We start from the raw sequence: 144179 nt of genomic DNA on the forward strand, positions 1-144179 counted from the left end.
TCTTTGTGCACAGAGCTTTCTGAGATTGACTCGAGGGCCAATCCAGACAAAATAGACATTGCTATGGATTGATATGGTAGCTTTACTAACGTGAGGTAGGTTTGACTGCTACCAGTAAAATAAGAAACAGTCACAGTGGTTAGCAAAACATTTTGCTAAGAAGGGAACCTCAGTGGGGCCAGCCAGCTATGGAGTCACACAGCCAGGAAAAGCCAGTGAGAAACAACAAGCCAGCATTAACTGTCAAAACCCGGGCCAGGAGTATGCTGGTGAGCCAAGGCCTGTGCTAAGTAGGCCTGGAGAAAGCAGGCAGAGTATAGCATCATGATTACCTTCACAGTCAATCAATACCTTCCAGTGTTTTCAGTTTTCTTACCTCTTGCTCTAATTTCTTCAAGGCCATACTGCTTAGTTTCTCAGGTGAGCACATTACACATTTCTTTAATATTACATTTTTGTATGTAGTGTATGTAAATGGTGAGCATGTAAGTGGATTAGAATGATCACAATTCTTTCATTTTTCTCATTTTAACTTTGTGAGTTTTTTTTTTCTTGATAAGGGTTTTCTTGAAATTTGAGCAAACTGTCTTAAAACCTGTACTAATATGAACAATATGAAGGTTTAATTCCAAAACTTCCAGTTTAATACAAATATCAAATACATTCTAAAAAAAATCTGTTGGACTTTTGAGGCTCCACTGAAGAAGCATAAAATAGCTGGCATATAGTGATTTACAACAGCAGTTAATGTACCTTACTTGTAATAAATTTCTTCATACACAGACGGGGTACATTACAGAAATTACAGAAATTCATTACAGAAATGAACTGAAAAGTGAAATGACAGGAGATTCTTGAGATACAACAGTAGGTCCTCTAAGCGTGACTGGGTCCAGCCTCCAGTTCTTTCACTAAGTAAGGCAGTTTCTTCTTGAGGATGTCATAAAATTGCACTTTCACAGCCTGTCCTCCTGAGTGGAGATTGTCGTACAAGAGCCTCATTTGTTCCTGACATGGTTTTGCAGCTTTGATCTTATCGTACATTTCCTTGCTAATCATTTCATGGCTTCGTAAACCGTCTAGTATCTCCATTATAGAGGAAACTCTCTGAATGAGTGTTTCTCTGTGTTCATCCACAAATATAGCTCCTGAAATACAGATAAACGACACATGATAAATGAGTTTAACCTGTTACTTAAGCAAATCCATTGTGGATTTAATGTAAAAACACATAAGAGGAGGAAGTGTTTCTATGTGCCAGTATCACTTTTCCAAATTCTATTAATATAATTTTACAATCAGAAAGTCTTACGTGCTGCATCTGTTTGGAGTGTGGTTCCCTCTGTAAAATTATCACATGTGAAAAGATAAGAAATTGGCATTTAATGTTTGTTTATTCAAAAAAGTAAGAGTGTACAAAATGTAAGAACATTTACATACCTGTAAGAAAAACAAGCCGAGGCTCCCACACCACCTGTTCATTTTCATCCAACAGCCCTATTGTAGCATCCTCAGCCTCTAAGTCTATGAACACTTCAAATGTGGGATGATAGTTGGGTCCATAGTCACATTCAAATTGCTCCACCTAGTGGAAAAACACATGAATAGAGTTTTAACCCAGACATCAAACTATTTCTGAAATATATCAACTATTTTTCCTCACAAATGGATGTTGTGTAATAACAAGCTTTTGTGGTGAGGGAAATGGAGGACTGTAATTTACCTTTGGCTGGGATACATAAGGGTCACAGGAAGGCTTGTATTTTCTCCCAGGGGTCAATTGACATTTAGAGCTGGTGTCAATGTATTTGCTGTGTGGATGTTTCTTCATCACCTTGAAGGACAGGAAATTCATTACAACAAGTTATACAGTTTTGCCAAACGTATACTCAAAGAAAAACTCAGAGCTGAGTAGTCAGTATAGTGCACATGTAATTTGGACTTTCAGAGTAGAGAAATTGGACTTTCTGTGCGTTACAGTGTTTTATGTCAGCGTAACAAAAAAGGCAGCTGAAAGGTGTGAAACGTATATTGCCATATTTATGTTGCTTAAAATGGTCATTTGAAGATGCAGGTTACCTCTTCAACTGGCACATTCCTCGGCAACAAATGGATGTGTACTTTTCTCCTCCTTTGTCTGCCAGACAAGTTTTTATGGAAGAGTAATACTTGAGCACTGATGGGATTAGCTTGGAATAGATTTCTTATGAGACCAAAGAGAGAGAGACCTTGGATGCGTATGATCACATGTGTCGTCGTCACTCTAAGCGGTGAGATGATCTCTACATTACCATCTGTGAAATGTGCCACAGCCTGCTGGGCCTGATTCTTCTCTGTAAAATGTGAACAAACAGTCACTACCCCTAGTGAAAAAAATAGACTCGAATATACTAATCTACATTATGCTACAGTGCACTAAAATGTACTAGTTGCCACACTAATGATTAATGCACTTAAAGAGTGCTAAAATGCTACAATTTTTGTACGTATTATATTTTAACTGAACAGAAATAGTACACAAGCACAACTTTAATTGTGTTAGGTCTACTTAACTGTACTACAATGGAACCATTTAACTGTACTACAAGGGAATTATACTACTAAGTAGACATCAAATATACTACTGTATACGTATAGAAACAAACATGTTTCTAATGACACATAAATGATGTTGGCAAAGTGTGTAGCTAATATTCTCACTTAACTTAATAAAGGTTGTATCAGTGGCTTATGGGGCTGTCCTGGATGATTGACCCTGAATGTTTTTTTTAAATAATAATTTGTAATAATTCGCAATTTATACACTTTTTTATTTATTAACAGTAAGATCAGACTGTATGAAGCACATGAGAAAAAAAAATGTAAAATTGTGGGTTTGTGCACAATCGCTAGCTATGACATTTCGATGCATAGCACAACTCAACAGAACACCTGTTCAAGTTGGGGAGCATTTTTTTAAAGAAATTACCCACAGGCCCTCACCCACAGAAAATAATGTGTCAGGTGAGTCAGCAGTGAGGGAGTAGCCTGTTTAGCACTGGTATAGACCTCTGGTTAATGTTAGTTGAGGTTTACTGTAAATGCATTTGACATGAATATATACTGCAACCTAATAAAAGTATAAATTATACAATTTGCCATTGTATAACTAGTCTATGCACCCAGCTGACCTGTTTCCTGTCTGCTCTCCTTTACTCTGCATTATCTGGTAGCCACCCCATGGATCACATGCCAGTCAACCTTAGTGCTATTAATTCAAAACGATAAAACAGGGGAAAATAGACAATTCAGGGAAAAATAGACAAAAGTATTCAAACCAAAAAGTAAAAAATGCCCATGGCCTAATATAGTTTCAGTGCATTATGTCTCTCCTCTGTCTTTACCAATGTCCCCATCGCTGTCAGCTTTTAGCATCAGTTGTTAAAAAAGTAGAGTGAAAAAGTGTTAAAGTAGTTCATTTTTGCTTTTCTCTTTATTACAAGTTTCTCTGCACTTCATTTATGCTTTCTATCCATCTCAAAGGAGCCAACTCTGTTATTCATATATATTGAATCATATTAAAATAGTGTCCAAATATATTCCTCCTGAATGAGGCCCACAAGGGCCAGGAGGAAGTAGCATTGAAGTACTTTAAGTATTAAGAAAAAGTTTTTGTATTGTATTAATTGTATTAATGCTTAAGGATAAACTTACCTGAAAGTATCTCACAGTGTAGGAGGTGCAGGTGACTGATTGACCCTTTGCAGTTTATATCATATAGAGGTCCTGCGGGCTGCATCTGGCCTAAACTATTCAAGAGATGAGTATCCCAGGAGAGTATTCTGTACAGCACCTCCCCTCTCCCCTCCATCTCAAACACAAGGCTGGTGAATTTGCATTGAAACAGACCAGCATGCGGACACTGAAACCTGCAAAGCAAGGTCAAATATAATGTCTCAATATACTCAGCTGCTTGCCCTCATTGTTTAACACAGTGGCTCTCAATCTAGACCAGGAAACACCAGCCAGGCAAAGCTTTTTTCCTCTTTTACAGCTTCCAAGTGTTGGTAACTGGAATAGAATAAAAAGCCTTTGTGAACTGGTTTGAAATCTGGTCTAGGTTGAAACTTGCTGGTTGAGTAAACACTGCATTAAGCTGACATATTACCTGTAGAAGGTAAGGGTACCATCCCCTAGACTGACTTTAGCCTCTTCAGGAGTGAATATGTTAGTATGTGCTGAGAGCAGCTACAGTGGAGAACAACAGGTGAGGACAAAACAGAGCATTATTCCACACTCATCTTGACCTATAGCTATATTTTATATACATGTCTAATAATGTATAGTAATGTTTTTGGTATAAACATGTTTCACATGTACGGTATTTTCTTATCATTAGTGTAGTGATGGCACAATACCAACAAGGCTCTGTCTGTAGTTTATTTTATTATATGGTCTAAATACCACAGTTTTAAAGTGGACATATGATAAAAAACTCACTTTTTCAGCACTTGCCTACAAACGTACATTCTAAACATGTCTGAAATAAAACTCTCATTAGAATAAAACTCTCATTCTCATTAGGATTATACCACCCCCGGTCTAAGTAGCTCGACCCACTTTGTTTTTAAGGTGTCTGTAATTCTCATTCGAGCCAGACTTAGTGCTATGTGCAGTTGATCAGTGTTTATTAAGCACTCACTATATCATTGATATGAGACAATAAAATATCATCATATTGCCCAGTCCTTCCTCCACCTTTCCTTAAAAGTCCTCTACTTACACACCTATCCTGCTGCTTTAAGATGCTGACGTTTCATTTGTCCATTCTTCCTCCCTGCCGCCCGGTTGACCAGGCGGTTGGCTTCTCCCCTGCCTTTCATGAATGACAGGATCTGCGAGGGTCCCAATACTTTTGTCCAAAAGTTTATACTGTATTTATAATTTCACTTATTGAATATCATCTTATCAGCACTTGGGTGTAAAATGAGAGAATAGATGTAGATGTTTTAGAGTATTTGTTACTTTAACTCAATCAGGAAATCGGGCAATCAGGCACAATTTACAGTGTATATCACTGCCGGGGATCGCTGCTAAAATGAGAAGAGACCTGACCTCACAGCCAACTGAGTATTGTAAAGCTGCAGCATTGAAATCACTAATGTATTTCAACCACTTGCTGTGCTGTATGTTGAACTGTACACGTAGACTTCAAGACCAGAAAGACTAGCAAATAGAAATTCGTAAAATCCCTCTGATGCAGCTCAGTTAGTATAATCGGCATGGTTGTTTTGCGTCTGTAAAGTTTACTGCTCACTTTTAAAGCTCTAGGTCATGGTTACGGATTGAGTAGCTCTGACTTTTACTAAGAGAAAACGTGAAAAGCATTATGTAAATCTCACACTGTGCCAATAGCTAAACTGCAAAAATAATAAAAAGCTAACGGTGTAAGATTCTTAAGATGCTTATGGTTTTTTGAGAATTTGGTTTGCAAGGCTGGAGGGTGGCAGCTGGGATGAACAGTGGCTCATTCTCATTTAAAGGAACAAGCACTCAAACCGGTCGCTCTGGTTGAACAGAGCTGTTTAGACAGGGTGAGAAAGATGCTGTGGTGCTTAGACAGTTGTACTTAAACTTTAGTTCAGCTTGATCCAATTGTTATTGCCGTTATTTCTCCGTTTTGGATTTGCTATTCTGTAATATCTTCGGTTATTAGCTTACTGTAGTAAATCTGTCAACAACTGTCAACAGCTCACTCACATCTGTTGTGTCAGCGTATGGTGGTGTTGAGTCACCAGAAATCTCATTCTCTGAGAAGAAAAATATGAACAAACAAACATGTATTACTTTGAACAACAGTGCTCAACACAAATGTGCAGGTGAATACTGTACTGTACTGTTCTCCCTTCTGTTGATTTTGCTCTTGTGTGTGCCACATTTTAACCATTCAGTACAATTAACAAACACTACTGGGTTTGGTATTTTTTTGTATATTTCTATTCACTCACTGAAGTATTTCAGTGTTAAATTTTTTTTTAAAAAACAACTCATTAAAAGGGTCCTCAAGGGTTCCTAATTAAAGGCAATGGTTCTTTATAGAACCATGATAAAGAATTATAGTGAAAAACCTTTTGTAGACCTTTTGTTGGCTACTGTACGGTGTTACACTATGTTAATGAGTGGAAGAATAATAATGTAGTACTTTATAGTGCAGGAAAGGGTTATTTTGTACCCACACTGGTTTGGACTTCATGCATATTGGTGCACTGCCCATACAGCCATCTCCATTTATTTTTGGATATAATTCTTAGACATAATGTTGTTTGTACACCACCCTAGGATTTGAAATGAAGCAACTAATATCAGATTAAAGGGCAAATATTCAGCTTTAAGCTGTTTAACAAAAGTATTGTATTCTTAAAACTGGCCTCCATCTGTGAAGCATTAAACAGTTCAAAATGAAGGCCCCTTAATTCATGTAACATTAATCAGACTGTAAATCAGAAGTAAATCAATACAAATTAAGACCAAAGAAAAGATGAGTGACAGTTATAGACATACACAAAATATTATATAAAAATAAATATTATTCCAGTAAACACTGTTATATCAACTGTGAAAAAAAGGAAGCTGCATCATACCACTCAAGCACTGCGTTAACAAGGTCATTGCTCAGAAAAAGAAGAAAAACAGCATCACTGTTACTCACCTTTCTCATGTACAGTCTGAAGAATGGACTCTGAAGAAGCTTGTCGGTCATGTGTACAGAAGACTAGACTTTGTCTGGGAAAAACATACAAACATGCAAAGTCCCCTGTGTATGACACCTCCTCCGTACTACCTGGGAAAGAAGGAGGAACAGAAAGCTATACAAATATTCTACTGTATATTACAGAAATCTAACATTATATCTATAACAGAATCAGACAGCAAACATGTAGATGGTTGAGCACAGACCAATCATTTCCTGAAAATATCATTATGATTTATTTTTTTATTTGGGGTGTTTGTTGAAGGTATCCACAAAATTAAAATGCCTTTGTGATTGTTGTATTCAAACAACAGTATGGGCGCCAATGAAAATAACCGCATGAGTATGAACAACATTTTTTTGATCATTTTATCAACCTCCTATGAATTGAAAATGTAAAAAAAAGCTTTAAAAAGAGTGATAATTTCTATTGAATGTTTTCAATTCATTTCTACTTTTCATTACCAAATCAATTACAAGTATTTGGCTTTAACTTTCTACTCAAGCTGCTAAGCTAAATACATACTAAATGAATTACTCAGAAAAAAATAAACATTACATATTGAAGGAATAAAAAAAACGTCAGATTAAAATACATGTAAATATCTTTACTTTTGGTCCTATGCAAAAAAATGTGTAAGCTATACTTTGCCAGAAAGACATTTTAAAAGCCCCAACAACCTGAAAATGTTGGCCTACATTGGGTTGGGAGTGTTGCTGATATAAAAGAAGCGAATCCAGAGAGTTCAGGGAATGTAAGATTAGTGAAGAGGATTATGTTGGATCCATTACACTGATGAAGCCCTTGGCTACACCATGGCTCATAAAATGTGAAGAAACCATAGAAGTCTCCTGTGTTTATGGTGATGTTTACCAGGTCCCCACAACCTAGGTGGCGATAGGGTCCGCTGCTGAACATGGGATCTAACCATAGGCCTTGTGCCTGATCTTCTCATTGCCTTCCTTCTCAACAGGGACTAGACAAGCTGTGTGTGTGCGCATTTGTACATCTGTGCCAGCAATGGGTGCAACTTGAAGTAACTGAATGCATTCATCAGAAGGACAGTCCACAAAGATTTGTGTATATATATATATATATATATATATATATATATATACACACACACACACACAACAGGGCAATTTATATACTTTTAAAGCCACCCTGCTCCACTGTTGAGACAGGAAGCATACCTTTTGCAACTGCCTCAGTAATACTGCACCATTTCGCACTTTTTTAGTAAGCATGACACTGGTAAAAGCAGTGTTGTCCGAATTGGTTTGGTGGGTCACGCACCAAACTAACCGCTAACCCAACACTCAAAGCTGTAATTTAAACCCAGGCCGGCAAATTGCGAGACAAACTTGGTGGCACTCAACCAATATGAAACTGCAGTAGTTGCATGGAGTTTAACAATAAGTGATTGAATAAACCAGATTGTTGTTTTTCTATACAACCTCTTCATTTGTGAGCTGTGTGTGTGAACGTGAGTTGCCAACAAAGCAGAGTACAGTAGTGGAGCTCGAGGCAGAGTGAGGGAGGGAGCAGAAAAAAGGCTTTCTGCAAGATTGCAATATCACCTCAGCCCACTGTTTAATTCCCGATGTGTTTGGATGTACTGCCCCAGCCCTAGATGATATACCCTGCGATCTACCTGTACAGCATTGTCCACTCAGAGACATGTGGAGAAGATGTCCCACACTTGTAGAAGGTGTTAACCTGCAGAGGGACAAGATTTACTTCCAATCCCCAAAAATGTCACCTTGGACTCAGCAGGAAGCACATTCCCTGGGGTATCGCATTGGTACTGTGCGTACTGGCGTACTGTGGTCCCAACAATAGAAAACTGCTGCCATCCTGCAATGGCACAAGCCCAAGCGTGCGGCCTTCTGGGGTTGGCCGGCTACTACAGGTGGTTTGTTAATAACGTCTCCTTCATCTCCTCCCGCCTCAGAGTGCAAAGCCCTGTCCAGTAAGAGGGCCATAAAAAAGCTCCCGTTCTACTTAACAGAGAGGCACTTTACTTTCATTATAGATCATGCTCTTTTACAGTAGCTACTAAAAGCCTAGCACTCTAACGCTTGTGTCCTTGATGGTTTTTGTCCCTCTTCTAAGTACTCAACACCAACACATGCATGTACACTCACTCTGGGCTGTGTCATCTGCCTCCCTTGGGAGGACTCTAAGAGGGGGACTGTGGCATGTTCCAGGGACATCAAGTCCTCCCTACTTTGCTCTGCTGTCCAAGGTGCTGAATACAGGAAAAACCCCTTTAGCAGCATGACTGCGTGGCTCAGAGGCAACGCTTCCACAGCAGACAAGTCCTTTGGTTCTCTAATGCCACAAAAAGTGAATAGATGTGTGTGTGTGCTTGTTTATTTTATTTTTTGTGTTTTGTGAAAACAGTTTCTTACTAGTTTCTTACTTTTAGGAAGCATCAACTGCTTGCTGTTTCTTCTCCTGAGTGGAACTACTGGGTCTGGATCCTGCAGCTGATTGTCTCTTTCCATTAGACGTGTGTCTCTCTTTCTTAGAAGTCTCTCCTTCTCTTCAAGCTGTTTGTCTTTTTCTCTCAGTTCAGTTTTCTTTTGTGCCAGAAGGATCATAATCGCATGTAGTTCACTGCTCTTCTCCTGCAGTTCCTCTCTCAGTATCTCCAGCTGATTTTTACTGGTCTCCACCTCTTTCTCTGTGTTCTCCAGTAGAGTTTTTTTCTCTCTCAGCAGCATTTTCTTCAGCTGTGGGTCTTCCTGCTTAAGCTGTATGTGTGTCTCTTCGGTCATTTGTTTCAGTTTTTCTTTGTCCTCACTAAGAAAAGTGCCCTTTTCTTCCAGCATCTTGTCCTTCATCTGAAGAGTCTCTGCATTTATTATCAGATGTTTTTCTTTCTCTTCTTTTTTCATCAGTTGTGCACTGTTCCCCTCTACAAGGATTTCTTTGTTTATAAGAAGTTTAGCCTGTCCTGAGAGCTCTGTGAGAAACAAAAGCATTTAATAGATCCATTAAACATCACATTGATTTCACATGTACTTTGGTTTAATGTCAGTCACACAGAAGGTGGAGTGTTACTATATTTATTCTAGAGAAGGTTTTAACACATGCACATTTAGAATTTCTGTTTTTATTTCTGTTTTCTGTAAAGTCCATTTTCTGCCATTTGCACTGCAACCTGAGATTAAAGATTTAAGGACATTTATCTTAGCTTTAATACAAGATGAGCACTACAAACAAATAAAGGTGTCCGAAAATAGATTTTCTAACTAACTGTATGAAATACCATGGCCTAGTGGGATGCCTAAACACAACATTCTCCTTTACATATACCAAACACCACCCTCATCACCTGACACCATCTGCACCCTCAAAGCAGCACTGTGAATGCTGGTGATCAGGGTGGGCAACCACAACACAGACCAGCAGAAAAAGCTGAACTAATAGACCTCCATTTTAAACTGGAGGACTGAATTTTAGCACAGTTTAGTGATTTACTTGCTTAAGCAAGACAGTATCTGACAGGATCTAACCTTTTAAATCCTCTCCAGGCCTCCCTGGACATCGGTCTCCAGTAAACATTGTAAAGGTCACTTTAAATCTTATAGAAATGAGGAAAGGTAGCATACATATTTTTTCACCAAAGAGAGAGGTGAGAGATATATTTTCTTTTATATATACAGTATAAATCTGTATACAGTATAAGTCTGTTCAAGCTACTGAGGGAAAAATAGGGAGAATGTGTGTTCTCAGTAAACATTAAACGCGATGTCCAGGACCTTGTTTGAGTGCCATGAACTCTTTATTTCCATAGTGTATTTATGCTCACCTTAGTATAGATCATCTGGGTACGTTTTTTCTTGGACAGTTTCTTCTTATACAAATGCTGCCTGCAACACTGCCATTCTGCCACAGTCAAAAACTGTTTACTTTCCCTCTCACACATCTACCACTTATCACCTGTGTCTTACCTTAATGCCTTTACTTTGGTAATGCCCACCTACAGTAGTGTTACCATACCTCTATCTCCTATTAAGTGAGATCACATTGTTATGGTCACTTATTCCTAATATGGAAACCTCACTGGAAACCTCAAATTCAAGACATTGATTGTATGAGATTAAGTTTGTCTGTATGAATTTATAAATGGCTTTTATAGTGTCTACATACTATTTCTCATCAAACTGTGATTAAATTCAGTAAATATACATGTTCCATGTGTTCCATGTTCCTGCCCCCCCTCTCGCCACCCAATAAAATATTTTTCTAGATCCGCCCCTGCTTCAGAGCCTACCCAGAATCATATACTCACACATTCATAACAAGGTGCAAATTAGCATGTGTATTTTTGGGAGGTGGGAGGAAACGCTCCTAACAGACAGTGAGTGGAGCAGGGCTTGAAGCCACAACCTCAGGTCAGTGACTGGAGCAGGGTTGAACCCAAAACCCCACACTAACTACCATGATGTGCCACCATGTCACCCTTAACTCTGCACTCTATAAATATGAATAACTCATCTTTTCCATCAAAATACAAACAGAGAATCTTGTTCAAATCATATTAGAACTGAACAGGTTTAATCGTCCTTGTTTGTACTAAGTTAAATGTATTTGATTATAGTTATTCACCGGTCATCACAGCAGATTTCTCCATTTTCATTCTCTCCTCTTCTGTCCATTCTCTGCCCCACTGTAGAAGAGAATACACCAGTGTGAGGGTCTCCTGCATGCTGTCATACTGTATGATATATGATCAATAACTGCTTCTTTGATCAAACCACTGTCGCTGTGTCAGTATGAAGCACTGAGAGCTGATATTACTAACAGTAGAGACTCTGCAGATTGTAGCTGTATTCTGAAGCTGTATTCTATACGCTTTCCTCAGAAGTTAATGATCATTAATTGGTGTACTCACCTGCTTGACATAGAAGACGTGTTTGTCCTGAAGAGGAGAAACTGATCAGAGACCAATTTTGATATATAAAGTCCTGAATGCAAAACAGACGAGATTTCTGTTTCTATGTTTCTGTTGTGTTAAAACATGACTTAATTCATTACTGTGCACTGTTTTAATAATTCTCATCATTACCATTAAAACCAGTAAACATCAAATAATGACATATTTATTAACGCTTGTAAAAATGCAGGGTCAGTGCATCATAATCCAAACTCTCTCATCAGACAGTGTTTTGTGTTAAAGGTAGGGTGGTGAGTGTGTGTTCCTGTAACACCTCTAGTTCTGCTCAGTCTGCTGTGAGCTGATAAAAGAATCAGCTGAACTACAGTAGAGAAGGGAAATCAATTTACAACACAAGGCTCTAATCTGAACACTAAACACTAGACCAGTAAAATCTGGCAGGAGTGGAAATGACCCTGTGTGAGATCTCTGTGTGATTCGGAGCTGAGATGATGAGGGTGAGTGTGTGTGTGGGTAGGTGTGTTAAATTTGAGGCAAAGAAGATCAGATAATGAGTTCATTCTAGAAGGTCAAATCTAGAAACGCCTGAAGACACATAAATATGAGATAAAATAAGTGAAGGAACCTGTAGGAGAGTAGAATATCTCACTAATCAGGTCTTTCAGTGCTGCTGACTGTTCAGTATTTACTGCTGCCTGTAAGTCACTGATACACAGACTCACACACAGAGGCAGTGTGTGTTCTAGATTATTGTGTAATAATAAATGGTGTAAAACTACATTCACGAGAGACTAATAGTGAACTTCACTGTCTCCACACTTCTACAGTGCAGTGGGATTATACACAGGTGCATTGTGGGAAGGAAGGTGGGAGATGGGGGTGTAAAGCTTTCATTTTGTGATCAGAGACTTTTCTTATCTCATGAATATGAACCTGAAATCTGGGTCCATGTGACTGATTGATGTCTGCATTAGAATTTAATACCAGTGATTAAAAAAGAAACAGGAGGTTTTTACCATCAGTGGGAGAAAAGACAGTGCACGTATTTACTTACCCAAAAGGCTGTGGGGGGAAAAACAGAAGAGAAGACAGAGTTAGATAAATCTCCATGAGAAGATCTAACTAAAGTTAAATACTATAAAACACCCAGAATCACTTAAGAGATGTGAAAGTTTGTGAATAAACAGCTCTTGAGTTCTATTCAGTAGAAATGTCTCCACCTGTATGAATTAAATGAGTGGGGTTAGGGTGAGTGTTTACAGATGTTGAGTAACAGCAGTCAAATCTGATTTCCACATCTGCAGAAGGTCTATTAGAGCACATCTACGGATTACTAATCTGTTTATTTTGTGGCTGCAGTTAGTAGACATGTAGTTAAACTCATAATGTGCTGTATAATACAAGACCGTTTTCAAAGAGTTTACACACTAAGGATGGTTTATTTACATATGGTTTATTTATTTACAAACTAAGGAGCAGTCCTCAAGAACGTATGGAATTATTAAGACATTATAAATCATGATTTTGATCAAATAAGACACTATTTAAAAATCCTTTTTTGCAAAATCTGCTTTAAAGCGTCTTGCATGTTTAGGAACAGCACAATTTTGAACTTGATGTGTAATGTGAACTTTCACTGTATAAATGTTGTTTAATTACATGCTGAAACAGTTTTTCCATAATGCTCATTTCAGAGAGAGGTACTTGGTTATCAGCAGTAGCATTTTAGGGAAATTTAACTGTACCTAAAATTGTTGTTCTCTTTAATTGGCTTATTTTACTGGATACTACATTTCGCCCAAGTACTCTTGAAGACAGTGAGCAACTCTGCCGTTTGGACATCCAGGGGAAGTTCGTTCCACCACTATGGTGCCAGGACAGAAAAAAAGCCTTGACGTTTGTCTTCCGTGAATCTTAAGGGATGGTGGGTCAAGCCGAGCTGTACTTGAAGATTAACAGGCTCTTGAATCTGATGCGGGCAGCAGCTACAGGAAGCCAGTGAAGAGAACAAAGCAGAGGAGTTACATGGCTGAACATGCTGCTGCATTCTGGATTAATTGCAGGGACCTGATGGTGCGCAAAGGGAGACCAGCCAGAAGGGAGTTGAAGTCTTGAAACTGATCATCCTCAACTAAACCAAGGCTTTGTGCTTCTATAGATGGAGTGACCAGTGAAATCTCAAAGGAGATGGCCAGTAGTTCCTGGGATGTACAGCAGTTCTGTCTTGCTGGGGTTGAGTTTGAGGTGATGAGCTGCCATCCAAAGAAGAGACGTCTGCGAGACATGCTGAGATGCGGGTAGAAACCTGTGTGTCAGACGGTGGGAAAGAAAGGATGAGTTGAGGGTCATCGGCGTAGCAGTGGTAAGAGAATCCATGGGAGGATATTACTTTTGGTATGAGCGTCCCTGCAAGTATGATGCAAACCATCGCCATGCTGAGCCTGTAATTCCAAGACCATCAAGGATAGAAAAGAGGATCTTGTGGTCCACTGTATCAAAAGCTGCAGAGAGGTCGAGGAGAATCAGAACAGTTTGGCATATTTTGCTGCATAATAGCTACTTTGTAACTGCAATGAGAGCAGTTTCATTTGAGTGGGCTGCTTTATAGCCAGACTGTTTAGGGTCCGGTAGAAATGTGTGAGAAAGAGAGACAGTTGGTTGTAGACAAAATGTTTAAGGATTTGGAGAAGAAAGAGAAAAGAGATATAGGTCTGTGGATTGAAGAAAAGGTTGAAGGAAAGATCAAAAGATGACTGCATTGGGAGAAGGCATGATGACTAAAGATTCTCAGAGTGTTGAAGTCACCAGGCAGAATAAGTGAGAACATCCAGTTCATCAATGAAATTTTAATTCTGGATCTCAATTATTGCTAGGGACAATTCTGTAGTCGCTGGATATTGGTAGGGACATGTCGAGAAGGTGGAGAATAAAAGCAAGCTCGGTCAGCGTGATGACACAATCCATGGTCACAAAGTGAGAAGTGTGTTTGTAGAAGGTTCAGCAAATTCATGAGGAGCAAAAAGATGGATAATGATGGGCTTTTTGCTTGAATACTTGGAGTGACCAATGGAGTTGATCCAGTAAGATGAAAAAGGGAGGAGAAGAGAAGGGGCTGGTCAGAAACCTCTTTCGCTAGAAGCGATGAGACGACATCAGGCTCGGACAGCACAGAAAGAAGGCTGCGACAAGAGAGGGAAGATCAGCGATAAAGCGGGTACATTGACTGGGATGGACAGAAATCAAAGCAGTAAGCTACTGCCAAATTTAGGGGGGCACGAGGACAGCTGGGAGTGTGGGAGTGTGCCTGGACACAATACAACCAATTCAAATTCTGGCCATAAAGGAAATACACAAGCTTCCACAGCAGTCACGAGAACTGGAGGAGTGTGTGTTCACTTCACTTCATTTACAAGCTCTTCTAACATATAAAGATTTGCTGTTTGTTCTTTATTTAATGCTACTTGCTGCTACTGTATTGTACCTCCCAGCTCCTTTCCCACTCTTCTACTCACATTCTTTGATCAGTCCCATCTACCTAATGTGTTTCAGCACGTCTTGACTTTCGAGATTATTTTCTCTTTTCAATAAATGTCCTTCCTTTATTTCCATACTGTTCACTTGTGAAGATGTGTAGCAGAGTCTGAAACGTGCAGCAACTGTCCTTAATTCCCTCCACATGAAGATCATCTACTCTCTGTGTTTCCCCACCTCACACAACCCCCTCTGATCATCTGTGTTCCTCATTTTTGTCTCTTCAGATTATTCTTAGACTCTGATCATGATGATGACGATGAAAGGTTTATGTAGAGTGGAGGTCTAGAGTACTTACACACTCTTACTGTACACTCCTCTGTCGTGTCTCCGTTGGTCACCTGACACAGGTAATCTCCTAAACATGACCATCCGCATGCCCTGATCTGTAAGGAGACGTTTCCTCTCTTCAGCTCCTCAGTGAACAGACTCACTCTGCCCTCGTAGCCCCTCCCCTCTGTCACCTGTCTGTCCTTATAGACACAAACACAGTCCGTCTCCCTAAACCACCTGATCTCCATTGCAACAGCACTGAGTTCAGGAGACAGGTGACAGGAGAGAGTAGCAGCAGAGCCAGTCTGACACTCTCCACCCTGGAGACCAATGAGCTTAAACTCATCTGTGTAAAAAAACACACACACAAACACACACACACACACACACACACACACACACATTATACAGACAGTTTATTTAATGATGTTTCAGTTAAATCTGTTGTAATCTGTGAGAAAATAATATTAAATATTAATTCATTCATAAATCTCTGAAGTTTGACTCACTGTTGCTCAAAGCTGCCGCCATCAGTCTCTCCTCCTGTAGATCCTCTCTAATACAACACTACAGACAGAGAGAGAGAGATAGAGAGAGAGTGAGAGAGAGAGAAACAGAGAGAGAGAGACAGAGATAGAGAGAATGAGAGAGAGAGTGAGAGAGACAGACAGATAGAGAATGAGAAAGAGAGACAGAGAGAAAGAGAGTGAGAGAGAGACAGAGAGAGAATGAGAGAGAAAGGGAGAGAGAGTGAGAGAGAGAAAGAGAGAAACAGAGAGAGAGAGAGAGAGAGAGAGAGAGAGAGAGTCATTGGTGTTAACTGGTGGTTTACTCAGTCGTTACTCCGGGCTGGTGTCTAAAGTTAGCTTTAGCTTTAGCTGCTAACCGCTCTTACCTTTGCTCTTCTTCACTGCGACATTTCGCTGATTTAGGTGAAATATGTCCACATTTTAAAGCAGCTCATATCAGCTTCTTATCCTCTAACAGTCTGATCATAATAGGAGGAGCGAGTTTCAGCCTTTAATCCACAAATCTTCTAAACGTCTCTCCAGTTTCTCCTCCAGACCGGAAGCAGATCTACTTTCACGTTCCGTCGCTGCTGCTGAGCGCCAGTCTGGGTCGGGACAGCTAGGTGCGTGTTTTGCCTCACCTCGTTTTCACAAGCAGCGCCATAAACTCTCTGAAACTACATGTTCTAAGCAGAGAGCAGACTAAGATCATTAGATTTGCTCTCAGTTCTTGATGTTTTCATTTCGCCGAGTACTTTAATCAACACGGCCGGAATCACTGCAGCGGGCGCGCGAGACGACAAGGAGCCGTCTAAAAAGAGCGGGCATTGTATAAAAACATGGATCACTTACAGACAGAAGGAGACTGTTAGTGTTAGTTATGAAGACTTGAAGCCCACTGAACAACAGAGATGATATAAATCAATCAATAACTAATAACTAATAACTTTTCATTTATTTTAAAGGGTGGATATTTGTAGCATTTAAAACGAATATGATCAAAGCCAATCAGAGCCAATCACACTAATAAATTAGGGCAGATGTTGATATTCATTTCGAAAACAAAAGAAGCAGACCTGCTCAATGTGGAGGATGATAATGCTGTTCTGTAAAACATTTTTGACCACCCCTACCTAATGATGGCAGGCAATGATAAGCAGCCTCTGGGTGAGTGAAGGACACATCCATCAGATTGTGAAACAAGAACACAACTAGACTAGATCTGTTCACATCAGCCTGCACTCTAAAACATAAAGCTTCACAGCTGGAGAACTGCTTCTGTTTACTACTGTGAAAGCAGAGAGCGAGAGGAAGATGATGGAGAGCAAGCAGTATGGCAGCAAACTGCAGTTCATAGAGGAGAGACGGACTGCTTTGGAAACCAAACTCAACTGCTGTCCCAGCGTAGAGGAGAATGCTAGGAAAAGTCTGAAAATCACGGTCAGAATATATGTAAGAGTCAGTGCACTTTCTGTTCAGTGCTCTTTTCTTTGTACTTAAAAAAGGTAAACTGATGATGTGCTTCTGAATCTGGATCCTCTCTACTCCGACGCCTCTCCTTTATTCTTTTGCCGCAGTGTGTTTGAGTGAGTTCTGCCAGTCCTTATCTACCCGTTTCTGCTGGATCTTAAAGATAAATCTGTTGTTCAGCCTCCAACTTTGTGTAGACAAGATTACTGTCGACCGCAAATTCGTTAAATCTCACACCCAGGTAAAACTACCATGTTTAATCTACATATCTTCCAATTTTCTACTCAAGGGCATCTTTACATAGCTGGACAACAGAGATTAATATTGATTAAAATTACCAATCAGTTTCACTAGTTCAGTGGAGTAAAATCAGTTCAGCCTGTAGGGAGGAATGCTGGAGCTTTCAGTGCTCTGAGAAGCATTTGCTGTTTTCCAGTAAAGTTTTTATATCAAAGAAAAAAGTAAATCTGTATTTTATTGTGTTAGAAATGAGTAAGCTGGTCTGTTTTTCATTCTGAAATGAGATGTGTGTGGAAACACACACACATCAGTGCACATATATACATCTTAATAAATGATCAAATAGCATTTCCTGTGTGTTTAAATACTATTCTGGGCTTAATTTGGTTGGTTTTTGGTAAAAATGTCAGAAAGACATGGTCTCGAATTGTCCCGACATCTTGTCAAGAGCAGTATAACCTGTTTGAGCTGGCCAGGCTGTTTTATTAGCAAGCTTTGGATCTCTTTGCAGCAGCAGTCTAGTACCTGATGCAGCTGTCTGCAGAGCTACACAGAACCAATTCTGAGTAAACATGCTTTAAGGTCTTCTGAGTGCTGTTGTCCATTTGACTTTTGGGAGTGTGTCCTCTTGAGTTTGGTTTGTGAAGAAAAGCTGTCTGACTAGACAAGTCTGGGATAAACTGACAGTGGTGTCCACAAGACCTAAGAAGCAGCTCACCTTCCTCTTTGTTCTAGGTGCTTGGCACGCTGCTTCTACTTTGTCCACTTGGGAATGTACAACACCACAAACAGATGCACAGTAATTATTCTGCAGCGGTAAAGTTTATTTTTCTTCATGTATTAATATGTATTACTTGTAGCTGAACTCTGAAATGCATACTGACCACCTGAGTGGACACATGAATAATTCTCAAACATTAAGATTTAAACTACATAAAAAGAGGATTTATCAGCCTGAAAGGAGAATAAAAACATTCATCCTGATCATTTCTGCATGAAAGGGTTGATTGATTACAGACACATATTTGTAAATATCAAATCTGACCTATTATTATTTTTAATCGCTCCTCCAGACTTGTTTCTTCTCCAGGTTTATTCCTCCAAACTCGTTCTTCGAGATTCTCCAGGCTCATTATAACCACTATCAGCAGCATCATCATCATCATCACTCTCATCATCCCTAGTCATTATTGTTCCCACCTGTGCCTCCTTTGTATCTCTGCCCTGGAAACAAGGAATTCCTTCTTTGTCCCTGTGCAGACATAGACCCTTTGGTTCAGTGCTCCTTTTTCTGGTCTTGGGTGTCTTACATAGCAGTTCATGATTGGGTCCTGTTGTCTGTTCTGTCTCCTGTTCATGTTCATTAGCAGTTTCCGCTTTGTGTTTTTGGTACAGGCGACTGTGTGTAGTTTGTATAGGTGACTGTACACATTACTGCACAAGAAATTAAAGTAAGCAGGTTCAGTCCATTTAGATGCTTCTACCCTCTTTTGGTCTCTTTGGAATATGTGCTGCAGGACTGAGTTCCTCAAACTAAACGCACTTGAATTATTATCAAATTATTAAATATTAAAATAAAAATTAGAATGAGTGTTTATTAAAAACGGACTGCAGTGATGATGATGATGATGATGATGACGACTATGATGATGACAAGATATACACAGTCTAAACCAGGAGCAAAAATGGATGTAAATATCATGTAATGAATATCTAATCACTGATGCGGGGGGAAGGAGTCAATTAAACAGACTGAGCTGCAGTTCTGAATAAACACTGAGGTAATTTAGGAATTATGAATTTTATTTTTTTACACCTCATTTCTGTAAATATCTGAAAAATCTGAATTATTTCTGTCACATAATTATTATTTATAAAATGTAGAAATGTTTAAACCAACACTACGTTAAATTAATAATAAATAATAGTAATAATTCATAAATAGCAATAATTAAATTATTATTATTATTATTATTATTATTGATGTTGTTATTGTCATTACAAAATGTATCCTTACTTTTGTATAATTAATTTTGGGGAGCAGATTGGATTTTAAAAGAGCAACCTTTAAACCAATCTGGCAACCCATGCGGACCCAGACTGGCGCTCAGCAGCAGCGACGGAACTGAAGAGAAAGTGAAAGTAGATCTGCTTCCGGTCTGGAGGAGAAACTGGAGAGACGTTTAGAAGATTTGTGGATTAAAGGCTGAAACTCGCTCCTCTTATTATGATCAGACTGTTAGAGGATAAGAAGCTGATATGAGCTGCTTTAAAATGTGGACATATTTCACCTAAATCAGCGAAATGTCGGAGTGAAGAAGAGCAAAGGTAAGAGCGGTTAGCAGCTAAAGCTAAAGCTAACTTTAGACACCAGCCCGGAGTAACGACTGAGTAAACCACCAGTTAACACCAATGACTCTCTCTCTCTCTCTCTCTCTCTCTCTCTCTCTCTGTTTCTCTCTCACTCTCTCTCTCTCCCTCTCTCTCTCTCTCTCTCACTCTCTCTCTCTCTCTGTCTCTCTCTCTCACTCTCACTCTCTCTCTCTGTCTCTCTCTCTGTCTGTCTCTCTCTCTCTGTCTCTCTCTCTGTCTGTCTCTCTCTCTCTCTGTCTCTCTCACTCTCTCTCTATCTCTCTCTCACTCTCACTCTCTCTCTCTGTCTCTCTCTCTGTCTGTCTCTCTCTCTGTCTCTCTCTCTCTATCTCTGTCTCTCTCTCTCTGTTTCTCTCTCTCACTCTATCTCTGTCTCTCTCTCTCTCTGTCTGTAGTGTTGTATTAGAGAGGGTCTACAGGAGGAGAGACTGATGGCGGCAGCTTTGAGCAACAGTGAGTCAAACTTCAGAGATTTATAAATGAATTAATATTTAATATTATTTTCTCACAGATTACAACAGATTTAACTGAAACATCATTAAATAAACTGTCTGTATAATGTGTGTGTGTGTGTGTTTGTGTGTGTGTGTTTTTACACAGATGAGTTTAAGCTCATTGGCCCCCGTGGTGAGGAGCGTCAGCCTGGCTCTGCTGCTACTCTCTCCTGTCATCTGTCTCCTGAACTCAGTGCTGTTACCATGGAGATCAGGTGGTTTAGGGAGATGGACTGTGTTTGTCTCTATAAGAACAGACAGGTGACAGAGGGGAGGGGCTACATGGGCAGAGTGAGTCTGTTCACTGAGGAGCTGGAGAGAGGAAACGTCTCCTTACAGATCAGAGACTGCAGACGGTCACATACAGGATATTACCTGTGTCAGGTGACCAACGGAGACATAACAAAGGAGTGTACAGTAGTAGTGCGGGAAGGTAAGTATTCCAGACCTCCACTCTACATACAAACTGTTCATCATCATGCACAGGTGTTTAGAGGTGGGTTGTGTTCAGATAAAGGAGGGGAAACACAGAGAGTAGATGATATTCATGTGGAGGGAATTAAGGACAGATTGTGAGTTTCAGTAAAAACAGTCACTGAACACTTTCTCATTCTGTCACAAACGTCCACATCATGATTCCAACGTGTGAAAGTGAAAAGTGAAGGATTTCTGATTTTACTGCACACACTCAAGACGTCCTGAGACACACTGATGTTGAAGCAAACCCCACAATAAATACCCCACCCTCATTACTAATAAACAGAGAAAGACGTCTTACTCATTCAGTGAAATCTGCAGAATGTAGAAAAGCACAGAGGAGCAGTGAGGGGGAGGTAAAACCAGACCAGAACTGCACCAAACAAGAGCTGCCCTTTTCACAATCACTGCACTGTATCTGTATCTAACATTACACTCTCACCCCACACACTCTCACATTACACTCTCACAACAATATCCATACTCTCACAATCTCACACTCACTATCACACTCTCACAATCAGTGGTTCAACATGAAAAAAGTAATATTGCAGTAATATTCAGTTTCTATTTTAGTGTTTGTACTGAAGGAGTAAGTAAACTCAGTTAAGAATGTGAGGCTCATTGACATGTTTTAAGAGTTGTTTAAGAAGCTCAAAATAAACAAAAGTGTGACAGTTTGTATTGCACTGATATAACAGAGGGCATTCTACATGAATTAGCTTAAAATAGCATTATACTAGTGAGGCACTCACTACCACAGTGCAGCAGTGAAGGATGGTCAACTACAGTACAGATGAGAAAAGGAGATTTCTGATTAGGAGATCAAGTGTTACTAAATCATTCTTCTATCTCCCAAGTATTTGACTTTAGTTAGATCTTCTCATGGAGATATATCTAACTCTGTCTTCTCTTCTGTTTTCCCACCCAGCCCCTCCGGTAAGTAAATAACTGCATTGTTTTTTCTCCTATATTCATGAGATAAGAAAAGTTTTGAACACAAATGAAACTCCCTTTAACTCAAACTCAAAATTCTCCCTTTATTTGTGCTACACTGTTTCCACCACACACATACACTTCCAATAATGTTTTTAATTAGCTGATTAAAACGTGTCAGTTAGTTCCACTTAAATAAAACATCATGACAGTGCAGGTTCAGTTCACTGCTTTCAGTACAAATGTGATGATGTCATTAGTTCATTTGTGTTTTACTCACTGATGAATCTGAATTGGTTCATTTTCAGTCAGTCCTTATTTCTACATTTGAACTCAGCACAGCTCAAACACACCAATAAACATCTGTAGAATCTGATCCACTGCTTAACACCCAGCTCAGCATTCAGTGAATGTGTCTGTCTGATCAATACAGAGCTTTATAGACTTTATTAGAGATGAATAATGATGATGATGATTCTTCATGAACAGTTAATTCCATTTATAAATAAAATGAGCTTTCTCCTCACAGAGCTGTCTAGTAGAGCTTTACTGAAGACACTTCAGGAATCAATAAACTCTGACTGTGAGGACAGTTATTCCATTACTCAGTGAACAAATCACATTCATCCAGCCATGTCTGTTTATCTCCAGATGCTCAGAGTATCTTCAGTACTTCATTCAGGAGAACACAGATGGACTCCATAACTCATGTCTTTCCTCTGATCCCAGAGAAGATCTCCTGCCCCTGTTTCTTCTCAGAGGAGTAACAGTAACAGTAAAACAGCCTTTGTGCTTCATTTAGTTCCAATGAGAGAAAACTCAAACACAAGCCAGTATGAGTTCATCTGACTGGGAAATGACAGAATCACAGGTGTTGTAATGATGGACAGAAGGTTGTGATGTGTGTAAGGAAGCTCTGAGAGCTGTAAGGAGAAGCAGCTGGGCTGCAGGGAAGGTGGAAGATGGAATATTGGAAGCAGCTTCAGCAGAACATGGATGTCCTTTAAAACAACACTGATCTCTTTTAATGAGCTTTAGAGACACATTAGGATCACTAATGAAGGACACAGGCCTGCAGAACAACAAGAAAACACACACAGCACAACAATTCCACAAAAAACACAGTTCCTAAACCCAACCACAGAGTTTTAGAACAAACCCCTCCCGTCTGGATCAGATCCTCCTGAAAAGAAAGTCCTGCAGACAGCTGTATGATCTGATCAGCTGGTTAAACAGCTCAGTGTAACGATCCACTGATTTAACACATAATTTTCCCAGATTCCCAGCTTTACTCACACTTCCAGTTCCTGATCACATTCATTAACTACAGGAAGATGGTCATCATTATTTAGATCTTATTAAAATGTTAGAATTAACTTATGATACCATTCATTAAACCATCTAATCATTTTATTCACTTACACAGAAGAACGTCAGAGAAACGCAAAGAGGTGAGTGTAAAAGAGTGTAATTAACTGCTTTGATTTTTGAGGTTTTGATTCTTCATGAAGAAGCTTTTTGTTCTAAAGGCTGAATGTGTTTATGTGTACCTCAACATCAGCAGTACAGAGAGTTTACTCAGCGCATAATCACAGCAGTGTAGAAAATAATACACTGAAAACTCAAAAGTAATTGGACAGGAACTAGTATCTTGTTCCAGGAGTTTTGTCATGTCCCATGGAAGCTAAACTGTGGGGTATGTGTGTAGGTCCTCCTGCATTGAATGGGGATGTGATTTCTGTCAGAGTCGCTGGTCTGATCACTCAGCCAATTCTAGCCATATGTCACTGTTCTCTGTAATTACCACCCTCTGTGGGTGGAAATGCCTTCTATGACGTATTCCCGGTACACACACACACAACACTGTGGATAGAGGAATGTTAAATTCCTGCACATCTATGGAAATGGAATGTGTCATCCATCTGAAACCCACCATCAGACTTTGCTAAATCTCTGATAATTCACCATGCCTTGTCATGAGCACATTGGCCAGTGTTCAGCATCGCTTACATGATAGCATCTCACAACTTATACAGGTGTGAGTGTTTCCAAGCCGTCCCCTGAGCTAACTCTTCATGATTTATTTACATATTGCTATGCCATGACTTTTGGCATGTCCGTGTGTTTTTCCTCCATTAATTAATATTCTAGTTGTGAAACAGATTAAACTTTTAGTTCAACAGACAGTTTTGTAGCTTTGTGTGTCTGTAACTGTCATTTCCTACATTTCTAGAAGGGTTGAGGATCTGCTGGAGGTTTACACTTGAAGTGTTTAGCTGAAGATCTTCATGGAGTTGTAGTGAAAGCATTGGGTGACAGTGCAGCAGTGAAGGATGATCAGCTACAGTGCAGATGAGAAAAGGAGATTTCTGATTAGGAGATCAAGTGTTACTAAATCATTCTTCTATCTCCCAAGTATTTGATTTTAGTTAGATCTTCTCATGGAGATTTATCTAACTCTGTCTTCTCTTATGTTTTTCTCCACACAGCTTTTCAGGTAAGTAAATACCTGCACTGCCTTTTGGTAAAAACCTGTTTCTATTCTTATCACTGGTATTAAATCAAAGTCAAGACATCAATGAAAGCGACGGCGGAAGATGGAATATTGGACGCAGGTTCAGCAGAACATGGATGTCCTTTAAAACAACACTGATCTCTTTTAATGAGCTTTAGAGACACATTAGGATCACTAATGAAGGACACAGTCCTGCAGGACAACAAGAAAACACACACAGCACAACAATTCCACAAACACACACAATTCCTAAACCCAAACACAGAGTTTTAGAACAAACCCCTCCCGTCTGGATCAGATCCTCCTGAAAAGAACGTCCTGCAGACATCTGTATGATCTGATCAGCTGGTTAAACAGCTCAGTGTAACGATCCACTGAATTAACACATCATTAGATTCCCAGCTTTACTCACACTTCCAGTTCCTGATCACATTCATTAACTACAGTCTGAAGATGATCATCATTATTTAGCTCTTATTAATATGATTAACTTATGATACCATTCATTAAACCATCTGATTATTTCATTCACTTCCACAGGAGGATCTCTGGCCTTGGGCAGGTGAGTGTAAAAAAAAAAAGTGTGTAATGAACTGCTTTGATTTTTGAGGTTTTGATTCTTTATGAAGAAGCTTTTTGTTCTAAAGGCTGAATGTGTTTATGTGTACGGTGTGTTTAGAGTTGTGTTCAGCTCAACATCAGCAGTACAGAGTTTACACACACACACACTTCAGCACAGTTTGTGTCACCACAGTTTAGTACACAGAGAGTTTACACACACACAGGTCTGATCTGCAGATAATGAGAGGTAGGACAGTATGTTCTTCTGAGAGATCTGATCAGAGTTTTCCTCAATCCCAATTTTTCAGACAAATTATCATTCCGCTCTAGAAAATGTGGAACCTTTTAATCTCTTTAGTTTTCAGTTTAACTTTCACAACTCAGGACTTTCTCTCCTCCAACATCTCAATCATCAGAGAATCAGGATCCAGTAGCTCATTATTATTCTAAAGTGAAGAACAGAAGAAATAAGAAGATGTAGAAAATAGAAGCAGGATGTTTGGAGATATTTTGAATGATTTTGGAATTTTAAATCTTCTTACTTTGTCTCTGATCAGGGTCTAAAATTAATGAAGTCTGTGTTGCTCAGGTGAGCTCATTATTCTAAATGAATCTCCCATCTTTAATAAAGTGTATTAATATAGTTGTAAATCTGTAGATAAATGTCAGTGTGTGTAAATGTGTTCAGGGCTCATTATTCAGAAGGTTCATAATTTTCTGTCAAGTTTGTTTTCTGTTGATGTCTTTAGTGTCTAGTATTCAGAAGGAAAGTAGTCAGATCAGCTCTCAGTGCTTCATACTGACACAGCAACATTGATTTGATCAAAGAAGCAGTTATTGATCATATATACATACAGTATGACAGCATGCAGGAGACCCTCACACTGGTGTATTCTCTTCTACAGTGGGACAGAGAATGGATGGTAGAGGAGAGAATGAAAATGGAGGAATCTGCTGTGCTGACCGGTAAGGATGCACATAGATATTTCAGTGTGTGTTTTGAGGTAATTTAATTATTGTTTGTAGTTATAACTGAGTAACTGTACTTTTCTTGGTTTAGTTTATGAGGTTTTACTCATTTAGAAATTATACAAATAAACAGCAAAATGATAAAATAGGTTCTATTCCATTATATTGAATCCATTATATGTTTTTTTTTGATCATGTGATTCATTTTAATCCAGATTCATTGGAACTGTTTTTCTGATTATTAATTAACAGTCTCAGATGAACATTTGTAAATGTAAAAATGTCATTTTCTGTAATGATGTTTAGATGTGGAATCGTTGTGAAATATTAAGAAATTAATGAAAAGAAAATACTTTTTTTATTGGGTGTATGGTGTGTGAGTGTGTGTGTGGTTTTCTATGGTGTGTTATGTGAGTCTGAATGAGAGAGAAACTGAGAAACAGAGAAACTGATTCCGAGAAAGATTAATAAGGGAGAGTTACAGCAGCTCTGCTGATCTCTCTGGCAGCTGGGGGAAAAGCGTATGTGTATTTGAGATTGACATTAGTGAGATGATTAGTGATCTCCTTTTCTGAGCCTCGCAGCCACTATGGCTACTCAGACCACATCTCTATGATGCTTTCTCCAGCAAACAGACAGGAAAGTAATTTCGCTCCACTGCGTACTTGTACTCAAATGGAATGACAATAAAAGCCTCCTGACTCTTTATGCCATAATATAAATCATTTAGATCCAGACATATCCCGGAGACCCCGAACCAGAATAACACTCTATACAAGAAGAACAAAGAGCTGAAAGAGAAAGAGACTATTCTGGAAAACAGAGAAATTGTTGGACAGCAGTAAAAAAGCAGCTGGAGACACTGGGAAAGGAACTGCAGGAGAAAGAAACTCTACTGGAGAATGCAGAGAAAGAGGTGGAAACCAGTAAAAAGCAGCTGGAGACACTGGGAGAGGAACTGCAGCAGAAAGAAACTCTACTGGAGAATGCAGAGAAAGAGGTGGAGACCAGTAAAAAGCAGCTGGAGACACTGGGAGAGAAACTGCAGGAGAAAGAGACTCTACTGATAAACACAGAGAAAGAGGTGGAAACCAGTAAAAAGCAGCTGGAGACATTGGGAGAGGAACTGCAGGAGAAAGAGACTCTACTGGAGAATGCAGAGAAAGAGGTGGAAACCAGTTAAAAAAAAGTTGGAGACACTGGGAGAGAAACTGCAGGAGAAAGAGACTCTACTGATAAACACAGAGAAAGAGGTGGAAACCAGTAAAAAGCAGCTGGAGACACTGGGAGAGGAACTGCAGGAGAAAGAGACTCTGCTGATAAACACAGAGAAAGAGGTTGAAACCAGTAAAAATCAGCTGGAGACACTGGGAGAGGAACTGCAGGAGAAAGAGACTTTACTGGAGAATGCAGAGAAAGAGGTGGAAACCAGTAAAAAGCAGCTGGAGACACTGGGAGAGGAACTGCTGGAGAAAGAGACTCTACTGAAGAACACAGAGAAAGAGGTGGAAACCAGTAAAAAAACAACTGGAGACAGTCTGTCAGTGTAATAGGAAATCACAATCCAGACAGTCTTCATGTTTCAATACTGAACAATAAAGAGAGTGTCTTGCACTACCCTTGTATATCTCTGTGTCTGAGTTTTATTTATGTTTTCTTCCAGATGTATTTGCACAGGCCAAGCAGCTTGATCAGGTAAAAAACTTCATTACTGAGAGAGACAAGCAGCTTCAGGAGAAAGACAGACTTCTTAGAGAAAGTGGAGAAGCACTTCAGATGAAGGAAAAGGAACTGGAAGAGAAAGATAAGCTTCTCTCAGAGGTACAAGAAGACCTGAGACAAACTGCAGAGAGATTAGAAGTGAATCAGAAGAAAATGAATGAACGATTAGAAAGTGCTGCTAAAGAGCTCCAGGAGAAAAACACAAAGCTGGAGAAGACAAACACACTGCTGAGAGAGAAAGAGACTCTACTGAAGAACACAGAGAAAGAGGTGGAAACCAGTAAAAAGCAGCTGGAGACACTGGGAGAGGAACTGCAGGAGAAAGACTCTACTGGAGAATGCAGAGAAAGAGGTGGAAACCAGTAAAAAGCAGCTGGAGATACTGGGAGAGGAACTGCAGGAGAAAGATACTCTACTGGAGAATGCAGAGAAAGAGGTGGAAACCAGTAAAAAGCAGCTGGAGACACTGGGAGAGAAACTGCAGGAGAAAGAGACTCTACTGGAGAATGCAGAGAAAGAGGTGGAAACCAGTAAAAAGCAGCTGGAGACACTGGGAGAGAAACTGCAGGAGAAGAGCAGTGAACTACAGGAGATGATGATCCTACTGGAGCAACAGAAAACTGAACTGAGAGAAAAAGACAAGCAGCTTGAAGAGAAGGAGAGACTTCTAAGAGAGAGAGACACACAGCTGCTGGAGAGAGACAAGCAGGTTGAGGAGAAAGACAGACTTCTAGAGGAGAGAAACAAGCAGCTGCAGGAGAGAACAGATCCAGACCCAGCAGTTCCACTCAGGAGGAGAAACAGCAAGGAGTGGAATCCTCCAGACAGTGAGTTAATTTTGCACAAAATAAATAAATAGCACACAGAAACACTTTTATCAAATGCTTATTGAGTGTTAATTGTGCCTCCTTGTGAAATATATTTAGCCATTTAAACGTATGTGTGTTTGAGTGTATAAGTGAATAGCCAGGTTAACAAGGTGCTGCTGAGATGTTAAGAAATAAAGAATCCCTCAAGGCCTAAACCATACAGTTCACAGACAAACAGGACAGGCTCACGGATAAACTTTACAATAGCCCATGCTTTACAAATACACTCAGCACAAACCAGCAGCCAAAAATGAACAAAATAGAAAGGAAAGAGTTACTTATGTTACAATATTATCATAACAATAATGATGCTACTGAAGCAAGTCACTCAGTATCACTACTAGCAAGTAGCACACCAGATATCGTTTAGGTTGGGAGAAGAGGAAGAACAGTGGACAAGACGATGCGTTTGTGATGTTAATGAGTTGGATTTATTAAATGACACACAAACCCTTTTCTTTGTCTTTTCCTTTTCTTAGAAATAATAAAAGCTCATAGAATACAATAATATATGGTCCAGGATCCAGTGGGAGTGTCTTACTTTCCAGTTCAAACAATACAAAATAACAATCTGTAATGCAGGGCTGCTCAATCCTGGTCCTGGAGATCTACCACCCTGAGTTAACTCCACCCTGAATCTAACACACCAGATAATGAGGGCCTTCAGGAGCAACTGAACATTACAGTCAGCTGTGTTGGATCTGAACTCTTCAGGGTGGTAGATCTCCAGGACCAGGATTGAGCAGCCCTGCTGTAGTACATACACAGTATTGCAATGCATAAATAAATAAATTCCATATCTACATATTCTACACGTTCAAGGGCTCGAAATCACAGAGATAACATTTCTCAAAAGCATACATGTATGTAATAAAGACTACAGATTCACTGAGCCTATAGAAAAAAAATCACTTAGCCCAACTTCTTGGCTAACTTGTAGAGAACCGGTATATTAACCATAAATCATTTAACATTTTACTGTTTTACTCCGATTGGTTGCTCTCAAAAAAAATTATTTTAACATTCCCAACTGAAAACCAATGTAAATAAAAGTCTTGCACCTCGATTAAAGGAGTAACCTTCCATTTTCACTCAAAAACAGAAGAAATATGCTTAATAAAGCTGCATCTAAAGGTGTCAAATTATATTTATTTGCTTTGCAGTTAAATAATTGATGTTTTTAGAAGAATTGGCTCACTGTCACGCCCGCGCCGCCGTGCCCGCCCCAGGGGCGGTCTCGGGCCGCGGCTCACAGGCGATCAAGAACTCCCCCTTGTCATGTTCATGTCATGTTTAGTTATGTTCTGTATTTAAGGAGGGCTAGTGTCAGCTGCCGGTGGCCGAGGATTACCCTTAGTGCACCATATGCACCCAGGTTATTCAGTTAACGGTAGAGACTCAGTATTCACCGGTCTGGTGTGTAGAGTGCATCCTTGTACAGAGGACTCTCTCTTTACCTAGCTATCTTAGCAGGGGAAGCTAACTAGCTAGGCTGCTCTTGCCTCAAGGTCCATTAGGGAGCTACTGCAGGTCTGTGGCAATCTTATGCCAGGCTTCTTCAGTTCAGCAAGCTGGGGTCCTGGAGCTCCTGGAGTGAGCGACTCTAGCTTGTTTCAGCAGTTAGCTTTCCTCACTGTCGGACCGGAACAGTCGTCTAGGTTTGGTGGCTGACTCCTCATGCTCTCAAGTCTAGTAAGTTCAATGTGCCTGACTAGTGCTACTCTATATGTCCTAGTTCATAGCTTTCCCAGGCTCGGCTTGGAGGTTTATGTTTCTGAGTAACGGTATTGGCTCAGCCCTGGCAGCTAGCGCTGCCCTAGTGCCTCACCAGCCCCAGGTGTGTCCTTTTGTTTGTCCAGTATTGTTTGTCATGGTTTTGTTTAGTTCTTCCGTATCCCTTGTTATCATTGCTGCATTTCTGTTTTGTTTACGGTTTATTGTGACCAATAAACTCTCTCGCCTGGGTCCATCCCCTGCGAGTGTTCACCCATTCTTGTCAGACCGTGTGGATCATGACACTCACGATGCATTCACCCCGTTGAGTGCTGGAAAAAAATGTTGTAAGTGCTCCGAACTACAACACATGGAAAAATAAAGGTCTTATTGAAACTAATTTAAATGAAATGAAATAAGTAATTATTATATTGTCCTCATATTTATATTATATTACCATTTTAGGTGTGTTACACTATAATGCTTATTTTCTCAAAATAATTTCTCAAAGTAATAGCTCATTTTTTTTTCTCTGAGTCAGTTTATGTTTTGAGAGTTTTTTTTTTTGTTTTGAGAAATCCTGAGATATAAACTCATTACTTTTACATAATGAGACAGTTTGAATGTGAAACAAAGAAAGATGAAACCTGTTTCTCCTAAAAGACTGAAACAGGCAATCATACAACACGCCTGTGTTAATCTTATTAGTTGCACCTGTTTTAATTTAAGTTCTTAGTAGATAACACCAATTCTGTCGCCTCCACCTGCGCAAACTGTGGGACTGTCTGTAATTAGCAGCACTTTTAAGAAGTCTGATCCTAAACTTTTCTTTTTAAATAATGACTTTTTCTGAAATAGTATAAACTATACTGCTGGGTTCTATTTTTACAGTGAGTGAAGAGACTGCAGACTCCGCGGCACCACTCAGGAGAAGAAACAGTATGGAGACACTTCCTCCCAAAAGTAAATCACTACACTTTCATATTGTGTCTTAATAATTCATCTGAATAAAATCATCACCAGCATACAGTAAAAGAGTAAATCTCTCATTCCTGTTCTTTACAGTGAGTGAAGAGTGCTCTAGTGCAGCCTCTCCAGTGTCCGTTCCTGTAGCAGAACTCAGGCTGGTGCTGCTGGGGAGGACTGGGTGTGGGAAGAGTGCAGCAGGAAACACCATCCTGGGCAGAGAGGAGAGGAGCCAGGCTGGAGCATCTACAGTGAGGCAGCAGAGTGAGAGCAGACAGGGGGAGGTGGCTGGGAGGCAGATGACTGTGGTGGACACTCCTGACTGGTTCAGTCCTGGACTCTCTCTGGAGGAGCTGAGACAGGACGTGGGACACTGTGTCCATCTGTCTGCTCCAGGACCGCACGCCTTCCTCATAGTCCTACCAGTGAAGCAGTCTATAGGAGAGGAGAGAGGGATGCTGGAGAAAATGGAGGAGCTGTTTGGGGAAAGGTGTTGGAGGAACACCGTGATCCTCTTCACTGTTACTGATGAAGACCAAGAGAAGAACATTGAAGAGTTTGTCCAATCAGGAAACCAGGAGGTCCAGAGACTTGTAGAGAAATGTAGGAACAGGTTTCACTGTCTCAACATTAAGGAGGGTGGAGATGGTTCTCAGATCTCAGAGCTGCTGGAGAAGATAGAGAAGATGGTGGAAGGAAACAGAGAGAAATTCTACAGCAGTGAGATCTACCTGGAGACACAGTCTCAGATCAGAGCAATGGAGGCAAAGATCATGAGAGACAGAGAGGAGAAGAGGCTGATGGAAGAGAGAGAAATCAAGGAAAAGCTTGATAAGGAGGTGAAGAACTCTTTGAGAAAGATAGAGGGAGCGGTACAAGAGCATGAAGGAGAGATTAAGCAACTTAACAACCGAACAACTGAACTGGAGAGGAAGATGAAAGAAGAGAGGGATGAGGAGAAAAAGAGAGAACTGCAGAGAGAGCTGGAAAGAGAGTTAGAGCGAAGAACAGAAATGGAGGAGAGGGTGAAGAGCCTAAAGGAAAAGGGAGAGAGGGAGAGGAGAGAGATGGAGGAGAGACACAGACAGGAGATGGAGGAGATCAGGGAGACGTATGAAGGAGAAGCCAGAATGGAGGCGGAGCGAGACCTCATGAAGATCATCCTGCCTGAACTCCAGAGAAACATTTTGGTCTCCAGGTTAAAGATGCAGGAAGAGTTCAGCAGACAGATGGAGCAGAAGGACACAGAGCTGCAGGAACTGAAGCAGAGATTTTTAGAAGTCAGTGAAACTCATTCGCTCAGGAAGGAGGTTTATGAGACAGCTGTGATGAGAATTGCAGAGACAGAAAGAAGAGGCGCAGCATCAGAAAAAGAATCTCAAGACGAAGTAGAGTCTGGAGGAGTGCTGAAGTGGCTCTTCGGAAAAAAGGACCAGGGTGAAAAATCAGGTGCAGGAGTTATGGATGTTTAACTTTAAAATGTTTCACTTTTTCATTATATGGTTTCGAGATTGATCAGTTGAATCTCTGATCTAATTCAGAACTTATAAAATCTAGTACAGAAGGGAATAACATGTACTGTAGCAGAATGTCTTATTCTACATTGTAACGTCTGTCTTTGCCATGACTTGTGTACGGAAAACAGTCATGTGGACGAAGGGTGTGCGATATGTATCGTCTCTGATAATATCTTAATTGTTGTTTTAACGATGTGCGAGCTGACATTATAGAGTATGTCACTCTATGAGACGCTAAGAGTATGGCGCTAGTTGACAAAACACATGCACCAATACCCTGCCATTCAGTGGAGTTAGATGTAGTTAGAAGACCTGGCTCGTCCTCACTAGCTTGGAGGTGGTTTTGCTTTGAAAACACAGAGGTTTCTCAAAAGACTTCTGCAAACCATATATGAAGATAATAACTAATATGAAGATTATAAAAAAAAAATACTTTGGGAGTCCGCTACTCACTACAAGCCGAAACCAGCTGAGGACCTAATCTGTGATGGTCGAGTTCTGTGCTGGTCGAGTTTCTGTCGCTGCCAGAAAGTGTGACCCCTGTGTGCTTCTATAAGAAACAGTGCAGTCACATAATTTACAGTTTAAGAGAAATAGATTCTGAATTTGTATGGTTGTTTAAACATACATAAAGTTAAATGATAAAACGTAAAACCTTTGAAAATAACAATAAATAACGTGAAATATATATAATATAATATACTACATTCATATTAAATAACAATTTAATGAGAAAAAAGATACAAGTTTGTAATGTTGGAAACACTTGCACAGTTGTTTTGTATTAGTTTTACTTGAATGCTTCAGTAAATAAGTAAATAAGTAGAACAAGCTAGCGCAATGCAAGACTTTTACCAACACATTTACATTTACATAAAAATGCTTTGCTATTTACCCAAGAAAAACCTCAGCTAGTTTGAATAGGCTAAAAAATCAAAGATATCTCTAAGTTTAGACATTACTAAACACAAGTCAGTAAGGTGACCACTCTGCTATTCGCCCAAGTATTCTCTGAAGAGGAGGGTCTTCAGTCTGTTTTTGAAGACAGCGAGCGACTCTGCCGTTCGGACACCCAGGGGAAGTTCGTTCCACCACTTTGGTGCAGGACAGAAAAAAGACTGGACGCTTGTGTTCTGTGCATCTTAAGGGATGTTGGGTCAAGCAGAGACGTATTTGAAGCTCGAAGGGCTCTTGGTGCGGATCGGCTTTTGACCATTGCCATTAAGTACGGACTGGCTGGTCTAGTCTTGGCTTTATAGGCCAGCATCAAGGTTTTGAATCTGATGCGGGCAGCAGCTACAGGAAGTCAGTGAAGAGAACGCAGCAGTGGAGTGACAAGGATGAATTTAGAAACATTGAAGACGACCCGTGTTGCTGCATTCTGGATGAGTTGCAGGGCCCTGATGGTACACAGAGGGAGACCAGCCAGAAGAGAGTCAAGTCTCGAAGTGATGAGAGACTGAACGAGCACCTGGGCGACTTCTCTAGAGAGGAAGGGCTGAATTCTCTGGATGTTGTACAGGAGAAATCTGCATGACCGAGTTGCGTTTGCAACATGAGAACGATAACTGATCATCCATCACTACACCAAGGCTGCAAGCTTCTGTAGATGGATGTAAAGAATGTATTGTCTAATTATTGTTATCAGCAGAATCACAGAAAATATTGAGATATCGTTTTTTGTCAATATCGCACACCCCTAATGTGGACATGATCATTGATGTGATTTTGGTTAAAGGCTTTAAATATGGTAAATATACCAGTGCCCATTAACTTACCAGCTATGACTCCATGGTTTTCTGGCTAATGCTGATTGGGGTTCCCAGCTCTTGTGCTTAATAACTCTTACCCTGTTTTCTAGTTTCCTTGCTCTGACACACCCACTTCAATTCAGAAAATACTTAGCTCTTGAAGTAAATGAACATATTCTGTTATGCATAGTACCTCTGTTATGGAGTTATTCTCACCTTCTATTTTCATCACAGATGTGCTCCTGTAAGGTCAGATTTGTGTTTTGTATATAAAGCTATAAACACTGTGTGTAATGTTAGTGGTTCTGGTCGAACTGTTCCACCAAGAAATATTCAGGACATGCCTGTGCATTCTTTGATGGCACAGCATATTTGTAAATAACGTGATTACCTTTTCTGATCCTGAATACATGATTGATTTTCTTGGTCAGAAGATCTTCATTACTGCAGTATCAAGACTAGCTGTGGTTAGGGTTGGTGGGTTTAAGCCTTGATGAAGTTGTGTGCTTCTTTGTGTTTTTTTAATCTGAATGTAGACATTATAAAGATGATGTCTTAAAGCCACATATGTGCTTCTGTCTGGTCAGGTTGTTTTGCAATAACACTATATTCAGGTTGAATATAAGAAATGGGGAAATTCAGATCATTAGCAGGGTCCAAGTTAGTCCAGGATAAAAGTAATTCAGTGTTGGAAAGTCTCCAAATGTTTGTTTTAGTAGTTTAGTAGTTTAGTGTAGCTGCAAAGGATAAAGAATTATAATCAGTAGAAGGTTTATGAGTATAGTAAACCAACACTGTAACTTTTATTTGTTTGTGTGTGTGTGTTTTTTGACAAAAGCCAGATGTTTTGACACTTGCATTGAAACTTTGCTTCCTTGTTTTTTAATGCCAACCACTTACAGTCAATCACTACATTTGGAGGGTAATTAATATTATCGTAACTTCAGAACAGTATATATATCACTGTCCTGCAAAACCCTTGTATCTCTATGTTTTTGGATTTTTTGACATATCAGTGTTCTTTACATTTCATTTAATGAAGAATGGACCAATATGAATGAATACTCCAGAATTGACTTGGAATAAAATCTTTTTACTTTGACTTCCATTGAAAGTTAAGAACATTTTTCTTGTCCTGTAAAGTCGCTGTTTTGGAGGTATGAGTCTTTTTGACAGTGACAATATAAAGCAATTTAACAGTATAAAACAACAGTATTGTTCAGGATCTTCAAAATGTTGGGGAATTGGGAAAAAGAATTTGTTTATTTTTGTTTATTCATAAAATTGCCTGTTGTGTACCTTACTGCCTGTACTAACAGTGTGTGTCTGTGTGTGTTTTTTGCAGGAAAGCAATGATAGTTATCTTATGTAATTAGAGAAGATAGTTCAATTAGATTTGTGGGCTTTTCGGGTAATTCAGATAATTAACTAAATGTATCTGTTTTAAGTGTTTTGTGAGAATCCATATTTTTGGCGACTAGGCTCCTCCAACAGTTGCAAAGTGTAATTCACTTTTATTCCACTGCTGTAAAGTCATTCATGCTTTGAGCTTACATACATTTGTTGACAAGAAGGAAAATACAGGACCAGAAGGGAAGGAAACATGCAGACTAACGTGGCAGCGCAGTACCTGCCTTCCAGAGATGCCATTCTCACTATTATAAATCAGTGTACCATCAAAATGATTTTAAGGGGACTTGGCATTGGCAGGTTCAAAGACATTTTGGCATCCATAGCACCACTAAATTAATAATCTAGGCGGATGTATGTATATTTATGATCCGGTATGCATAACTCTGACCCTGTGTTGATTTCAGAAAAAATGTCACTCGTTCTACCCCAGAAAAAAAAAGCTCAAAGAAATCAAAGCCCAATATTGCCATGACAATCATGTCCATGATTGTTTGATAAACATCCAACCACAACTGTACATTTACTTTAATTGGCCATACCATTAAAACCACAGACAAATGAGTGAATAAGTGTTCTCTGTACACAGTGTTTATTTTTTACTAAAAGTGGTCCAAGAAAGTACACGTCCTGAATGTTGGTGGGACCAGGAGCAAGAAAAACAGCTCTCGCATAATGCTGCTTTAATTTGATTAATTCCAACCAAAAAAATAAAACCATGTGATCCACCCCTCATGCAACCAGGGAATCCTGAATTTTGAATGGAATATAAATATAAATGCAATGAAAACATCAATTAAAACTACCACTGGTTGTAGAACTAGAACCCCTTTTTTAAATCTGGCAACCCAGACTGACGTTCAGTACCAAAGAAAGTGAAAGTAGATCTGCTTCTGGTCTGGAGGAGAAACTGGAGAGACGTTTAGAAGATTTGTGGATTAAAGGCTGAAACTCGCTCCTCTTATTATGATCAGACTGTTAGAGGATAAGAAGCTGATATGAGCTGCTTTAAAATGTGGACATATTTCACCTAAATCAGCGAAATGTCGCAGTGAAGAAGAGCAAAGGTAAGAGCGGTTAGCATCATGCAAAAAGTAAACACTGAAACAGTGAAATGAATAACCCAGTATATTACACATAAATACATCAGCCATAACATTAAAACCACCTTTTTGATTCTACTGACCATATAGGACCACCGTAGAGCAGGTAGTATTTGGGCGGTGGGTCATTCTCAGCACTGCAGTGACACTGACATGGTGGTGGCAAAGGCGTGTGTGTGTGTTGCGCTGGTATGAGTGGATCAGACACAGCAGTGCTGCTGGAGCTCTTTAAACATTGTGTCTGCTCTACGAGATAGCCCCCTGCCTTGTTGGTCTACCTTGTAGATGTAAAGTCAGAGGCAGAAGCTCATCTGTTGCTGCACAGTTAGTGTTGGTCATTCTCTAGTCCTTCATCAGTGCTCAGAGGATGCAGTTGGCTGGATATTTCTGGTTGGTGGACTGTTCTCAGTCCAGCAGTGACGTGTTTAAATATGGTTTAATATATCACCCTATATACATGCATAATGAGTGTAAAAAGAAGGAGATGGTGTTTATGTTATGGCCATTGGGTGTATAACTGACCCAACTTTTTAGGTAGTAGCTGGCCAGCTGCTCCAGTAAATCTCTCTCTCTCTCTCTCTCTCTCTTTCTCTCTCTTCACTTTCTCTATGTTTCTCTTTGTACAATTTTACTATTCAGGGCTGAGAAGAGGAGATAAAGATGGCAGCTGCAAGCAACAGTAAGTTAAGTATTCAGAAAGTATTCAGTACTTGATTTCGCTTTGTATTTGTGTTATATCTATATGTATTTGTGTTAAGTATTGTTATATCAGAAAGAGTTCATTCTTGAGCAAAAGTTCATTCTTGTGTGTGTGTGTGTGTGTGTGTGTTTCCTACACAGAAAGATTTAAACTCACTGGACCTAATGAGGAGGAGTGTCAGCCTGGCTCTGCTGCTACTCTGTCCTGTCACCTGTCTCCTGAACTTAGTGCTGTTACCATGGAGATCAGGTGGTTTAGGGAGACGGACTGTGTTTGTCTCTATAAGGACAGACAGGTGACAGAGGGGAGGGGCTACGAGGGCAGAGTGAGTCTGTTCACTGAGGAGCTGGAGAGAGGAAACGTCTCCTTACAGATCAGAGACTGTGACCGTTCAGATACTGGACATTACCTGTGTCAGGTGATCAACGGAGACACAACAGAGGAGTGTACAGTAGTAGTATTCGGTAAGTGATTAGGAAGGCCTCTGTATATAAACTCAGTATTGGTCTTGTCTAATAATGAAACATGGAAAGCCACAAATGAGAAAGACAGTGCATCCTAAACTGGTTCACAGTCTACCATACACAGAATGACCAATCAGAATACAGAGTGCAAGTGACAGTACTGTGCGGTGAAGCAGGCAGATCTCAGCAGAACAACCAGTGACTATAAATCAATAATGTACATTAACGCATGACAAGTACTATGCATATGTCCACGGTATCCAGTTCTTTGTGCACACAGTTTTCTAAGATTGACTCAAGGGCCATTTCTCTAGACATTGCTGTGGATTGCTGTGATAGCTTTACCAATAAGCTGAAGTTGATACCTGCCCCTCAAAAATGTCCCTTGGATTTAACTTATCATGTTGATGAGAATCTATAGTCTAGCACTGGAGGGAAAGGAGCTGCAAGTATTGCTTGAGTTTGGCTGATGTCCCACAACACGAATGACCTGTTGCTGTTGATGCAAGGAGTTCCATTGCTGTGCCTGAGCCTGAACCTTCACCAAAGGACATATCTTTGGCCCCTCAACGACAGCTATGTGGTCTCTAGGTGTCACGTAGATTTGATGGAGTGGCTACACCCTGCTGTGACAGATTGTAGTGCACTTGCATTGCCTCATCAGATAAGGACTGTATTCAATGTTGGCATAAGATTTGACGGGAAAAGCAGTAATGGCACAGGGAATTCCTATTAAAGGAAACTGCTGGGAAGGTTGTGTTTACTGAAGAAAACTTTTGATATTTCTGCAGATTAATTGATCTGAATGACAGTTCCAGAGACCCGTTCAAGATGACACGAAATGGCATTATTAATACCTTGTGTTGTAAGAGGCATTCAGGTTTTGACAGTGAGAGATGCTTGAAGACACCTCTCACTTTTATGTTAACATTTGTGGGTACCTGCACTGTTGGTTTCTGTAGGTCTTCCTTTTGCATTAGTAAAAGGACACAGTGTCATTAATGTAAAGCACGAAATGCTAATGAAATACTGTACTACTGGAGTACTTGTGAACAGCCTTGCTAAATGCAAGTGAGTGAGTGAGTTACAAGCCAGGTCCAAGAAGTCAAATAAAATGATGTAAAAATAATAATAATAATAAAAAAGTACAAATAGCCTGATTGGACTATTGTTGGCCCTCTTGAGTGAAAGAGGGACGTAAGGAAATTATGAGGTTATATTAAAAAGGAAAGCAGTCTTATAATTGTGGATAATATGAAGATTTACCTAACACTGTGTCCCTTTCTGTTGTTTACACAGGTCCATTCTCATATGTAAGTAAATACCTATATTTATTTTACCACATGAAAATGGATGTTTTGGATAGATGAAAATATCTGATGTTTTTTGTGTATTCAACATGAATACACACATGAAGTTGATATTTCAGTTGTGCATAATTCCACTTCACCCCTTTGAGAAAACAGCAGACAACAAAGAATCTCTGTAGGGCCTGTTAGGTGTGATGGAACTGTTGTTATGGGATAACCACATCTACACTTCATCATCTTAATTACACATGAGCATAGAGAACACACAGTAAAAGTTGTGTGTTCAGATTATGACTTGTGTGAAAGCTTCACTCTGTGTTATCCACTTCTGCAGGTCTCGAGTGACAGGGAAACAGGTGAGTGTAAATCAGATATTGATGACTTGATTTTAAATGAAGAAGTGTTTTGTTCTAAATATATGTAATACTTTCTCACTGATCACCTTCTCACATGAATCACCTGTGTGTTTACCATTATTTCTGAATAGCTGTTCTATATGAAGTTATACGTGTACATCCAATCAGGTGATTAACCAACATATTTAAAAAGGTGTTTTAATCTGTTTGGATTGAGTATCAAGGCAAACATTTAAATAAATCAAGCAGGTGGAAGACAATCATTAGGTGCAGCAGAAAGTCTGATGTATTAATGAGATCAAACCAACCTAATAACAATAAAGCCCGTCTCTTCTGAAGCTGTAGATCAGATCTGGGTTGCTTTACTGTAGAGAATCTACTGTACAAGAACACTCTGTAGAACTGTAGATCCTGTTGTCCTTTTGAAACGAACAAGTCTCAAATAAGAAAATATTGGTGAATGTTTTTGTGAAAACTGCATAAGAGAGTTTTAACAAGAACTTTCTTTTTAGGAACAGTGAATAAGGTGTTATTATTTACAGGTTACTACAGAAACATTGCTGTTAGTTCAGATCTGACTACAGAAAATACAGACAGATTGTAAACAGGTTGTCTTTTTATGCACTTCCAGTGTTTTCAGTGTTTTTACCTCTTGCTCTAATTTCTTTTAGGTCATACCGTTTTAATCTCTCAGGTGAGCACATTACAGATCACCTTTATTTAATATTACATTCTTCTATGTACTCTTGGAATGTGTGTTTGGAAAAGGACAAAATGTACAGTGTGACTCCAACTTAAAGGACATGTGAGGCTTCACTGATGAGGCAGACAGGAGCTGGCATATAGTGATTTAATATGTAGGTGAATTCTAAAGAATTTCTGTAGACACACATGGTGATTATAGAAATCCATTGTATGTGTATGTGAAAGTGTGTGAATATACTGCAGGATGAACAGCTCAGAAACATTTACAGGGTGCTTCTTGTTTTTCTGAGTTTTTCCTCTGAATGGTTATGGCACATCCTCCTCGTTCTGCTTCATTTATGTCCACAGGAGGAGAGAAAGTGGACAGAGGAGGAGAGAATGAAAATGAAGCAATCTGCTCTGCTTACTGGTGAGTTTTAAAGCAGCTACAGCAATGACAGTTATGTCTATTATATTATATGTCTGTATATTATATTATATTATATTAATTATATTATATTATATTAATCTAGTAAATCTACCAACACAGGATGGACCAATCGTGTTGCAAACATTCCATCCTCTCTCTACTTCTTTACTTCCCACAAGCCTTTCAAAAAATATATTAAATATAGATGAAATGTTTCCTGAGTGTTAAATTAAAGTGTTTCTTACAGAGTTATCAAGACAGACTAAACTGCTTCAAGACAAAGAAAGACTTCTAATGGAGAAAAATGCACAACTAATGGAAGATATTCAAGAAAAGGACAAGCGTCTGACAGCAAATGCAGAGACAGTTCAGATGATGGACAGAGCACTGGAAGAAAAGGAGAAATATCTCAAAGCAGTAAAGCATGAATTCACACAAACAACAAATAAATTAGAGGAGAATCTTAAATTACAAAAGGTAGAATTTGAGCAAAGACTTTTGGAGAAATATAAAGAATTAAATGATGTACAACAACAACTGAAGAATAAAGATATAAAACTAGAGGAGAAGGAGGTGGTCATTAAAGATCATTTAGAGAAGATTAGCAAGAGAGATCTGACATTAAAGGAAACAAATGACAGATTAGAAAGTGCTACTAAAAAGCTTCAGGAGAAAAACACACAGCTGGAGAAAACAAACACACTGCTGAGAGAGAAAGAGACTCTACTGGAGAATGCAGAGAAAGAGGTGGAAATCAATAAAAAGCAGCTGGAGACACTGGGAGAGGAACTGCAGGAGAAAAAGACTCTACTGGAGAATGCAGAGAAAGAGGTGGAAACCAGTAAAAAGCAGCTGGAGACACTGGGAGAGGAACTGCAGGAGAAAAAGACTCTACTGGAGAATGCAGAGAAAGAGGTGGAAACCAGTAAAAAGCAGCTGGAGACACTGGGAGAGGAACTGCAGGAGAAAAAAACTCTACTGGAGAAGGCAGAGAAAGAGATGGAAACCAGTAAAAAGCAGCTGGAGACACTGGGAGAGGAACTGCAGGAGAAAAAAACTCTACTGGAGAATGCAGAGAAAGAGGTGGAAACCAGTAAAAAGCAGCTGGAGACACTGGGAGAGGAACTGCAGGAGAAAGATACTCTACTGGAGAATGCAGAGAAAGAGGTGGAGACCAGTAAAAAGCAGCTGGAGACACTGGGAGAGGAACTGCAGGAGAAAAAAACTCTACTGGAGAATGCAGAGAAAGAGGTGGAAACCAGTAAAAAGCAGCTGGAGACACTGGGAGAGGAACTGCAGGAGAAAAAGACTCTACTGGAGAATGCAGAGAAAGAGGTGAAGACCAGTAAAATGCAGCTGGAGACACTGGGAGAGGAACTGCAGGAGACAAAAACTCTACTGGAGAATGCAGAGAAAGAGGTGGAAACCAGTAAAAAGCAGCTGGAGACACTGGGAGAGGAACTGCAGGAGAAAGATACTCTACTGGAGAATGCAGAGAAAGAGGTGGAAACCAGTAAAAAGCAGCGGGAGACACTGGGAGAGAAACTGCAGGAGAAAAAAACTCTACTGGAGAATGCAGAGAAAGAGGTGGAAACCAGTAAAAAGCAGCTGGAGATACTGGGAGAGGAACTGCTGGAGAAAGAGACTCTACTGGAGAATTCAGAGAAAGAGGTGGAAACCAGTAAAAAGCAGCAGGTGGCACTGGGAGAGGAACTGCAGGAGAAGAGCAGTGAGCTACAGGAGATGATGATCCTACTGGAGCAACAGAAAACTGAACTGAAAGAAAAAGACAAGCAGCTTAAGGAGAAGGAGAGACTTCTAAGAGAGAGAGACACACAGCTACTGGAGAGAGACAAGCAGGTTGAGGAGAAAGACAGACTTCTAGAGGAGAGAAACAAACAGCTGCAGGAGAGAACAGATCCAGACCCAGCAGTTCCACTCAGGAGGAGAAACAGCAAAGATCGGATACCCCCAGACAGTGAGTAACTTTATTTTGCACAAAATAAATAAATAACACACAGAAACACTTTTATGAAACGTAATTGAGTGTTAATTGCAGTTCCTTGTGAAAAATATTCAGTCTGATAAACGTGTGTGTGTGTGTGAATAAGTGAATAACCAGGTCAACAAGGTGCTGCTGAGATGTTTAGTAATATGTTTATTGCTACAGCAGCATTCAGACACTGTAGTAGCCCATACTTTACAAATACACTCAGATATGAACAAAATAGAAAATAAAGAAAGAATTTCCTTATTTTGCAATAATTATCATAATAATAATAACCTATGATGCTAATTTCTCAATATAATAACTCAAACTAGTTTCTAATACTTTCATGAGTAGTAATGACTCATTTTTTTCTCTGAGTCAGTGTTTTGAGAAATCCTGAGATAACAACTAATTACTTTAACATACTGAGACAGTTTGAATGTGAAACAGAGAAAGATGAAACCCATTTCTCCTAAAAGGCTGAAACAGGCAATCATACAACACGCTTGTGTTAATCTTATTAGTTGCATCTGTTTTAATTTCATTGAAGTTCCTAATAGATAACTCCAATTCTGTCGCCTGCACAAACTGTGGGACTGTCTGTAATTAGCAGCATTTTTAATAAGTCTGACCCTAAACTTTTCTTTTTAAATAATGACTTATTCTGAAATAGTATAAACTATACTGCTGGGTTCTATTTTTTACAGTGAGTGAAGAGACTGCAGACTCCGCAGCACCACTCAGAAGAAGAAACAGTATGGAGACACTTCCTTCAAAAAGTTAATCACTACACTTTCATATTGTGTCTTAATAATTCATTTGAATAAAGAGTAAATCTCTCATTCCTGTTCTTTACAGTGAGTGGAGAGTCCTCTAGTGCAGCCTTTCCAGTGTCCGTTCCTGTAGCAGAACTCAGGCTGGTGCTGCTGGGGAGGACTGGATGTGGGAAGAGTTCAGCAGGAAACACTATCCTGGGCAGAGAGGAGAGGAGCCAGGCTGGAGCGTCTACAGTGAGGCAGCAGAGTGAGAGCAGACAGGGGGAGGTGGCTGGGAGGCTGGTAACTGTGGTGGACACTCCTGACTGGTTCAGTCCTGGACTCTCTCTGGAGGAGCTGAGACAGGATGTGGGACACTGTGTCCATCTGTCTGCTCCAGGACTGCACGCCTTTCTCTTAGTCCTACCAGTGAAGCAGTCTACAGGAGAGGAGAGAGGAATGCTGGAGAAAATGGAGGAGCTGTTTGGAGAGAGATGTTGGAGGAACACTGTGATCCTCTTCACTGTTACTGATGAAGACCAAGAGAAGAACATTGAAGAGTTTGTCCGATCAGACAACCAGGAGGTCCAGAGACTTGTAGAGAAATGTGGGAACAGGTTTCACTGTCTCAACATTAAGGAGGGTGGAGATGGTTCTCAGATCTCCGAGCTGCTGGAGAAGATAGAGAAGATGGTGGAAGGAAACAGAGAGAAATTCTACAGCAGTGAGATCTACCTGGAGACACAGTCTCAGATCAGAGCAATGGAGGCAAAGATCATGAGAGATAGAGAGGAGATAAGAGAGAGACAAGAAAGAGAGACTAGAGAGAAACTAGAGAGTTGTGAACAGGAGACTTGTATGAAGTTTACAGAATCAGCTGCTAACTTTAATGCTCAGATAAATCAACATGAAGAGCGAATAACTAAACTTGAGGAAATTCTCAAAGAGGAACAAGATGAGAGGAGAAAAGCTGAGCTACAGAAAGAGCTGGAGACAGAGAGACAGCAGAGGAATGAGGTTCAGTCAGAGTTAGTGAGACTGAAAGAAGAGACTGAAAAGGAGAGGAGAGAGATGGAAGAGAGACACAGACAGGAGATGGAGGAGATCAGGGAGACGTATGAAGGAGAAACCAGAAAGGAGGTAGAGAGAAACCTCAGGAAGATCATCCTGCCTGAACTCCAGCAGAGAACATGGGAATTAATAACAAAAAAGCAGAAAGATTTTGATTGGAGGATGGAGGAAAAGGAGAGAGAGTTAGAAACACTGAGACAGAGACTCAGACAGGCAGTTAGAGAGGGAATCCGAGCAGGAGGAGACGGTCATCAGGAGGACACTGGTGGACTGTTTAGCAGGTTAACACAGCAGCTCTTTTGGAGGACACTCAGTGATCCAGTTATAAATACTCAGTCAGATCAGTGAGTGATCCTGACTGTCTTTCAGAACAGATCAGTGCTGTCAATAATATCATACATATCATAGTATCCATACATATTAATACTGTGTGTGTTTGCTCTGTAGTATGTATGTGTGTCTACACTATACTTATCTGTTAAATGGTCAAAATGGTTGTCTTATCTGTAACCATGTTATAGGGCTTGTCCAATCACAAGCCAGGCCATTGTTACACAGAGAACAGCACTAAGCATAAACAGGCATGTGTTCATGGATCATTCATTTTAGTGATCTATAATGGCCGGTCAGTGTCTCACCATCAACTTACCAGAAACTCCTTAGCATGGACATGGACATAACACTCCCCACCCCCCTCCACAGTGTTTCCACAGTGAAACGAGTACTGTATCAACATGGGCTGAAAGGCCACTGTGCCAGGAAGAAGCCATTCAGCCTGAGAATACCAACTCAACTGTAAAACACGGGGGTGGCAGCATCATGTTGTGGGGTTGTTTTGCTGCAGGAGGAACTGGTGCACTTCACAAAATAGATGACATCATGAGGAAAGAACAGTATGTGTAAGGGGTAGCTTTAGGGCAAGGCCTCCTCCTACCAACAGGGGGAGGCCCGAGTCACCCCAGCCAGTAATTGAGCCCAATTCCCCACACCTGGGCAGTAGGCTATATAGGCACACAGATCCAATTGCCCCACTGCTGTATCTTTTGACTCTGGTTGAGTGTGTGTGCGCCAGTCAGTGTCTCGAGTAAAAGGTTTAGTGGGCGTCACTCTCCTTTGTGTGTTTGTTCTCCTGTGTCTGTGCAGTGTTTGTGTCTGTGTGTGCGTGTTTGCACACATACACTCGGTAGCAGAGGAAGGCAGGAGTGTCTGTCTTCCCTGGTGTGTGTGCCTGTGTGTGTGTGTGTTTGCACACATACACTTGTTTAGCAGAGGAAGGCAGGAGTGTCTGCCTTCCCTGTAACTTCCCAGTTTTCTCCTTTATTTTGCTACCGAGTGTATGTGTGCAAACACAGACACACAGACGCACTGCTCCCCGCTGGTGGAATTCATGATAGTCAAGTGCAGACCTTTTTATTTAGTACGGGAATTCTCCGCCGTTCACATACCACCTAGCGCTAGTGCTAATGCTAAAGAGGCACTATGGGAACTGCACGGCGCCATAAGCGATCTGCAGACCAAACATCCAGACGGACTGTTCATTGTCGCCGGAGATTTCAACCACAATAATCTCATGTCAGTCCTCCCTAAATTCCATCAACATGTGGACTTTGCAATGAGAGGAGCGAACGCGCTGGACCTTGTTTACACAAACATTCCCAGCACGTACCGCTCCCACCTCGCATTCTCAGACCACATGTTTGTGTGGCTGACTCCAGCATACACACCTCTCATCAGACGCTCCAGACCAGTTCAGAAGCAGGTGAAAACCTGGCCGGCAGGAGCCATCTCTGCCCTTCAAGACAGGCTGCAACTGAAGGCGACTCTGTTAACTTGGAGGAGTATACAGCATCAGTCACTGGCTACATCAGCAAGTGTATTGATGATGTCACTGTCTCCAAGACCATCCCCACATGGCCAAACTAGAAACCGTGGATGACTTCTGAGGAGTGTGCGCTACTGAGGACCCGTGACTCGGCCTTCAGAGTGGGTGACAAGGTGGCCCTGAGGAGAGCAAGAGCCAAATTGTCACCAGCCATTCGAGAGGCAAAGCGCACACATGCCCATAGAATCCACAGCCACTTCAAGGACACGGGTGACACGCAGCGCATGTGGCAGGGCATCCAGGCAGTCACAAACTACAGGACAATGCCACCGTTCTGTGACAGTGATGCCTTCCTCCCTGATGCCCTGAACGACTTCTATGCACGGTTTGAGGCACAAAACAACACGTTGGTAAGCAAGATCACGCCCAAGCCGGACGAGCAGGTGTTGTGCCTAACTGCAGGATGTGAGGAAAACTCTGCGCAGAGTCAACCCACGGAAAGCTGTAGGACCAGACAACATCCCCGGCAGAGTGCTCAGAGAGTGTGCAGACCAGTTGACGGATGTTCTCACGGACATCTTCAATGTCTCCCTGTGCAGCTCCACTGTCCCAACGTGCCTTAAGACCACCACCATCATCCCCGTGCCGAAGAAGTCCAGGGTGTCCTGCCTCAATGACTACCTTCCCGTTGCTCTCACCCCTCTCATGAAGTGCTTCGAGAGGCTAGTCATGAGGAACATCAAGACCCAACTGCCCTCTTCATTGGACCCCCTGCAATTTGCATATCGTCCCAACCGCTCTACGGACGATGCCATCGCCACCACCCTTCATCTCTCCCTTACCCACCTGGAAAAGAAGGACACGTATGTCAGAATGCTGTTCATAGACTTCAGTTCAGCATTCAACACCATCATCCCACAGAATCTCACCAGGAAGTTAAGCTTGCTGGGCCTCAACACCCCCCTCTGCAACTGGATCCTGGACTTCCTGACGGGAAGGCCCCAGTTAGTCCGGTTCGGGGACAGCATCTCCAGCACCATCACAATGAACACTGGGGCACCCCAGGGCAGTGTACTGAGTCCTCTGCTGTTCATCCTGCTGACTCATGACTGTGTTGCGAAACACAGTTCTAACAGCATCATAAAGTTCGCCGATGATACAACTGTGCTGGGTCTCATCAGCAAAGGTGACGAGTCATAAAGGTGCAGCAGCTGACAGACTGGGGTACAGTCAACAACCTTCACTGGAATGTAGAGAAGACCAAGGAAATGGTTGTTGACTTCAGGAAAACAAGACACGACCACTCTCCGCTCAACATCAACGGCTCCTCTGTGAAGGTCGTTAAGAGCAACAAGTTCCTTGGTGTCCACCTAGCGGAGAACCTCACCTGATCCCTGAACACCAGCTCTATAGCCAAGAAAACCCAGCAGCGTCTCTACTTCCTCCGGAAGCTGAGAAAGGCCAGTCTCCCTCCACCCATCCTCACCCTCTTCTATAGGGGGACCATAGAGAGCATCCTAAGCAGCTGCATCACTGCCTGGTTTGGGACCTGCACAGCCTCTGGCCGCAAGACCCTCCAACGCATTGTGAGGACAGCTGAGAGGATCATCGGAGTCTCTCTCCCCTCCGTCATGGACATTTACACTGCCCGCTGCATCCGCAAAGCAACCAGCATTGTGGATGACTCCACCCACCCTTCACACAGACTGTTCTCCCTCCTGCCATCAGGAAGAAGGTACCGCAGCATCCGGTCCAATATGACCAGACTCTGCAATAGCTTCTTCCCCCAAGCCATCAGACTTCTCAACTCAACTTCTGAACTGATGTTTTTTTCTGTTACATGTCTCATGGTCCTGGAGGAACGCTGTTTCGTTTCACTGTGTACTCTGTATGTAGTTGAAATGACAATAAAACCCACTTGACTTGACTTGACTGAGGTACCATCCCCTAGACTGACTTTAGCTTCTTCAGGAGTGAATATGTTAGTATGTACTGAGAGCAGCTACAGTGGAGAACAACAGGTGAGGACAAAACAGAGCATTATTCCACACTCATCTTTACCTATAGCTATATTTTATATACATGTCTAATAATGTATAGTAATGTTTTTGGTATAAACATATAAATCATTAGTGTAGTGATGGCACAATACCAACAAGGCTCTGTCTGTAGTTTATTTTATTATATGGTCTAAATACCACAGTTTTAAAGTGGACATATGATGAAAAACTCACTTTTTCAGCACTTGCCTACAAACGTACATACTAAACATGTCTGAAATAAAACAACCCAATCAGTGGCCAAGGTCAGAAAACAGAGGATCCGTTCTCATTAGAATTAGTAGCCAGGTAAGGTGAGGTGTAAGGTGTAGTAAAGTGTCTTTTATTCTCACTCGTGCCAGACCTAATGCTACATGCAGTTGATCAGTGTTTATTAAGCACTCACTATATCATTGATATGCTTAGTCTACTGTACATCACGAAAAACAAAATTGATCATGGTACAATAAAATATCATCATATTGCCCAGTCCTTCCTCCACCTTTCTTTAAAAGTCCTCTACTTACACACCTATCCTGCTGCTTTCAGATGCTGACGTTTCATATTTTCATCCTTCCCATTTACAGTGTATATCACTGCATGTCAGCGGGTATCGCTGCTAAAATGAGAAGAGACCTGACCTCACAGCCAACTGAGTATTGTAAAGCTGCAGCATTGAAATCACTAATGTATTTCAACCACTTGCTGTGCTGTATGTTGTGCTGTAAGACTAGCAAATAGAAATTCGTAAAATCCCTCTGACGCAGCTCAGTTAGTATAATCGGCATGGTTGTTCTGCGTCTGTAAAGTTTACTGCTCACTTTTAAAGCTCTAGGTCATGGTTACGGATTGAGTAGCTCTGACTTTTACTAAGAGAAAACGTGAAAAGCATTATCTAAATCTCACATTGGGCCAATAGCTAAACTGCAGAAATAATAAAAAGCTAACGGTGTAAGATTCTTAAGATGCTTATGGTTTTTTGAGAATTAGGTTTGCAAGGCTGGAGGGTGGCAGCTGGGGTGAACAGTGGCTCATTCTCATTTAAAGGAACAAGCACTCAAACCGGTCGCTCTGGTTGAACAGAGCTGTTTAGACAGGGTGAGAAAGATGCTGTGGTGCTTAGACAGTTGTACTTAAACTTAGTTTAGTTCAGCTTGATCCAATTGTTATTGCCGTTATTTCTCCGTTTTGGATTTGCTATTCTGTAATATCTTCGGTTATTAGCTTACTGTAGTAAATCTGTCAACAACTGTCAACAGCTCACTCACATCTGTTGATGTGCATCAGCGTATGAGGGAGTTGAGTCACCAGAAATCTAAAGTCCAAGCCCTCTGTGTATGACACCTCCTCCGAACTACCTGGGAAAGAAGGACGAACAGAAAGCTATACAAATATTCTACTGTATATTACAGAAATCTAACATTATATCTATAACAGAATCAGACAGCAAACATGTAGATGGTTGAGCACAGACCAATTATTTCCTGAAAATATCATTATGATTTTTTTTTTTTATTACGGGTGTTTGTTGAAGGTATCCACAATATAAAAATGCTTTTGTGATTGTTGTATTCAAACAACAGTATGGGCACCAATGAAAATAACCGCATGAGTATGAACAACATTTTTTTGATCATTTTATCAACCTCCTATGAATTGAAAAGGGAAAAAAAGCTTTAAAAAGAGTGATAATTTCTATTGAATGTTTTCAATTCATTTCTACTTTTCATTTACAAGTATTTGGCTTTAACTTTCTAACCAAACTGCTGAGCTAAATACATACTACAGGAATTACTACAGGAATAAAAAAACATTGCATATTAGGGAATAAAAAAAAACTTCAGATTCCAATACGTGTAAATATTTTTACTTTTGGTCCCCAACAACCTGAAAATGTTGGCCTACATATAGGTGGGTTGGGAGTGTTGCTGATATAAAGGAAGCGAATCCAGAGAGTTCAGGGAATGTAAGATTAGTGAAGAGGATCATGTTGGACCCCGGCACCATTACACTGATAAGGCTCTTGGCTACACCATGGCTCATAAACTGTGAAGAAACCATAGAAGTCTCCTGTGTTTATGGTGATGTTTACCAGGTCCCCACAACCTAGGTGGGAATAGGGTCCGCTGCTGAACATGGGACAGCATTCCCTTCCTTCTCTACAGGGACTAGACAAGCTGTGTGTGTGCGCATTTGTACATTTGTGCCAGCAATGGGTGCAACTTGAAGTAACTGAATGCATTCATCAGAAGGACAGTCCACAAAAATTTGGATATATATATATACACACACAATGTTTTGACCACACTTTCAAAGCCACCCTGCTCCACTGTTGAGACAGGAAGATGGAGAAGATGTCCCACACTTGTAGAAGGTGTTAACCTGCAGAGGGACAAGATTTACTTCCAACCCCCAAAAATGTTACCTTGGACTCACTGAAGCACATTCCCTGTGGTATTGCATCGGTAGGAGCGTACTGTGGTCCCAACAATAGAAAACCGCTGCCATCCTACAATGGCCCAAGCCCAAGCGTGCGGCCTTCTGGGGTTGGCCGGCTACTACAGGTGGTTTGTTAATAACGTCTCTTTTATCTCCTCCCGCCTCAGAGTGCAAAGCCCTGTCCAGTAAGAGGGCCATAAAAAAGCTCCTGTTCTACGTAACAGATAGGCACTTTACTTTCATTACTGATCTTGCTCCTTAACAGTAGCTAGTAAAGTAGCTGGAGAACAGCTCCCACCCCATGCATGAAACTCTGGCAGCACTGGGCAGCTCCTTTAGTGACAGGCTGCTTCATCCCAAGTGTGTGAAGGAGCGGTATCGCACCAGCACTGCTCCCAGCGGACCACATACACACACACACTTAACTACAAACACATGTTCAGGGAACAGAGGTCCCTCAATGTAACAATACTATGTGCAATACCCCCCCCCCCCCACACACACACACGCAATTAAGAGTCATTTGCAATTACCTGTAAATAATATTGCTATTGCTTTTTTTAATTCTTATTTATATTGTGTGTATATAGTGTAAATTATTTATCTAAATTTTTTGTAACTGAGTGTCTTGCTATCCTTTCTGCTGTGACTGAAAATTTCCCACTGTGGGACTAATAAAGGATTATCTTATCTTATCTTAAAAGCCTAGCACTCTAACGCTTGGAACCACCCCTTCAGCATCACTGACAGCTGCTTTTTACTGGTCTCCACCCCTTTCTCTGCATTCTCCAGTAGAGTCTCTTTCTCCTGCAATTCCTCTCCCAGTGTCTCCAGCTGCTTTTTACTGGTCTCCATCTCTTTCTCTGCATTCTCTGTTTCTTTCTCTCTCAGCAGTCTGCTCATTTTCTTCAGCTGTGTGTCTTCCTGCTTAAGCTGTCCTTCATCTGAAGAGTCTCTGCATTTATTATCAGATGTTATGCCCTTCTCTTATTTTTTCATCAGTTGTGCACTGTTCCCCTCTCACTAGGATTTCTTTGTTTATAAGAAGTTTAGCTTGTCCTGAGAGCTCTGTGAGAAACAAAAGCATTTAATAGATCCATTAAACATCACATTGATTTCACATGTATTTTGGTTTAATGTCAGTCACATAGAAGGTGGAGTGTTACTATATTTATTCTAGAGAAGGTTAACACATGCACATTTAGAATTTCTGTTTTTATTTCTGTTTTCTGTAAAGTCCATTTTCTGCCATTTGCACTGCAACCTGAGATTAAAGATTTAAGGACATTTATCTTAGCTTTAATACAAGATGAGCACTACAAACAAATAAAGGTGTCCAAAAATAGATTTTCTAACTAACTGTATGAAATACCATGGCCTAGTGGGATGCCTAAACACAACATTCTCCTTTACATAAACCAAACACCACCCTCATCACCTGACACCATCTGCACCCTCAAAGCAGCACTGTGAATGCTGGTGATCAGGGTGGGCAACCACAACACAGACCAGCAGAAAAAGCTGAACTAACAGACCTCCGTTTTAAACTGGAGGACTGAATTCCAGCACCATTTAGTGATTTCCTTGCTTAAGCAAGACAATATCTGAACTATCAGCTAGCTAACTAACTAACAAACAGCTCCAGTTTTCCCTGTAATCTCAATCTGTCTTTAGCAGAACAGCACAGTGATAAGTCCGTTCAAGTGCGGCAGACCGAGATGAATGATTTATATTGGAACCAGTGAATTACAGAGAATATAATAACTCTTATCCTTTTCCACCTGCTCAGGGTCAAAGTGGCTCCAGAGCATAAGCGGTATACAGTGTATTTATGCTCACTTTAGTATAGCTCAGTCTCTAGATCATCATGGGTATGTTTTTTCTAGTACAAATGCTGCCTGCAACACTGCCATTCTGCCACAGTCAAACACTGTTTACTTTCCCCTCACACATCTACCACTCATCACCTGTGTCTTACCTTAATGCCTTTACTTTGGTAATGCCCACCTACAGTAGTGTTACCATACTTCTATCTCCTATTAAGGGAGATCACATTGTTATGGTCACTTATTCCTAATATGAAAGGTTTCACCTGAAACCTCAAATTCAAGACATTTGACATTCAAGATTGTATGAGATTAAGTTTGTCTGTATGAGTTTATAAATGGCTTTTATAGTGTCTACATACTATTTCTCGTCAAACTGTGATTAAATTCAGTAAATATACATGTTCCATGTGTTCCATGTTCCTGCCCCCCCCCCTCCCCCCCTCTCGCCACCCTATAAAATATTTTTCTAGATCCGCCCCTGCTTCAGAGCCTACCCAGAATCATATACTCACACATTCATAAAAAGGTGCAAATTAGCATGTGTATTTCTGGGAGGTAGTGAATGGAGCAGAGCTTGAACCCACAACCTCAGGTCAGCGACTGGAGCAGGGTTTGAACCCATAACCCCACACTAACTACCATGCTGTGCCACCGTGTCACCCTTAACTCTGCACTCTATAAATATGAATAATATGAATAATGACTCTCATCAAATACAAACAGAATCTTGTTCAAATCATATTAGAACTGATCAAGTTTAACCATCCTTATTTGTACTAAGTTGAATGTATTTGATTATAGTTATTCACCGGTCATCACAGCAGATTTCTCCATTTTCATTCTCTCCTCTTCTGTCCTTTCTGTCCACACTGTAGAAGAGAACACACCAGTGTGAGGGTCTCCTGCATGCTGTCATACATGCTGTCATAGTTCTGCTCAGTCTGCTGTGAGCTGATAAAAGAATCAGCTGAACTACAGTAGAGAAGGGAAATCAATTTACAACACAAGGCTCTAATCTGAACACTAAACACTAGACCATTAAAATCTGGCAGGAGTGGAAATGACCCTGTGTGAGATCTCTGTGTGATCCGGACCTGAGATGATGACGGTGAGTGTGTGTGTGGGTAGGTGTGTTAAATTTGAGGCAAAGAAGATCAGATAATGAGTTCATTCTAGAAGGTCAAATCTAGAAACGCCTAAAGACACATAAATATGAGATAAAATAAGTGAAGGAACCTGTAGGAGAGTAGAATATCTCACTAATCAGGTCATTCAGTGCTGCTGACTGTTCAGTATTTACTGCTGCCTGTAAGTCACTGATACACAGACTCACACACAGGCAATTTTGAATTATTGTGTAATAATAAATGGTGTAAAACTACAGTAATGAGAGACTAATAGTGAACTTCATCTCCACACTTCTACAGTGCAGTGGGATTATACACATGTACAATGTGGTAATGTGCATAATGTGCTTTTCTTATCTCATGAATATGAACCTGAAACCTGGGTTCATGTGACTGATTGATGTCTGCATTACAAATAACACATAATATCAGTTATTATTATAGTATCACATAATACCAGTGATTAGAATAGAAACAGGAGGTTTTTACCATCCGTGGGAGAAAAGACAGTGCAGGTATTTACTGGCTGTGGGGGGAAAAACAGAAGAGAAGACAGTGTTAGATAAATCTCCATGAGAAGATCTAACTAAAGTTAAATACTATAAAACACCCAGAATCACTTAAGAGATGTGAAAGTTTGTGAATAAACAGCTCTTCTACTCTTTAGAAATGTCTCCACCGAATGAATTAAATGTGTTTACAGATGTTGAGTAACAGTAGTTAAATCTGATTTCCACATCTGCAGAAGGTCTACTATGTAATGTGGTGCTCACTTACAGCGGGGTTTGAACCCAGGCCGCCGTGTTGGCGGGCCGGCGCGCTACTGAGTGAGCTACCACGATCACGTGACCACACGGGCCCACACACCAGTGAAGACAGACACTCCTGCCTTCCTCTGGTACACCAGTGTATGTGTGCTACACGCACACACACACACACACACACACACACACACACACACACACACACACACACACACACCAGGGAAGACAGACACTCCTGCTTTCCTCTGCTACACGAGTGTATGTGTGCTACGCGCGCGCGCGCACACACACACACACACACACACACACACACACACACACACACACACAGACACACACACACAGACACACACACAGGGAGACAGACTCGGGAGAGACACATGAAGGGGAGTGACACACACTCAGCCTTCACCTCGAGAACCACAGACACACACACCACCAGAATCAAAAGATCCAGCCCCGGGGCAACTGGATCTGTGTGCTTACATAGCCTACTGCCCAGGTGGAGGGAATTGGGCTCGATTACTGGCTGGGGTGACTCGGGGCCTCCCCCTGGTGGCAGGAGGAGGCCTTGCCCTAGAGCCACCCCTTACATACTAGAGCACATCTGCGGATACGATTCTGTTTATTTTGTGGCTGCAGTTAGTAGACATGTAGTTAAACTCATAATGTGCTGTATAATACATTTTGATCAAATAAGACACCTTTTTTACTTTCTATTTTGAAATGTTCACCTTCAGTTTGGGCTGAATTTGTCCAGTATGTTTGGCAAGTGTGTGAGTTTGTAAAATCTGCTTCTCTAAAGTGTCTTGCATGTTTAGGAACAGCACAATTTTGAACTTGATGTGTAATGTGAACTTTCACTGTATAAATGTTGTTTAATTACATGCTGAAACAGTTTTTTCCATAATGCTCATTTCAGAGAGAGGTACCTGGTTATCAGCAGTAGCATTTTAGGGAAATTTAACAGTACCTAAAACTGTTGTTCCCTTTAATTGGCTTATTTTACTGGACACTACACTTCGTCCAAGTACTCTTGAAAAGATGGATCTTCAGTCAGCGTTTGAAGACAGTGAGCGACTCTGCCATTTGGAAATTCAGGGGAAGTTTGTTCCACCACTATGGTGCCAGGACAGAAAAAAAGCCTTGATGTTTGTCTTCCGTGAATCTTAGGGATGGTGGGTCAAGCCGAGCCGTACTTGAAGCTTGAAGGGCTCTTGAATCTGATGCGGGCAGCAGCTACAGGAAGCCAGTGAAGAGAACGCAGCAGAGGAGTTACATGGCTGAACTTAGAAGCATTGAAAACTGAAAACAGCCCATGCTGCTGCATTCTGGATTAATTGCAGGGACCTGATGGTGCGCAAAGGGAGACCAGCCAGAAAGGAGTTGAAGTAGTCAAGTCATAAAACTGATCATCCACAACTAAACCAAGGCTTTGTGCTTCTATAGATGGAGTGATCAGTGAGTTCTCAAAGGAGATGGCCAATAGTTCCTGGGATGTACAGCAGCTCTGTCTTGCTGGGGTTGAGGTTTGAGGTGAGTTTGAGGTGGTAAGCTGCCATCCAAAGAAAAGACGTCTGCAAGACATGCTGAGATGCGGGTAGAAACCTGTCTGTCAGACAATGGAAAAGAAAGGAGGAGTTGAGGGTCATTGGCGTAGCAGTGGTAATAGAAGAGATGACAAGGCAGCTGGAGTTCTCTGGGGTGATGCATGTCTGTCAGAGCCTGGATGTTCAGAGACCGACCAAGTTGAAATGAAATCTGCCTTCTACACTGCATGTGTATCAGAACAAAGCTGGTAGATGAGGTTCCTGGAACTGCAGTGTCTGCTTCGATGTCTGCATCTCCAGCTGCCATCACCTTATGTGCACGTCTAGTTGACGTGCCTCTTACACATTAGCAAAACCAATTCTGTTACTGACGTGGGCTAGTAGAGAACGTTGTGGATGACTCCACCCACCCTTCACACAGACTGTTCTCCCTCCTGCCATCAGGAAGAAGGTACCGCAGCATCCAGTCCAACACGACCAGACTCTGCAATAGCTTCTTCCCCCAAGCCATCAGACTTCTCAACTCAACTCAACTTCTGAACTGATGTCTTTTCTGCTACATGCACACACTCTCTCTCTCTCTCTCTCTCTCTCTCTCTCTCTCTCTCCAACCATTTACCCCAGATAAAATGGGAAGCATTTTTGCACAAAGCATTTGCACTAATAACTTTACTACCTCACTGGACTCAATATTTATACACACTACCGGCAATTATTTATTATTCTCTGTCTGTACTGTGTTGTGTTGTCTGTCTGCACTTGTTTGTGTTGCACTTGTGTTTTGTATGCACTGTCTTTGTTGTACCATGGTCCTGGAGGAACATTGTTTCGTTTCACTGTGTACTCTGTATGTAGTTGAAATGACAATAAAACCCACTTGACTTGACTTGACTTGTTTCAGCACGTCTTGGAGATTTGACAATATTTTCTCTTTTCAATAAATGTCCTTCCTTTATTTCCATACTGTTCACTTGTAAAGATGTGTAGCAGAGTCTGAAACGTGCAGCAACTGTCCTTAATTCCCTCCACATGAAGATCATCTACTCTCTGTGTTTCCCCACCTCACACAACCCACCTCTGATCATCTGTGTTCCTCATTTTTGTCTCTTTAGATTATTCTTAGACTCTGATCATGATGATGATGATGAAGAGTTTATGTAGAGTGGAGGTCTAGAGTACTTACACACTCTTACTGTACACTCCTCTGTCGTGTCTCCGTTGGTCACCTGACACAGGTAATCTCCTAAACATGACCATCTGCATGCCCTGATCTGTAAGGAGACGTTTCCTCTCTCCAGCTCCTCAGTGAACAGACTGACTCGGCCCTCGTAGCCCCTCCCCTCTGTCACCTGTCTGTCCTTATAGAGACAAACACAGCCCGTCTCCCTAAACCACCTGATCTCCATGGTAACAGCACTGAGTTCAGGAGACAGGACAGGAGAGAGTAGCAGCAGAGCCAGTCTGACACTCTCCACCACGGAGACCAATGAGCTTAAACTCATCTGTGTAAGAAACACACACACACAAACACACACACACACACACATTATACACACCGTTTATTTAATGATGTTTCAGTTAAATCTGTTGTAATCTGTGAGAAAATAATATTAAATATTAATTCATTAATAAATCTCTGAAGTTTGACTTGATGGCTGCCGCCATCAGTCTCTCCTCCTGTAGCCCCTTTCTAATACAACACTACAGACAGAGAGAGAGAGAGATTTCGCTAAAATCGATTTCGATTTAGGTAAAATATGTCCACATTTATTTAAAGCAGCTCATATCAGTGAGCCAGGAGGAGTGAGTCTGGAGAAGTGAGCCAGGAAGATTGGACATCAAAGAACGAATCTGGAGGAAAACCCTGGAAAAGCAAAAAGTCTGGAAAAGTGATTTAAAAAAAAAATCTGGCCGATCCATTATTTACAAATATGGGCCTGTAATCAATCAGCCCTTTCATGCAGAAATGATGAAAAACCGTTGATGTTTTTCTCCAGAATGTTTTTATTCTCCTTTCAGGCTTTATTTAGTTTAAAACTGAATGTTTGAGAGTTATTCATGTGTCCACTTATGTGTTAAGTGTGCACTTCAGCGTTGAAAGGGGGCTCATTACTGGGAGAAGTGGAAGCTTCAATCAAAAAGACTGTTCAACTCTCAATAAGAACAGTCACTAAAGGAAAAGTCTTCAGTACACAGAGCTGGAAACTGTGGTGAAAAGAACATTCAGTGAGAGTGATGCTTGTGCATTGGTGTAATATGTGAGGAAAAACAGGAGTGAGGAGCAGCTGTTCCTCAGGTGACTGACAACTACAATACAGATCAGACTGTCAGAAAGAACAGTCCATCCACAGCTACATAGAGAGGGATATTATTGCAGTGCAGAATCCCCTCATTACAAAGACAAGTGACCAAGTGATGTAAAGACCACAGGCACTGCTCTATAGAGTTGTGAGTAAAGGTGAGACAGTCAGACGAGTCATCATTAAGCGCCTAAAGAACAGCTTAGGCCTGAAAGCTGGAGCGAGGTGGTCCACTGTTTTTTGTATGGGCACTTTTACTTTATGTAACTCTTACTTTATGTAAGAGTGCTTTATGTCATGTAAGAGTGCTTTATGTCCAGTTGTCCCCTCATGGCAAGAGTTACCTGGTCTGTTTTTTAGGCGAGTGAGCGGGCGTGTGTTTGTGAGATGCTGCTGCTGGTGTTGTTTGCCGTGGTGACTCTAAAGTTTGAGGGTAACAGCCCCCCCACCCCCCACCAAGGATCACATGGATCACATGGATATTTCAAAAGAACTTCCGTGAGAAGTGAGAAGTGAAAACGCGAAGTAAAATTGCAGTGTAAATCAGTTCTTTCAGCAGTAAACACTCTCTCAGCCCCCAAAAAACTCTTCTTTAATTTAAAGAAATGTTTTGAAAAAGTCCATCCATGTAGACAAGCTGGGATTGCTGTATGATTGGCTGACTGATGGGCAATGCGTTGTCTAAACCTTTCTTTCTGTTGCTAAAGTCACACTCTTTCTCATTTATCAGAAGGACAAGTTTGAGTTTGGACTAAAATCTATGTTTGCTGTAACTGAGTTTAAAGCAGCGACGGAACTGAAGACAAAGTGAAAGTAGATCTGCTTCTGGTCTGGAGGAGAAACTGGAGAGACGTTTAGAAGATTTGTGGATTAAAGGTTGAAACTCGCTCTTCTTATTATGATCAGACTGTTAGAAGATAAGAAGCTGATATGAGCTGCTTTAAAATGTGGAATCAGCGAAATGTCGGAGTGAAGAAGAGCAAAGGTAAGAATTTTAGACATCAGACTAGAGTGAAACACTTACAGAATGAATATAATTATGATTATAAATTGAGCTCCCAGACAACATGCTCACATGGGTGGAATGGGGGCTAGGTTTGTTCCAGGTGGGCATGGGCTCGGAGAGGGTTTGTTTATGGCTTCCCAAGTGGGTCTCATCATTACAGCTTAATCTCACACAGAGATGTACAGTAACAAACTAGAACTACTTCACTACTGTACTTAAGTACTAAAATGCTGTATCTGTACTCTCCTGGAGTATTATTTTTCTCTCTTACTTCCACTTTTATTTTGGATGAGTTTAATCATTTAACTGCGTTTTTTACTCTGTTAGTTTAATCCGGGATGGAAGAACTACCAGAAGAAACTGTCTTCCCCATCTTCAAATACTTGTATGTGGCCTAATGGCCTCTTTTAGCTGTAGTTTTGTTTACAGAAAGTGAAGCTCAGTGTTTTAAGCTGCTCTCCTCACTGGTTTTTACATGTGAAACTGTGGCAGGTTGCTGTCACTTTTTTTTAATAGAGCACTTGTACTTTTACTCAAGTCTGGGTCTCTAGTACTTTATACATGTCTGATCTCACATGGGTCCCCTCTAGGCTTTGTGTGCAGTGTACAACCCAGATGGGGCCCATGTTTATCCAGTCCTGGTCCCACCACTGGGGGAGCATTGTGTGTTATGTCTGCCTCTATAATGTTCTATATCTATTTTCCTAGATATCACTGAGGAGGCTAACACCATGGCTCAGACTGGTGTAGTTATTCAGAGTGCACCTGTAGTGCTCCTTGTGCGACCTGCTAAGAAAATAACGCTGTGGGATAACACTGGAGGATCATGAGACACTCAGACTTTGGTCTGCCAGTGAGGAAATCCATGATCCAGTTACAGAGTGTGTGACTTATTCCAACCGTGTTAAGTTTGTAGACCAGTCTGGGATAATGGTGTTAAAGACAGAGCTGAAGTCAACAAAAAGCAACCTGACAGTTTTGATGAAAGCATTTATTCTCTTTATACTCAACTTTTTATAAACAAAATACATCCTTTAATCCGATCACATGATTTTTGTGCTGATCAGGATCTCTGTCACTCACTCACACACACACTCACTAACCTTCTCTTTCCCTTTCTTTCTCTCTCTCTCTCTCACACACACACACTATCCTTCTCTTTCTCCCTCACACACACATACTAACCTTTTCTCTCTCTCTCTCTCTCACACACACACACACACACACACACACACACACACACACACAACCCTTCTCTTTCTCCTTCTCCCTCACACACACAAACCTTCTCTCTCTCTCTCTCTAGTGTTGTATTAGAGAGGGTCTACAGGAGGAGAGACTGATGGCGGCAGCTTTAAGCAACAGTGAGTCAAACTTCAGAGATTTATTAATGAATTCATATTTACATTTTTTTACAACTGCTAACATTCTTTTGTCCAATCTGTAGTCACATTTTCAAAACCCAAAATCAGTCTTTTTGGGCTATGCCATTAATATAGTTCATATTTTTTAATGAAATGCAGTCATTTAACATGATTATAAAATGTTTACATTTTCTATACATACAAGTTTACCAAATAAAATCTCTCGTCTTATTTACAAATGCTTGCAAACAGCATGTCAAAAGAAAACCTAATGTTCCAAACCTTAAATATAGAATAAAATGCATAGATCTGCAAAAAAAACTTTTTTAAATCACAGATTATTATTCATGCACTAATAGTCCAAGCGCAATTGATTCCAGCCCCATTTGAAAACAAAGCCAGGTGCTGTCAGTGATATGGACACATAAAAAAGGGCTTGTTTGGACTGCATTTGGTCAATGCACAGGAGCAGAGAGAGTGACAGAGGAAAGAAAAATCTGGACAAGTAAAAGGAAAAGCCACCATTAATGTACCGGGCACATAAGGCATGCCAATGTTTCTATCACAGGTGCTGAGCAAGGGAAAACATTATATGTAATGTGGATGAAAACAGGTGGCCAAATGTTGAAGACCGTTTAGATTAAGTCAAGTCAAGTCATTTGTATAGCGCTTTTTACAACTGTTGTTGTCATAAAGCAGCTTTACATAATTAGTAAAAGACAGAAAAAAAAGAAAAAAAATGTAAGAAAACATGAAGGATCCAGGACCCCCAGTGAGCCAACGGCGACAGTGGCAAGGAAAAACTCCCTCAGAGCTGGAGGAAGAAACCTTGGGAGGAACAAAGAGACCCATCCTCCTCTGATTAGAACTATTTATAAATTATTGATAAAAGTTACCAAACCATCTATACTGTTGAACTGCTCGGATCATAATATTAATCAAGGGGTAGTAGAACTTAATATAGTCATGACAGTGATGGTCAGAGTAATGATAGTTAATAGTGGTAATATTAATTGTGACCGATAGTTAGGAGTCCATTTAGGTTTTAACATGGTCATTAGACAGGTAGCAGTGGTAGGAGGGTGTACCGCTGCTCTGGTATGGGTGGTGTTAGGAGCAGGGCCTGCTGGTCGGACTGGTAGGTGGCAGCTGGTCTGACGCAGGTAGAAGGGACCTCAGCGGGTTGGGCTGGGTGACCATTTACTCGAAGAAGGTAAAAAGACAGTTCTGAGAGGATTTTATATAGAGTAGAGAATGCTAAGCAGTATCAGAATGTGTCTGACGACTCTGGCAGGTCTGACTATAACAGCCTAATTAAAAGGAGAGAGCCAGAAGGTAACACAGACACGGGGGCTCCCTGAAATGCTAGCGTCCATCTGCTCCACCGTCCACAAACCTGAGTGATCGTGTGCAAGTAGCGAGACAACAGCTCCAGCATCTCAGTGTACTACAATCCTGGACCTACAACCTTTATCTAATGGGAAACATTATTTACCAAAAGCTAAACTAAACAGATGAGTTTTCAGCCTAGATTTAAAGATTGAGACTATGTCAGAGTCCCAAACATTATCTGGAAGGTTATTGCAGAGTTGGGGGCTTTATAAGAAAGGGCTCTTCCCCCTGCTGAGGTTTTCTGAATGCAGATAGCTTTTCTGCAGTGCTGATAGAACTGGACTGATGGTCAAATTTTCTAGTTTTAAGACTGTTCAGTTTTGTATTTTGTTTTTTACACCTTGTTGTCTTGATCCACTCGGTCTGACAATGACAGGAGAACACTCGCAGGGGATGGACCAACTAAATATGGAATAACTAAACAAAACCATGACAAACAATACTGGGCAAACCAAAAGGACACACCTGGGGCTGGTGAGGCACTAGGGCTGTGCTAGCTGCCAGGGCTGAGCCAATACCGCTACTCAGAAACATAAACCTCCAAGCCGAGCCTGGGAAAACTAAGAACTAGGACATAAAGAGTAGCGCTAGTCAGGCGCATTGAACTTACTAGACTTGAAAGCATGAGGAGTCAGCCACCAAACCTAGACGACTGTTCCGGTCCAACAGTGAGGAAAGCTAACTGCTGAAACAAGCTGGAGAGTCGCTCACTCCCGGAGCTCCAGGACCCCAGCTTGCTGAACCTAAGAAGCCTGGCAAGAGATCACCGCAGACCTGCAGTAGCTCCCTAATGGACCCTAAGGCAAGAGCAGCCTAGCTAGTTAGCTTCCCCTGCTAAGATAGCTAGGTAGAGAGAGAGTCCTCTGTACAAGGATGCACTCCACAGACCAGACCGGTGAATATTGACTCTCTAACGTTAATTGAATAACCTGGGTGCATGTGGTGCACTAAGGGTAATCCTCGGCAACCAGCAGCTGGCCCTAGCCCTACTTAAATACACCAGCCCACAGGTGTAACACATTAACCAAACAAAGAACAGTCACATGACAAACAAAACCAGAAACCAAAATGGCGACGAGGGGTGTCAACCCGAAAGTCCATTTCAACATAAAAGTCCTTCCTTTGAATAAACATGGCATGGTTCATAAACCTATAGTTCATTTTCGCCTGTGAGCCGCGGCCCGGGACCGCCTTTGGGGCATGCGCAGCGGCGTGGGCGTGACAGTCGGCTTACTTGGGAACCTTTCGTGGAATTCTCGGACCAACGCAGGGTCCAGGACATGATCGGCCGGTTCCCAGGAGCATTCCTCTGGACCGAACCCCTCCCAGTCGAGCAGGTACTGCAATCGACCCCCACGCCTTCGAGAGTCCAGCACTCGTTGAACCGTGTAGGTGGGGGTCCCCTCAATCTCCACCGGTTCCGGCGGCGTGTCCGCCAGGGTGGCCTCGTCCAGGGGTCCAGGTACCACGGGCTTGAGCTGAGACGCATGGAAAACCAGGTGAATACGTGACTGTGGGGGTAGTCGGATACGATACGCAACTTCGTTGATTCTTTTTTCTATTATATAAGGACCAGAGTACTTAACTTTCAGTTTGTGTGAATGTAGACTAGTTCGGAGATCCTTCGTGGCCAACCAGACCTGGTCACCTGGTTGGTATGTCGGAGTCTCCCTTCTCTTCCGGTCCGCTTGGGCCTTGTAGCGTCGCAGGAACGTCTGGATGTGCTGGTGGGCTCCGGTCCAGACCGCTTCGCTGTGACGCATCCAAGCATCCACTGCTGGGAGTTGGGTCTCCGTGGCAGTCCAGGGGGCCAGCGGAGGCTGGTAGCCTAGGTAACACTGGTATGGGGTCAGGCCAGTGGTTGCACACCATCTCAGACCAGATACCGGAACCAGTCGCTGGGGTAGTCATGGCAGTACATCCGTAGGAACTTCCCCAGCTCCTGGTTAGTGCGCTCGCACTGGCCGTTAGACTGAGGGAGATAACCCGAGGACAGGCTTACACTTACCCCCAGGTGTTTGCAGAAGGCACCCCATACAGCCCCATACGCCCCTCAGACTTAGGCAGGTCAGTAATGAAGTCGACAGCCAGGTGAGAACACGGACGTTCAGGAACGGGTAGTGGCATGAGCTTCCCCGACGGGAGCGTCTTCGGGGTCTTACATTGAGCCCACTCACTGCATGATGCCACTACCCGATGTATATCTGCCCTCATCCCCTCCCACCAATATTTGGGAGAGAGCAGATAGTACATGCGGGCCTCACCTGGATGACCCGATGCCGGAGAAGTATGAGCCCAACCGATGAGCTTCTCCCGGAAAGCCCCCGGGACGTAGACCTTGTCCACAGGGCATGATGGGGGCACGGTGGTGCGTTTGAGGGCCTCATCTATCTCAGTACCCAGGTCCCACTGAATTGCCACGATGGGGAAACTAGCTTGCCGGGGGTTCAGACACTTGGCATTTCTCAAAAACTCTAGATTCTTGTGATCTGTTAATACAAGGAAGGGGTAGGCAGCACCCTCTAACCAATGACACCACTCTCCGAGCGCCATTTTGACTGCTAGGAGCTCCCTATCCCCTACCCCGAACCAAACAAAGAATAGTCACATGACAAACAAAACCAGAAACCAAAATGGCGACGAGGGGTGTCAACCCGAAAGTCCATTTCAACATAAAAGTCCTTCCTTTGAATAAACATGGCATGGTTCATAAACATATAGTTCATTTTCGCCTGTGAGCCGCGGCCCGGGACCGCCTTTGGGGCGGGCGTGGTGGCGCTGGCGTGACACTTGTGTGGCTTTTTTTAATATGTGTATTTTTACACATATGGGACCAATGTTAATTATTTGAGTTAGGCTACAATTCCATGTCCCTTATAAAATATAATCTTTACTGCAAGACTCTCACAGACTCTTCTCCATAAAGTATGTTACAGTAATATCACACATTGTGTAGACAACACAAGTGCCACAAGTGCACACATTTAAGTAAAAACTCTCTCAATAAAACGTAAAATAAAAAGTAAATAAATAATAAATAAACTAGGTTTGCTGTGTTCTAACAGAGTTAGTGCATATAGAGAAAACTTTGTATTGTGAAAAGTAGAGTTGGTATTTAGTTAAGAAAATGTACTTTTGAACAGAAAGAACTATTTGAACTATTTGAATAAGGTAGAAGTGTTGCTGTATTTAGAATTTTGAAGTATCTTAAGTATTGGTAAATGCTTGTTAACAGTAAAAACTGTCATATTTTCTCACAACAATTTTACTGAAACATCATGAAATAAAGTTTAGAGACTTAATTTATATAGTGAAATACCTATACTCTCTGTGTGTGTGTGTGTTTTTACACAGATGAGTTTAAGCTCATTGGCCCCTGTGGTGAAGAGCATCAGCCTGGCTCTGCTGCTACTCTCTCCTGTCACCTGTCTCCTGAACTCAGTGCTGTTGCCATGGAGATCAGGTGGTTTAGAGGGACGGACTGTGTTTGTGTCTATAAGGACAGACAGGTGACAGAGGGGAGGGGCTACATGGGCAGAGTGAGTCTGTTCAATGAGGAGCTGGAGAAAGGAAACGTCTCTTTACAAATCAGAGACTGCAGAGGGTCAGATACAGGATATTACCTGTGTCAGGTGACCAACGAAGACGCAACAGAGGAGTGTACAGTAGGAGTGTGGGGTAAGTTCTCCAGACCTCCACTCTATATAAACTTCATCTTCATCATCATCATCGTCATCATGATCAGAGATTGAGAATAAGCTGAAATGAGAAACACAGTGATTAGAGGTGTGTTGTGTTCAGATAAAGGAGGGGAAACACAGAGAGTAGATTATCTTCATGTGGAGGGAATTAAGGACAGATTGTGAGTTTCAGTAAAAACAGTCACTGAACACTTTCTCATTCTGTCACAAACGTCCACATCATGATTCCAACGTGGGAAAGTGAAAAGTGAAGGATTTCTGATTTTACTGCATACACTCAAGACGTCCTCAGACACACTGATGTTGAAGCAAACCCCACAATAAATACCAAACCCTCATTACTAATAAACAGAGAGAGACGTCGTACACATCCAGTGAAATCTGCAGAATGTAGAAAAGCACAGAGGTGCAGTGGTGGACCGACATCTACACTTTAGAGAGAGGGGGAGGTAGACCTCACCAAACCAAAGCTGCAGCCCCTTTTTCACAATCACTGCACTGTATCTGTACTCTCACATTACACTCTCACAAGCACACTCACAACTTCCAATCACACTCTCACAACAACACCCTCACAATCTCAATTTTACAATCACACTCTCACATTACACTGTCACATTACACTGTCACATTACACTTTCACAATCACACTCTCACATTACACTGTCACATTACACTGTTACATTACACTGTCCCATTACACTTTCACAATCACACTCTCACATTACACTTTCACAATCACACTCTCACATTACACTCTCACATTACACTCTCAAAACCACAATCACACTCTCACAACCATACTCTTGTATTGCACTCTCACAACCCCACTCTTACACTCATGCTCTCAAACCACACTCTCACAACCACATTCTCACATCTACACTCTCACACCACACCAAGCCGTCCCCTGAGCTCTTTATGATTCATTTACATATTGCTATGCCATGACTGTGTGTTTTTCCTCCATTTATTAATTAAAAATATCAATATTTTAGTCGTGAAACAGATTAAACTTTTAGTTCAACAGACAGTTTTGTAGCTTTGTGTTTCTATAACTGTCATTTCCTCCAGAACAAGAGTATCTCACACATCTGTGCTGCTGGTGTTGATGCAGGAACACAGGACTGTCTATTATAAGAGAAAAGCCCTCCATTAAGTGTTTAATGTTGATTAAATCTGAACATTTCTAGAAGGGTTGAGGATCTGCTGGAGGTTTACACTTGAAGCGTTTAGCTGAAGATCTTCATGGAGTTGTAGTGAAAGCATTGGGTGACAGTGCAGCAGTGAAGGATGATCAGCTACAGTGCAGATGAGAAAAGGAGATTTCTGATTAGGAGATCAAGTGTTACTAAATCATTCTTCTATCTCCCAAGTATTTGACTTTAGTTAGATCTTCTCATGTAGATTTATCTTACTCTGTCTTCTCTTCTGTATTTCCCACACAGTCTATAAGGTAAGTAAATACCTGCACTGTCTTTTCTCCCACGGATGGTAAAAACCTCCTGTTTCTATTCTAATCACTGGTATTAAATTCTAATGCAGACATCAATCAGTCACATGAACCATATTCATGAGATAAGAAACGTCTCTGATCACAAAATGAAAGCTTTACACCTCCATCTCCCACCTTCCTTCCCACAATACACCTGTGCATAATCCCACTGCACTGTAGAAGTGTGGAGACAGTGAAGTTCACTAATGACGAAAAACACAACAGATAAAAACAGTCTGGACTCTGCTGGGAGTGATGTCACTGTGAGCCTTTACATTGTCAGTATCATCATCATCGTCTCTAATTACTGTAGTTTTCCTCACGTGTATTACTGACACACACACACACACACACACAAAGCATACTGTGCAGAAGTAGAGGTGTTGCAGGAACTCACACTGAGCACACTGGGGTTCAGGTGAGCTCTAATAGCTTCATTTACACACATCTCAACTTCAATCCAAAGAAAGCTGAGAAGATCAGAATCATCAGCTTATCTTCAGGCTGCAGCTCTTCATCAGATTTGTTCTACAGCCAGTTTAAACTAAACTTCAACTGACTGGAGGCCTTTTAAGAGGAATCATTACCTTCTCCCTCAATCAGCCTGATTGAGGGAGAGATGATTTGAAATAGAGATGAATGATGATGATGACCCTTCATGATGATGATGACCCTTCATTAAGGAGCAGTTTTTCCATTTATTAAATGAATGCAGAGCTTTCTCCTCACAGAGCTGTCCAGTAGAGCTTTACTGAAGACACTTCAGGAATCAATTAACTCTGACTGTGAGGACAGTTCTCCCTCCACTGCTCAGTGAACAAATCATGTTCATCCAGCCATGTTTGTTCATCTCCAGATGCTCAGAGTATCTTCAGTACTTCATTCAGGAGAACACAGATGAGCTCCATAACTCATGTCTTTCCTCTGATCCCAGAGAAGATCTTCTGGCCCTGTTTCTGTTTCTTCTCAGAGGAGTAAAACAGTAAAACAGCCTTTGTGCTTCTGAACCTTCATTTAGTTCCAGTGAGAGAAAACTCAAACACAAGCCAGCATGAGTTCATCTGACTGGGAAATAACAGAATCACAGGTGTTGTAATGATGGACAGAAGGCTGTGATGTGTGTGAGGAAGCTCTGAGAGCTGTAAGGAGAAACAGTTGGGCTGCAGGGAAGGTGAAAGATGGAATATTGGAAGCAGCTTCAGCAGAACATGGATGTCCTTTAAAACAACACTGATCTCTTTTAATGAGCTTTAGAGACACATCAGTATCACTAATGAAGGACACAGTCCTGCAGAACAACAAGAAAACACACAGCACAACAATTCCACAAACAAACACAATTCCTAAACCCAAACACAGAGTTTTATAACAAACCCCTCCTGTCTGGATCAGATCCTCCTGAAAAGAAAGTCTTGCAGACATCTGTATGATCTGATCAGCTGGTTAAACAGCTCAGTGTAACGATCCACTGATTTAACACATCATTAGATTCCCAGCTTTACTCACACTTCCAGTTCCTGATCACATTCATTAACTACAAGAAGATGATCATCATTATTTAGCTCTTATTAAAATGTTATGATTAACTTATGATACCGTTCATTAAACCAGCTGATTATTTTATTCACTTCCACAGTGGTATCTGCCATCTTTACCAGGTGAGTGTAAAAGAGTGTAAAAGAATGGAATGAATTGCTTTGATTTGGAGGTTTTGATTCTTCATGAAGAAGCTGAATGTGTTTATCTGTACTGTGTGTTCAGAGCCGTGTTTAGCGCAACATCAGCAGCACAGAGAGTTCACACTTTTGAGTATTGAGGAGAGGATCAGACTAACTTCTCAGAAGCTGATCCAGAAGCAACAAAGCAGTTCATGTTCAACTCTAGAAAATGAGGAACCTTTTCATCTCTATAGTTTTCAGTTTAACTTTTAGAGCTCAGAACTTTCTTCCTCTCCTCCAACATCTCAATCATCAGAGAGTCAGGATTAAGGAACTCATTATTATTTTAAAGTGAAGAACAGACGAAATAAGAAGATGTAGAAAATAGAAGCAGGATGTTTGGAGATATTTTGATTTCAGTATTTTAAATCTTCTTACTTTGTCTCTGATCAGAGTCTCCTCTAGTTGATGAAGTCTACGTTTCTCAGGTGAGCTCATTATTCTGAATGGACCATCCATCTTTAATAAAGTGTATAAAAAGTGTATTAATATGGCTTTAAATCTGTACATAAATATCAGTGTGTGTAAAAGATGGTCAGGGTTCATCATTCAGAAAGTTCTTCAATTTACTTCAGTTCATTTCATGATGTTTAATGTAAACCATAGAAAAGGAGGAACTGTTGATCTCTTTAGTGTTGAGTATTTAAAGAAATAGTAGTAATGTCAGCTCTCAGTGCTTCATACTGACACAGCAACAGTGATTTGTGAGATCAGTGAAAGTATGACAGCTTGCAGGAAATCTTCATTCTGGTGTATTCTCTTCTGCAGAGCAACAGAGAATGGACAGATGAGGAGAGAGTGAAAATGGAGAAATCTACTCTGCTGACCGGTGAGAATGGCCATAGATATCTCAGAATATGTGTGTTAAAGTTATTTAGATAGTGTTAGTAGTTACGACTGCTCATATGATTCCTGGTTTAGTTAATGAGGTTTTCTATGATATTAAAGCATTGATGAGATGTCTATGAAGAAGAAATTTGATTGAATCATGTGATTCATTTGAAGAGTCTCTTGTGTTAATTAATAACAGTCTCAGATCAATATTTGTAAATGTAAAGATGTAATTCTCTGTAATGATGTTTAAATGTGGAATCACTTTAGATATGAACAACTGAATGAAAAAAAAAGACTGTGTGTGTGTTTGGAGTGTGGCTTTCTGTGGTGTATATTATTTCAGTCTAAATGACAGAAACTGACTGAGACTCTAAGAGAGATTAATATGAGAGAGAGAGTTACAGCAGTTCTCTACGAGCTGGAGACTGGTTGGTTGGCAGCAGAAGATGAAGAAAGTGGGAGCGAGCTGTGTGTACAGAGAGATCCTCAGAGATTCCCCCACCTTTCTGTCTCTTATTAAGGATGAAGTGTGTTCAGATTTTGTAAAATTTTTAAAAGCTTTTTTCTGCAGCTGAATCACATTTCTCTTAGTCATCACTTATCATTTTACTGTTCATTAACACTGTTCATAAGCACATTTTTAAAGATACAATCACAAGAAAAAGCCAATTTTCGGATAAAAAAAATATTGATATGATTCCTCAAATTACATTTAGAAGCCCAGTATTAAATGTAACCGTAAGAATACATTGTTATATTTGATACTTAATATAATGAATATATAAAGAACAATGAATCTATCATAACTGATTATTTCAGAATTAAAGGTAGAGAGCTTTCCTGGTCCTGTACTGAAGAACTTAATGAGCCTAAAAGAAGAAAAGAAAGTACAGGAGGAGCAGATAAGGGAAGCTGAGACTGAACTGGAGACATCAATCAAACAAATAGATAGTAAAGAAGAAGCACTGGAAGAGGAAGAACATGGAGAGAGAGAGAGAGTTTTGAGGAGCTCAGCGGAAGCAGTTCTGAAGCTGAAGAAGAAGATAAAGCAGCACAAAATACAAGCACATGAACATAACCAAATGTTATCAGAGGAGAGAAATGAAGAGAAGAGGAGAGAGCTGGAGAGAGAAGTAAAGAGAGAAGTTAAGCAGATAAAGGAGGCTGAACAGGAGCTAAAAAGGCTGCAAGAGGAGACGCGTAGGATGGTGGAGGAACTCCGACTGATGGAGATCAGAGAAAGGAGTGCAGTAAAGGAAGACAGATACTTCATTAGGACCCTGCCTGAACTCCTTACTCCGACTGTTTTAACACAGAAACTGAAAGAGTTTGAGAGTAAGAAGGATGAAAAGGAAAGAGAGTTAGAGGCACTGAAACAGAAGATATCAGAGACAGAGAAAGATGGAGAAAAGCAGCTGGAGGAGAGAAATAAGAACTTAGAAGAGGAACACAAACAACTTCAACAAAAGGACACAGAATTAGAGGAACTAAGAAAGACCATAGAGAACCAGAATAAAACTATACATGAGAAGAATAAAGAGCTGAATGAGAAAGATACTCTGAAGAACACAGAGAAAGAGGTGGAAACCAGTAAAAAGCAGCAGGAGACACTGGGAGAGGAACTGCAGGAGAAAGAGACTCTACTGGAGAATGCAGAGAAAGAGGTGGAAACCAGTAAAAAGCAGCAGGAGACACTGGGAGAGGAACTGCAGGAGAAAGAGACTCTACTGGAGAATGCAGAGAAAGAGGTGGAAACCAGTAAAAAGCAGCAGGAGATACTGGGAGAGGAACTGCAGGAGAAAGAGACTCTACTGGAGAATGCAGAGAAAGAGGTGGAAACCAGTAAAAAGCAGCTGGAGATACTGGGAGAGGAACTGCAGGAGAAAAGCAGTGAACTACAGGAGATGATGATCCTACTGGAGCAACAGAAAACTGAACTGAAAGAAAAAGACAAGCAGCTTGAAGAGAAGGAGAGACTTCTAAGAGAGAGAGACACGCAGCTACTGGAGAGAGACAAGCAGGTTGAGGAGAAAGACAGACTTCTAGAGGAGAGAAACAAGCAGCTGCAGGAGAGAACAGACCCAGACCCAGCAGTTCCACTCAGGAGGAGAAACAGCAAGGAGTTTATTCCTCCAACAAGTAAGTAACTGTTCTGTTTGCACAAAACACAAAGTATTTAACATATAATAACACACACACACCATTTTTACAAATCACCAAAAGTTAATTTGTAAAGAATATAATCATAAATGTGCTGCTGAGATGTTTAGAAATGTGTTGATATTAATTTTTTGTTATATTGTCATTATTAAGCCATTTTCGCTTATTGACTGACTGATTGATACACTTTGTTAAAACATATATTAACAAGAACTGGTGTGTCTTGGTTGGGCGTCTGGCAATACTATACTTTTAACGCTGATCAATTATCATTCATGCCATTGTGTGCTAAGTGTGAAGCTGACGGTTTTTGTGTTCTGAAGAACAAGAAATAAAAATGATTGTGACCTGGATGTGTACTGTCTGTAATTTGCAGCACTTTTAATAAGTCTGACCCTAAACTTTTCTTTTTAAATAATGACTTATTCTGAAGTAGTATAAACTATACTGCTGGGTTCTATTTTTACAGTGAGTGAAGAGACTGCAGACTCAGCGTCACCACTCAGGAGAAGAAACAGTATGAAGGAACTTCCTCCAACAAGTAAATCATTACACTTTCATATTGTGTCTTAATAATTCATCTGAATAGAATCATCACCAGCATACAGTAAAAGAGTAAATCTCTTATTCCTGTTCTTTACAGTGAGTGAAGAGTGCTCTAGTGCAGCCTCTCCAGTGTCCGTTCCTGTAGCAGAACTCAGGCTGGTGCTGCTGGGGTGGACTGGATGTGGGAAGAGTGCAGCAGGAAACACCATCCTGGGCAGAGAGGAGAGGAGCCAGGCTGGAGCGTCTACAGTGAGGCAGCAGAGTGAGAGCAGACAGGGGGAAGTGGCTGGGAGGCAAGTGATTGTGGTGGACACTCCTGACTGGTTCAGTCCTGGACTCTCTCTGGATGAGCTGAGACAGGACGTGGGACACTGTGTCCATCTGTCTGCTCCAGGACCGCACGCCTTCCTCATAGTCCTACCAGTGAAGCAGTCTACAGGAGAGGAGAGAGGGATGCGGGAGAAAATGGAGGAGATGTTTGGAGAGAGATGTTGGAGGAACACTGTGATCCTCTTCACTGTTACTGATGAAGACCAAGAGAAGAACATTGAAGAGTTTGTCCGATCAGGAAACCAGGAGGTCCAGATACTTGTAGAGAAATGTGGGAACAGGTTTCACTGTCTCAACATTAAGGAGGGTGGAGATGGTTCTCAGATCTCAGAGCTGCTGCAGAAGATCGAGAAGATGGTGGAAGGAAACAGAGAGAAATTCTACAGCAGTGAGATCTACCTAGAGACACAGTCTCTGATCACAGCAATGGAGGCAAAGATCATGAAAGACAGAGAAGAAAGGAAGGTAAACGAAGAACAAAAAATCAAAGAGAAGCTAGAAAATGAGGTGAAGAACTCTCTGAGGAAGATAGAGGGAATAATCCAGGAGCATGAAGGAGATATCAGACAATTAAATGACCGAACAACTGAACTGGAGAGGAAGATGAAAGAAGAGAGGGATGAGGAGAAAAAGAGAGAACTGGAAAGAGAGCTGGAAAGAGAGTTAGAGCGAAGAACAGAAATGGAGGAGAAAGTGAAGAGCCTAAAGGAAAAGAGAGAGAGGGAGAGGAGACAGATGGAGGAGAGACACAGACAGGAGATGGAGGAGATCAGGGAGACGTATGAAGGAGAAGCCAGAATGGAGGCAGAGAGAGACCTCATGAAGATCATCCTGCCTGAACTCCAGACAAACATTTTGGTCTCCAGGTTAAAGATGCAGGAAGAGTTCAGCAGACAGATGGAGCAGAAGGACACAGAGCTGCAGGAACTGAAGCAGAGATTCTCACAGCTTACAGAGACTCACTCACTTCTGGAGGAGGTTTATGAGAGAACCGTGAGGAGCAGCTCAGGCTCAGAGAGAGCTCCTCCAGCAGCAGCAGGACAGTCTAAAGGGATCCCTCAGAGGTTTAAGGATTGGTTTCAGGGGAAAAAATGAGGAGTGCAAAGACCAATGTAACAGGGAAGTACATCAATCAGGCATTATCAGGAGAAAGGCTTTCCTGCACTAACACACTCGCAAGGGGATCTTAATTATGTTAATTATTTAATCAGTTGTATGAAAGAAAAAGCTGAAATGTGCTGGGCAGGGGGCATGGAGCTGACCTACTGTGGGACTTAATGAGGGTAGGGGAATGTAAGAGTTCTTTATTTATTAAGTGTTAATGGAAGGTTTACAGGAGTTAATGGAAATAAATGGTACTGAAAATAGAAATAGGGTACAGGTAGATGTACTGAAAGGCTTGATTCACTCAGATCACCACTCTTAATAAGGGACAGTGTTCGTAACACTGTAGCATGATAATGCCATATCTAAAGACATGTTCAAGGAATATGACATATTTTTGGTGACATTCACAGCCCCTAAATCTCAACCCTGCTGGGCAGCTGTGTGATGAGGTGGAAAAGGTTTTTAAAGCATAACTGTGCATCTATCCAATCAATCTGCAAACGGTCTCACATGGTACCACAGTCTTAAACAGTATATTCTAAAACCTAAATCTGTGACTATAAAAACTAGATGGACTCACTTTATTAACTGATCAGTGTGATCTGATGTACAGTATGCTTTATATTTGATGAATGATTTATATTAAATCATGTTAATCTTTGCTTTTTTTTAAATGAATGTTACTTCTTAGACATAAAACATGTTTGTTTTAAAATAAATCAAGAGCATTGATTAATATATATTTTTAAAAAACACAATCAAATCTTGAATCTGTGAATTTTGTGTTTAAATTTAAATATAATATGGATATTTTGCAATTTCACATAATAATAATAATAATAATAATAATAATAATAATAATTTTAAAGAAACAAAAAACATTTGTTCAACAGCAGTTATTTGCAAATGGCTGGTGCACATGACTGAGAAAAACAGATGAATTTATGGTTGCATACAAATTGATAAACATGCTGGCTCATTTTATCTTGCTGTTATTCGTTATAGCCAATGGCTATAGATTCTGCAGTACACATGCTGGCTGGACAGCAAAACTACAAAAACTGTGTCTTGATGAACTTATGCTCATCTTAAATCTATAAAACAAAATGTTCTACAGGGCAAGTTTAAAAACATGATTTATTCCAAGTAGTCATATTGTAAGGGAAGAACACTGATGGACCAAAAAGGGTGACACGGCTGAAGGATGAAATGCTGAGCTACAGAACATGACATGAATAACATGAATGTCTTTCTAATGTAAATACACAAATCACTATTGTCAGGCTATAACAAACTGATCCCCAAAGGGTTCCTGTGGAATAACCTGTGTTGTGGAGGCAGATATGCGGCTTCTGAGTCACTTCAGCCTTATAATGTGAACATTAGAACACTGCTTCCACCTTGTGGACTGAGGAAGCAAAAGACGCAATGTATGTTCAATGAAGAAAGAATGTTAAAGTAATGACACAAAGAAATGGTCTGCTAACATATTGGGCAGTGATGATGATGATGATGATGATTATTATTATTATTAATAATAATATATTATTATTATTATTACTACTACTATTATTATTAGTAGTAGTAGTAATAATAATAATAATATAGCTCTAATAATAGGGCTATATATGGCTATATAATAATAATATTTATACACAAACGGCAGCTCAGCTTCACAACATAGGGTAATACAAAACAATAATAATAAAACAGACAAACGGGCAAAGAGAACAGAACATAAATGAATGTAAGATTTAAAAAATCTGAATAATTAAATTAATAATAGTGGTAATAAAACAAAACAATATGAAATAGAAGAACAGATAAAATTAAACACAATAATAGATTTGATGACCTTAGAACACAATTTGGAACATATTCAGTCAGATGTTTGGAGAGGCATGAAAGTGCTATCCCATTACAAGCTTTAAAAACCAGTAAAAGAATCTTATAATTATTTCATTAAGAAACAGGCAGTGACGTGACGCGAGAACAGGTGTAACATGCTCTCTCTTTCATGTATGTTGGTACTCTTGCTGCACATTCTGAACATGTTGCATTTGGTCCACTATGTTTTTAGAGCAGTCCTATGAACAGTGCGTTATGGCAGTCTAGGTGCGAGAAAACAAGAGGCATGAGTCAGGATCATGTAGGTAGAGGAAACTGTTTTTTATAACATACAGTACATGTGATCTTTGCTGTTAGATTAAACCAAATGTCTCATTTTCTAAAAGAAAAGGGAACAACGATGTATCGGTTCAGTGTAAATCAGTAATCTATTCAGTGATTCAGTTTGGAAATTGTGGATTAAAAAAGAAAATATTAGTTGTGATTACTGAGCTGCTCGTCGACACACCCATCCCTCCGCCTGCTGTTTATGCAGCTCTGGGGTCACGCCAAGGAGGTCACATTCAGCATCATCTTCATCCTGAGGAAGAGTGCAGTCACAGTGAGACAGAGAAAGGTACGATTTGTGCTGGTTTGTCCTCAGACCTGTTTTGACTTTACACTGAGAGGAAATGCTTTAATAAGTCATTTAATAAACATTAGAACCTCTATGTTCTGTTGTAATGTAGTGTGTCCTAATGTAGTCTGGTTTAATGTGGTGTGTTCTAATGGAGTCTGGTTTAATGTAGTCTGGTTTAATGTGGTGTGTTCTAATGGAGTCTGGTTTAATGTAGTCTGGTTTAATGTGGTGTGTTCTAATGGAGTCTGGTTTAATGTGGTGTGTTCTAATGTAGTCTGGTTTAATGTGGTGTGTTCTAATGGAGTCTGGTTTAATGTAGTCTGGTTTAATGTGGTGTGTTCTAATGGAGTCTGGTTTAATGTAGTCTGGTTTAATGTGGTGTGTTCTAATGGAGTCTGGTTTAATGTGGTGTGTTCTAATGGAGTCTGGTTTAATGTAGTCTGGTTTAATGTGGTGTGTTCTAATGTAGTCTGGTTTAATGTAGTCTGGTTTAATGTAGTCTTACATTTGCTGGATTTACTGCAGTTAAAGACTGTGGTAAATACCATAGGTATAGAGGAGCCAGCATCTCCAGAGCCATCTGATTGGCCTCTCCCCACCATTATTTGCTTTCCATTGGTCTGTGACTGCAGCCAGGCCTGAATATGCACACATACCCACACACACACACACAAAACATAACATATTGACTACATTCAGGTTAGTACACACATCACCATTCCTCAGTTTGAAATCAGTGTACAGTATATCAAATTAAATCAGGTGAAGGGTTCTTTAGTAAGGACAAAGGATGTACACACTTAACAATGTTTTTAACAAGGGTTCTTTATTGAAAACTTATACAAATGCAAAGAACATTTAGGATAGAAATTCTTGTGTCTATGATTATTTAAAGAACCTTTATGGTCACATGGTTCAGCAATTATTATTATTATTATTATTATTAATAGTATTATTATACTATTATTAGTCAATGAACCCTTTTTCATGACTATATACAGTGGATTTATTGCTTAGGATATAAAACGGTTCAATAATGCACAGAAAAGAATTGCTGCAGTTCATAGAATCTGGCTACATTTGGAAATGATTAAAGTAATGTCAGATGTGTGTAGAAAGATGAACTGTAGATGAAACTGAGAGAGTTCTCATCAATTCAGTTATGTTAAATACAAATTCAGAATACTATATTACAGGATATAAAATAACACAGATTATTATAATAATATTACACGCGATTATAGTAGCATTTCTGTAAATCAGAAATTCACGTTATTTTTCATTTTGATACAGTTGCCCTGTAGATGAATATTATTTCCTCAACCCTGGATGAAATTTAACCGCTACATTTTACTTTTAATTTGTCATTTATTTAGTCTCAAATACTACAGCCATGCGGTGATGGAGACAATAGTGCATTAGTAATTAGTAGAGGTAATGCGCCTAATTCCCCTAATCTCACATTGAGTGATTTTTTTTAATGAATTACTTATCTCGGGATAATCATCTCGAGACGCTTACTATGAGATAATTTATTAATGAAAAAATATTTTCTATTATATAAAAACCTATGTCATTCTTTTTTTTTCTTTTCGTGTTCATTCGTGCTTTTATAGATATGGTAACCATGGTAATGACTTACTGAAGAAACTGGAGTGAAACTAAGACAAATCTTGTGAATTCATCCTGGGATGAAGGAAAACTTTGTGACATTTTGTAAGCTTGTTATATGATTATTTATGTGGTTTATTCAGATAATTATTATTTTTTTCATTCTCAATAAGTATAAAATAGAAAATGATAAAGACATTTTCTTAAAAGAAGGGTCCTGGTTACCATAAATACATGAAGACCACATTAAGGGAAGTAAAACTATGCTGTGCTAAGCTTTTGTGGTGACCAAATGTCTCCAGAGTGAGAGGAAGAAGCATTTTCCTCAGAGTGAGCAGAATCCCCATCACCAACTGCATATTGGTGTGTTCATCACTCTGGAGACATTTAGTCAGCACAAGAGCTGAGAGAGGCGTGAGGTAAGCATCCGGTTAGAGCAGCAGCTACGCGCGCGCGCGTGCGTGCGTGCGTGTGTGTGTGTGTGTTCACCGTGTTTTGCTCTGTAACAGTAGCGAGTCCGGCTCCTCTTCTGGCACAGAACCCCTCAGCAGTGCTGCAGTCACCCCGCTCGTTCCAGAACAAATAGAATGCGTTGCCATGGAGATGCCACACCTCTGGATCGTCCCAAAACACAGAGTTCACCCAGGTCTGTCAGGTAACTGACAAATACGCTCTCAAAACCGCAGATGCTCCGAAGGGTTTTGAGCGATGGAACCACTTTTGGTTCCTTAAAGAACCAGGTTTTTAAAGGAGAGTGTAAAGAACCTTTTAAAGGTTTAAGGAATCTTCGTTTGATGTAAAAGCTCTTTACTAGATTTTAGCTACATCTCTGCCAAAATGCCTCTTTTTGGAAGCGATCTATGCAGATACAGACACCCCCCCCCCCATTTCTGTATTTTAGGCTCGTGAGTGACAGACCAAGCGAGACAAAGAATGTTATTGTTATATTACTATTATATATTATTGTTATTTTTGTAATGCTTTGGCAATATTGTTGTCATTACAGTCATTGCCATTAAAGCTTTTTTGAATCTTGAATCTTATATCTTAAATGGCACAGAGAGCATCCTGATTGGTCTCTCTTTTTGCTCAGTAGACCTATCAGTGTTCTCTGTGGGCGGGATTTGAGCTCGACCACTCTCAATAACTCACTCAATAATAACTCAATAACAAACTAAACTGTGTGTGGTGAGGACTATATGAGAACTACTTGCTATACACAGTGAGGACTGGCATTACGTTTTCTGTTACTGTAGCTGAGTAATGCTATACCTACACCTAATCCTAAATGTAACCTCACATCCTTAACATTAATCCTAAGCTTATCCACATTAACCGTAATAATAACCATGACTCTAATCATACCCCACACACCCTAACCCTAACCTTAGTAACTCTAGACCTGTTTATTGGAAGCACATCTTAACTATCTAAACTGTGTGGCTGCATTATTTATACAAACACAAAGATCAGCTCGAAATTGGATGATGCTCAGCATAAAAGATCCTCAGATCAAATTCAGGGCAAAATAACTGGATTAGGAAATCTCTAGAAACAACACATTGTGTCCATACAATGCAGCACACACACACACACACACACACTGTCTCTTCTACCCTGAACAGTATATAGAAAGACCTCCCATATACAACAATGGTCACCCTGCTCCTGATGATGTACCTTCCTGAAGAGTTGATCCTGACTGAACAAGTGGATGATCACTGTCATACAAAACTGACTGCAGCTTGCACACTTCAGACAAATCAATGATTATGGTACCGCACCTTTGTTTGTGTTTGGTCTGCTCATCGCTCCCAGTGTCTGTCTAAAATGAGAGTCTGAAAAACGAGGCAGAAAACACATTCACCTTCTCCTGCACTTACATCTGAAGCCATTCAAAAAAAGAAAAGGGGCTACTTTCCTTAACAAGGTTTAAACACTGTGTTTGAAATGTACAGTTATGAAAGGCCTAACACTCACAGTGCACTACTGAGATGATGATGAGGATGGTCAGTAGGAGAGCGATGAGAGCTAGAAGCAGAAGCATCATCTTCTTTCCTTCACCCAAAAGAGAAAAGAGAGTGTTTATTGTGATGATTTCTTGACCGTTTAAGAATGATCTTTGTGCTAAGAAGCTGTCAGGAAACAGTCCTGTTAATCAGCCTTTTCATCTATAACAGAGGTCTTCAAATCTGGACCTTCAATCCAGCTTCCAGTCCAGGACTGGATAAATTATAGCCTAAGGCTCTATTTAATAATTTATCCATCCATCCACTCGTCCATTGATCCTTACCTAAAGCAGATTGCTGGGTGTTATCTGTTCTTTGGACTGCTCTTGGAGGGTACTGCAGACTCTGGTAGAGGTCTTCAGTTTTGGCTTCTGTTGTTTCCTCCTTGTTTTCATGATTGTAAACATTGGGCGACACTGAATGCCTCTGCTGTAGCTCCATCAGGCAGGTCCTCCCAACACACACACACAATCACAATACCAGCCAACACCACACGATAAATGCTTCAGGGTCTAACGCTCCAGTAATCATGAAACAGAAGATTTGTGGTGTGAATTTGACTGCTTTCGTACGCATTTTAAAAGGAGAGCTGTAACCACTTCTGTTTTTTTCCTTTTTGTCATTTCCTTTTTAGTTACTGCAAAAAGCATTTTAGTCACATCATTTCCTCACATAACAGCGAAACAGAAGACTTCGTCTCAGCCAGTTAGCTTCTAACGACACTACTAATAAACTGGCTAATGGTGCTTTGAACTCCTAAATGTTTGAAATTCCCCCCCAAAAAGGACATTCTAGTCTTTGAAATGTGCCCACTTGGTTAGCTTGTCCTTACTAGAAAAGCAGAAGCAGTAAAATTATTCTAACCACACTCTGTTGAAACTGAGCTTGTCTGTAAAGTATTCACCATGAGGAGCAAGAAAAAGCACAACTTTTTGTTTGCAACCATAGAAACTCTAGACCTTATCCTCTTGAGACCCTGCGTCCTCATATGGGGACATTACATTTCTGCTTCACTGCACCATGATACTTTTTTTTTTTCATATCAGGATGTTGCTTTTTGCAAAAATTACTTCCTGTACAAAGACTAACTTTGTTTTTACACTTGTTAGGTTCTACTAATCCCAAATCCCTAAAAATGCACACCAAACAAAAGTCTGGGTCTCAGGAGTTAAACATAACTCTACTAACTCAAAGCCCCAACCTTAATCCTATTATCTGAACCCTACCTTTAACCAGTGGCTCCCAAGTGCTGTAGCCATCTAAGCATTGGGCCTGTCGTTGGGAGGTCAGCAGGTCAGCCATCTGTCACTGGGAGTCCCTGAGAGCGTGATTGGTCACATTCTCTCTAGATGCATACGATAAGCCTCCCCCTCCCTCATCCATCATGATGCTAACAATTGCAGACATCTGTTAGCTGTCCAATGGTGTTGCATCAGTGGCATTGAGTAAGAGAGTGATGAAAGCTAGAAGAGAAACTTAATTTTCTTCATCCACCCAAAACAAAACATTTTACCCACAAGAACACTTTTAAAATACATCCATAATTATTCTCTCATCTGGGTATAGCTTCCCAAATGCTTTCTAGAGTTAAGTCATTGTAACTGTCAGAATGCTGATTCTGATGCTTGTTTAACAATATGAGAATCATTTCTGTGCTAAAATGCTTTCACAGAATTTGCTCCAACTGTCCAATGACAGTTATAAAAGATGCCGGGTTCATGTGATTTAAAGGAACACTTTAAAAAAAATGACCCAAATAATATGAACTTATACACTCTTGAATAGTTAAATAATTAATTAATGAATAATGAATTAATTCATAATTATATTGTTGCTCTGCAAAATAAAAGATGTATCTCCAAAATCATAACATTCTTAACTTCAAATCTAAGTTAATAAAAAGTTATTTTGGAGCTTTTCTTTTGGTCCATAAAATCTGGTCCACAATGTAAAGAGCAGCTAGTGTTCAAATGATGTAGAAAAGTAAAAATCAAATGAAAAATCTGACGCTGTTTATTTTCTAATACTCTCAGGTGATTTTAATATACACTGATCATCCATAGCTTTAGCACCACTGATGGGTGAAGTCAGAAACATTGTCTTCATCCACAGTGGCATCTGTCAAGCGGTGGATACAATGGGCAGCAAGTGAACAGTCAGTTCTTTAAAGCGATGTGTAAAAAACATGGGAAATGGACAAGCTGGAGTATCTGAGCTACTTTGACAAAGGCCAAACTCAGGGCAGGACTTGGGAACTAAATTCAGCCCTAGACTTTTGTTTAGACCAGCCCACCACAATTATAAGCTGCTCAAGACACTTTGACTACTGCTCCTTTCCTCCTTTCACAAAGGAAGTGAAGGAGATGATGGGAGGTTCTAGAGACCTTCAGTATTTATGTGTATTTTGGCTGTTACGCTGCTTCATGAGGAATCAACCATCAACCTTGTGGGGTTTAAGCGTCTCCCTGTTGAGCTGGGATGCTCATGTTAGGGCAGTTTTCTAATAGTGTGAATGTAAAGAGACTTTTATTAACGTTGCTAGAGATGGAGATAACTTATTTTTCATACATGTGGACGGGCCCTACAAATTTAAAAAAAGACTTCCTGGGTGGAGTATCACTGTATCCTCTGCTGGAGGTTGCGTCAGCTGCTGTTAGAAGATGCCTAATACCTTTTCAAAGTTTGTAAACAAAGATATCTCAAAGATTCACGCAGATTTTGCAACATTTTGTATGATGACTCAGTAGAAATTTTGAAAAGGCAAAAAGAGCACACTTTGTGACTCATGTTGCTCTGTGAATGAATGCCACGCAGCAAATTTGCCAGTGTTAAATCAACACTGTTAGTGTTACATTCACACTATGACTGTTACATTTTAACAGTGCTGCTTTAAGCAAATTTGCTGTTTAAGTATCATGAAATGGAAAAATGCTCACTTAAACTGTCTGCCTTAAACTGCCTAATGTGAACCTATAGTCCAGCTCTCACTACACTAGTCATTGTTGGGGTGATTGGCTCGTGCATTTAGTAAATTTAGTGTGTATATAGCTATTTTAGTTTCATATATTTGTTATTATATCTGCATATCCTATATAATATGTGTATATATTTATATACGCCTTATGTTCCAACCTGTTGCTTTATGTGAACGGACAGTTATCAAAGCAGTCCACTTCTAGTTTGTACTGTGCATAACTACGCATGTGACAAATAAAACGTATGGACTTATATTGGCACAATATAATATAGAAGCCCTACTTATTAACAGTAAAACCAAAATGTTTGTCACGGTTACATGTAATGAATGAAAAATACATGACAGTTTACTTCTATGAATGTAATTATGATAATCAATTATTTTTTGCAGTGTTTTAATCCCTGAAATACTCTAGTAGATTCATATTATTACAGTATTTTATTACAGTATCTACTTGCAGTTACACCACACCCAACTCTAGTTTAAATATACACAGTCTAGACGTTTAGAGAACCAAAACTCATAGAAAGACTAACAGCTCATGTTCACTTCTTGTTTATCTTTGTTTCTGTTTCAGAGAACGTTTTAGCCTGGACAGTAGAGACAGTTACTCCAAAAAATAGAATAAGCTCCTTTTAATACTCTTGTTTTCAGGAAAAACAATGAATGAGCAGGTGTTCCAATGATTTTGTCCATATAGTGTATTAAAGAGGGTCCTAGAATTGAAAACTACATGAGCAAAAAGATTTTGGAAGAGACATATCATGAACCTCAAATACTGTTGTCACATCCCTCAAAAGAAAAAACAAAACAGCTGGAAATTCTATAATCCCAAAACCTCAGGACTGTTACATAACAGCCATGCCTATATTTCATCATTGTCCAGTGAAAAACATGTATCTCCCAAATTGTGATCTTACAGGAGAAGGTATAAATGTTTAAATGTTTGAATGGAAGTCAATGTAAAATTTTGAGCATTTTTATTGGTCCATTTATCTAGCAGCTGCAGAGTTCAAACCATGATGAAAACTAAAAATGGGAAAAAATGGAGAAACATAGTTTTCATTGGACAGCAGCAATTGACTCTCCTACATTTGCCTACACCCAGCCTGTAGTGAAAGCCACATTAAAGGTGGGGCGAAACAGTAAAACAACAGTGACTCTGTGGTGTTTGGTGTTTTAGCATTAGTCTTCAAAAGCTAGCCTCCTGAAACCGGACAAGGCAAAGCAGACCTTTGATGAGGCTCTTTTCACACAGTAACCCCCCCCTCCATATTCATCTGTACTGAGGTTATCGCAGTACTGCAGGGAAGACATCACTGCACTGCAAACTACAGCAGCAAAAGCAAAAACATGATTGCTCCTTAAATAAGTAAAACAAAAAAAAACATGGTTAATGAGGACAGCACTGCTGGTCCAGTATTTCAGTGTTTTCCTTCCCAAACCACTCTCATGCCTGTGTTCCTGTCATTTCTCGCTCAAGGCCTGTTTTCCACATTTCTCAGTCCAGGTCAGTTCTTCCTTGCTGTTACACACACGTCCCTTCTGTCCACCTCCACGGCCCGAGCTATAGAGTGCTCCTCCAGTGCAACTGAAGTGATTATAGCCACCAACTGAAAAACAAAAGAACAGGGAGGGCTGCTTTCTCCGCAGTAGTAAACAAAATCCTTCAGAGTAGTTTAATGTGAAACTTAACATGAAATGCTCCATTTAAGAGAAACCCACACTGATCAGAGTGGGGGTGGTGAATGGATGCTAAAGCTAATGCTAAAAGCTCCATTACATGTGAGCGGTCACAATAAGTGAAGAATAAATAGATGGTTTGAGGCCTGAGGCATTGTATTATGACTGTTTTGAAAAACAAATTTAGCTTAAAACTTATTTATTCAGATACATATTGCAAAATGTAAGGAAAAATAGTCCCTCAGGGGTTTGTTGTTTAGGCATCATGATCCCTGGTTCCTATCACCACTATTGTAAAGACATTGGAGTTCTACAATGGTAGGTTTCTCTACAATTTTACACCAAACCAGCTCTGACATTATTTACTCATTTTAATAAATAGTAAATTATGCAGGAATAAATAATAAGCTGAATCCCCCTTTAACCCCAACCCCCTAAAAGTTGCAGCTCTGTGAGCAAAGTCCCAGACTACAGTGAAACACCTGTAAGCACCCACTTCTCCAGACTGTTCACCAGTACAATACAGTGTGTCTGCGCTCTGCAGTCCAGAAGACTGGACCAGGCAGATCAACGTACCGTCCACATCTGACCGCTCTCCTGCCCTCCTGGTTAACGTGCCTCTGCGTCAGAGCGCGCTGCAGCAGAAGTGGGTAAAGTCTTCTCGCTGTATTTTCAGTCGCTGTCCGGAGCAGCCTCCTTATTGAAATGCGGTCAGTCAGTGCTGCGCCAGCCAGCCAGCCAGCCTGTCTTACCGTAGTCGCCCCCCCTCTGTTCAAACGCCTGACCTTCGCGCTCGCGCTCAGATATAATCGTTATCGGCGTCTCGGCAGATGTACCACAGAATAACGTAGAGGATGAGCAGGATGGCGAAGAGGAAGAGGGCGATGAAGACGGCTTTGGTCACCGGAGACACCATGGCTGCGCAGACGTGGACATCACCTCGTTTGGATGCGCACGGCGTCTCACGGCCAGCGGTCATGTCCTCCAGATATCTCTGGGCCAATCACGAGCTCCTGGTACCGAGAGAACGGTCCTTCTTAATCAGGGGTGAAGCCATGCTGGATTAGATGAGCCTTCTTTTAGGTGTCTGATCTTTCTTACAGTTCAGTAGAGTGACTTTTTTCACTGTACATTAAAAATCTGAATATTCCATTTAAACAAACTCTCTACATCTAATTAATGCATGCAGCGACTAGTTGCACCCATTCCCTGGAGAGAAGCTGCCAATTCAGACCATGCCTAATGTCAGGTGTGGGTTAGAGGGGGTATAAATGACCCTCTACCCCCATACATGAGTTGGGAAGTTGGCAATGAAGTGGGGTGGTGGTCATCTGACATCCTGACTTAAAGCCCTGTTTAAAGCCCTTGATATTGGAAGAAACAATGAACGACTTACTGTCTTAATATTTTTGTCCATATTGTGTATCTCATATCAATGTAACAATCCTGTTTTTTAACTCTTGCAAAGCACAGTTTGCTTATAAGTGGTTTATTGGAAGATCAATTGCCTTAATATGCCTTGTTTATTTTTATTTCAAACAAAAATTGAGCACAAGTTAGAGCACAATGTTATTCTTATATTTGTGTGATTAGTCATTTAAATCAGAGCCTTTATATTTATGCCACTTTGTCTTACACCAGCAATGCTAAGATGGAATTTGTTGGATCTCATCCCATAGCTTGAGATCTGGGTAACAGGAAAACCAGGGCAACACCTTTGACTTGGACTGAAAGAGGACAGTGCCATTGGCACTGGGGAATACCATCGCCAAAAAGATTTCCCCACACCATGCCAAAAGTAGGCATGGAGCACCATCATTTCACAGAACACACTTCCACTGCTCCACAGCTCAGTGCTGGGGTCCTATTCTATTGGCAGTACATATCTACAGGGACTAGACAAGCTGTGTGCAACTTGAAGTAGCTGAAAGGCATTCATTAGAAGGGATGTCCACAAACATTTGGACATACGGTGTACATCCAAGGCTTTGTCATATGCTGCTGTTACAAGATAATCAATCATTTTTCTAGGATTTGTGAATGCTCTTTTTTGCAGCCTGTGCTAACCTTCACCCTCCCGGTGTGATGGCATGGTGTGTGATGGGGAAACCTAGTTAATAGACAGAATTGAAGAATGTAGAAAATGTCCAAACTACCACAAAGCGAAGATAAAAGATTTTAATAGATATGGTATCACCATCATGAGTCACCTTCATCATGTAAGTGTTACATGATGTAGCAATTGGAGTAATGAGATGGCTTATTATCTCTGTGATCGTCATTAGCCACATTACTCACTCCTTCTTCTTCACCAGTGACCACAGACACAGGGCGCAGTGTTTCAGTTGTAGCTGTCACACAGGCTTTGATGTGATCTGTAGTTGCGCAGTCATCCGGTGAGGTGACTGCCTGACCAGCCTGGTGTGTTTTTTCTATGCTTGGGTAAGTGGTAGAGAGAGAGAGTGACTGTGGTTGATCTCTAGAGGTAGAGGCAATCTCAGGGGTCAGTTGGTCAGTTGAGCATGCAGCATCCTCAGTTACACATCTGTGGATGGTTAACATCTGGACAAGCTCAGAGGCATGTTTCTCCTCCGTCACGATCTTCAGGATGAATCTGGGTGGAGTGCTTCTGTCTGAACCATCAGCTGGAATGATTTCTATCTCTGCCATTCTCCTGAGAGGGGGGAGAGAGAGAACATTGCCCCTTGCAGTGAATAAGGAATTATTTAAAATAGCATATAAATACTTTAATGATATACTTTCAGCATTTTTGTTAAGTTTTGCTGCCTTGACATTCAGAGGTCATTCTTGAAATTCTGGGCATTTTCTAGATATCACTTTTACTAGAACTTCATTCTGCATATTAAGTTTTTAGAATCTGATTCTGGACATTTGTTTTTTTTTAGTACTTTATTCTGGATGCCAATTTTGTTATAAGTTTATTAAGTTCATTTGTCATGTATTTCTTAGCCCTTCATAACTGTTTTTGCAGCATTCTGAATGCTTGTGTTTTTATACGGCCATGCTGTTGTGGTGAAAATTTTCTAAATAAGCAGAAATCTGTACAATCACAGAGTCACAATTAATGCTCCAAAGCAATATATTTGTTGAAAAGTTTTCGGCCGGGGAGAAGCTCCTGGCAAATACCCAGAGATCTCCGAAGGTTGACCAAGTTACAAAAGGTTATATATCTCCCCATTGGGGTGCTGTTACCTTCCATTGGTTCACAGAAGACAAAGAAGTTGCAACGCATTGGTTACACATAATTGTGATATGAATAAACAAAAGGGCGTTAACATACGTGCATAATTAATGAAGAGGAAGGAAGCTCAAATATGTTTTTTAGAAGCCCCTCACACTTTGGAGATACCAAAACGAGTTGGTATGCAACTTCGAGGTCACTTGGACAATAACTCACTGTGGCCAACACAGGGAAAACAGATAAGGCCTACACTTAGGACCAGAGGAGTAGCTAGTTCGTTCCACTTCGTGTGGAGGGGAGTAACTGATTTGTGGTCCCTTTCACATGGAGCAGTAAAAAAAAGTCCACCCAAAAGTTATGATTAAGTGCCTAAGTCTATTAGTATGTTAGTCTGGATATAATATACCAAGAGAATGAAGCTAATGGAATACATATAGTATATGTGCGAGATAATAATCATCTGACTATGTACTACTATGATCTCGAAACCACACTGTACACTATTTTTTAGAGCTTCACTGGATATTAGCATGTATTCTCCAACATAAATGGTTTTATATTACTAAAAACATTTATTTATACGATTTAGAAGAGTGTATGTGTGTGTGTGTGTGTGTATGTGTGTGTGTGTGTGTCTGTGTGCAGGTTTGAGAGTGTGTGTAGCAGTACTCAGTTGTGTGTGTTCGACGACATCTCATGACCCAGCAGACAGCACATATGGCCACGACGAGGAGGAGCAGCACTACCACTAACACGATGAAGACATCTGAGCTCAGCCACTGGGACACAGAGCTCACCCTATTACCATCCATGCCTGTACATTCACATATTCATTCACACACACACACACACACACACACATAGAGAAATACACACTCTTAACCACTGACACAATAATATAAAAAGGTCAAAACCAATGAAAGGGCCGTTTTTATGGAACCCCTAAAGTATCACAGTATCAGGGTGTGTTTCTAGCTTCAGAGCTAAAAGCAGACTGGATACACACAAAACACAGTACAGAAAAAATGGTCCCACATACTCACTGCGCTCTCCTCATCTTTTGGATTGTTATTCACATAGTGTTATTGTTTTTGATATTGAGATTGTAATTTATATCCATTTGATGAAAAAAGTGTTTGCCCTGATTTGTAAATGTGAAGATGGGAATATTTCAAATGATCTATTATCTCAGGAAAATCAGCGATTGCTATGCTGTGATAATGACTTAAATAACACAAGCTCTTAATGAAACAACATCAATAAGTCATGGGGCTTCATTTAGGGCTTCCATACAATGTGGCATCAGAAAACCAGAAAAGTGTTCAGCCTCTCTTACAACTCTACTGCTATAGACTTCAATCTCATTCTTCATAGTCTATAACAACTTACCATTAGCTGTGTCTAGAACAAAGCTGAGGCATTTCTGAGCAAGCGGACCTTCAAACCGTGAACATCACAGCAGGAGAACAGCGTAGAATGCCCAGAGTTCCACACTCTGGCCTTTGTGACAATTTCACATGTGTCTCTGTTCTGAAGCCCCGTCGATGATGTAAGACCTGTGTGATAGTTCTGATCTAAGCTGAGGCTCAGGGCTCAGTTTTATCCTTCATGTTAACACAGTCACTAATATAGCTTTTTATCATTGAAGTAATATTGCAGAATAGACCTTTCCTTTCCCAGAGGGATGCAGAGAAACGTGCCTGTGCATTTGTTACAGTAGAAGTAAAACCATACATCCTCTAACACAGCATCATGACCATTTCTTTTATAACAGCAATAAGAGCATATATATATATGTATATATATATATATATATATAAATATCGCATCATTCACCAGCAGGTGGTGCCCCACACCAAGCCACAGTCTCCGGAATGTCCCACGCAGGACTCAGAATATCATCATGGTCCATTTTGTGAGAGATACTGGCCACTGCACAGCTCTGTTCCTGAGTGCAATGATTTGTGTTTTTTTGCTTGTGTGTGTACCAGAGGAGAGAATACCAGAGTAGGTGATAAACACACCTGAACGTTCTCTCGATCCTGGTACAAGATGTATTTGCTGTCTGTACAACATGGATAGTGATGTTAAGTGTACCGGACTGGTGCTTCTAGATAACCGATGCCAATGGAGACAAGCCAAAGAAAATTCTTAGTAGGAGGAATCTCATGACGGTTAGAAAAAGAGAGAGGGGGGTGTGTTACCAGACAAAGAAAGTGTATTCTTGAGCGGAACACAGCCTGTGATAAATGTGATCATCTGTCAGATTCCCTCATGTTTAATCGTGTTAAAGATGATTGAGCAGCTGCAGGTGGTTGTTCCTCATTAGACCGTGAGCTCTGATAATGGCAGGCCTGAGAATAACTGAAATAACCTCTAGAAATATACAGATGCTGCTTTGTGTATAACCGCTTTAGACTAAGCACGAATATTCAAAGCTTGTGAAAGACAGTAAATGTTCAATTTGAAGTATTAACATATATTAATATTAATGGAGCTGTTTAACAGAGACTCGGTAAAGAACCCTGGCTAAGAGCTGCTGCCGCTGTTTTCCAAGACAGCAATCAGCTCAAGCTCAGTTTAAGGCATGTTGCCAACTTGCTGATGGCCTACAGCTTATGACAGGGGTTCTCAAACAAAGGAATTAAAGTAAAGTAAAGTAAAGGAAGTAAAGGAATAAAATAATGACCCTTATTTGTTCTGTATTTAGATCCATCCAGCTCTACTCTTCAGTATGAACACATACTAATATATTTAAATAATATTAATAAACCTGTTTAGTTTAAACTGATCAGTGTTGTTCAGCTACAGGCCTGAATTTTCCTTATGCACAAATTAAAGACCCCTGTTAAATGGTAGAGTGAGCATCACATGACACACTCTCTCTACCATTTAAGATGATCATATTACTAGCTATGAAGCTGTAAAGAAATTTAGCTGGGGCCAGTTTGCTGTTCTGTATCTGGTCTCCAGTATTATCTGCATTAGTTTCACTGGTGTGTTACTGGGAAATAACCAGTCACTGCAGAAACAGAGGCGTATTTCAGGCATGATAGTAGTGGCAGGGAGCTCTTGGCACACAGCAGGTGCAAGATCACTTTTATGAAGTAATTATGCATCCCATCGTTGCACGTGTGACAGTCGATGCACTTTTTGTGCTTGTGACCGTGATTGCCATGTGCGCTAACAAACTGCTAATGCATATCTGGTATTTTCCGTATGACTACATATACTGTACTGTGATGTCTGTGCCATTTATACACGTTACACCACTAGTGGCTAAATTGATGCATTAGGCCTTCGGTTTTGCTTGTAAAGTCCGAACCAGTGGGAGAGCATGCTTTGCTTAGACTCTTCTGAAAAAAAAATCCTGATTGGACATCTTTCTGTTTAGCATTTAAAAAATGTAACCCTTTAGTTACCAAGCAAGACTTAATGGAAAAAGACTGGCACAGGATTACTTGCATAGAGTCAGTAGAAATGTAGCCTTCTGTGGGCAGGAGTCTCGATTTGTCTGAGTGGATAGGATGGCCCCTTATCACTCAGTGTGATGCTTGCCAACACAAGCATTTGGCAGCTCGGAATTGGCAGCTCATGTAACAGAACATAGTGCATTTAAAAACATGCATTTGCACTTTCCATGACTCCATCAGCTTTTATCAGCTGGAACTGTAATCACTGGAATCAGTTTCTTCAATGCCCTACAATGTATATTAGACTTTTATAAGCTAGCCAAGAAAACATACCCTATGCACCCATGCCCCCATACTGCTGTGAGGATTGTAATGCATTCAGCCACACGAACATAAGTAAGGGTCAAGTTTTGAGGTTTAGTTCTGCCACTCTCACTCATCCCAACTGTGTTCTATCACTGCAGAGAACACATTTCCTGGGGGGCATTATACCTAACTGAAGCTTGGCGTTGAGCATGGCGAATGTATGTTCTTAATTTCAGCCTTTGTCTGCACTTTAAAATGGTGGAGTTCACTGATTAACAGTGAGTGCAAACATACCTTTGGGCATATGTTGTATTTTTACGCTTGCTCTACAACATCCCCATGGTGTTCTATTGGATTCAGATCCAGTGACTGGGAAGTCCACTGAAAACCACTGAATTCATGGTCATAAAACCAGTGCGAGGCGTGGTGCCTTATCATGCTAGAATTAGCCACTAGAAGTAAGTTGTGGCCATAAAGGGATGCACATGGTCAGCAACACCACCTAAACAGGCATTCAAGCGAGAGCTGTTGACACAAGTCAGATTGGGCCCATGGATTTATGATGTTCATGTCAAATTCTGCCTACTGCAGCCTCAGCTTTCTGTACTTGGCTGACAGAAGTAGAACTTAACATGGTCTTCTGCTGTTGTAGCCCATCCATCTAAAGGCTGGAAATGTTGTTAATTTTGAGATGCTGCTCTGCTTACCATAATTGTACAGATTGATTATCCGAGTAGCCTTTCTGTCTGCTTAAACTTGTCTGGCCTTTCTACGTTGACCTCTTTCTTTAACAAGGTTTTTTCTGTCCGCAGAACTGACACTCTGCTGACAGTAACAGTTTTATCTTCATTACACCATTCAGAGTAAGCTCTACAGACTCCGAGGTCAGCAGGTTTAGAAATACTCAGACCAGCCTGCCAGGCACCAACAGTCATAATATGCTCAAAATCACTAAAATCACATTAATCTCCCATTCTGTTGGTTGATGTAAAGCTGCTGGGCCATGACTGCAAGATTTTCCTCGGTGCACTGCTGCCACGAGATTGACTGATTAGATGATTGCATGAATGAGCTGTTTCTCATAAAGTGCTGAGTAAGTGTAGAAACATCTACAGCTTTTGTTCATTATCTGGGACACATTTACATTTTTTTGCATTCAAATTGATTTAACGCTGTTGACAACACTGATTTCTCATTTTTGAAGAGTGATGTACCTTGAGTGTATTACATTCATGGCAGACTAAAATACCGCCTCCAAATGTGGTTTGGATTGAACGTTTGCAATCTGCACTTTCAGCAGAAGTGCTCAGCTTGTTCCAATGAGCCACGAAACAGAACTAGCTCAAAGCATAAAGCATAAAAACATGCTTATGTTATCACCAGCGATTGCTTTGATCCTAAGGGTTAAAATCCTGAGGAATTTTAAAGCCTGTGCACTGGAACATGCTCCAACACACCAGTTTATTCTGAAAAGCATTGCATTGAAATGAAACAAGAGTGCTGGAGCATATTTCAGGATTTGCTTATCCTTATTCTCAAGGTTGTCCTGTCAGGCCAGCACCTGCCTAGTGGGATATATCCACAATAACTCAGTTCAGTTCAACAGATGATGACAAAAAAGGCCCCACAGTGTTTGCCAAAGGTTGTTGGTTGAATATGAAGACTGTCAGAGTGAGATATCTTATCTGACCCCCTCTGTAATACGACATCCACTACACAAAGTGTGTTTATACAGTTTCAGTACTGAAAATGGAAACTACACAAGAGTAGGACACTGTGGTTGCCTTGCCTGTGTCTGTGCTAGAGATTTGTATCGGGATAAAACTGTCAGCACCCCAACTGTCCACTGTTTCACCTGGTCACTTCACGATTCATCTGAGTGGTTAATTATGTCAGTTTACCAGCTAAACAGTAAATGAAGTGAGCAGAAATAGGATTTGCTCATTTTGGTGTGTGTTCAGCTGATGGCAAGATTTCACAACACGTTAGAATCCAAACCTGACGTTTTATTGTTGATCTTGGCCTGTGTAGATGTCCCTTGAGGAAATCTGATTTTCAAGCTGTGATGGGAGGACTATATTAATATGGTATACATGAATAGGAATATGATCAGTCTGTCAGCTATTGATCTGTTAAGCATTAAAATATCTGCTATAAATGAAGTGACCCTTTTATTACCATTCATTTCTGTTTCCACAGCAATATCTTTCCCACTCTTTATCCTCACGCCATTCCATCCCACTCATTCCATTTCCCATAATAAAATCCATCCCATAACTTTTATCTACACACATTTCATTTCCATGGAAATGCAATGTTTCCGTTCCCATGCTGTTGCAACTCTCTAGTCTGGAATTCATCCTGTCATCAGAGCGTTTAATGTGTTTTTTTAGTTTTATTTTGTTTTGTTTTGTTTTTAACAAATCATATAAATCATACTCTTGAATAAACATGTGTTTCAGCCCAGAGGTGACTAACTGGCTTTTTTTTTCAAATCTTTAAAGAGATAACCAACACCCCTTCTAATGAATGCATTGGATGCATTCAAGTTGCACCATTGCTGACACATCTGCGCAAACTCACATGCACAACCTGGTTAGTTTCTGTAGAGGAGTATTGCCAATCGGATAGAATTCTTTGCAGCATGTAAAAATGAACTCAATGCCAGGCTTGAGGGATATAAAGCCCCCATTGAGCTGTGGAGCTGTTTGGGAGACCATTCTCTACAGCAATGGTCCAACTTTTGTTTATCAAGTCAGTTAGTTCCCACTGGACTGAAACATGTTTATTCAAGAGCATGATTTTAACATGTTTTTGAGGTTGTTAATCCCTCTGACAATAGTAGAAAGCCTACCCTGGACAGTAGAGAGAGTTACACCAACAAAAGCAGGATGAACTCTTTTTAATATTTCTAATTTTAGAAAAATCAATGAATTAGCAGATGTCCCAATACTTTTGTCCATACTGTGCATTTATTACGGGATGTAACGGTATGTGTATTTGTCTCGAACCACAAGAATACGTGGTACACACTATACAACTATACTTGCATATATATATATATATGACTCTTCATTAGACTACCACTCACATTCACACTCAATGAAGTGTTACATGCAGGACTTCCAGAGAAGTGATGTTTTTCAGACCAAACTTGTCCCACCGCCTGTAAACTGGAATGTAAATAGTTGATTTCCTTTGTCACTTTCTAATTATGCTAGTGGTTAATCTGACAGGCTTTCATCTCAGCTGGTGCCAATCCCAACCAATGGGAGAGCTCTAGAAGTCCGTAGGCATCCCCCACCTGGTTTCACTTATAAACCACTACATTCATGGCACAGACCATAATATGCAAATCCAGCACTGACTGACTGATGTCTGACCTTTTGGGCAGTGCATCCAAGGCTGAAACTCATTTGAGAACCAATGATACCCTCCTTGTTGTCGATCTTGCTAAACATGGTGAGCGAGAAGGTAAGCAAATGAATGAGTTCTAAGCCAGGTCCATGAGGTGCTTCATATCTAGTGAAAGAGAGAGAGAGAGATTTTGGTGGTGCAAAGAAGTTGATGGTGTGTACTGGTGTTCATAAACACTGTGCAAGCGAAGAAAACACACAAGCACAAGGGTAACCACAAATAAGCTGGCTTTGGGCCCATGTCTTCTTTATCTGTCAAGCCGTAAGTGTAAATACTCCTCTCAAGCACTTGACAGATCACAGATCAGTGCCAACAACTACAGCAATTTGTTTTGCAATGTTTACTTCTGATGTCATCAGTGAAAAGTGGTGGATTCAAATCACTGTTCACCTGAAGAGTGCCTTTCTCTGTCTGAAGAAGGATATTCTCTGTGGCATTTTGTGGCAGGTCTGTTTTTGGCTGTGATCTAGAGACTGGTGTTTCCATCTTCAATAACGCCAAAGCCCTCCATGATTGCGAGTCCAAGAGAGCTTGATTGTTTGACCCATCCCTTTCCCCACATCCCTCAGCAAAATGCTGGAAAACAGAGGCATCTGCTTGTGTTATCTAACGTCTTGTTAATGTTCTCCAAATACACATGTGGACAAAATTGTTGGTACCCTTCGGTTAATGAAAGAAAAACCCACAATGGTCACAGAAATAATTTGAATCTGACAAAAGTAATAATAAAGAAATATTACTGCATGTTGACAAACTTCTGGAAAATTGTCCTATGGACAGATGAGACAAAAATGGAATTTGTTGCCAAGGCACATCAGCTCTATGTTCACAGATGGGAAAATTAAGCATATCAAGAAAAGAACACTGTCCCTATTGTGAAACATGGAGAAGGCTCGGTTATGTTCTGGGGCTGCTTTGCTGCATCTGGCACAGAGTGAATCTGTGCAGGGTACAATGAAATCTCAAGACTATCAAGGGATTCTAGAGAAAAATGTGCTGCAACAGGATAATGACCCAAAACACAGCTAAAAACACCCAAGAATGGCTAAGAGGAAAACAGTGGACTATTCTGAAGTGGCCTTCAATGAGCCCTGACCTAAATCCTATTGAGCATCTTTGGAAGGAGCTGAAACATGCCGTCTGGTTAGTTATGGGTCCCATAATTTTTGCCCAGGTCTGTTTCATGAGTTTTTTTTAAATAATTCGGTTGAGGCATGGTTGAAAAGCAATGTCACACTTTCATTGGTTAATTTCAATAGCATTTTTATTTATTATTACTTTTGTCAGATTCAAGTTAATTCTGTGTTAATTGTTGATTTATCGAGGGGTACCAACAATTTTGCCCATGTGTGCATATGGAGTGCGTCAATGATGTTTGTGTTAGCAGTGGTTTAAAGGGAATTTATACATACAGAGTCTTTTCGCACTGGTCATTTATGCATGCAGTGTATAATAAGCTTCTATTGCTTATTATCTACCTTATCTAGTCAACATTTTTTTTAGCAATTCCTTTATATTAGAGGTGTCCAGTCACCTAAAGATCTTCCACTCCTCAGTAATTTCTTCTGTCTCTGCTGCTTAAGGCATATTCTTCTAAGTAGGTCAGTTTCAACCATGTGTTTAGTGATTAGTTCCAAACACAGTTTATGACACTTGGCTTGGACACTTGGAAGATTCTACACCCTGATTTGCTTGACAAGTAGTATTCCTTAGACTAGCAGAGTGTGTCTAAAAACAGTCTAAAAGTCTTTGCCAGCTATGAATTCATTGTTATAAATTGCTTAAAACTATAGATCTTTTTTTTTATTTGGTATTAAAACAATATCATGCATACTTTATGAAATAAACAGAAAGATCGTAGTTAGCATATGCTGTTGTTCAGAAAAGTTATGTATATGTTGGTTAGAAGAACACATGTTTATTACTATTAATATTTGACACTATATAAATTTGCTTAACGGTTTTCTTTTAATGAAGGTCAGCTCAAGGGTTTTCAAATCAGTCCTTGGGTTCCCATAGATTGTCCATATTTTGCTCTACCTTAGCTCTCAATACACTTGGACCAAGTCAGTGTTTTTAAAAGTTTGGATGGATCAAAAACTGTGGACTGTCTGAAAGATCAGTGGATTAGCGGATGGATCAGTGGAAAAAATGGATTAGCCAAACTAGTCATTGGATGGGAACTATAAATACTGGACTTCCTCTGGGAGAACTTTGGAAATGGTTAAGCTAACACACAACAGTCAACACATATTCTTACTTGTTTAATTGTTATTGTAATGTTTGTCTTTTTACAGAGAATGTTTTTTTTGACAAATAACTTTACTCATCATCTACATATCAGATATCAGTAATGCTTTGGCACCACACTTTGTCTTATTAAGTGTTATTAATCTTGAGAGCTAGACCATTCATGCTTGGTCTCTGATGTGACTAAATACATGCATGATACTTTTAAGGAGGCCACAATGCACCATCACAACACTCTCTAAAACATACAGCCCAAAGACTAGCCATGTCTGTGCAAAAGCACATGCTTTTCTTTCCAATGTATTGTGTTCAAAGAGGATTCAAATGTACTTTTGTTTTTGTCAGTTTCTGATGCACTTACCTAATAAATATGTTGTTACTACTTTTAGAAGTTTTCCTGATTCCAGGGGTTGAAAAAAGTAAATGATTGTCATTGAAATATATATACGAAACTAGAGAAGTGTGGCAACAATTAATCAGATCAAACACTTCATAGTAAATTTAATCGTTTGCAGTAGAGCAGTCCAAAACACATAAAAGGGAGTCTGAGAAGACTGTTGACACAAGACCCAATTCAAACAGAATGAAAATCTTTGCAAACCATAAACGTTTGCCAAGTCTCGGTTTTTAGGACATGCCATGACAAGCGTTCAGAGGCAAAGTAAAAGTTTGCACTTACGGACAGGAAAATACCCATGACAAGCCAGGTGTGTCCAGGTAATTTCACTATCAACATGTGAGCTATTATGAGATCTGATTTCTAGTGAAAGACACTACAAAGGTCTATGTACTCATAGCCTTAGTGCAAAATTTGTACGTTTGCATGAATGTGGTTGGACTGTATATGTCACAGAAAACAAATAATACTCTGGCTTGTATGAAATGAAAAGTACAAGGTCCTGGGGTCGTTTCCTCTGTTACAGGTTCTATTCTGATTGTTTTCATCAAACTGGTATTCACTGAACTCAGCAGTTGTCATTTTAATCCGTACACAAGAACTCTGCAATTTAGTCGCCCAATGCATATCACAAGCGTTGACTGCACTGGAGTCTCTCAGCTTTTGGAGTCTCTAGGCTACATTCACACAGCAGGTAAAAGTGACCCAAATTCGGTCTTTTTAATCTTATCATGTGTGACACAGAGGTGTTATGTGTATGGCAGTGTGAACGGAAAACATGCTGAATCTGATATTTTCAATTCTGATTTGAGCCACTTTGGCGTTGCTCAGACTGCAGGCAAATTGGAATTGTTTCTCACATCAGATCTGGTGAGATGACTGTCTGCACTTTGCAATACCGCCGTGCAGATATTTCTAGTCACATAAGACCATGTTCATGTATTAAACAACAGGGATGAGACCAAAATACTGGAGAATGAAGGTCAAATTACTGTTTCAAATACATTTTAACATAAATCACTAATATAATCTGACAAAACCTAATGAACTATTAGTAGCACTTGGCTCAGTAATGTACAAAAACCTGATGTTTCAGCCATTTTTGGCTACAGTGCTTGAGCAGATCTCCACATCGACGGGACTTCCCCCTCCACTCGTGGTGTAACCATGTCCTATTTTTTTAAAGCAGGACTTAATCCAAAAACAAAAATCATATTTCTACCACTGGCCAGTGTCCTCAAATATAACGTCTCTGCTTTCATATGTGAAAGCAGGAGAAATGGAGGTCGCTCTGGATTTGACGTGGTCGTCGCCTGTTGTCTGAGTGGTGCAAAGGCACTTTGAAATCCAATTTGAGCAGCCAGAGCGATCAGACTGAAACACATCTTACAAATTTGATTATAACCACATGTTTGGATCCAAATGGCAAAAATAGGATTACATGTATTTTTGACTGTCCAGACTATCAAAAATCAATCTGAGCATCTGAGCATCAGCCTGAACATAGTCTTTCATAAATGGTATTGAAATCCATCACATATGAGATACACAGTAATGGGAGATCAGAATTCATGCAACGTTTGCGATCGAAATTCATAGAGTAGACAGAAAAAGGTATGACAGCAGTGAGGGAGATTTTCAGTGGCAAAATAGTAAAGTAACAGACAGAAATATTTGGGGTGATGTCTCTGTTCAAACTAAATTAGAAGGTACGGATGGCAATAGCTCCGCTTTTGAAGAAAATTCTACAGAAATGACAGAACGCGGCCACAGAAAGGCGCTGCTGCAGTGTCCAGGCAAAAGAAATCTTCAACAAAGTGACCGTGGCAGAATAACGCGGCCTTTTTACAGCGAGATCGAAAGCATTGCTCGTTGGTGCATGCGCATCAGTTCAGATAAATGGCAGATATCGCTCACATTAAAAAGATGTGAATAGTGTGAACAGCCTACAAAAAACATTCAGTTGTGTTGTGACTGGATTTGCAGCGCTGCAAGTGTTTTCTAAAACGTCTGTATCTATTACCAGAAAATAGCCCCACCAGTTTGTACAGAAGTCCCTGTAGTTAGTGAGTAATACAGCTTAGTGTGTAATAAGCCTTTCTGCATTACAGAGCACATTTGTTGAAATCTTGGTGTGTTTTGTGATTTTGCAGCCTGTTTTAATTTGTAGCACACTGGGCTTTCCTGGCCACCGTACAGGGTTTTAAAACAGTGGTTCCCAATTCAGTCTTTAGTCTTCACCTTAATTTACAATTATTTACAATTTGTTGTAAATATTTTAGTTAATATAATATTTATTAATTATTATATTTTTGCAACTCAATTTGAAATCTACACACCTTCATTATAGGTCTATTGTTTATATTTTTGACCCTTGACCCTCCACAAACATTGCATTCTGGGCCCCAGTAGAAATACTTTAGGCACCCCAGTAATAGAGGAATGCACTGCATTCCATGGTGCCTTCAAGGCAGAGTTAGTGCTGACTATAACCGGAGCTACATTAGAATGATTATACTGTATTTAAGTGAAACAGAGGTAATTAAGTGACTGCAGGGGGAAATTTAAGAAGACTTGAAATTATTTTTTTACATACACCAGAAGTGTGTAGTAGGAGAAATGGACCTCTTGATTGTAACAGTTACATTATGGTGGTGTTTTTAAGGGTGTGCTTGTGTGTTAGCTTGCTTTAGGCCTGTCCAAGTGTTTTTAATTTGAATAAAACCAAAGTGTGTCTGCAGCAATTCAGGCAACAGACAAAATAAAGGACTGAACACACATAGTGTGATGTAGTCCTTGATGCACAATGCTGTCAGAAATCTCAGCTTATCTAAAATTTGACAATTAACCCCTTATGCACCGGGACTTTTATTCCACCCTAGGAATTACTAATTGGTAACTACATGCAAAACAATGTAAACTGGCTTGTTCTTAAGGTAGAACGGGGGGAGAAAGGAACCACGGGTGGTTCTAAAGAGTTTACGAGTTGAGTGTTTGTTTTTGATGGCTTAGCTGATGTTTCCACTCAGGCAAAACGTGGAAGTATTTCTGAGTGGTGGAAAGGATGCAGTTGAACCAAGAGGGCTTGTTTATGCCTGACTAATTCTGCTCAGCTGTGAAGTTTGGTACTGCTGTTTATTTTATTTTGGCAACTACAAACCAAGGCGCTGTTAAACCAAGACCCAGGGCTTGAATAGATTACTGGCAGACTGACAGACTAACCGTATTAGTTAGAAGAGGTTGTTTTTCTATTATAGTGTGTTTACATTTGGACATAAATATGCATATTGATTTTGAGCTGCCTTATCTGAGTCTAAAAATGCTGTCACCTTGATTTAAACGGTTCATATCGCAGAAAATATTTTTTCTTGTTTTTCTCCAAGTCAGAGGTTAAGAAAACATATAATTTACTCACTACTCCATACAGTTCCTAAATGGAAACTAGGCTGCAAAAACACTTTTTGTCTTGTTTATTTTGTGATGTCAAAGGAAAACAATGTAAAAAGATTTTGTTCCAGGTCAAATTGGAGCATTTCTATTTGTCCATTCATCATGAAATCCGGACACAATATAAAAACAACTGCCAGAGTCCAATTATGTCAAAAAGTGAAAAAATGACATAAGAGACATACGTTTTTTATCTAACAGCGACAATATCCACCTACTCAGCTTACAGCAATGTTACATGGGACATTTTATCTCAAACTTTTTATTTCAGTAAGGCAAATACATGTGAGCCAGTCAGAACAGAGATAATTCAAACATACCTCTCTTAAAGGCACAGCAAGTAATCTAAAGAATGAAAAAAGGAAAACAAATGAAATAGTGTGTAATTAGTAGGACATGCCCTTTCATCAGTCAATATTAAAGCCCACTTAAACCAGCTTTGGGCTGCAACAGATGGCAGTTTATGCAAGTCAGTGCAAGCACAGACATTTTGTCGAGTCCTACTCATACATTTTGAACTTAAACATAAGCCATCTTAGTACAGTGACAGATGTGGGTGCATCATGTGTATGTGAGCACACTGCTCTGTCTGAAACAAGATGAAGCTGCAATTTCCCTCCTGGGATCAATAAAGTATTTCTTTATAATTTGATTCTGAAGCATCACATGTCAGGGTATCAGTGTATGAAGGAAACCGAATCGAATGGGACTCGAAAAACTACACAATACACATGTGGGTAAAAAAAAGAATTAATATGACCTAAACTTCCTGACGCTTCCAGGTTAATGGAGCATTAAAACAGTGCAATGAATGGACAATACATAGCATCATATAACCCCCAAAAGCGCTGTTTTGAGGAGTTGCGCTGGCAAGTCTGGCAAGATTTCTGGCATTTACTGAGTAACTTTAAGGAGAGTACAGCATCTAAACACAAGTAGGCAAGTAAAAAACGCCACAGAAAATACATTCAGGATGGAAATACTGTTACTGCTATGCTGTCAAGAATATTTTAGTATTAACACTCCTACAATCTCTGTATAATAGTGCTGAAGCCGGCGCCGGAATCCCTGTCTGTTTATCTGATATCTGTTTATCTGAGTTACATCTTTGTATCTAAAGCATGACCTTTCTCCAGGCTCATATCATTCAGTGTTGTAAACTGATTGGCTGGGAGTGCTTAGAGAAAGCTGCAGTCTTGCTGGGCTCTCCCATGTTCTGCAGCTATGACCATGTGCAGCAGGTCTATGAGACGTTCAATGACACACAGGGCTCAGAATAGGAGGGATGGCCTTTTGGACTTTCTCCTGGTACAGAGTGTAGAAATTGTACTTCTTTTCCTTTCTGTTCATCCACCTGAAGAGAGACAGAGCAAACGAATATGAGTAAATTCAAGGGAACTGGTATTTAACTGTGTTTTGGAGCTGAAATCAGTCATCCAGTCAATGAATCAACCAACCCCTCAAATATCCTAAGAACCCAGGGTAACCTGATTCCAACTGTGGAAGGCAGGAGTTTAGCACAGTATGAGTACGTTCCTGTATGAACATGCGTCTATTAGGCCTGGCAATTGAAAGAACTGTTGGGCAAGAAATCAAATTGACACTACTCCATTGTAGTCGATCAGTTAAGACAAGCATCCAGGCTTTTTTCTGTCCTGGCACCGAAGAGGTAGAACAAACTTCCCTTTCTGTCCCACTTCACTCACTATCAGACTGAAGACCCTCCTAATCCGAGAGTACTCGGGCAAAGTGTAGAGTATTCTGGTCTCCATATTGACTTGTGTTTAGGTGTGTCTAAGCTTAGAGGTATCTTTGAATTTTAACTAGCTGAGGTTATCCTTAGGTAAACAGCGAAGCACTTTACTCTGGATAAGAGCATCTGCTAAATGCTGGAAATGTAAATGTAATAGTTAGATGTAGAAAATGTAATTAGTTGATTCACAAGTGTTGAGGAGCAATCACCTAACTGTGGCCCTCTAGGGCTAGAGGTGCATACTTTTGCACAAGCCAATCAATCAAACAAGTCTTTATTAGAAAACTTACATTTTCCTCAAGAGCCATAACATGAAACAGAGGGTAAGGACTGCTGTGACCACGATGACCAGCATGCCGGCCAGTGATAAAGCATCCCATTGCTTGTGGATGCCCTTTTCGACCTTAATCTCTGTAAACAAAAAATGGGATAGAAACTGTGATGAGCGGGTTGTGTGATCACTAAAGCTGGAATAGCCAGTTCATCAAAATGATTGAGATGTTTCCGAAAAGGTGTCTACATGTGTAAAAAATGCACTCATCTGGATAATTACAGTTCTTCTGCCCCACAGCTCAGTGTTGGAGGGCTTTATAGCTTGTCTATCTCACACCTGGCGTGTTTGTTTCTGATCTAAAGAGTTATGTTCTATTGGCAATACTTCTCTACAGAAACTAGACAAGCGTGTGTGTGTGTGTGAGTGAGTGTGTGCGTGTGTGTGTGTGTGTATTTGTGCTTCTGTGTCAGAAATAGGTGCAACCTAAAGTAGGTAAATGCATTCCTTAAAAGGGGTGTCCAAAACATTTGGACACACAATGTATCATGACCAAAAACTACATAGGTAGTGAGAGACATCAACTAAAGTTTATTAGGCTGCAATCTTCTCTTTTTGGATCCTTTGATCTTAAATACAATGCTACAAATAATGTCATACAATGCTTCAAATAATGTCAGAGGTGTGACCAATCACAGCAGGATAGATCCTGCCACCAGTATAACATAGAGACATTAAATGCTAAAAATGAATTAGCAACTAAGAATGTGAATTGAAATAAATCTATTATCATCTAAAAATAAAATGAAAGTACACATCATATAATAATATATCATATAATAGTCATATCAGTCACATCATGCAACATGATAGCGTGAGCTGCATGTATAAATAAGCAAGCACACTAGTCAGTTGTATCGGAGGGCAAAATCATCAGCATGAGCACAGTGGATGTCACCTAATACAGTCCATGCCACAGCATCTCACTAGTGTCATCTGAGTCAAGGATGGTTATTGCCACTATTGGGTAGGTAGTCACAATATTTTGATGTGGCCGTGTTTAAATCTATCATACTTTAACTTGAGGACACTTTAACTCTGATAAAACATCTTAACTCTGATGAACAGGTGTGGATTTCCTCTGTGTCAGAACTGATTAGATGATTCTTTTGATCATTTTCTGTAAAGCACTCGCTCATGTTTGAAATGTTTTATTTAATTGATCTATGGAACAAATGAGCTAAGAAAGTAAAGCCCTGTAATGCTTAATGTAAAGTCCAATGTTTTTGTTTGACACTACTCTAAAATCTGAAAAGAATTCTGATACCAAAATAATCTAAATAATCAAATTTGAGATTTCAGGGATGCTCTGAGTAAGTACTCAAGTACTCAAAATCAAACCAAATCCCTGTCACAACACCCCTGGTTGTGGCACAGAGATCAGTACCTGTGGAGTGATTCTCATTTAGAATACAGTGTTTTGGAGGTTTACCTGGAAAGCATTCTGACTGGCTCCAGTCGCTCCAGTGTCCTTCATCGGCACAGTAACCGTTCACTTTGGATCTGATTCGGAAGCACTTCCTCTCACTCTCGCCACCCCACGGAAAATCTAAGGTTGTTTCCTCTGTGACATTGATCCACTAAAAGTAAAAGGAGTAGATTAATCAAACTTTTATTTCAAAGACCTCGATGTAAACCAGGTTAACAGCAACTGGATTACCAGTTTAATACACATTACATATCTCCAATACACTACAGCAAGATCCTAGAGAGCATCTGCAGACAGGTTAAAATTTTACTCTTGACAAGATGACAGTAAACATCTCAGCATCACCCAGATTTCTACTTCTTGTTTTGTTCTAGTTCAATTATGGGGGTAGCCATAGAAAAGTGGTTTGGGACCAAAGGGTTTGGGACCAGAAGGTTGCTGGTTCACATCCTTAGTCCTGGCACCCATTGCAGAGTTGCCCTTGAGTAAGGCACTTAACCTCTAGTTACTTTCCAAACAATGAGGTAGCTGCCAACCACTCCTGGCATATGCTTTCACTGCCCAAATCACTAGTGTATGCAGGCTAAGATCCACAGATGGGTCAAATGAGGTTGAATTGCTGCCAGGTATGTAATCTTAATCCTAACTTGTTTTCCATCGCTTTCTGAAGGCTAGATCATGCCCCAGTAAGTCACTTGAAAAGATTAAATGAGGCAGTTTTAGACTGCTCTGGAAACGTCCGTCAATTTTACAGAAGCTAAACACAGACCATTCTACAGCAGAAAGACTGTATTCCGTGCCATTCTTTCACATGCTGAAACTACCTGAGGTAAAGACAATACAAACGGTTCTGCCAAGACAACTACATACTTTTGTTTCACACTAGGAGACACCAAAGACAGAAGCAGCTGTGTGAATGTGCTTTGGCCTTGTCAGCCTTGGGGCATGAATGGGACTATAAATTACAGTCTTTTCAATGAACACAATGTGACATGAAATAGCAGCCAGGAACTTTCCCTTCACAGAGAGTGGATTCGGGAAGAAATGTGGCTAACACCTGGGAATAGAACTAAAAATTGGCAGCGGGAAACCGCAGCAATTAGCACTGTCTGTATGACATATTTAGAAGAAATATTATTTTTTGCCTTTTAGATTTGATTGCTTGGTTTGTTTGTTGGTTTGTTTGTTTTTCTGAAAGGCATGCTAGCATTTTCTGCTTGACTACAGCTAAAATTAAATGAACCTAATTAAAAAAAACACTCCAACAGTTTGGTAGTTTTTCTCAGCTGGGTCTTTAAATGGACATGGCAATAATTGTATGATTTATGGTTGTTATATTTTATACTGAGGACAGAAGTGAGGGTCAGAAAATACAGCATGTTTCTTGTGGTACAGAAAGTCTTCCAAGTTTAAAGGAGAATACATTTTATTACTGCATTAGCATACGTTGTAAACAAGTGCTGGTGATTGAAACCAGATGTTCAAAGAGTTTACTACACTTGCAGAGGACACTCACAGACAGCTATTAAATCGGTTAGGGATACTTTACACAATGCCTGGTGCCACAGATTGTGGATAATACAAGCGCCCATTATTTGTTAAATACACTGGCCTTGTAGCTCCCACTAAATTGGACGGTGTTGGCTGGTTATGCTATAGGAAAACATAGTCTATATAGAGTGCATTGCAAGTTGCCATTAAAAGTCAATTGAGATTTTTGACCAGCTTCCATCAAAATGCCCATACCGTCGCTGTTATACATAAACTTTGCATCTCTTCAACGGCGGCTTTATTGAAGAAGGATCAAACCTTTCAATGGAAGTCAATGGCCAAAGATTTTATTCCAAGTAATTTAGGAGCTTTTCCATTGGTCAATTCATCATGAAATTGTGACAAAATATAAAATGGTTCTAACTATGTTTAAACCAAATGCTGTAATTACAGGTGAAAAACTGCAAAGATAAGATTTAAAGCTTTTGGATAAGAGCATAGTGAGCACAGATGGATTCAGGGGCGTTTTGTTAATCATAAGCGTAGTGTTTTAGTACTCTGATTGACGTGTAGATGCCTGCATCTCTTTAAATGCTTTATCAGATCATGTACTGATGCTCTGTATGATGCGCTAGAAATGAAAGCTTTTATTTCTAGAGAACAGTGTGAACACAGTATGTGTTGGGGAGATGCCCTTGACCATCATATGCAATTACTTAATCTGTTGCATCGTTTAATGAAACCGATCTTATTGTGTTTATTTTCTTTATTTTGGCTGCTGAATTGCGATGTGTGTATTAGTACCTGCAACTTGCTCCCATCCCTGCTCTCTGTGGTTCCTTCTAGCTCATACTCCAGACAGTGCTCTGGTACATGACCCGCAGGGGGCGACCACTGCACCTGGACCAGTCCATCCTCACCCAGCACCTGCAGGTCAGATACTAATGCGGGCTTTACTGGAAAGAGAGAGAGGAGAGAGAAGAGTCAGAGACATATAGTTTTAGTCATCAGACGTTCCAGCTCTGGCACAGCATATTTGCCAATGTGTTAGTGTTAGCTGTGGGTGTTCCCATACCTTTTCACACCTTTTCCAAATATAATCTTTGCATAAGGATTAGGACTTAATTAAGTGACCTTTTTTTAAATTAACCTTTTTTTTAAAAAAAGTGATACGCATCAATTAGCTATATCAATAAAAGCACTGCCACCAAAGTGAATAATATTGATGATCTGGTTCCAATGGCTTTTGCCAACAGTGGATATATTAGGCAGCAAGTGAACAGTCAGTTCTTGAGGGTGGTCTGTTAAAAGCATTAAAAGCATTAAAATCTGAACCACTCTGAGCATCTCCAAAACATCAGGCAGGCCTTGTGGGTTTTTCTTACCTACCAAAAGCACTCCAAGAAAGGATAAATGGTGAACAGGTGACAGGGTTCGTGGCACCTAAGGCTCACTGATGCTCTTGGAGGCCCCACCTTACAACTTACAGGACTTAACAACCTTGACATGTCAGACTTGTTTAAGTGGCCTGAGGGGGACCTACATACAAAACTAAGTGGTGTTAATGTTATGGCTGATTGGTGTATGTGTAAAGAAACCTTTAAAGATGTGAAGAAGTCAATGTAAAGGTTTGTTAACAATTTACAGGTTCTTTACACCTTCCTTTACAAAAATGGTTTACTATCATTCATAAAACCTTTAGCAGCACCTTTATTTTTGAGAGTGTGGTGCAGTTTATATCATAAGAGTAGTTGTGTACTATGTGTATTATTATTACTATGAATAATATAACATTTAGGTAACTGCATTTTTAGGAGAATGTCATTAGAGTCTGAAACTCATGCAGGCTCTGGTGAAAGACAAGCTTAAACTTATTCTGACGTTGAGCACAAGGCATCTTTATCTGGTTTAAGACGAAATCAGGGTCACTCAGTTCAGCTTCAGACAGCATGTGAGGAGAGTATCACGTGGCAGTATGTTTGTCATGGTTTAGTGCGCGGTTTGCAAGGTGAAAAGTAGTTACCCTGGTTTTGGACCTCTAGGGAGAAGAAAGCGGGCTCCAGTGCTCCAGCTGCAGAAGAGCCGTTCACACAGATGTTGAACTCTGAAAATTCCAAGAGAGCCTCCCGGGGGAATCGGCACCCTCTCCGGACCTCGGGGGATAGGATGTACTCTGGGCATTCTGATGTTTCCTGCATTTCCCTGTGCCTGGGAATACAAGACAGGTATATGTAACATGCACAACAGACAAACACACATACACACACACACAATGGGTCAGAATATTAAGCCTCCCTTTCTTTTGCTATACCCCCATTTTGTGCACTCATGCTGCATGGACTCCGAAGGTTTGTGCAAAAGCCTCGGATGAGTCATCTAAACACCAGTTTCTATGGAAGTGATCAAATTCATAACACATCTGACTTTTCTGCACAAAGGGCTCAATTTGCTTACATTTGAATATTTACTCAGAAAAAATGCATTAATCCTAAATCTTCCTATTTTCTTTTTTTTCAAGTGAGATGCAAGTGTCTTTTTGTTATAAATTAGTGAGAAACTGTCTTGGCCTAACTGTAATCTCAACCTCAGAAGAGTTAAATGGAGGAGTAGAGCTTTACCAGTAAAAGAGGGAGTGCTTTGAATGAGGAGTGTCAACTGATCCTGACTGCCACATGCAGTCCATGTACTCCTTGTTAAAGTAAACACAGCGAAAGTCCCTTATCCGTGAGCCAGCCACGCCTGAGAAAGAGAGAAAAAAAAATGCTTTGTCATTAATCTCAACACTGACTTAGCAAAAAATATTATGGTTTGTTGTCTCTGTATTCCTGTTATTATTATTCTATGAAACAAATAAGCAACTTATGTTATGTTATGTCTGATAACCAGAACAAGCTCTTAGAGATCAAGTGTAACAGCTGTTGGCTAGTTTGCTATTCGGATCTTCATATTTGGCCAAATGTTTGCTTGGCCTGTTGTATAATGCACTTCTAAAGTAAACAGTGATAAAAGCAAAGCATGTTTTTTGCCCTCTCCCGCTGTAGTGTGTCTGTAATTGAGAGAACTTCCTTAACAACTTTTCTGTGGAAAGAGGAAACCCCATGTCCCTTTTACATTGTGGCCATGAAACAGCTTTGTTGGGCCAGTTTCCCTCATATTGTACCTGAAGAAACTGAAAACCTTGGGACAAGCATGGGACAATTGTATTTCACTTGTACAGATAATCAGAACAGATAAGGTCTAATCAAAACTGCACGGCCTTCCCAAGGGGGGAAATTCCGGCTATAGTTCCAGGGAAAACACCACATAAACTTGGCCCAGATGTTTCACCTCTCCCCACTAAAACACCCCAAGCATAAATATTTCCTCCGTCACATGCCCTCAAGTGACCAAACACCAAATATTCTACTAGTGACTAATGACTGTGTGACTAGTCACTGTGAGAAGAGGCGAAAGAAAAGTTGATGTCTGGACCTAAACAAGACTGGATAAAGAACATCTCTGGGAATTCCCAAGGCAGTGATTATAACTTGTGTGTGTGTGTGTGTGTGTGTGGTCTAAATAAAGTAATTACCATACTTGTGGAAGGTAAATGTTTGGGTGCGATATTGCTATCTTTTGGGCTCAAAAGATAACAAATCAGTAAATGGGTGGTATTCACATGTGGTATTTGCCTCGTTTACAATAGGCATTGTGTGGTTTAGCCTCATTATGACACAACTGGAACATGTGACTAAGGTTGGACTATGGTATGTACCAGCTTGTACAAAAGTCCCTGTAGTTACAGAACAATACACCTCCGGGTGTAACAAGCCTTTCCGCATTAAAGGGGTTAGATCAGAGTATCATTGTTTATTATTCTAAGCGATGATTCAAAGCATGATAAATCAGAATGATTAATTAATAAGCCTGTGCTGATAAAACTATATTTATCAGTGGAACCTTTAAATACGAACATACAGTTAATATTGGCAAAATAATGGACCTCAAATAGTAAAATGAACCATTATTTCATCTTGCACTTAGCTGGGCTGTTCATTTGGCCTTTAAAATCCTTTGTTCTGCTTAGTTTCAGTCATCTTGTCACAAGATGTTTTTTTTCATTCTTTTTGGAGAGGAGTGAAGCCCAACGCTGCTCACAGAGACTAACTTTCAACTATAAGCTAAAACATCAGGTTCTAATACACTGGCAGTTGCTTAGAAATGTGTCATATAGTCATGTTTCACATCTGTGCTAGATGAGATTTTTTTTATCTGCCAATAAGACAATGCAAGAAGCTTCATTGCTTATCGTCGGACAATCTTTTCACTTAATCTTGTCACCAAGAAACTGCCTACTTGGTTAGGAATGCACTGTTTGACTGATCTGCAAAACAGCCGAAAAATCTCACAGATAAATCTTGCTGTGGAAGGCTCATGTTTTCCTCATGAACTCCTGTGCTGACAGCTGTCAGCTGAGTAGAATATACAACTTTTGCATTTGTATCCCATTGTATATGTTACAATTATCTGCAATTAAGCGCAGAAGCATTCATGAACATTAGGAAATCCTGATTGCTGAATCCTGATGCTCCTATTCCATGTTGGTTAAACATCTGAGGCTGAGGTGATCCACATAATGAACAGATTAAAAGGCAGTGATCAGTGATGTGGGGGGGAATAAGTGGCAGTACTCCCCTCATTTACATTCTGGTATGTCTATCGGCTGGTGTCAGCAAATGGGGAAGTATTAGATTGGGAATTTCTACAGTGAATAAAAGAAACTAGGGATTATCACTGATGCAAGTTCTGTGCGCTACTATATTATGCACCTGTGTACTGTCGAACCTTCACTCCAGTCAGCTGACAGCTTCAGTTCCTGCTTTTTCTGAGCCGCAAGTAATGGAATGTTGCTACATAATTTGCACCCAAGCCTTTTGGTCTTTCCCGGAGAGTCACTGTTTTTGGGTAGCAACCTTCGATCAACAGTAGGGTTGTTAATCTTTGCTGACGTTATTTTTAACGTCATAGCTGGATGGGGCTACTGTTTTTCCTGATGCTACATCAACAGGCTTCTCGCTAATAGGAGTGGCAGTAACATTAGCTTTCTGCTTTAGGCCTGCATTTAAGACTGGTTTTGGTTTAAGATCTGTTGTGGCATTGTCTGACTCATTGTCTGACTCACTCCCTTTTGGAGCACACAGGGAGCTTAGCATTGTTACTTAGCATTAGAGTTGCTTTGACTTTGTCTTTAAGCGCTTGTCAGAGTGTGTTGAGAAATGTGAGGAGAAGAACATTCCAACCCTTTGGGAGCAGTGAGAATGTGAGCACAACAAATCCATCCATTTAGATCTTTTAAGAAATGTTACGAAAACATGAAAAAGTGGTGTGATACAGTCATGAAGGCCAGAGGAAGACCTACCAAATACTGATACGCACTCCTAGTGTCTGTTTTACCTTTTTGTTGTTGTTGTTGATATAGTTTTTTGTGTACGAATTACCATTATTACAGTATACCAGTGTTTCTGAATGTTCCTCAAGATCTTGTTGGATCATGTGTTTTTAATTATTTGTTGTAACTAGCCTTAGGTCCAGCTTTGAGATCAGCCACACCTGCATTAAATCACGGTTCATTAAAAAACTACAGAAGCTTTTTGGAGCAATGTTATTCATACAATACCAGAATTATATTAAATAAAACCCATCAACCCACACTTCTAGCAGCCCTGGAGAAGACCTAGATGCTGAGTGCTTGTCCTATACTGCATGTCACAGGTTTAGGGACACTTTGCTTCTCCAAATATTTCAGTACAAATGAACATGGTTGACATAACATATGATAGAGCAAGTGTTTACCATTTTCTTGGCATTAACTGCAAACCTGAAGTAATTGCACACAGTAATTAAACTCGCTCTACATTGTGCGTAATTGTAGTTGCTGTGATGCCAACGCTTATCAGCATTTTTTGGTACACAGGCCTTTCAAAAGTTCAAAATAGTGTCAAATCATTTAGGCAAAGCTCTTCGTGTAGAAGAAGACACTTTAATAAACATTAAGCTGAATGTTTAAGCAAAGTATTGGCAATCAATAGCAGGGCTCAGGAACTTCCAAAAAGGCGACAAGGTGTCCCCAATCTTTTGACCGCCGATGTAGAACTGGTTTTGAATGAAAGCACTCATAACTTGCTGCATACCTGTGTGGTCGGGTGTGTGCACAAACTCCACCTCCTCTCCCAGGACCTCTGACTGGTTGGTGCAGGCCCCCTTTGCCAAAGTGAGCATTCTCACCTGGATAGGTTTCTCCAGGTCAAACTGGGCCTCGTAGGAATGCCTTGTCGTCCGCAGACTCTGAAAAACACACATATAATTCAAGTTGCCAGTGTTGCATCAAACCAACCCTCAGGGGGAACGCAAAAAGTGACAGTTGAGGTTTTCATTAGGGGACGTGTTTTGGAAGACGCTAAGAACAGGTTGGAAAAAAAAACAGATTATTTATTTCAGGCTTGAAGATGACAGCTACTACAATTTTGCAATGCAGTGTACTTAGGCCCAGGGTGAATGCTAGGTTTAGGACCATGGTGAGGTTTAAGCTTGAATTTAGGTTGAGGTTAAGGATAGGATTAGAACCATGGTGAATGTCAGGTTTAGGTTGAGGTTAAGGTTAGAATTGGGACCATCGTGAAGGTCAGGTTTAGGTTAAGGTTAAGGTTAGGATTTGGAACAGGGTAAAGGTTAAGATTGGATTTAGCTTGAGACTGAGGTTAGGAATAGGACCAGGGTCAGAGTCAGGTTTAGGTTGAGGTTAAGGTTAGGATTAGGACCATCGTGAAGGTTAGGTTTGGGTTGCAGTTAAGGTTAGGAGTAGAACCATGATGAAGATCAGATTTAGGTTGAGGTTGAGGTTAAGGTTTAGGTTAAGGTTAGGATTTGGACCATAGTGAAGATTATATTTAGGTTGAGATTAAGGTTATAATAAGGAGCAGGATGAAGATAAGGCTTGGATTTAGGTTAAGGTTAAGGTTAGATTTAGGAGCAGGGTGCAGGTTAAGGTTAGGATTAGGACCAATGTGGAGGTTATGTTTAGGTTGAGGTTAATGTTATAAGGAGCAGGGTGAAGATTAATCTTGGATTTAGGTTGAGGTTAAGGTTAGGACTATAGTGAAGGTTAGGCTTAGGAGCAAGGTGAAGGTTAATGTTAGGATTAGAATTATAGTGAAGGTTAGATTTAGGTTCAAATTGAGATTAAGATTAGAATTAAGACCAGGTTGGGGGTTAGGTTTAGGTTTTGGCTTGAAGATAGGGTTAGGATTAAGATTAGGCCAAAAGTTAGGTTTAGGTTTCGGGTTTGACCGGTGTGAGGGTTAGGATTTGGATTCAGGTTAGGGACAGGTTTTTTTCAGTGCAAATCTAAAAGAACAACTGATAGACACTTAACTTTTATTTAAATTTAAATCCAGATCATCTCAAGTTTTGCATCTTAAGATCAACCATCAAGATCAACTAACAGATGTATGCCTGGTGAGCTTTGTCACTTCAAGGAGAACCTCTAAAATATGAACAGACAGTTTTACACAGCCATTGTGCCCTGACACAAAGCCCACTTTAGAACGGAACTGAATTAGTTCAGTGAGTTCAGAGTGACTGAGAGGCATTTTCGGATTAATGTTTGGAGCTATGTGTTCATACCGCAATGCAAGACTGATGGGTTTTGGTCAATTCAACCTGTGTTTAGTTCAGAAGAACTTTGGTGGAAAATCTCAGAACTTGGAAAATGTTCATTTTGATCCTTTTTATGGTCAATCTCTATCCTTGTTCATCTTGTCACATGCTTTCTTCTTGGTCATGTGCCAGAGTTCTGTGGAACTCTGGCTTCATGCACACAGGGAGTGAAGCCAGCAGCATATCTGCATCATCTGAATGGAGCACATTGTCTGTTGGACTCAAATTGCTGTAAAGGAGCTGAATCAGGGCTGCGTTTGAACTGAGTCAGCGCTGAGCGCAACTATTGTGACTTTGTGATCTTTGAAAGATGTGGAGGTTTTTATTATGTTAACTGGTTTACTGTTTTCTACAATCTACAAAGGTTTTTCCCCAGTACAATCAAGACTATAACTCAAGACATGCAGAATTATGCAGTGATGGAAAAAATCACTTGCAGAAGGTTGCGACCTTCCTTGTTGGCTGCTAAAAAACTAGTTTGGTCTATTTAAAAATCTTTTATGCATAGTAGGAGTGTAATAATACACTGTATTATAATATAATCTAATACAGATTATAGGTGTGTTGTGCATCACATCAAACTCTGAATTTTGTCATTTTGTCTCTGAATCATTACAGCCCTAATGCATTGATATTAATTTCAATTTTCATATTTATCTTTCAAGTACATTTAAAGCAATTAACCTGTTGTGCTTCGCAGCACCAGATTTGCATTTCTTATATATGTGTATATATTCTTATATATATATACACAAAAAAAATAGGATTAATTACATAAATAAGAAAATAAAATCAGACACATGTTTTGCGCTCCCTGGTGGATTATCTGTGCACTGCATGCACCAGAAAAATACATACAAAGTTGTATATTTGAAATTACTATGAGTAAAAAAGATTGTACATATACAAGTATACGGGTATTCAGGGTTACATGATTTGTTTTAATAATTGCTCAGGAGCTTAAACAAAATAATTGTAATTAAAAAAATAATGTAATTAAATAATTACAATTTTTTGCCAGTTATTTGATGGCTCTGGGTCTAAATGGATCACTTAAATGAACATTTTTAACCTCTGGTTTCTACACTTCTGCTTTTTTTGGAAGCGAGTCACTTTGGAAAAGTAAATACTATGCTAGCACAGCTGTAAAACATCAGGCAAGGGAAGCACCAAACTCTGACTTAAGATGACTTGTGAGGAGCACTACTGCACGTGTGGTAAAGGCTACGCTAAGAAAGTCTGAGAAAGATAAGCAAATACAGATAAACATTCCTTAAATGCGCTCAAAAATGGGAAGATCTGACAGTTAGCAATTTCCCACATAAAGCCAACCTTAGAGGACAATGGCAGACCATTTGGAGAGAAAGTCGTTTGGGGGCTAAATTGCATTAAGGGAAATGATAAAAATGATAAAATAAGTGTGAAATTGACTGACACAAGTGCTGCTGATTTAATGATCTTATCACACAACTTTGAGTAAAGTGCCCGGGGCCACAGGTTCAGAGAACATCTGACATTCAAACAAGTGATATGACATCTACCAGTTTAAAAAAACTCCTTTTTTCCTCTGCAGACACCAGAGAACCAGGCAGCCAAATATGTAAGCAGTACTGTTTGTTGTTGATTTTTCTTTTTGATTACTCGTAAATGATTCATCACAAAAACCTCCAAAGTCTTTGTAAATGTGTTGCAAAGACAAGCACCAGCCTGCACTCGACCATTTGAACATCACTGAGCTGACATACGTAATTAAAACAAGTGTTCCAACATTATTTTCAAGACATAACACTTCCAAAAGGTTTTCTTGATCTTCCAAAGGCACTGGTACCTGCTATGAACATCTGTCTGCAGCGATCTGATCGCATTTACACCTGGCAGGTGTGACTACTAGTGTGATGGCACAGCACTTTGTTGCACTTTGTTCACACCATATATACTATTTAAACATATGCATCCCTGACCACCTCCAAATGTGGTTTATGTCTCGCATGATCCAAACAAAAGAGGACAGCACCAAAGCAGGTGTGAATGGGGTCTGCTGCACTTAGGAGAAGACATGTAAAGACAGCAACAAATACAGGTGTAAACAGAGTGCGTCCAGTGTGTCTTCAACATACATATAGGGTGATTCAATTATAAGAGGACAGTGTTATGTGTGGAGTGAACTGGGTCAAACGTGCCTCTGTGGAAGTAAATAAGAAGACGGTGTGAATGGGGTCCAGAATGTCTTGGGTGGTCCAATTATAAATAGAAAGCGATAATCGCAGGTGTGAAAGGAGTGCAACAGGGTCAAATGTGTCTCTGTGAAAAGACATAAGTAGATAACCCTATATGCAGGTGTGAATGGGGTCCAGCTGGTCTCTGATATTGATATAATATGACAAATGTTTGCAGACACCCCTTCTAATGAATGCATTTGCATAGCTACTTCGACATGCACCCATTGCTGACATAGAGGTGCAAATGTGCACACACAGCTTGTCTAGACCCTGTAGAAAAGTACGGTCAATAGAATAGGACTCTCTGGAACAAATAAACATGACTATTCTCTGAAATGATAGTGACAATACTTTTGGGATGAGTTGGGGAGTTGGAGATAAGGTGAGGTGGTGATCATCCAACATCTAGTAGAAAGCCTTTCCAGGACAGTAGACAGTTACTCCAAAAAAAAACTTGATGAATGAGCAGGTGTCCCAGTACTTTTGTCCACAGAAAGCGATAACGTAGTTGGACAGCAATAAGTGCAGGTGTGTAGGAGGTTCAATGGGGGGTCCAATCAAAAGAGGACAGTGCTAAGTGCTGGGGACAAATTTGTCTCTGAGAGGACACAAGTGGACAGTTCTAAAAGCATGTGTGAATGGATTCCAAAGAGTCTCTGAGAGGAGAGAAGCTAGGACATGGTTGCTGTAGCATAGTGGGTCACAACACTGCCTTTCCCATGGCAGGCTAGTGTTCAATTCCCTGGCCAGGCATGCACACCACAACGGACAGACCCCTGACGCTATGTTTACTATAGCAATGCTAACATTATTCAAATGTTGTTGCCCTGGATAAGAACACCAGTCAAATGGCATAAATGTAAATGTAGGAGATAAGAATGCAGCATTAAATGTGGTGTGAATAGTGTGCAGTGTGTCTCTGAGAGGGCATAAAAGGATACATATGCTCACTGCTATGTGCAGATGTATACAGGGTCTAATATGTCTCTGACACTCTGTCTTGGGTAATTTGATTTACGAACACAGGCCTAATAGATTCTGCCCATCTGTGAGAGGACATAAGAGGACGGCACTTAGTGCAGTTGGAATTGTGGGAGTCTCCGAGAGGCACTGAACTTTGTGTAACTTTCATGACCTCTAATTTTACTTTTTAGAACTAAAATTCTGCACGGTTTACAAAAACAGTTTCAATGTCCACCTTATTCATTTTTCACTACAGACCAACATCACGTTTTTACTTTTCCAAACCATGCTACCAAAGCATTACTGGCATTTCTAGGCCATGACATTTCTAGTCCGGGAAACATTCTGAAATGCGAACACTTTCCCAGAGTTTCAAGAACTGTAGAAGCCCTGTACAGAAACATGCTTGAAGTGTTGCATGTATTGTGAATACATACCCTCCATCTCCCTGTGTAAGTGTTGTAGAAGCGGAGCTGGTAGCGGATGACGCAGTCTGTGAGGTTCTGCAGGCTGCTCGGTTGGCTCCACTCGATGCTCAGGTGACCCAGGTGACCTGGGTCTGTGATCTTTATATTGGCCGGAGGGTCCACTGGAGTGGAGAAGCAGAAAAAACACATATTTTCAGCTTTTCTTAAGGCAGTAGTAAAAGCAAAAATAATCAAGACTACACAGGCTTCCTTCTAAAATCCATCAGGGCTTCAAGATGAAGTAAACTTCAAACACAAAACATGTCTTGCTGACTGACTTCATGTAGGCTCAGGGGAATATTGTGTAAATCATGTTTTTTCTGAAATATCACTAATATAACTTCAGATCAACTCATGAAATTTTGTTGACATAAACCTTGTAAACATATTATGTCACACGTTGTGTGAAACTGAAACACAGACTCACACTGTGGCCAGTCAGGAGGCTCACCTGGCAAGACGGCTACATCAATCGCATGTGAAGTGTGCTTAGTCAGCAAAGCCAACGTGACTAAACACACCCATAGCAGCGCTACACATATGGCCATTCTGTGTCCCATACAACTTGGTTGGTCCTGGGCTGGGGACAGTCAGTGAGGGATTTCTGGATGGTCAAAAACATAGATTTGAAGGGACTCACGTTAAAGTAGTGATCTATGGTTTCTTAAAAACAGTCTAGACAGGTAAATAGGAATAGGAAAGACAGTAAAAATCAAAGGTTTAGTTGGCAAAATATCATTAACTATAAACTAAAACTTGACATACATATTATGGACTCCTGAGAATGAATTGGCTACCATCTCCTCATACACAAACCAAACCAGAGCTTATGAACCTCAAACCATAAACAAAATCTTTTGTTAATATCCAGCCTGTTTATATACTGTATACTGAAAACCCAACAAATCATATCTCAGGATTAAGGCAGAACAAAGAGAAGCCATTGAAAACACAGACAATACAGAGCTGACTATAAAAACCCACTAGAAACATCTCCAACAGTACCATGTATTGTTAGAGCCCATTCACATAATGTATGTTTGTATTTTAACTTATAGATTCCAACAGATTACACCTGATCCACAGGTTAAGAGAACTGTACAGTATAGATGGAAAAAAAAAAAGCTCAAAAAAACATACAGAGTACATCAATTCCTGTATCAGGATGAAAGAATCATACAGCTAGAGTTTCTAAGAATACTCACTCAAGTGGTCTACAATGGAGAGATGGAATGCTCCTCTCTAGGGATACTTTCAGACTGTGTGTGTGCACCGCCCTGTTGGAACACTCTGACTGAGGATTTCAGCCAGCTATCGGGTTTTGTTCAGCATGCACACCTCCCCCTGCAGAGTCACATTCCACTCACTGGCCACTTTGGGAGATCCATCCTAGGTCTTAACACCGACTCATCATTTGAATTAAACTCAGACTTTACTTCAGGTCTATAAACAAACTGTCTATGATATTTAGGGGACATGAAGGTTTAATGTACACTATATGGACAATAAAAGTATTGAGACACCTCGTAATCACTTAATTTAGGTGTTTCAGTCAGGCCCATTGCCACAGGTGAATAAAAGAAGTCAGTTTACACAATCCACAATCAACTGCGAGTGGTATTATTGAAAAGTGGAAAAGTTAAGGAACCGTAGTAACTCAGCCACATAAAGGGCCTGGGGCTTATAGTACATAAGAGTCAACATCACTGTGCTGACTTAGTAACTGCAGAGTTCCAAACCTGCTGATAGAACTGCAAAGGGGGCACCAACTCCAAATTAATGCCTTTTGATTTGTGAGATTTTGTAAAAGCTTCTGGAGATACAGGTGTCCCAATACTTCTTTCCGTGTAGTGTGCGTTTTGGATCATTATTCTGTTGTAAAAGCCATCCTCTTTGCTGGTATTTTGAGGAACACATTCTTCCCTCCACCCAATCAATATTGCCTAAACCCCAACAACCCCAAAGCCTGACATATCCACCCCCATGCTTCACAGTTGGCATGGTGCTCTCTTAATGAAATTAATTTCTTTTGTTTTTCTCTAACTGTATCTTTGCTTTTGTGTCAACTGAGTTTTTTGACTTCACCAGTCCACATCACCTCGTTTCCAAAACTCACCTGGCTTCTCTAGATGTAGAACACTAAATTCTCAAGTCATGAGTAAAATTTTCTTTTCAAGTCTGCCCTGAAGATCATGCTTCTGCGAATGCATTGCACATTGAAATGGGGCACCACCCTGCTGACTAAAAGTTCAGGCAAGTTCTTGGCAGTCTTATGGGGGGGGGGGGGGGGGGTTTATTTGTCACACCAGCATGCAAGCAGATGATTCCTTGCATCTTAACCTCCACAGTTCCCTTGAACTGCTATTTCTTGCTTATTACTCCACTTGAAAAGGAGGGAATTTGATTTATCTGACAGTTGGTAACAAGCCTCAGGCCCAATTTGCTAATCAAAGTCTGAGCATTATCCAAATAAAATAATAGCATTTTCAACAGTCGGGGTGTCCATACTTTTGCACCTGCCTTAATTGTTTTAAATAATGATTGTATTAAATAATGTTTCATGACTGATTAGCTTCAGCTTACTATGTCTGATGTGTAATTTGGCCAAAACCATTGTTCAAGTTATACATACAGTTCAACCACAATGAAATACATATTTAGCATTTCTGAAACCCAAGACCTGAAAATCAAGACAAACCCATCTTCATTTCAGTGGACCTAATGTCTCCATGACCTTCAGAAAACAATCAAGGTCATCCAACCTGAACATAGCTTGGCCTATTGAAGGTCAAGTATTATTTAAGACTTTGACTTCCTGCTGGAACTCTGCAAACTGCAATGAGATAAAAATTCAGGAAATCACTGCTGAAGCACTACCCTGCACATTTTATGTCCTTAGAAAAACATTTCTTTCCTTCCTTCCCTTAAGGTCATAAAATGTAACTTGCTCCCTTGCATTTGCTTTTTCCAGGGAACTGACAGGGCCAGATTCTGTAGAATAGCGGAGGTCTTGCTGAGCTTTGACTCTGGTATATGTTGTATAATGCTACCTGCTTATGCTCTAAAGCAATAGCCTCATCAAAGTACTGAGCACTTTGGTGGCCCAGTTTGCCATGCACTGGCCGTTCTGACCGTTGTTGTCAAGTTAGTTGGCTCACGTGGCACACGTGCAGCAGAAGTACTACAGTTATGGTCAGGCTCCTGCAGGACCACTGGATGTTTAGACACAATTTAGTTCTAGCCTTGACTAGAAGTTACATTCATACACTATCTGCAAGCAGCTTGCTGTCAGGACTGTACCTGTACCAGAGAGCCAGGTATAGTCCTTCTGCTTACATTTTTATTTCCTCAACAAGACAGATCATCTAGAGATTGGGTTCTTCTTGACCTAAGAAGTTACATGCCTCAGTTAAAGGCACAGTGCTGCAGAACACGAACAGCTGGGAGCTAATGCATTGACTCCAACGAGACACCCTGGAGCAATAAGCTTTGTAGAGAAGCACACAAGCCAGCCACTGAAACATGTGATACCAGTCCATTTTGCAGGACTCATGTTTATCCTTGAGAAGTCTTAATACACATCAATAGCTATACCAACAAGAACCATAGAAGGCAAACACACACAACTGGAAAAGGTCATTTTATTTGTTTTTTGTTTCCTCTCATGACCTCTCGAACACTTCGTCTTTTGTTGCCTTTTTGTAAGAAAGATTCAAATACTTTTTATACAGAGTTTATGTACAGCAACAGTGACTTGACCACTGAGGATCCAGGCATGCAATCAAGATCTTGTTTCATACAAAACATCTACCTGTGCACACACAGGCATTCACCAGGCATTTTGCACAGAATCCTGACTCTTCTTCCAAACCGTGTGAATCAGCACCTCCTTTTTACAATAAGTTGCAAAATGACCAGTGTAAAGAAAAGTCAGTAAGCATGGCACATGCTGCATCTTGAAATCATTCTTATCAATGTTTCTTTTCCCAATCTCAGGTGAGTCGTCACTCACGTGCTACTGAATGTGCTGGCCGATTTGTAGTGCACTAGCTCCTTAGAAAAACATATCTTGTGATGGAGAAGGACTGCACTGTGATAAGAAAAGATTCTGCTTGCATTAAGGAATGAAGGAATGAAGGAATAAAGTGCGAAACAGAGTATATGGAACATTACTAAACCAAGAAGGCAAACTGGCAGTCTACAGCTGGGTGTCCTGCAGTAATGATTTCAATGGCACTAGTAACAAATCAACACAACAGAAAACATTTAGGAGAGATGCCCTTTTTTTTTGGGAGAGATGCTTCCAAATGACTGCTTCAATTATCTTCAGGTTCATGGCCAGACAAAGGAAGTAGTGAATAAATCTGTGACTGTTCTGCATCCTATAGGGTGTGGGCACAAGAACCTGGCAAATAATCAAGTCTTTGCTACAGAAAGAAACGTGACAGGACAAACACAGGGTGACAGACTGCAAATTACAGACCCAATGCTAACATCCAAGTAGACAGATCGCTACATTCTGGTTTGTTTATATAGGGTCCCTGTTGCTATAGTTGACCATAAAGCTAACAGTCGCCTACGCAGTCAACCTGTCTAAAACGTACGGCTACCAAAAGAATAGAGCTGTCCCCATACAAGGACTTTGAGTCAAACAAAGGACTAGAAGTCAGCTAATGCCAGGTTCATGCTACACGATTTTAGCCCAGATTTTCAACAAAAGCCTTAGGTCAGAGACAAATCGGCATTCAATCTGCATTGGCTTGGTGGTTATGTGTGAATAACCAAAGGGAGTTCTTATACCCCCCCCCCCCCCCCCCCCCCCCCATTTTTCCATTATATCTTGTGGGCATTATTCATTAATTTTTTTGCACACGACATTGCAACCAGATCTCTCATGTGTTGGTCGTGATGAGTGTTTTTAGAGAGCAGACAGACTCATCACAGATTCCTCCTAGTAAAATGAAAAAAAAATAAATAAATAAATAAAATAAATACGCACTAGGATTCCTGAAAGCATGTTAGCACAAAGATGATTCTGGCCAAGGTTAAGAGAGCATCGCACTTAACACTCTAGCTACTAGATAAGATGCTTTTGCTCCTGATAAGTTAACTAGCAGTACAATACGCATTTGCATGAATGCTGCAGCAGACAAAACATGAGTGATGAATGACTCATGCTAGCACCTGCAAAAAGCCGGAAACTGTGATACTCAAGTGACATGGGTCTCAACAGTCGTGAGTGAGTCGTGCGTAAGTCAAAGGGATATATGTCAAACTTGTTGCGAAATCCACTTCCTGTATGGATGAAACACATCCTAAAAACAATAAAATAATGACTACTATTCATAACTAAATCATTACTATGACTGAGAGAATGCTAATTAAATATGCAACCTTGGATTGTTTCCACCAAATGTTTAAATGAGATCGATCCTCCCAGCTAAATAATAATATATATACACATACAAACACGTATGTTAAAAAAAAATAAAAAAAATAAAGGCATGTTGTAGAACATATTAGCAGAGAACTGTATGAAATGTTTGCATGAGCAAATACCATATGGTTTATCAGTTCCGGTCCTGGGAAACTTGGCGATTTCCCTGCTCAAATACATTTAACTGAGTCTGAATCAGGTAAGTTTGAGTAGGGAAATCACCAAACCATGCTGGACACCAGCCCTCCAGGACTGGAACTGAAGAACCCTGACACACAACATTTCCAAAGCTGGTTCACCAAGAAAAGCAACTAAAGAATAAATATTCAATAAATACATAAATAATTTCCTGGAAATTTCCTTCATATCTCTTTACATACTTAGTAGTCAGAAATTCATAGCAGTCACATCACGGGTCTCAATACATAATGTCTACAGTGTTGGACAGAATCGTAAAGGTCTGTTAATACATTGTTACATTTTAAAGAAATACAAAAATAATTAAATTAAAACAGATGATTAAAAAAACACGACACTGTTTGGCTTAAAGTTGACACAAATGCAAAATGTAATTGAAATAAATGAATGTGATCTAAATTGAAATGCTTTGCCCTCTCCTTTAATGAGCTCAAATTTGTTAAATGTGATAGCTGTGGGTATTGATGGTACCTTTTGCTTTTTGTAGAATTTGTACAGTTGTGTGATCTTGGCAATTCTGCACATTTGTAAACAACATGAAACTGTACTGACTGCTCAAGGGACAATGAGAGATAATGTGTGTATCACCATCTGTACATGCTGATACACTAGTTCTGTCAGAAAACTTGCTACTTCAAAGCCAATCAAATGTTACACACTGTTTTAGAAAATGACTAAAATGGCCTGAGATTGGAGTAAAAGCAAATTTAAGCAGATTCAAAATGTGCATGTGTGTGTCCTATCAGGCTATATTGTCTTCTTACAATACCAGTGTACTACAACTAAAATCTTCGACATAAAGTCAGTGAATGAAATCCTTTTTTGTGCATTGCTACATAGCCTCGCACTGCTGTATGGAGGATTTAAGGATCATTCTGTACGTTCTATGTCATTTTGCTATTGTTAATAACAATGTCTCACCTCTATGGTTTGAATCCAGAGGAACAAATCAATCACCAGCTTTTACTTACATAAGCCACACTTCCAGTTTATCTTTACAAAATGTACACGCAGCTCTCTAACACCCCAGTACACATGCTGCACCTGCTGAGAAATGGGGGGTAAATGCATGTTTTCTTGATGGAGCTTCACTGGCTTCAAGCAGGACAAGGGCATTCTGCATTCTGTAAGATTTTCTGCCCATTGTTCCATATCGGCCAATTAGCGGTCAGATGTCTTCCTGCCCTCACCCTTATAGGCTCACTGGTCCAGATAATTCAGTGTGAGTGGAGAAAAAAGGAGAAAGAGAAAGTGAGAGAGATATAGAGAGAGAAGACAGAGAGAGAGAGAGCGATCCAGTTTCCTATGCAAGCTCTAGAGCCAAACAGGGTTCACTCTTTGAAGTAAATTAACTTCACTCTTTATCTCCATCTCTCCCCTCATAAAACAAAAAAAGTGAACTAGAGTCCTGTTAGTCTCTCTGTTGCACGTATGGTACTGGAACAAATCTAGAAAGCTGTAGACCTCTCTGTTATGGCCGACATGGTGTTGATTCCTGGGATTACGAAACTGGGCGATTTTCTAAAGTTGTTTTTGATTGCTAAGCCCTGTTTTAAGAATCTCCTTTTGCATTTCCACAGAGTATTTGGCTTTCCTTTCAAACAATTTATCTTGTCTCTTGAGAGCCACTGGAAATCCAAATTTCATGTTGTTTTTGCTTGTTGTTCCTTCTTCAGTTTCTTCTTCGATTAGCCAGCAGCTCCGGCATGAGCACCAGCACCAGCATCCGTCAATTTAAAAAGGATATAAGAGATAAAATACCATCCGCTCAGAGAAGGGTTCCCTTGATGTCAGTAGACAGGGGAGTGGCCAAAGGTGAAAGGGAGGTAAGGCAGTACGTAAGATACAAGGGATGGTCTGCCGATTCCCATCCTTCAGGGCTTTATCCTGGTTTTTGTTGTAGTGCTACATGGTAGACAGTTGAGTGGGTTTCGATGACGGTAAGTCCAGCAAGGCTTGAACAGTCACGCCGACTTTCACCAAACCACGTTCCTCCAGAATGTGATGAGGTAAACATAACTTGTCCTGTAGAGAAAACACAGACACGTTAAGTGTAATCACCACACTGGCCTTGCTCTACTAATTCTTCCGAAATTTGATAATGCTTCTTTGAACCTTATTAACCTCAGATGATCCATATGCGATTTTCTCAAATAAATTCACATTTTGGACAAATACATGTATAACTTTAATTATGTCACAACTGTAGTTAACTGGTATGTTTTTATTATATTGCAAGAAATGGCAACAGTAATATGCAACAATACAACTGCACTATATGGTAATTATGGGCTGATGCCAGTGGACATTATTTTATATTTTATACATTATTATCATGTACATATCTGCTGATGCCAGTACTGATGCCAAAACATCTCTAAAACAAAGAAATTGGGACTAAGTCCATTTTGACAGGCATTACGGAAAATGTAACATTTATTTGTAAAGTGATACAAATGGAAAACAAATCTAAAGGAATTATCTGCTAATATCAACATGATACTATCATTATTATCCAATTATATTATTTATATTATTATCAATATTCTCATATAACTAAATACAATCACAATGGTGGCCTAAACTCATTACTTTGTAATGTGCACTATTTTTCACATTCTATTTAGTGTAGTTTGGGACAACAATATACTTTGTCTGCACCACACAGGGTCAGGAGCCCACACTTTGTAATGGGTATCTCAGGAACTGAAATGCTATACCATACAGACAAACATCATGTAGAATTAGATGTGGCTCCTCTACTCAAGGCTTTCATCAGTTTAATTTATGCCACAGATCACACATGTCTCATAATGCTAAGTGGACTGTGGGGAATCACCAAACATGCAGGTTGTGAGATGGTAATCAGCTTCTGAGAACTACCCACTACTTTATTCTATTCGATTATTATGTTGCTTAAGACAAACATTTCCCCATGGAAACGGCCTTATGTGATCCAATAATTTTTTCATGTTTAGCCTGCTACACAAACAAAACTTCAACATCCGGAAAAGTGTTTCAGTTTAGAGTGCTCTTGCTTAACTATCAGTCAACAGCTTGAATTTCACTAGACGTTTTTAAGTACAGAGAGAAAAAAAAAAGATGCTATAACCTATCCTAAAATGTCAGAATCAGAATGTCTTTACTTCACCAAGTATGTTACACATACAAGGAATTTACTAGAGGAGAGCAACACAAGTATGACATGTAACAAACAAAAAGACTGTTAACAAGTATTACACTAAGAGAAAAAAATACACTAAACAATAAATAGAGTAAAGAATAATAAATTAAAAATATTAAAAGTAATAAAGAGCTGTAAAAAACGTATTATGTACAGATATAATTAAAGAAACATTTACAGGAGATTAACATCTGTACAGCTGTGCAAATAATCATAGTGCAAATGTTACGCATGTTATGTATCAGTACTGTGTTGTAGTTGAGTCCAGTTTGGTTCAGTGAAATTTTAAAACTCAGTTTAGTTAAAGATTAGGTTTACAGATTATAGTGTGAGGTGTCCACTGTGGTTTTCGAGCACTACAGCTCTGGGAAATAGGTAAGCATTTCCTTAAAACTTTAGATACGATGAAAATGGATAATATACATTTGGGAGTCTGCAAGCAATTTTCTTTATTCAAAAAGAAAATGCAAGAACGGAACTAAACAATTTCTAATATTAACAAGCACAAAAATCACCACAGTCATTAACGTCTCGGTGATTTATTCCCAGCATTCAGCAAGATGTTTTCTTTAGTGTTGGACAGGCAATATTTTAAGTGCTCTGCTGAACAGCCACAGCCACGGCCACACTCATCATTTTAAGAAAACAAACTGTTTGGAACAATGTCAAATGCAGGCCTACCTGTGGCACACCAAGCTTCTTACAAGCTTCCAGAAAATTCTCAACATTCCGTCTGCACTTAGCCATGCTCAGCTTTGGCTATAGAGAAAGACAAACATGTATACGCACACACACACACACAGAAATGTGTGTAAACACAATTGCCTAAAAGGTGCATGTACATCAAAATCTTATCAAAACAAATATAACAGTAATTAAACAAGTATGCAAAAAGGACTAAAATACGAAAATGCCATTTTTGGTCAGTTTAAGAAAAAATGTTTCAGAGACAGAAATTAAAACATTACTTTTTACAAATATGCAAATATTATCACCACTTCATTTTAAAAAGGCAGTGCTATACATTACATAGTAAAGGACTGTTAAATAAAGAGTTCTTATAATCAGCAAGAAAAAAATAAAAATGCAAAACTTCAAACTGTTAGATGACGTGAAGAACCTGTTGAAAAACATTAACTTCATCTACAGTGACATCTGTTAAGAGGTGCGATATATCAGACTGCAAGTGAATAGTCAGTTCTTGATGTTGATGTTTTGAAAGCAGTAAAAATGGTGTAAGGATGCAAGCGACTTTGACAAGGGATGTACACTGATGTAATCCATAGAGGTTCTACCTTACAATTTACAGGGCTAAATGATCTGCTGCTAACATCTTGTTGTCAGTGACCTTAGAACAATATCATTGCCTTGTACAAAAAAATAGGAAAGGCACTGAATGTTCCTAGAGATACAGTTGGAAGTAGGGTTGGAAAAAATCACCATTAGAACCTTTAATGAACATAATCTTGCCCATGTCAGTTATTTATTTTTTTGTCTGTTAATACTTCTCTATTGTGTGTGTTCATATACTGTCCCCTTAAAAGCATACTATCGCATATGCAGTCATGTGACTCCGCCTCATCCAGTCTGCAACATGGAATTCAATGGAGGAGAACTCAAACACAGAGCCAAATAAGCAACTCAAGCACTGTATATAATCATACATTAATTGTTATCTACGTTATCTGGAGCATGTGGACATGGCAGAAAGAGGTTTTGAGATTCTTTTCTGTCAAATGATGAAACAAAACCTTTTGGGCCTATGGATCAGCAGTTTGTCTGGAGGAGGAACAACAGAGTATAGGTTGAAAAGAACACCCTGCCTACAATCAAGCATTGTGCTGGTTTAGTGATTCTCTGGGGCTGAATTTGCTTCCACTGGAAACCTGCAGGGTGTGCAGGGCAAGATGGATTTGAATAAATATCAGAAAACCCTAGGAGAAAACGTCAATCCTTTTGTGAGGAAGCTGAAGCTTTGGTGTCATTGGACTTTCCAATAATGATCCTTAAAGTCCATCAAGGCTTGGTTTTAGAAGAAGTCCAGGGAAATTTGGAATGCCTATCACAGTCGCCTGACTTGAACCGTATTAAAAATCTTTAATCAGTGCATTCCTACTATTGATATATTAGTGAAGTGGATGCCACTGCCTATGAAAAACTTAATTTGCAGTGGGGAAAAAAAGTATTTAGTCAGTCACCAATTGTGCAAGTTCTTCCACTTAAAAAGATGAGAGAGGCCTGTTTAATTAACAGGTAGACCTCAACTATGAGAGATAAAATGAGAAAAAAAATCAGAAAATCACATTGTCTGATTTTTAAATAATTTATTTGCAAATAATGGTGGAAAATAAGTATTTGGTCAAACGTTTTCTGTAAGTCTTCACAAGGCTGGTACACACCGTTGCTGGTATGTTGGCCCATTCCTCCATGCAGATCTCCTCTAGAGCAGTGATGTTTTGGGGCTGTCGGCGGGCAACACAGACTTTCAACTCCCTTCAAAGGTTTTCTATGGGGTTGAGATCTGGATACTGGCTAGGCCACTCCAGGACCTTGAAATGCTTTTTACGAAGCCACTCCTTTGTTGCCCTGGCAGTGTGCTTGGGATCATTGTCATGCTGAAAGACCCAGCCACGTTTCATCTTCAATGCCCTTGCTAATGGAAGGAGGTTTGCACTCAAAATCTCACAATACATGTCCCCATTCATTCTTTCATGTACACGGACCAGTCGTCCTAGTCCCTTTGCAGAGAAACAGCCCCAAAGCATGATGTTGCCACCCCCATGCTTCACAGTTGGTATGGTGTTCTTTGGATGCAACTCAGCATTCACTCTCCTCCAAACACAACGAGTTGTGTTTGTACCAAACAGTTCTACTTTGGTTTCATCTGACCATAAGACATTCTCCCAATACTCTTCCGGAACATCCAAATGCTCTCTAGCAAACTTCAGACGTGCCCGGATATGTACTGGCTTAAGCAGGGGAACACGTGTGGCATGGCAAGATCTGAATCCCTGGCGGCGTAGTGTGTTACTGACGGTAGCCTTTGTAACATTGGTCCCAGCTTTCTGCTGGTCATTCACTAGGCCCCCCGTGTGGTCCTGGGATTTTTGCCCCCAAAAATTTTTGATCATTTTGACCCCACGGGCTGAGATCCTGCGTGGAGCCCCTGATCGAGGGAGATTAGCATTGGTCTTGTAGGTCTCCCATTTTCTGATTATTGCTCCCACAGTAGATTTCTTCACACCAAGCTGCTTGCCTATTGCAGACTCAGTCTTCCCAGCCTGGTGCAGGTCTACAATTTTGTTTCTGGTGTCCTTCGACAGCTCTTAGGTCTTCACCATAGTGGAGTTTGGAGTGTGACTGTTTGAGGTTGTTTGCAGGTGTCTTTTATACTGTTAACGAGTTTTAAACATGTGCCATTAATACAGGTAATGAGTGGAGGACAGAGAAGCCTCTTAAAGAAGTTGTTACAGGTCTGTGACAGCCAGAAATCTTGCTTTTTTGTAGGTGACTAAATACTTACTGTCCACCATTATTTGCAAATAAATTCTTTAAAAATCAGACAATGTTATTTTCAGATTTTTTTTCTCATTTTGTCTCATAGTTGAGGTCTACCTATGATATCAATTACAGGCCTCTCTCATTTTTTTAAGTGGGAGAACTTGCACAATTGATGACTGACTAAATACTTTTTTCCCCACTGTATACATAAAATATCTACTGCTAATATTTCCCATACTGGAAAATAAAGGGTCATATATACCATAACTACATCCATCTCTACTAGACAAACAAATAGATAAAAAGGAGAAAGACTTACTACAGCAGGAGAGGGCACATGAATACTGGCCACAGAGCGAGGGCGAATATGATTGGCCAGATGGCAAAGAACAACACCATCCATTAAAGCAGCACCAACATCATCAGGCAATAAAACCTTCAACCTTGACTCTAGGTTCTGCAAAACACAGACAAACACAAAAAGAAAAGTAAACACAAACTGTCAATCCATGACACTGGTTCATGGTAATGGTTATATCAGGTCCAGATAGCTGAGATAAATAAACTTCCTATGGTACTGAATATGTTACACATAGAGGAGAACTGGTTGCTTTTCTAAAAATATTCAAGCAATTGTTTTATACAACAACCGCACATCCCTGCCTCTAGTACACATAAAAACAAACTTTGTTTAGAGCACTTAATTCAGTGGAAAGTGCCAAGTACATAGGTGGGGTACTTGTAACACAAAGAAGGTCTTGTTATAACACCTGCTAAAATGTCTGATAAACGAAAGCAAACACATCAGCACAATTCTACATTGCTTAAACCAGACATGCTAAATAAAACTACCAGAAGTAGACTACCAGACAAAAACAATATTTTATTACATCTGTGGCTGCATAAAAATCTGTTATGTTTTACTGTACAGAGAGTACAGTACTGTACTTGTTTATTGTACATCTCCATTCATCAAAGACCTTCTAGCTTAAAGCAAAAGCTTAAACTGCAGCACAAGTCCTCACATTCTTACAGTCTCATATTCTCTTCCATCCATAATCATATGTTAATGGCATGGCCATGGACTGGATAATTATTATTAGTAGCATAAGTAGTAATAGCATGACAGAAAATGGTTGGGAAATGGAATAAAATGTTTTGTAGTATGAAGCAAATGGTCATGCAATCAATGTCGGTACAGCGAGACTAGGTTCCTCTAGTCATATACTTTTAAGCGCTCACTGATTAAAACCCAAATTTCAATAACTGGCAACCTGAGATCAAGGTGCATGCCTACACGTGTCAACAGCAACATTGCCAAAATGTTAAAAATGTCTTCATTTCTGATCCATTAAAATGGGAACATTCTTTTACACACACGTGAAGATCCATGCAGACATCAAGTTAACATCCCATAAAAGCTATTTTGATTTTTAATTAAAGGAGTTCTGCAGAACTCTATTATTGAGCCATAGTAAATATTGCCTCGAGTCTATTGTCTTTCACAGTTAAGGATCTCACTGCAGGAAGGCTGATCTATCTTTTGTTGTGACTAGTATAAGGAATCAAAGCTGTAAGGAATCTTACTCCTCTGAGGAGCTTGAAATCTCTAAAGAAGTTAAAGGGCTGGTACATTTGGATTAGGTTTAGAATGGAAACTAACTAATCATTCACATCTGCAACTGCAAGTTGCTCTCAAAGATTGGCATCTGCACAGCTCCAGGCAAACTGTAGGCATACATATGAAGCCGGATCCAATTTTAAATGTCTTAAAGACTACATTACACACAATGTCTGCAGTTTTCAAGTGCATTAAAATAACTTTAGTGTTCCAGCAGAAAATCACAATGGTCCAGCTAATTAAGCTAGTTAAGATAACTGCCTTTGTTAATACACAATAAAAGTAATTGTGCATAAAATTACACAGTTATTACACATCTGGCAATAGCAGTGTCTCTGAAGCTGAGGGGATGGAGTAGTTGATTTTATGCAATATAGCCAACATCAATAGTGCCCAGTTGTATATATATTTTGTTCATATTAATATACACCGGAGAAACAGTGGCAAACTGATACAGTTTTGCTTTGAGAGCCATAAGGTATGCAATGTAAGATCCATTTTACCCACTGTAAGAAGATTCTACAATAAGTCTCACTACAGATGAATGTAAACAGTGTTTTGACATGCGCTGTGTTGTGTTCTATTAAGTGCCTTCCCTGCCTGCCCGCCCTGTGAGAATGTCTGACCTACATCATGTTATTAACAAGACCAACAGTTTGTTGTCTGTGTAATCTAATGTGTGAAATAGTTACAGAACATTTATCATTAAATTATTCTTTGAAACCAATAAATTATAGTATATTTTCTGTGCTGTCCTGACCTGCCGTAAGAGTCGTATTTGTTCCATTTCCTCTCGAAGATGTTCCATCTTCCTCCTCATGGTGAAGCTGGGGTCTGTGGAGCCATACTCTTGACGACTGCTACGGGTAAATGCTGAAACACACACAAATTGGACATGTCCATAAACAATTATATAATCATAGACAACTGAACTTAAACCAAGCTTCAGCATTTGAGAAATTATTCAGAAATAGATTCTACAGTATTCATGAACTGTTTGTAGCATTTCACTGCAAAAAGGCACAAAAACATGATTTTTCAGTTTGTTCTGGCTACTGCACAGGCGCAGAGCTCCATATCGAGGAAGGATTGCTCCACTCACTGCACTCATTTTGTTGTGGGGAAAAACTTTATCCATAAACAGAGAGTTACATAAACTTCTATATATATTTCAACCAGTGGCCGATCTCCTCATTTATAACGTCTCTGGTAAGTTTGCATTGGCATGGTATTGCAAGAACTGTTTTTAGAAGATAAGGAAATTATTTAGTTGGTTCTGTGTGCCAAAACACATCAAACATACTAATGTTTTATGACTTCACTCACTACAGGCTAAACCATCTGTCTATCTATCTCTCTACCTATCTATATATTTCTATATTTCTATCTCTCTATCCATCTATGAAAAAGTACTAAATGCCTTATTTTTGACTCTTGACCTGAATCAGACCTTATTCACAGTTTCAGGATTGGCTCTTTCACTGAAAAAGAACAACCATATCTATGATGCTACATTTAAAAAAAAGCATTTCTTGTGTCAGATGGATGGCTACAACTCAATAAATGTATAAAACTTTGTTTCTGCAGACAGATCAAACATGCTGTTGTCAACCTGAATCATTTTGCAATGACTCATTAAAGACAGAATGTTTACACAGCAACTGCTCATAATAGCCACTGTTTGGTTTACTCCATTACATTTTCCTAAGCACCATGTGAAATCATTTTTGCTCTGGTATCGAGTGCTGTTTTATTAATCCGTTCTATTTATTGCTTCACCTTACATTTACATTACTGTTACACTAGCTCAGATAACAATTTCAAAAACAGTTTTCTAAGCTGTTAGTAAGAATAGTAGTAAGAATAGTAGTAAGCTAGTAGTCAGAAAAACTATTAAATGTAGCTAATTGTAAGTAGCTGATTTACGTATTTGTGGCACATGAACAGGAATAATGTATTTTGTGTTCTGCAATAAATCGGTGCAACTTAGCTTGTCCCCATATGTTTTTACCATGTGAGAGGGATGTGGTTATTGTTTGTGGACAACAGAGTAACCTTTCATGTTGCTCATTTAAAATAAAAAAGAAAAGAAAGACTCATACATCAGTTCAAATAATACCACATCAGAGCAATCTCTCTGTAAACCACAAATGAACGCCTAAAACAACAATTTATTTAAGTACAATCTGTTTTATTCATTGTTTCTTGACTTAACTTGAATGATACAAATACACTAAGGATCAGCTTAACTATCCCAAACTACTAGTACTTCACTATATTTGCCACAAACAATTTCTAAAGTTTTTAAATAAATGGTCTTCCATAAAAGTTGTCAAAACAACTAACCTTTTATTTTATAGCATGCAGTCATTTAGCTTGGCCAACATTATGCCCTGTTAACCAGCTCATGCTGGCCATTAAAAGACTTCCTGTTTGTGTCTGGACCTGGACATCAGGTTTGCTTGTTACCTGATTAATCAGTTCAGGGATTACCACATAAAGGAACCTGCTTCCATTCATCTGTGACACTAAAGTATTGCTAACATCCTTTAATTGTCAGTCTACACCTGCTGATTACAACAGTAGATAAAACCACTAGTGTTTATTGCTTAACAAATAAATTACCCAGCTTAGGTCTGGGTTATTATCTGAAATACCCGCTATTGCTCAACAGCTAAAATGTGTTCCTTTTATCTGAACAGCATAAAAAAAACAGGTACACATTGATAAAAAAATCAACTACAGTAAGTGAACTTATCTTTAGGAATTGCTTTCCTAATTATTTGCCAGCTGGTTATTGTGCTTAATTAAATAATATAAAAAAACATACCACAGCGCTATGACATATTATCAGTTTGAATCTTTTTTTTCCCAGATGATATTATATTGTTTTTTAAAACACACTGTTGCAGGTTTCCATGCACTCATCATGGACACGAATGGCATTGCAATACTGGGCTTTCAATATCTGAGGAGTGTACAATATACATTTTTTCATTTAAAAAAATGAGGTCAATGCAAATCTGAAAATGATGATTGTAGTTTTTTTTGGGGAATTCTACTAGATCCCACAAGAAGAGTCAACTACTCAACAGGAATTCTGCAAAACTTCTGCTTGTTCATAACTACCAAAAGCACCCAATTTGCAACTTGCACAGGAACCAAGTATTAGGTGTGCTGTATGAACATTATTGACCCTGTATGTACAATTTTGTCCAGGGCTGTCCAGAATATAATTTTTGGGGCTCTGGAGCTTCGGCATTCAATGCCTCGCCTCTGGGGGTTAGGGTTTTGGAGGGGGGCAGTGTACAGGGGCTTTGTAGTTTTAAGATAATCTTAAGTGGTAGAGAGATGTGATGTCATGCTTGCTCTACAGTGTAACCACAATCTCTTAAGTGTACTAAAAGGGAGAAAGATCTGTAGGTGACAACAAAAGTGTCTCAATATTACTTAACTGTAGGGTTAGGTGTTAGTCCCCTAATTAAAAGCCCTAACCCAACTGAATTAAAACAAATACAGACCCTTATTTATTTGTTGTTGATTTTTTCTCCATTGTACTGAAATCCAACCCATGTTGAACTGAACCATGACTTATTTGTACCATTACTCTCCTAAACAACACTAAAATTAAATTTCCTTTTACATGCTATCAAATATGATTTTATGGCTGGTTGTTACTTAACTGTATGTATATGTAATATGCACCAATAAATATATATAACCATATATATATAAACCAATAAATTTCTAAAAATAATATTTAAAAAAATGGCTGGTTTGGGAAACAAATGGTGTATCAGACAAAAATATGAAACAAATAACAGGATTCATTCTTCCAACAGAACATAGTTGATACAAGCTATATATAGCTATTTGATAAGCCTAGAAGCGCTACCAATAAGTTTAACAAGAAAAAGGCTCATAACCTTATGAGAAGGGAAACCACAGTCTGCATAATGTCTTCCCCAGAATTCCCAGGTTATGAAAAGATGATGATTATGAAAAATGCTACAGATAACCTCTGACCAGGCAAAGGCCAATGGCAAGGTTCCAGAGAAACCATGCCCCACTAAAAACATTGCACCTGTCAGTGGTGATCACATGGTCAACCTGTTTTCCTTCCATGGAACTTTCCTGCTGAGTTCCAGTTTATTCAAATTATTCACTATCGCTATTTTCTTTGGGCTCACCATGAAAAAGGAAAGCCCTTCACTTTCAGCTAGACCACCCATGATTGATGAATTTAAAAATCCTTGTTTAGGCAACAGTAGCCAACAAATGTGTCTCAGTGTTAAATGGGCAAAACTGGGCACATTTTGCACAAAATACATAACCCCTGGTTTTGACTAAAACCATTTAATGGCTAGAGTAAATTTCAATGTCTTATGATAACAAACCAGTAGCAAAAATGAAAATTCAGAAGCAGTAAAAAAGTGACAAGTTTAGGCCATCCCCAAAGTTGGGGGCATGAAAATGACGAAAAATCTAATAGTATGCAAAAGCATTAAGAGTTCCTGTCACTGGAACTAATTGGGCAAAACCAACTCCTAAAAACAACCCCACACCATAATCCCCCTTCCACCAAACTTTACACTTGGCACAATGCAGTCACACAAGCACCATTCTCCTAGCAACCACCAAACCCAGACTCGTTCACTGGATTGCCAGATGGAGAAGCGTGATTTGTCACTCAACTGTCTCAACTGCTCTAGAGTCCAGTGGCTTTATACCACTGCATCCGGTGCTTTGAATTACGCTTGGTGATGTAAGGCTTGGATGCAGCTACTCAGCCATGGAAACTCATTCCATGAAGCTCTCTATGCACTGTTCTTGATCTAATCTAAAAGCCACAGAAAGTTTAGAGGTCTGTAGTGACTGACTCTGCAGAAAGTTGGTAACCTTTGTGCACCTCAACATCCGCTGACCCCGCTCTATCATTTTACGTGGCCTACCACTTCGTGGCTGAGTTGCTGTCGTTCTCAATCACTTTTACTTTGTTATAATACCACTGACAGTTGATTGTGGAATATTTAGTAGTGAGGAAGTTTCCTGACTGGACTTGTTGCACAGGTGGTAACCTAACACAGTACCACGCTGGAATTCACTGAGCTCCTGAGAGCGACCCATTCTTTCACAAATGTTTGTAGAAGCAGTCTGCATGCCTAGGTGCTTGGTTTTATACACCTGTGGCCATGTAATTGATTGGAATGCCTGTTCTGATTGGCCCATAAAAAGTAAATGCTACATGAGCAAATATGGATACGGGTTGGGCAAATAATGATGTGAGTTGCTACAGTGCCTGTGTTAGGGGGAGAGGGGGGGGTAAATACTTCCTCAGAACTGTCTGCTGACAGCAGGCCTACTTCCTAATTAAAAACTAAAATCTACACAAACACACACGAACAAAGTTGTTGGCACCCTTCGGTTAATGAAAGAAAAACCCACAATGGTCACAGAAATAACTTTTAAAAAAAGTAATAATAAATAAAAATTCTATGAAAATTAACAAATGAAAATCCGACATTGATTTTGAACCATGCTTCAACAGAATTTTTTTAAAAAGTAAACTCATAAAACAGGCCTGGACAAAAATGATGTAGCCCTGAAAAAAATGTGACCAAAGGAACATGTTAAGGCAAGCCTGATGTTCCTGTGACAACAGTTGCACATATTATTTAGAAATTTAAGATCCATGGGACTGTAGCCAACCTCCCTGGACATGGCCGCAGGAGGAAAACTGATGACAAATCAAAGAGATGGATAATACGAATGGTAACAAAAGAGCCCAGAAAAACTTCTAAAGAGATTAAAGGTTAACTTTAAGCTCAAAGAACATCAGTGTCAGATCACACCATCCGTTGTTGTTTGAGCCACAGTGGACTTCATGGGAGATGACCAAGGAGGACACCATTGTTGAAAACAAATCATAAAAAAGCCAGACTGAAATTTGCCAAACTACATGTTGACAAGCCCCAAAGTTGACAAGGAAAAATGAAGCATATCAAGAAAAGAACACTGTCCCTACTGTGAAACATGGAGGAGGCTGTGTTATGTTCTGGGGCTGCTTTGCTGCATCTGGCACAGGGTGTCTTGAATCTGTGCAGGGTACAATGAAATCTCAAGACTATCAAGGGATTCTAGAGAGAAATGTGCTGCCTAGTGTCAGAAAGCTTGATCTCAGTCGCAGGTCATGGGTCTTGCAACAGGATAATGACCCAAAACACACAGCTAAAAACACCCAAGAATGGCTAAGAGGAAAACATTGGACTATTCTGAAGTGGCCTTCTATGAGACCTGACCTAAATCCTATTGAGCATCTTTGGAAGGAGCTGAAACATACCGTCTGGAAAAGACACCCTTCAAACCTGAGACAACTGGAGCAGTTTGCTTATTAGAAGTGGGCCAAAATACCTGCTGAGTGGTGCAGAAGTCTAATTGACAGTTAAGGGAAACATTTGATTGTAGTGATTGCCTCAAAAGGCTGCCATTAATTCATTTTCATAGAATTTCTATTTGTTATTACTTTTGTCAGATTCAAGTTATTTTTGTGACCATTGTGGGTTTTTCTTTCAATAACCGAGGGATACCAAACATTTTTTCCACGTGTGTACTTTGTTGCTAGGGCATGGGGGTTCTGTTATGTTATTCTATTTATTTTAGTTATCTAAATAATGTGTTTATGCTTCAGTGTTCATTCAGTGTTCAGGTTTGAGTTTATAGTCTGTAAAATTGTAGTTTTTAGATTTTTTTAATTGATAAGTTACTGTAGTTAATGTAGATTGGCCTACAGGCTATGGTTTTTAAGGAGGTGGCACATAGAGCCTAAGTGAGTCAGTTTTGGGATATTGTAGAGTTCAAGTCAGGTGTGCTTTTTTTTGCCAGATCCTGTAATATAGCATGATTTGTCAGCACGTATACTAATGCAGTTTTCTTTTATCTATGCGTGCACTGTAAATACATCTTTCAAAAAAGTGAGATTTCTGCTGAGTAAACCTATAAAAGCTATGGAAGGCTCAAAATGCTTTAAAAGGATTTCACTGCTGTCAAATGTAAAACATATATATCCTTGTATGTATATCTTTAATTTTTTTTGTTTGTTTTTTAAATTACTTGGAATAAACTCTTATTTTACATTAACTTCCATTTAGAGTTCAGAACAGTGTTGCATTCTCTTGTAAAGTCACCATTTTGGAGATATGTTTTTCAATGGACAAAAACAATTAATTTTTGTTTGCTAGTATGGCAAAGATGTGGTAAACATTAACCTTAACACCCGTGTTTTTATCTCAAACATTTTTGCAGTATAAAAGCCTTTTCCTCATTAAGAAAGAAAATTCCCCACCAAAAAGACATACAATGAGACAGACAGACAAACAGACAAGATGTTAACAGGGCAGACTACCTGATCGGGGCTTCAGGCCAAAGACAGTCAGGGTTGTGCTGAAGTCAGTGGAGCGCATAGCCTCCTGCAGTGATAAAAACATTCACATCCTTCACACATATTCATTGTCATCCTTAAGCAGTCTTTGTTGAGAGCGATTTAATGATATGCTATTGTTACCGTGAAAACAATCACACAAAAAAAATGCTTTTCTGAGCGGACTGCACAAATTTTGCATGTTTGTACAGAGGCCATAGGAACCATAGTACCAAAGAACTGAAAGTTAGCCCTTTATGCAGTTGTCATATTAGTTTCTAGGAGCTTACTTTCTATTTTTTTTCCCAAACAAAAAATTCATCAATACATTTCGGCCTTATTACCCACCCTCTACTCCAACCACTTCTACCATCAACATTAAATATCTGGTATTAATGTAGCCTGTCTGAAACTAACTCCTAACTAATGTCCAAACACAAAACCCTTTTGAAAACAAAAACAATATACACAACCCCTTACATGTTCACATATTTCAAATAAAGCTTGTTCATCCTTTTATGTGCAACCTTCCGTCTGTAATTACAGTAGAACCAACCCTTGCAACCTGCATAGGATCATCTCTTTGTAGGTAATTACAAAGGGTGTCCTGATCTAGTTTTTCTACATGTAAAGTTGGGCAGTATATTTTTTAACCAGCCATTTTTCAAGAGATGTTTCTCACGTGGTCTAGTAATTACTTTGTAGCTAGTCAAAGCACTGGCAGGTTCCATGCAGCCCCTTTTGAAGGTAGCTTCTTAAGATTACAGACAATGACTGCAATGGCCAAAGCAACAACAGGCTGGATACAAGGAGAAAAAAAGGAAGTGACGATTTTTCAAATCAAATCAAAATATCGAGTGCTACTACAAATACCATTATTATACAGAATATACGCTGCCAGTAATACACTGTCATTAAAAGGCACCATTAGATGCCATTTGTGGTGCAAGTGTATCAGGCACAGCAGCATGTGGTTTTATACATTTAATTAAACAAATTAAGAAATAGACTGGTCAAAGTAACAACACTCCAGAAACAGGGCTTTTATATTTAGCTTGTAGGGCTGTAACAATACAGGTTGTGAAATGGACATTACAATTTGAGAATGCAGTCGTATGGGGTAGGCTATGTATGTATTGCTGAATGCGGAAATAATACGGAACTATATTTCCACCTGGAAACCATTGGCAAGTTAGCAAAATGCTATGCTTAACATAGTTCAAGCCGAGTAAATGGTGGATACGAAGAGGACAGTGTATCAGCTTTGTTTGAGGCTTTGACATTTTACTATACTACAGCAGAGTTTAGATTCTCTGCCCCAGCTAATGTCTAACCTAAATTTGGCTGCATGTTTGTTCTCCACTTTCCACGGGCCCTGTCAGGTCGGGCTCAAGAAAATGGTCTGTGGAAAGTTGGTTTAAATTTTTTAATGCTTTTTTTTATATAAAGCTATGATGAGTTGATCACAACCTGAGCATTTGCACCAGCCTATAGCCTATTTAGTTTTGATTAGACTGCAGTTTGTTTAATAGGCTCCTTTATTATTTAAAGAATATCAGATGTTATCTTGATTTATTTTGCATGTACATTTTTATATTGTTGTTGGCATATTGCAGTTTAATAATTGTGCAATGCATAGCCTTATTGCTGTTTTTTGCACATTAGCACTGAGGCTGTACGTTTAATATAAAAATGTTTGTTCAGAAAGCATTTTAAATTCTTAAACCTTGTTAAATTACAATAGAGTAGAGGAAAGTCACTCAGACATCATTCTTGTTGCCTATTTGGTCAATGTTTAGGCCTGTGGATTATTGTATGCATTGTTGGAGTTTCATTCTTTATAAAAAGTTATTTGGCTTCTTTCGTGTTGCACTGTTCATTCAACAAATTTCAGTCATTCAAACAACTTGGAATTGTAGTAAATGTAATTGTAGAAAAAAAAAGTAATTCATGAAGGCAGTAAAAGTTGGTTACAAAAATGCCAACATTAGAATAAATATGCATTTAAATAAAATGCAAACAAACCATATATTGTCATTTGATTTGTGGACCTAATAATCCTTCAGTACAGTATAACAGGTGAGCTGAAGTGCACAGAGAAGTCAGGAACAAAAAATTCTTTCAATTATAGCTAGATTACCGTATACAGTGTTTCTACAGATCAGTAAGTGCTTATTAATAGTTTTATCAGAGCAACAATAATTGCAATCTGATTTGCAACTAATATTCCTTTTAACTAATTAATATAATGTATAACAATGTATAGGCACGGCTCGTTGTATGTTGTAATAGTAGCAGTTCACAAAAACAGCAAGAACATTTCTGTTGCAGTTTTTAATCAAAGCACTTTGAATTGTGACACCTTGGGCATAACTATTACTCTCCACTGCCTCAATACTGCCTTAATAATGCCTAAATCAAACCAGAGCAGTGTCAGTTTTTCTTATCCCTAAGCCTTGTACTTTCTGTTATAAGTACCACAAAAAAAATAAGAAGCAAAAGAACACAACCAGGGCAAGCCATCAGCGTGATCTTACCAGCTTTCCTATTATCAAGTAAAAATATTGCGTAACAGGCTGTTATAGACAGGAAGTCAAATTCCATGAAGCCAAAGACAGAGACATGCAGATACAATCATTTTACTGAAAGCAGTGTTCTTTCTAAGCAAGTTCAAGGTTTTTCAATTTGCAATTTGACACTTAAGAACACCACCCATAATTCTAAGAATACAAACACACACAGCTCACCTCACAGTCATTGTCGGTGGAGTTTCTTCGTGCACTCTGGCACTTGTACTAGGAAGAGAGAGAAAAAGAAGATAAAAATGAACAAAAAATAATTCTGCTTTGCCGGCTACGCAACACACCCACAAGCAGGGCAGATTTTTGGAGCTTTTTGTCTTTTCTATCTTGTACAATATTATACAATACAATACCAATATTATACAATACAATAATATTTTTTGTAGTGATTAATCTATCAACTATTTTGTTGATAAGTTGATAAATCTAAACAATTAAATTTGAAGAACTTATTTTGTTATGACAATTATAAATAAAGTGCAAAACTGTATTGGTTTAAACGGGAGCTTCAGAACATTAGTCAGCAGTGTGCAGTAGGTTATTCATACCCATTATTAAAATGTATGTGATTTTACGTATCTAACATTCCTCACACAGAGAAATGCACTTGAAGAGTGAGCTATACTCACAGTAGTAAATTTCCCCAGTGTACAAACCACCTTTTTTATTTCTTGCTAATTTCAGGTTCTCTTATACTTTCTGTGCCTTGGGTCTTTGGAAACCTATTTTACGACTGAATCGGACTCTGCTGAATGCCCAATTGTTTTTTTAAGGTAGCTTTGAATGAAGCTGACTGGACTGGAGCCAGAAATTACTGAACTCTTGCAGAAGTTAAGTAGAGGTGATTAGTGTGGGATCCTGTTTGTTCTTTCCCACTGCCAAGAGACACTGACCATTACTGAGTACCCATGCAAATTTAGGTTACTACTTTTGTTGAGATACCAGATCGCAGACTGGTATATATAGTGTATATAATGAATATATAGTCAGCACCTAACACTTAAGTTCAGTGTCAGGTGTTTCTGTGTCATGCTGTCTGCTAATATTGGTGGATTGATGAAGTAACGTTTTGTTTCACTGCTTCACATAAGTTTTGGGACTGAAACAAAACTGGAACTTTGTCTATGGATCTGATCAGTTGTCTGGAAGAGGAGGAAGCCCACTTGAACAGTTATCCCAAGCATACCTAAAAGTCCAAGAACGCTGCCAGAAGCTGGTGTCTGGCTAGGCATCACATTTGCAGCAGGTCATAACAGCAAAAGGGTGCTCTACTAAGCACTAAAGACACTTGTCATTAAGGGGCATTTTGCATTGGCATTTTATATTAAATGTGGAGAAAGCCTTGATCTATTTAAATTGTTGTTTGATTGGATTATTGCAAAAAAGCTATTCAACCAGAGCATGGATGGTTCTGGAGTTGGATTAGTACTCGTCACTGTACCACCTTTAAACTCCTCTTATTTACTACCATTTTCCGTTTAATATTACATTACAACTGACAACGAAAGAGATGCCAGGTTAGGGATTGTCTGTCTCAACTGAGTGAATTCAGAAGATAAACATCATGAACTCTGATTGGTTAATCTTCTTGGGACAATCTGCTCAGGAATCCAGTTTATTGTTGCATTTCAATCGCAACTGAACAGTAAAGGTGGAACTCAAGCAAGAAAGAAAACATTTCAGCTGACGAAGGTCACTACATCAAGAAAAAAGAAGGTTTGTTTAGTAATCACCTAAGCTGTGTAATTCGTCCAACTAGTGTTACACTTTCTCTATATAATAAAAACTGATTATGATTGTAAACTGCAGGCCATGCTCAGAGTGTAAATAAAAAAAATTGAACTGGGCCTAAAATGTGCCTCCACAACCACCATTAATGTTTTTTCTCAAATGCATAAGTGTAAAACCAGAAGGAACCCTGATTATTTTATTTTTTTGTCAGAGAAATGCACTGAGTGTTTGTTTTGTACCATGCTGGAGGGCAGGTTGACCTGTTTGGGTGTGGTGGAAAACAGAACAAAGAACCTATTACATCCAAATTTGATATCAAATAACAGCAAGGATGTGTATGTATGTGTTCTTGTACACAGCTGTAGAACTGTAGAATGAGAAAAAAGAGAAAGTTACAAGGCCTATAGAAAGTTACAATGTAGCAATTAAATACCTGTATCATTTTATACCACTCTGGAGCTGGAATTGGTAAGAAAGTTCACAGTAAAAACATTTTTTTTAAGAAGGCTCATTTGCATACCGCAAAAGTCTTTGATATCAGTATCGCAGAAACTAGTGTCTTAATGTTGATTGATGTATAACACCCTGTGCAGCCTGAACATAGAAACTATTGCCTGTTCAAAAAAAAAGAGCAAAAGCATTTCATTTGTCATAGCAGT

General features: G+C 39.9%; 6 protein-coding genes and 1 long non-coding RNA gene across 13 annotated transcripts in view; 2 read left to right on the forward strand and 5 right to left on the reverse strand.

Annotated features, from left to right (window-relative positions):
- Positions 1-644: 644 nt before the first annotated feature.
- Positions 645-11800, reverse strand: LOC140551602 (NACHT, LRR and PYD domains-containing protein 1-like). The gene is made up of 12 exons (XM_072675092.1): positions 11638-11800; positions 11352-11412; positions 9157-9702; positions 6689-6820; positions 5740-5789; positions 4148-4227; positions 3694-3908; positions 2080-2333; positions 1724-1834; positions 1441-1585; positions 1313-1342; positions 645-1148 (listed from the first exon to the last, which is right to left on the reverse strand). The coding sequence occupies exons 2-12, from the start codon at positions 11380-11382 to the stop codon at positions 877-879; spliced, it is 1866 nt and encodes a 621-aa protein (XP_072531193.1). The 5' UTR covers positions 11383-11412; positions 11638-11800; the 3' UTR covers positions 645-876.
- Positions 11801-15458: 3658 nt separating this feature from the next.
- Positions 15459-16724, reverse strand: LOC140574290 (uncharacterized). Its single transcript, XR_011980714.1, has 3 exons — positions 16340-16724; positions 15954-16011; positions 15459-15790 (listed from the first exon to the last, which is right to left on the reverse strand). It is a non-coding gene; the product is annotated as an uncharacterized lncRNA (long non-coding RNA).
- A 543-nt stretch (positions 16725-17267) lies between these two features.
- LOC140538111 (uncharacterized) lies at positions 17268-48548 on the forward strand. Its single transcript, XM_072660545.1, has 20 exons — positions 17268-17393; positions 20432-20489; positions 20637-20963; positions 21939-21946; positions 24433-24440; positions 24999-25020; positions 25925-25985; positions 26768-27156; positions 28063-28537; positions 31184-31255; positions 31358-32727; positions 37685-37718; positions 37880-38203; positions 39503-39516; positions 39848-39869; positions 40541-40563; positions 40923-40983; positions 41231-42961; positions 43681-43728; positions 43832-48548. Exons 1-20 carry the CDS (start codon positions 17268-17270, stop codon positions 45145-45147), a joined length of 6489 nt encoding a protein of 2162 aa, XP_072516646.1. The 3' UTR covers positions 45148-48548.
- LOC140551618 (uncharacterized) lies at positions 36793-75008 on the forward strand. 3 transcript variants are annotated; one of them, XM_072675116.1, is made up of 8 exons: positions 36793-37003; positions 60982-61039; positions 65786-66109; positions 69739-69773; positions 70114-70174; positions 70999-72318; positions 72809-72880; positions 72983-75008. In XM_072675116.1, exons 2-8 carry the CDS (start codon positions 61018-61020, stop codon positions 74308-74310), a joined length of 3162 nt encoding a protein of 1053 aa, XP_072531217.1. In that variant the 5' UTR covers positions 36793-37003; positions 60982-61017; the 3' UTR covers positions 74311-75008. The 3 variants fall into 3 exon arrangements, with proteins under 3 accessions (XP_072531217.1, XP_072531226.1, XP_072531235.1); XM_072675125.1 differs by lacking the exon at positions 36793-37003 and adding an exon at positions 59266-59654; XM_072675134.1 differs by lacking the exons at positions 36793-37003; positions 60982-61039; positions 65786-66109 and adding an exon at positions 67147-69285.
- Positions 75009-75469: 461 nt separating this feature from the next.
- On the reverse strand, positions 75470-81622 carry LOC140551635 (uncharacterized). Of its 2 annotated transcripts, none has more exons than XM_072675153.1 (7): positions 80694-81622; positions 80381-80458; positions 80185-80238; positions 78890-79014; positions 77335-77427; positions 76659-76750; positions 75470-76433 (listed from the first exon to the last, which is right to left on the reverse strand). In XM_072675153.1, exons 1-7 carry the CDS (start codon positions 80848-80850, stop codon positions 76424-76426), a joined length of 609 nt encoding a protein of 202 aa, XP_072531254.1. In that variant the 5' UTR covers positions 80851-81622; the 3' UTR covers positions 75470-76423. The 2 variants fall into 2 exon arrangements, with proteins under 2 accessions (XP_072531254.1, XP_072531246.1); XM_072675145.1 differs by having other exon boundaries at positions 80381-80453; positions 80694-80741.
- A 19999-nt stretch (positions 81623-101621) lies between these two features.
- il13ra2 (interleukin 13 receptor, alpha 2) lies at positions 101622-119157 on the reverse strand. The gene is made up of 10 exons (XM_072694082.1): positions 119055-119157; positions 118301-118453; positions 117820-117971; positions 112676-112829; positions 109124-109244; positions 108529-108713; positions 107310-107461; positions 105018-105165; positions 103545-103665; positions 101622-102855 (listed from the first exon to the last, which is right to left on the reverse strand). Exons 2-10 carry the CDS (start codon positions 118407-118409, stop codon positions 102756-102758), a joined length of 1242 nt encoding a protein of 413 aa, XP_072550183.1. The 5' UTR covers positions 118410-118453; positions 119055-119157; the 3' UTR covers positions 101622-102755.
- Positions 119158-122667: 3510 nt separating this feature from the next.
- Positions 122668-144179, reverse strand: part of lrch2 (leucine-rich repeats and calponin homology (CH) domain containing 2) — a 68439-nt gene continuing 46927 nt past the window's right edge. For all 4 annotated transcript variants that reach the window (XM_072675191.1, XM_072675173.1, XM_072675166.1 and 1 more), the window contains 6 exons: positions 141955-142002; positions 139193-139256; positions 132551-132663; positions 130489-130626; positions 127350-127427; positions 122668-125509 (listed from right to left, as the gene is read on the reverse strand). In XM_072675191.1, the coding sequence (XP_072531292.1) occupies positions 125390-125509; positions 127350-127427; positions 130489-130626; positions 132551-132663; positions 139193-139256; positions 141955-142002 (561 nt within the window). In that variant the 3' untranslated portion in view covers positions 122668-125389. The remainder of the gene's footprint in view (positions 125510-127349; positions 127428-130488; positions 130627-132550; positions 132664-139192; positions 139257-141954; positions 142003-144179) is intronic.

This window comes from Salminus brasiliensis, chromosome 1, assembly GCF_030463535.1.
Source record: "Salminus brasiliensis chromosome 1, fSalBra1.hap2, whole genome shotgun sequence".
Lineage (NCBI taxonomy): Eukaryota > Metazoa > Chordata > Actinopteri > Characiformes > Bryconidae > Salminus > Salminus brasiliensis.

Excerpts from the sequence above, each read along its gene's own strand:
- LOC140551618 (XM_072675116.1), top strand. The coding sequence starts at position 61,018 with ATGGCGGCAGCTTTAAGCAACA. Across the intron at positions 66,110-69,738 it reads GTGTACAGTAGGAGTGTGGG|AGTCTCCTCTAGTTGATGAA; the intron begins GTAAGTTCTCCA and ends GTCTCTGATCAG. Across the intron at positions 72,319-72,808 it reads GGAGTTTATTCCTCCAACAA|TGAGTGAAGAGACTGCAGAC; the intron begins GTAAGTAACTGT and ends CTATTTTTACAG.
- LOC140538111 (XM_072660545.1), top strand. The coding sequence starts at position 17,268 with ATGATGGAGAGCAAGCAGTATGGCAGCAAACTGCAGTTCATAGAGGAG. Across the intron at positions 17,394-20,431 it reads GGAAAAGTCTGAAAATCACG|TGTTGTATTAGAGAGGGTCT; the intron begins GTCAGAATATAT and ends CTCTGTCTGTAG. Across the intron at positions 37,719-37,879 it reads GATGGCAGCTGCAAGCAACA|AAAGATTTAAACTCACTGGA; the intron begins GTAAGTTAAGTA and ends TTTCCTACACAG.
- LOC140551635 (XM_072675153.1), bottom strand. The coding sequence starts at position 80,850 with ATGGAGCTACAGCAGAGGCATTCAGTGTCGCCCAATGTTTACAATCAT. Across the intron at positions 80,459-80,693 it reads CACCCAGCAATCTGCTTTAG|GAAAGAAGATGATGCTTCTG; the intron begins GTAAGGATCAAT and ends TTTTGGGTGAAG. Across the intron at positions 76,751-77,334 it reads CTGGCTCCTCTATACCTATG|GATGAAGATGATGCTGAATG; the intron begins GTATTTACCACA and ends ACTCTTCCTCAG.
- LOC140551602 (XM_072675092.1), bottom strand. The coding sequence starts at position 11,382 with ATGAAAATGGAGAAATCTGCTGTGATGACCG. Across the intron at positions 5,790-6,688 it reads TCAGACTGTACATGAGAAAG|AGAATGAGATTTCTGGTGAC; the intron begins GTGAGTAACAGT and ends TTTTCTTCTCAG. Across the intron at positions 1,149-1,312 it reads ACTCCAAACAGATGCAGCAC|GAGCTATATTTGTGGATGAA; the intron begins GTAAGACTTTCT and ends TCTGTATTTCAG.
- il13ra2 (XM_072694082.1), bottom strand. The coding sequence starts at position 118,409 with ATGGGACACAGAATGGCCATATGTGTAGCGCTGCTATGGGTGTGTTTA. Across the intron at positions 112,830-117,819 it reads CTTACACAGGGAGATGGAGG|AGTCTGCGGACGACAAGGCA; the intron begins GTATGTATTCAC and ends TGTGTTTTTCAG. Across the intron at positions 102,856-103,544 it reads TTATGGCTCTTGAGGAAAAT|GTGGATGAACAGAAAGGAAA; the intron begins GTAAGTTTTCTA and ends GTCTCTCTTCAG.